This window comes from Ixodes scapularis, unplaced genomic scaffold, assembly GCF_016920785.2.
Source record: "Ixodes scapularis isolate PalLabHiFi unplaced genomic scaffold, ASM1692078v2 PGA_scaffold6__148_contigs__length_123643588, whole genome shotgun sequence".
NCBI lineage: Eukaryota > Metazoa > Arthropoda > Arachnida > Ixodida > Ixodidae > Ixodes > Ixodes scapularis.
The window spans coordinates 106,273,777-106,398,599 of NW_024609881.1; the positions used below are offsets into that span (position 1 = coordinate 106,273,777).

Consider the following 124,823-nt stretch of genomic DNA (forward strand, 5'->3'; position numbering starts at 1 on the left):
CGTCATCATCGCTGATGACGTCATCAGTGACGTCACTGATGACCTCATCGGCATCCGCATCGTCATCGTCATCATTACTGATGACGTCATCAGTGACGTCACTGATGACGTCATTAGTGATGATGACGATGACGATGCGGATGCCGGTGACGTCATCGGGGAGGTCACGTGACCTCGGCGGGGGTCACGTGACCTGGGGGGTGTCACGTGACCGGGGTGGGGGTCACGTGACCTCGGGGGTTCACGTGACCTCGGGGGGTCACGTGACTTCAGGGGGTCACGTGACTTTGGGTGTCACGTGACCTCTGGGGGTCACGTGACCTTGGGGTGACCTAGGGGGTCACGTGACCTTGGGATGACCTTGGGGGGCACGTGACCTTGAGATGACCTTGGTTACGCCGACGGCGACGCCGACGGCGACGGCGACGGCGACGGCGACGGCGACGGCGACGCCGCTCAAGCCGGGAACGGGCCCCTAAGAGCTGCGCTCTAAAAAGTGAAAGCCGTTTACCACTCCCTGTAACGCCGAATTGGAGCGCAGCTCTTGAGGAGGAGGAGGGAAGTGTACTGAGGGCCACGGTTTCTTGGGGGTCACGTGACATGGGGGAAAGGGTCCACATGACCCCCCCCCGAGGGCACGTGACCTTGTTGGGGGTCACGTGACCTCAGGTGAGGGGGTCCACGTGGAGGGGGAGTCACGTGCCCCCCCCCCGAGGTCACGTGACCTCGGGGAGGGGTCACGTGACCTCCCAGGTCACGTGACCAATATTTCCCCGCTAGATTTAGCGGGAAAATTTTTCCACTAGGTTTAGCGGGGAAATGTTTTCCGCTAGATTTAGCGGGGAAATTTTTCCGCTAGATTTAGCGGAGAAATTTTTTCCGCTAGATTTAGCGGGGAAAATTTTCCGCTAGATCTAGCGGGGAAGTTTTAGAGCGCAGCTCTTAGGGGCCTGTTTCCGGCTTGAGCGGCGTCGCCGTCGGCGTCGGCGTCGGCGTCGGCGTCGGCGTAACCGCGCGGTGCATCATGGGAAATGTCCCATAATGCACCGCGCGAGCCCCCCACCAAGGTCACGTGACCTCGTGGGGGGTCACGTGACCCCCCGAAGTCACGTGACTCCCCTGAGGTCACGTGGACCCCTCCTCGAGGTCACGTGACCCCCGCCGATGTCGCGTGACCCCCCGATGACGTCATCGTCACTGATGACGTCACCGGCATCCACATCGTCATCGTCATCATCACTGATGACGTCACCGGCATCCACATCGTCATCGTCATCATCACTGATGACGTCACCGGCATCCACATCGTCATCGTCATCACTGATGACGTCACCGGCATCCGCATCGTCATCGTCATCATCACTGATGACGTCACCGGCATCCACATCGTCATCGTCATCATCACTGATGACGTCACCGGCATCCAAATCGTCATCGTCATCATCACTGATGACGTCACCGGCATCCGCATCGTCATCGTCATCATCACTGATGACGTCACCGGCATCCACATCGTCATCGTCATCATCACTGATGACGTCACCGGCATCCACATCGTCATCGTCATCATCACTGATGACGTCACCGGCATCCACATCGTCATCGTCATCATCACTGATGACGTCACCGACATCCGCATTGTCATCGTCATCATCACTGATGACGTCATCAGTGACGTCACTGATGTCGTCACCGGCATCCGCATCGTCATCGTCATCATCACTGATGACGTCATCAGCGACGTCACTGATGACGTCACCGACATTCGCATCGTCATCGTCATCACTGGTGAAGTCATCAGTGACGTCACTAATGACGTCATCGGTACCCGCATCGTCATCGTCACTGATGACGTCATCAGTGACGTCAGTGATGACATCATCGGCATTGGGGGTCACGTGACCCCCAAGGTAACGTGACCCCCCTGGTTAGTTTAACCCCCCCCCCTGTGCCCTTCCCTCCTCCTCCTCAAGAGCTGCGCTCTAATTCGGCGTTACAGGGAGTTGTAAGCGGCTTTCATTTTTTCTGCTAGATTTAGCGGAAAAATTTTTCCGCTAGATTTAGCGGGGAAATTTTTTTGCTAGATTTAGCGGGAAACTTTTTCCGCCAAATTTAGCGGGGAAGTTTTTCGGCTAGATTTAGCGGGGAAGTTTTTCCGCTAAATTTAGCGGGGAAATTTTTCCGCTAGATTTAGCGGGGAAAATTTTCCGCTAGATCTAGCGGGGAAGTTTTTCCGCTAAATTTAGCGGGGAAATTTTTTTCCGCTAGATTTAGCGGGGAAATTTTTCCGCTAGATTTAGCGGGTTAATTTTTTCCGCTAGATTTAGCGGGGAAAATTTTCCGCTAGATTTAGCGGGGACGTTTTTCAGCTAGATTTAGCGGGGAAATTTTTCCGCTAGATTTAGCGGGGAAATTTACCCATAATGCACCGCGCGGTTACGCCGACGCCGACGGCGACGCCGCTCAAGCCGGGAACGGGCGCCTAAGAGCTGCGCTCTAAAAGGTGCCTACAAAAGTTTAATGTCTGGTGAAAGTGCTGCGTGTCATCAACATTGCCAAACGTTTTAGCAGTGTGGAGGAGCTGGTCTACGCAGATCACTGCGGAGAGCCCACTTGAAATCACGTGTTCGGCAATGATTTCTTGATGCAGCCAACAGAGAACAGGCTGTTGAAGCAAATTTGTGCCTTCAGTTCTCTCAGTAAATAGGCACAGCCATGTTTCTTTCTGAGCTTTTTCTTTATTTTCTATGTGGCAAACCCTTACATACAGTCAGAAGCAGTGACAATCCAGTTGCTTACTGACTCTTAAGTAGTTTGCATCTGCTACAGAGGCTTTTTTGACATCATAGCAATTTCCCAAGCAAAAACAGTAGTGCATCTTTAATTATTTACAGTGTATCTCGCAACATAAGCAGACATTGAGTTAACCGAGTTGCCTTTCAGCAAGTACTCTGCTCGGCGGTGGGTTTTACGACAGGTTTACTCCAGCGCAGGTCTTGCTAGAGTGGCCACTTGCACGTTTTTCGAGGCGAGCCTGTTTTATATGAATTTTCAGACGGAAGTGCAGGTACTTGTCAAGAAGCAGCCTCTCCACGTTGCCTTTGTGTGCACAGCACGCTTTGGACACAAGTGAGCTGTTTTTCCTAAGAACAGCCGCAATGGTCTTGAATGGTGAAGCAAGGCTCAATATTTCTGTCGTGTACGTGAGGCCTTTGAACTGCTCTTCATATGCGTTAAGAAACTGCATGACTGCATGGCTCGGGTAGTTCAAGTTCTCACTTCCTCGCACATACTCCTTCAGTCTGATGAGGGTGCTGTATTTACCATTGGAGTCTGCTGTGAGGGCTCCTTTGCAAGTGTCGCAGTTTATGGTTCTCATCACGGCACGGACGAGAAATCCGCCTACATAAGCCAAGATGTGACCTTCCTCCTTTGTCGTCATGACGAGGAAGTCGTCCATGATGTCCTCCTCCACAGCTGCAGGTTCTTGCAGTGGAACTCTTCCACTTGTTGAAAACAGGTCTTCAGGATCTTCCCCATCATCTACTGTGTAGCCAGATGTTTTGGACGTGTGGACGAACTGACTAACAGAGATCATGCGAAGAGCGCACTTAAACTCTAATGCACTGGGTACAGGCTTCTTCAGGCGAACGACAGAGAACACGTTCTCAAGGCAGTCCTGAGTCAGCCGACCCGTGAGCAGGTACGCATAGCCATGGCCGTTGAGCAGATCTTCTTGGAGTTGATAGACAACTGTTGTTGTCTATCTGACGGCACCGTACCCCGTGGTGAAATAGTGCAACCAACCTCTGCTGCGCAGTCCTCGCGCAACGCAGCAGTCGATGGTTGCACTATTTCTCCACGGGGCGCGGTGCCGTCAGGCCGAGATGCGCTCTGATTGCAAACGGAAACTTAAAAACCCGTCGAATTTGTGCGGTTTTTCAGAAAGCCGTAAAATGCTACGCGTGCCTTCTATCGTTCCGCAGTTTGTTGATTTATTGTTCTTCAATGGTGCTGCGCAAGTTTCTAATTAAAACAATGCCCTTAAACACAATATTAAAAAGTTACTTACGCGAAAAGAACAAAACATTCTAATTATACCGAACTTCAATAATTTTTCTAAACGGGCCCCTGGCCCAAAACCAAAACCACACAAGCCGTTTTTTGTTGCGACGCGTAGTTTTCGCAATATCGAATTTGTCCACTTTTCGTGTAACACCCTGTATATATAAATATTTGCAGAAGATTCGAGACGCCGTTTTGTACTGAAATCTCCTTTGCTCTTTGAACGCCTGCGAAACCGTTCCAGCGCCCAGCGTACCCTACGCAGCGCAGTTCAACAACCTTTCAAGCAGCATCGCAATCTTCCGCCTGTGAGCCGTGTCGGTTCATCGTTGTGGAGGTTCATGTTCGCGGGGGTTCATAAAAAAACTCGCGTTCAGGTCACGACAATGAATCGTCTGTGCTTGCAGACTGCCAACAGGCGGAAGAAAGGTCGCAATGCTGCGCGGGCAATGCACTGAGCGCTGGAATGGCCTGCAGACGAAAAAGCAGCCTTTTGCAACATCAGCAAGCGAACGGTGCTTGAAAGCCCCACGCTGACCTTTCAGCAGCGCGAGTGCGATCGGCCCCATCAAGGCCGACTGCACTCGCATCTGGCCGACCGCATTCGCTCTGCTGAAATGTACCGTGGGGCTCTCAATCATCGTTAGCTTGCTGATGTTGCAGGAGGCTGCTTTGTCGTTAAAAATACTTTCCCTGCGAACGCCTGCAAAGTCGTTCCAGTGCTCGGCGAACCGCCCGCGCTGCATCGCATTCTTTCCGGCGCCTGTTGGCAGTCTGCAAGCGTTGACGGTTCATTGTGGCGACCTGAATGCGAGTATTTTATAAACCCCCGCGAACATGAAGCACCGAAACAATGAACCGCCGCAGTCCACAGACGGGAGGTTGCGATGCTGCGTGAACGGTTGTTGAAAGGCGCAGCGTAGGGTTCGCCAAGCGCTCGAACGGCTTCGCAGGCGTTCAAAATGCAAAGGATTTTCGATTACAAAACGGCGTATCGCGTTTTCAGCAAGCGAACGGTGCTTGAGGGTCCCACTCTCACATTTCAGAAGAGCGAACGCGGTCGGCCAGATACAGGCACAGTCGGCTCTCGCGGCGCGATTACAATGTCGTTCGTCTGCCTACACTGATGACATGTGCACTGACATTCAAAACAGCTCTCTCGAGACTGTATTCTGGTCAAACAGGGATACCGGTTCCCACCGCTCTGTACTTCAGTATAAAATAGGCTTACCGGATAACGGGAAAGCCGTTTGAATAAAGCGGTGCACGTTAGCGCTCAGCGGTCACCCGGTTGTGCAAAATTGTCACCCATTTAAACAAACGGGCGACCCGCTTGCCCAAACGAGTGACCCGTTTCTCCAAACGAGCGACCCGTCTGCCCAAACGAGTCTACCATTTGCCCACATGGCTGACCCGCTTGACATATCGGTGACCGGTACGGATAAATTGTTACCGGTATAAACCCGTTTACTTTCATACAGGCGTCTAATGGGTTTTAGTAGGGTGCGCTTAGAACTTGCCCCGTCCAGATGACCGCTCATAGAAACCCAAAATAGAGCAGAAAAAAACTAACTTTCTAAAATTCGAAAACAGCGTTTCAAGTACAACGCAGAACCTTTATCACGGTTGACTGTTTATGTGCTTGACGTCGTAAACGTTCACTACCTTCACCGGTTACTTCTACGGCTCACAAGGAAGACTAACACGTACGGGCAGAATCATGGCCATTTTATTAAACTCCCACCCGGTCTATCACTGCACGACGAAAGACTCATGGTTTAATTTGACGTCGTATGTTTCTTTTCAGTGTATCCATACCGTTGGCTGTGTCTGCATCAAGGACAACATTGCCGTCTTATAAAAACTTTCCGAAAGATCCTGTGGACGATACTTTCCGCCTCCTTGACCTCTGTTTAGCCAGTACCTATTTGCTATGGGGACGACACTCTCGGTCACTCTAGTGGACCATACGATAACAGAAACCTAGCAGAAAGCTTTAAACCCATTCTCCCCGAGACCTGCTTTGTTCTTACGATATATGTGGATGATTGCTACTCCATAATACACACTAGCGAAATGTACCATCTTCAAAAATACGTGAACTACACCGAACTGGCAAATCAATTACCTATGGAGCTCGAGTCGGACGGCAGTCTACCATTCCTGCAGGATCGCGTTGTGAGAATGCCTAGTCAATTGACTTACAATGCATACAGTAAACCGACGTACACCGGCCGATACCTGGGCTGCCTTGCTAGAATCAGCGTCTCAAATAAGACTGCCTCATCTGAGACGAAAAAAGCGCTGCAAAAGCTTACGCACGAGCGGAGTGGCACGTGAAGTCGAGTTTCAAACGCTGGCGCACCCTAGGCTTGGCAGTGCTTTCTTCGTCTAGGATAAGGCAGTCTCATTCGAGGCGCTGCTTCTAGCAAGCCGGCCCCGAACTTCGCGACAAACCATCCTACGACACACAAGTTTTTCCAAGCTTCTGCACTCTTCACACCGGCCATCACGGTTAGCTCCATCGAAGACACTTTGAAAAAAGAATTCACAATAATCAAACAAGACCTCGAAAATAATGGGCACCTCTCAAGGTTTTTGAACAGGACTTACAAGAAACTTCGACGCAATCCAAGAACACAAGACGCCATTCTTCCTTCTTATTATGTTTGCGTCCCCTATATCAGGGCACACGCGAGACACTTGCTCGCGTCCTGCGAAAATATATCATAATTGTGACCCAAAAGCCAGTATATAGCATCGTCCATCTCGTATGTCTTCCAAAAAATCGTTCCCGGAGCGAAAGAAAAAACAACAAAAAAACGCAGGGATTTTAAGTGACCGCTTACAAAAAGATGAGAGAAAAAAAGCGCGATCACGAGGACTGGGCAACCAGGATCGCGAGCAGCAGAGACGCAATGTTTAGAACGACGTCAACCATACTGTAAATATTGTAAATAAAAAAAAGAACGTGATGTAGAGGAACGCAGCTCTACAAATTGGTAACCCGGTAACAAGAGACAACTGCCGTGACCGAGCCACACAGCTTCAGAACCTTAGTTTTTGGTGAGCTCATCTTTCTACATGCATCATCAGTCAAGGCGACGACACCGGTCGAATAACGTAAGAGCACACAACTAGAGAAATACTCGCAAACTCAGACTAACCAAAAAAATATACAGTCACTTGGCGCTGACTTGTCTTACAGGTGATAGCCGTTCCGGTTCCGACATCCGTGGCTCGACCGCAAACTTGAGGCCGAGTTGTTGTGCGCTGTTACGTTATTCGACATGAACTACCAACTCGCAGACTCAGCAGTCTTATCAGACGACACCGGCTCTGCTAAGACCCCATGAATATTGGGGACGACGACAACGACCATTAAGTTCCCCGAGTTCTGGTCTCCCGACTCTTAACTATGGTTTCTAACGACAAAACACATTTTCCAAAAGCATATAATTACGTCGTCCCCGACGAAGTTTGATTACGTGGTTTCAGCTCCTCCGTAACCAGTGGCGGCCAAGATACGGACATACTGCGCTCACATCCAAACCACCAACCTTACGAGAAACTACGAGAAGAGCTTTTACGACGCACAGCGGAATCCGATCCGCGCCGACTGCAACAGCCTTCGACTTCCGAGGTGCTAGGCGATTCAAAGCCTACCGAATTTCTTCGACGAATAGAAGAGGTCCTCGGAGACAAGGCAACAACAATTGGCACAGCAATTCTGAGGGAGCTGTTCCTTCAACGCCTTCCGGCCCATGTGCGGATGATCTTGAGCGCAACAACGACAGAGTCGATCGCCACTCTGGATCGCATGGCGGACCAGAATATTAATGTAGGCGGTTATAGCATTTTTGCACTGTAACAAAGCACATCAGCACCGCTACCTACGCCATCTAGAGTTGGAGCTCAACTCACCCAAATCATGGACTTCAACAAGCGCATGGAAGTCAGGGTAGGCCAGCTGAGCCAAGAGGTCCGCAATCTACACGTACGACCGTCGCCTTCTCCGACCACGAAAGAAAATGTCCGCCGCCACCAGAACTATGCACGCCACGAGTCCACCGACTCCGAGTCAGAGGTATGCTGGTACCACCGACGCTATGGGCAACACGCAAGACAATGTCGCCCGCCGTGTACTTACTCGGGAAACGGCATGGGCACGCGCTGAAGGCCGCAAGCGTCGAGAGCCCCTCCTCAGGTCGACTAGTCTACGTCACCGAACGTCGAACGAAGGTTCGTTTTCTGATAGACACTGGCACAGAGGTAAACGCTGTGCCCCCTACGATGGAGGAACGTCCGCAACGCCAAGAATCTCCGCCGCTCCAAGCAGTAAACGGGTCTTCCCTCAAGGCGTGCGGAGAAAAGTCGCTGACACTGGACGTCTGTCTCCGCAGGACGTTCCGCTGACTTTTCACCATCGACGACGTCCAACAAGCCATAATCGGAGCCCACTTCTTGCGAAGGTTGGCCCTCACAGTTGACTTGAGAAGGAACATGTTCTTCGACACCGACATGAAGCTTAGCGTCCAAGTTCTTTTAACGAAGGTGATGCCCCTCAGCCCTTCTCTTCCACGCGCGTAAGTGGACACCACATGGAAGAACATTGTTGACGACTTCCCTCAACTCTTCCGCCTACCGGCCCCTGATGAATGTGTGAACCACAAAGTCACCCATCATACTAAGACCAAGGGTCTCCCGGTTTTCGCAAGACCACGGCGTTTGACAACCTGCCGTCTTCAGATTGCAAAGGTTAAGTTTGATTACATCCTCAAACTTCTTTATGTACGGCTTTCTTCGAGTCTATGATCTTCGCCGTTCCACAGGGTACAAAAAAAGAAAAGACGGAGACTGACGACTTTGTGGGGCCTATCAAGCAGTAAATAAGGCTCCAGTGCCAGATCGGTACCCCATTCCACATATTCAAGATTTTGGCGGCATGGCAGAAGGGTACACTATTTTCAGAAAAATGAGTTTGGTTAAAGCCTACCACCAAATCGCCATAGAACCTACGGACATTGCCAAGACTGCTATCGTCACACCGTTTGGTTTGTTCGAGTTCTCGAGAATGCCGTTTGGATTTCGGAAAGCCGTGCAAACCTTCCAACGTTTTGTTCATAAAGTTCTTCGCACACCTGAAGAACACGCCGTTCGTCTTCGATACCTTTTTCTCGGGTGCAAGAATACGGGCTCGTCGGCAATGCGCCGACGAGCCCGTATTTTTCATTCATGTAGCATGAATAACGCTAAACCTTGACCACTATAGATCGTTTTACGCGGTGGCTTGAGGTCGTTCGGATGAGAGACATCACAACACAAACAGTGGCGCAAACGGTAATTGAAATGCGGCTAAGTCGATTTGGCGTTCCGCAAACCGTCACCACCGACCAAGGACGACATTTTGAATTATCACTGTTTTGAAATCTTTCCCATTTTCTCGGAGTCAAGCACATCCGCACCACAGCTTATCATCCGATATCCAAAGGTAGGGTATAACGATTCCATCGTCAACTCAAGGCAGCAATCAAGGCTCAGCCAAAGAGCATTTCGTGGACAGAAGCCCTAGCATTAGTTATGCTCGGCATACGAACAGCTTTTAAAACGAATATCAACTGTTGCACGACCGAGTTGGTGCACGGCACGTCACTCCGTCTGCCAGGAGAATTCTTCAAGAATCAAGTGACACCGAACTTGAGAGTGCCGAAAACTACGTGAAACGACTCCGTATCCTCATGCTGGACCTCCGACCTACCTACACGAGGGTACCGTCGACGCGTTACACGTCCGTTCCGGCTGATATTATGTTCTTTACGCACGTCTTTCTCAGGAATGACGGAGTCAAGAAATCCCTACGGCTCACATTCGTTAGACTGTTTCAGGTTCTAAGACGCAGTAACAAAACTATGACACTTTTGTAAAAGGCAATGAGAAAGACGTCTCGTTCGACAGATTTAAGGCTGCCCACCTTGACTCAGATTTTTTGCGTACAAGATGCAACACCGTTTCGAAGACCTCGACAAGCTCACTTCTAGGCCGACAATGTATAGAGCTTGAGTCGGGACAAAGCTTATGAAACCTCATGACAATGGCACCCTCAGGAACGAAAACGCTTGTAATCTCCGCCTTCTCAGTAAGGGGGGGGGGGGGGGGTAGTTGTAGTGACCGCTTACGAGAAGAAGAGAGGAAAAAAGCGCGATCACGAGGACTCGGTAACCTGGATCGCAAGCAGCGGAGGCGAGATGTTCAGAACGACGTAAACCATACTGTAAATATTGTAAATAAAAAAAGGACGTAATGTAGAGGAACGCACAGACTTCTCTACAAGAATCCTTGTGTTGACTGCCCCGCCTCGTATGCTGGGGAAGCAAAAAAACTTCCTGGAACGACTACGCAGACATCAGTATGATGTTAAAGGAAGGATAAACATGGCAGAGCATTTAGCCGAGCAAGCTGAGCAGAACAACCACGCAATCGCGTTTAGAAACATCATAGTCTGTGAAAAAGAAAGAAATTAAAAAGGCTATTTTGAAAGATCTGGCATACTCAAAATATCCAAGACAATGTCAACCGCTCTGTTGGAACGCTACCAAGACTCTGGATTAAAATCCGTCACGCGGGAAGCGCCCAGAAAAACACACAGACAGGCTAGACAGCCTGAAACTGAGAAAGAAACAAGACACCCGGAACGTGTGGTCGGTTTGGCTTGGTGTGTATTCGACCTGGAAGAATAACACGGAGCCAGCTATTTCAAGAACAAGAAACTACATTCAATGGGACATGGAGGAGACGATCAATACATTAACATCGTTATCGGGGGCGCTTGAGTGCGGGAAGCGACTGCCCGTGCGCCGCCTCCTGTGTTGCCGTTGGGCAGTTAGTGAAAGTAGCCAAAACACAAGTCAAGAGTAGCCTCAAGGAGTCATATTTTTTTTTGTCTTGGCCCCAAAAATGTTGTTATCGTTTTTCTCTTCTTTTAAATAATCGTCGTACGAGGTGGAAAAATGAGGCTACGTACAGCCTTAATCAACGCGAATAAATGCTCCTACATCTAGACCTCTTAAAACTGGGTTCCTTAAAACCTCTTACAACGAGAAAACACACTGGCGCCATTTATTGGGTAGCAGTGTAAACTTGGCGGTCCGGCATATTTTCTATTTCTCTCGCGCATTATCCTTTCTTTCTTGGCTCGAAACACGTTTGTGAAGGTTATAAACGCCCCTTTCTTACAGGTATTATGCACATTTGACCTCGGGAATCCCGCAAAACCTTCGCTCTTGTGAAATGCAGTTCCAGGGTCACCGCATAGATGGCGCCAGTGGGCCAGTGCGTTCTCCCGTCCTAAGAAATTTTAAGAGGTTTTAACAAGCCCCAGTCTCTCTCAGTCGTACTCGGTTGCAAGAGTGTGAACGGGCCTTAAGTTTTTTTAAGAAGCTCGATGGGCACGTCAAATGTGGAGGTCGCTTTCTCTTGCAGCCGCAGCCCGAACGTTAGTCTCAGAATCGCCACAAGCTTCATCTTGTTTCTTAGTTGATTTTGTGTTAGTGAAACTTAAAAAAAAAAAAAAAAACACGCGCTCAGAATTCGCATTTGATACTGGAAGCGACAGGAGTCAGAGAGAACTTTCTGCGAGATGTGGAAAAGGGCACACTGCAGAAACGCTCCTGTAAGCGGCCGCTCCGTGCCAGAAGTTGAGGCAGGTTGTACGGTCCGGTGTGCTATAGAAACTGACTGCACGTGTCGAATTTCTTAATCTAGCTCAAGAGAAGAACAGCCACAAGAGCGAAGTGGAAGTCTCAATACGTCTGCTCGGCTCTTGTCACTCTCTATGGTCTCTGGGTTTGTGGCATTGAGCCTTGAAAGTGCGGATAAAGAATTAGGAAGCCGTGGTTGCACCTGGACTGTCCTTTGCTTTAACAAATGAAAGCAGCGTTCGAGAATTTGTTTTTGTTTTTAATAGGAATTTTCGATGGCTTCTTGCAGAAGACGTCTCCCAGGTCTGCTGTTACTGAACTAGGGAAGATAGATCTCATGTTGACCAGGTACAAGGATAGCAAGCTTGTCGATGTGTGGTGTCGCAACACTGACGGGATCAGAAGTCTTTTCAAAGTATCTAGGTGCAAGTTTTCAAGCTCCTGAGAGAGTTCCAGCGGATCAGTGACATGGCTTTGAAACAGATACCCTTTGCACATTTGAGAACAGACGCAAGAAAAACTAGGTATGCGTAATTCTTTGGATCTCGATATATCATGCGCAAAACGCGGATGTCGTAATTGCGGTCTTCTGCTTTAGCGAAAAAAAAACTGCCAAGGTGTGGAATTGTGCCAAAAATCCTTAAATGCAGTGTGCGATTGCAAGCTACCTTGTTTGTAAAAGTGCTAAAATTTTAAGCGAGTTTTTTTCTTCACAGTTTGTTCTCATGCTGTCATGCAGATTTTTATAAGTCTCTTGTCTGAAGCTGGTGTCCGCGAAGTAGTTGAGGGTTTCTCAAACCTTGTGCCCCTCCCTTAAACTTCGTCCGGCATGTAGATGTCGATGGCGGTGTCGTCGTTGTGGGCATTAGGGGGTGGATGGCGCTGCTGGGCGGACAGGCGTAGCAGGTCCGGTCGGCGCCGCTGGATGGGCGCGATGGCTCGTTCGAGGTCGCGCTCGCCGAGCTGGTTGATACGCGCGATGCGTTCGGAGCGTCCGCCCTCTCCCCATGAAGGTGTCCGCGTTCGTGTGCCGCTCGGCAGAGGTGTGCTTCTCAAGCACGGTCCAGGTAGTGACAGTATGCATGATGTGGCCGTCCGCTGCATCGCTGGCATAGGGCGGGTCCTTGAGGCCGTCCTCCAGTGGGTGGCCGCGGTTCGTGTTCCACGGTCAGCTGGGCTGGGCCGCCCCTGATGCGCCGTCGTCCTTCGTGGCCCTGTTAACCACAACCCCGGCCCCCATGTCGTTCCGATGGCGGAGTGTGGTGACAGCGTTGTCCACGAGGCATCTAGGTGGAGAAACAAAAGAAGCAGACGACATGGGTGCTTAGTTGAGGGTTGAGCCTGACGTTATTTTGGCACCCATTCCTGAAACGTCGAAATAACGGATTTTCCCACCTGTTTGCGAGGGAGGCTGCGAAGCCTCGAGCGGCGTCACTCAGTGGGTGAGTACGCCGGAGTACGAAATCTCCCACCTAAAACGAAGGTCACGTCGTCCTTGGTTGTACTGTTCAGACTGCTGCACTCGGGCGACGTCGATATTTTCTCGGGACCCTCGATGGTTGTCGGAGAAGCGCTTTCGCAGGTCCTCTGCGAACTTCATGTAGGGGCGAAGCCCTTCTTCAGTCTTTGTAGAAAGGAGGATGTTAAAAAGTGGAAGCACAAGCCCCTTGCCGATATTCCATTTGGCATGAGCGAGACGATAAATAAGAATGTATATTGCCACAGCTTCTACGCAATGTCAAGGTGTTTGAACCCCATCGGTATAAGTCTTTATTTTATCTTTTGCGGCTTGCCTGGAACAGTTTAATATAATTTGAAACGTATCGGTGATTCTGTTGCACAATGTTCTATACTGCGCAGTCTGTGTAAACGAGCTTGCGACTGGAAAGATTGGGAATGTCGCCTTCTGTCGACGATGCAACAGGCGTGGTACTTATCTCCTTAGTTTATAGGCATATGTTTGCCCAATCAGACATTCATTTTTTTATTTTTACATTCATTCTGCCCTTTTTATTTGTGAGAATATTAAGGTTTCTTCTCGTAAAGCTAGAATTTTTCTTTTTCCTTAGAAAGCTTCGATTCGAAATTTCGGTCCTTGTCCGACCCGGGAGTTATTTTTTGTGGTTTCTCGGTATTTACCAAAACCATGAAACCCTACTCCTATCACAATGACGATTTTCTAGTGCAAAGGTCATACACTTCTCTTTGACATTTTCGGAATGATCGCTGTGATCTTTCTACGATGCGTAAATGTTGACATTAAGGTACTTTATTTTCACTCCTCTGTGATTGCCGAAACGTAGACTGTATTTGTAATCCGTACGTCCGGCACAATAGAAAATAGACGTTTGCACTTTTTACAAACTAACTCTCCACAAAATATCTGCTTTTCAAAAGGAAAGGTCAAGATTTGCGATCATTGCACCTGAAAGCCTGCAGTGTTTTTGCAGACTTGGTGACTTGCTACCATGGGAGTTGTGTGATTGGCGCACGTGTAAAGGTTTTTGTGTTTTGTCTTCGTTTTCTTCTTGTAAATTATATGTCATCGCCTGTCCACCCATGTACGCTCCTTCTCTTTGTTCTTGTTTTATAGCGCTGTTGTTACCGTAATCATGTACACGCGTTTCGAGTATACCAAAATGAACTTGCTGATATTCACTTTTTTACCCTTAAAAAAAAGTGAAGACCTTTTTGAAAAAAAAAAGAGTTAATAGTTTATTCTGACGTGTTTGTCCCTGCTGAGTCCAAATATCAGAACCGTTTGACGCGAAATAGTCACTTTAACGCGAAAAAAAAACAAAAAAAAACCAACAGAAGCGATAGCCGCGGCACGACATGGCTATATTCACGCGTGACGCGCGACTACGTCATAAAAGGTCCATCTCGATTCTCGCTTGCTCCGTCACTCGCGGAAATAGTCGGGCGCCGAGGCTTCTGCTCTTGTAAATCGGGTTCGGCTTCTGATTTTTCGAAATCCTTCAGTGGATCCGAAAGGAGAATGTATCCAGAGGACCCTCTACGCGACAAAGTACTCGTTCCAGCCGTTGGCAAAGCAGAAAAATGACCCTCCGCGGTAATACGGGAGACACGAGGAACCGCTTGCGCCGACGCGACATGGCCGGCTTCATACGTTCTGGAACATACTGGCTGCTACTTATTGTAACGTACAATGTTGACAATAAACGGTGTGCTATTGACGAGACGCATGAGGCCGGACTAGCGTGACCCTCCCCAAAACGGCAATCAGAGGACAAGAATTCGGCACACATCGGCCTTTATGATTGGCAGCCGCTGGACACGGGAGTGTGCAGACTGAATTGTTCAGCAAGGTCGATGTGGCTTGAAGGGATAGTATAATGAACTTGGAGCGACGGGAGAGCTTTCCCTGAGATGCGACAGGTGATGAGACAGGGTCGTCGTTCTACCAGCGCGATAAGGTCCACCCATGCTAAGTTGTAATTGTTTGCCAACAATTATTATGCAATTACAACTTTAGAAAAAGCGCACATATGTGCCCGGCAGCCTTCAGTTTTGATGTCGAATTCGTGAAAGCTTCCTTGGCCTCTACATTCACACACCCCTCCCAATATTTGTTGACTGCATTAGACCTCCACCAAGCATTATCATCTTCCGATCGAATTTGAACGGCACAAAAAACCATTGCATGACACATTATCTTTACACAGAACACACTGCGTAACTTGTAAAAAAAAGAGAGATAATTTACAACCGAATGTCACATGCTTTGTATCTCCAAAAAGCGCTCCTGAAGAAAATATGTAGGTACCCATGGAAGGAAAATTCAAGAAAAGTAATGTTTACTTTTAAAAAATATGGAACCTCAAATAGTATCAGCAACTGAAAAAAAAGTCCATGCTAAAGCAAGTTCCACCGTGAAAGTCTCCCAAGTGACTGGCCAGCGGAGTAGATTAGAAGACTAAATAAATCAATCTTGGGTAGCGGAGTCGCGCAGGGAGATATGATCACTTCAACGATACAAAAAGAAATCGAAACAAAAACACTAATATAATAAGGTTAGCACAAAAGAGCCAGTGGAAGCCCGCTATTTGGCTGCATGATCGTGGCTTTTCCAGTACACTGTACTAACGTAATTACTTTTTTCTACAACAGTCAACCTATAATTAATACCTAATGTCGTCTCCACTCTGCGTGTGCTTTGTAATTCGCTCAATTGCCTTCCTACGCTCAAAGATGGTCGGCAAAGCGCCAGGTTCAGGCGAGCCTTCTTCAGGCCTAAACCCATACGTGTGTACATTGTTCTCATATGCGCCGTCCGGAACACGTTCCGAACAAAAAAACAGTGTACTGGACAAACTCGCCTGTTTGCATAGAGGGAACCCATCCCTTCAAAATCTCGGTGTCTGAGTGAAAAAATGAAAGCCGTTTACAATTCCCTGTAAAGCCAGTTAGAGCGCAGCTCTTGAGGAGGAGGATGGAAGCGTACTGAGGGATAGGCGACTCCTTGAGGTCACGTGACCTCAGGGGGGTCATGTTACGTCAGGGGGGTCACGTGACCTCGGCGGAGGGGGGGTCACGTGACCACAGATGGGTAATCTGACCTAGGGGGTCACGTGGCCTCGGGGGGGGGGGGGGGGTCACGTGCCCTTGGGGGTCACGTGACCTCGCGGTTACGCCGACGTCGACGCCGACGGCAACATCGACGCCGACGCCGCTCAAGCCGGAAACGGGCCCCTAAGAGCTGCGTTTTAAAAGGTGGTAAGCGGGAAGAACAACTGCGACGAGCGCTGTTCGCGCAAGCCGACGGCTACACATGAATACGGCATCGTGCAACCGAGAGAGCCAGTTGCTTCGGCGCCACGACAATTCCGCAAACCCGTGAACAAACAAGAGGACAATCAACACTTCAAGCGATTGAATCAATAGCGCGACCGGTGAACGGATAAAAGCAAGCTCTATGCGGCGGTAGACCGACGACGGCTCGAAAAGTCACTACAGTAGCCTACGAGGGAAGCGCGGCCACCCGTTGCGGCGCCCCCCAGCCGGACCTTTTGTGACGTCGGCCTGACGGGCCTTCCTCCTCTCTCCCCTTTTTCTCCGCTTCGGAGGCGCGTGGGTTCAACGATACTCTGAAGGCGCCTTTCCGTTTAATCATTGCGCATAAAATGACAAAAAATTTTATATTCGTGATGGCTAAGGTCTTATTAACCAGGCTGGGGTGATTTTACTCATATTTTAAACCGCTTCAACTTCTCTTTAAGCTTATTCATCCGAACATGACAGACGAACACCATTCGGTGTAATTAGATAAAAAAAAAAAACAATTAAGTGCTTGGACATTTTCCCCGTCCAGATGGTCTCCTACATTTCTTGTCATAATTCAAAAACAGTGCTTGTTCGTTTCCCTTTTTTCTAAAACATTTGAAGTGATATTTAAACTTTTGCCACTCTGTGTAATCATTGACATTAAAGTTGTGCATTCCCGCACGAAAGGTCATCATTTCGCGAAATTGTAGCGCTGATGCTGTTGATTTCCGTTTACTGACCTTAGCATTTTGGAAGCATACGCATAGCAGGTGTAGTCTGACAAAAATGAAAAAAATCACTTTTTTTAAGCCCGTAAGGACATAAAACAAATATATAATATCGGCATCAGCTAGTATCTTTCCATTATTTAGCAGGACTGAACCTACTAGCGCTAGTGTGAGAAAGCTTAGGCAGGCTTTCAGTCCCAACAAAATGAGTTTGCTGAAAGTTACTTATTTATGCATAGCGTTATTGATCAGCCCATGTTACACCAACTCTTTTCCCGATGTACCGAGTAAGTACGTGAGCGATAAATGCAAAGAGGTAGCTGAAAGATTTGTCGTACCAAAGGTTCCACTGGCGTACAACAGTGCACTTTTTTGCATGTTTCAAAACCTTGAGGTGAGTGCTTTGAGTTTACATAAATATTTAAATTGTAATCTAGGCACAATTACAATGTCTATATTAAAATAAGGCACCCTATAACCTTGTTTAACCTAAATAGAAATTTCAAACATTTGTGCAACATAGTTGCATACTGACACTAAAGAAGTGACACACCTATTAGCGCAGAATTGTTGTTCGCGCTTTCAAATTCAAATTTTGTTGCCTTTTCCTAAATTGTAATTGATAAAGTTAGGCGCCACCGGCTTTCTTTTTATTGTATAGTGAGTACGAAGGAACCTTTCAAATGCAGGATATATTAAGTATTTCAAAGTACTACCTCCAGATCTTTTAATAGTATCGAGCAAACGCCGACCGGTCGGTAGATTAGCGCCTTATCGTGGCGTAAACGAGCAGGTCACCAAGACTTCGTGCGTGTGACAGATGGCACACAGCTAGCCTTGGTGACAGCAAGTCAGCAAGACTAGCCGCGTGCCCTCAGTCACACGACAGATGTAATAAAACCACACGCTTGTTATGTACCTTAGACCTAATTTGTTGTTTTCCTTACTTTCCAAATACCGTGTGTAATGTGTTCCGAAAGGTTATCATGAATATTAATAATAATAATATTATTATTATTATTATTTATTATTATTATTATTTGTTTTTTTTTATTTTCCTTGTTTTCTTTTCCTTCTTTTTTTTGTATTTTCCAGTGGAGGGTCTGGTCTCACAAGTCCCTGATGGCTTTGATCGGACCCGACACTCAACTGGCTATTCCGGCACTACTGAATGAATTTATTATTATTATTATTATTATTATTATTATTAGAGAAAGTGTGTGAGGCTGCCCGCTCAATGGCCTTTAATCTGCACAAGGCGATGGAATCATCTCAAGCGATTGCTTGATCGCCGCCATGGTCGTATTTTTGATCCTGTGGCCGGTCTCGTCTGCTTCCGTGTCCCGAGTCAACTTCCGTGTTAAGCAAAATATATCTGTGCATCTGAACCCGCCTTTTTCGTGTAAACTTTAGTACTTCCTCATCGGCGCCGTTTTGGTCGTGTGTGTTGATGTCAGTGCGTAGGCCACGGCCTCCTCCGGTGAGCCAGTGGTTTTTTTACCTGATCATTGGCTTGTCCACTCTTGTCGGAGTCGCTTGTAAGGAGTCAATTTGGCCTCTTGATATGTCGTTGCATCTTGCAAGCGACCTGTGTGTATGTAACGCTTTTAACAAGGCTCTGCCTTCAGACAGAATATATTTGGGCTGTAGTAAGCGCTAGTATTTCTATCATCTTGCTCTGCTCTGCACAGAAGTAGCGAAGGCTACTTTTAACACAATGAGTAAGGCGAGAAGGGAAATCTCCGTTTTCCCAAAATAACTCTGTAAGAAACGTAAGCCCAACGGTAGTAGAAGTGCGGGTGCGACTGCGGTAATAGATGATGAGAACGTGTGTCTTTAACAAAACGTTATCGATGCGGACTTAGATGCTCTGCTTTCTTTGAAAGGAAAGGCAGATGTGTTGTCATTACTTCCAGCAAAAATCAGTGATTTGCCGTGTTGAAATCGGTCATCAGAACGTTTAATGAAACTGTAAGAAGAGCTGAAGAGGCGGTAAATTTCTTTTCTGCAAAGTATGATTATGAAAGACAACGATAAGCCAATGAAAGTGCTGAACGATGAAGTTGAAATTCTCACGTCGACAGTAATCGAGGAGAGTTCTGAATTACGCGTACTGGAGACAGAGGTTAACGACGCTGAGATAGAGTTAATCAAGTAGCAAAGAAATTCATGGTCTACCATACCACCAGATTGAGAACATCCGGAACTTAATTGTTAACCAGGCTTCCAAGCTGGACCTCAAGAACGTTCAGCTCTCTGATGTAATTAGTGTCCGTCACCTGCCAGCACAACGGCATTCGACTTCCCCTCACCCGAGATAGTGAAGTTTACCTTCCTAGCCGTCAAAGAACTCTAAATGGCATCACGAGGTAAATCAACTCCATGAGCTCACGAATACCAAGTACCTGTCGGCCAAATGGCTATTTCCAGCTACTGAGCATGGCAAGCACGCCTGTTATGAAATTGGAGGACTCGCCAAGGAACATGCAATGCTTGTCAATCTCCGTGGGCCTGCCACATCAGATATTGAATGTGGGTCAGATATGGTGGACATCCTCAAGACAAAATGACCGAATCTTGCAATAAATCACCTGCCAAGGCCTGACGTGGTGGTGTTAAAAAAAAGTGAAAAGAAGAGGCTGGCATTTTGTCCGGTCCGTGCCTGAAATTTAATCCTTAACTTCTGGCAGCTCACATGCATCAACCCATTGCTGCACGAATTGCTGGTACCAAGAACAAGAGCGCCTACAAACAAGCGACTTCTGAAATAAAAACTCGTTTCTACCTGTGTTTGCAAAAAGTTTTAAGCGCAAGGCGGCTACAAGAAATCTCATAAAAATCGGATAAAACAATTATTAAAATGACTTTACAGAATCGGAAACCTTCAGTATTTTTCTTCTCTTTACGTTTTGCAGCTTTTATCGTGCATGCTAAGAGCTAAGGACGATAAATGCAGTACAACTCCGTGGTGTTGAAACGGTTTTGAGTTTTTATTATCCGTCTGAAAGAGGCGTCTGTGCACGGAGGAAAGAAGTCTGACCTTTTGGCCCGGCCGGCGCGCCCCGTTGTTTACACCAAAGCGTTCCGTCACTGACGTAGTACATGACGTCCTTAACGCGCGCCGGAGAGCCAGATGGAGCGCGCTAGGGTGCCTCGGCGTCGTTTTGTTTAGAGTGATGCCGATCTTTGAAGTACCAGATTTCCACAACACGCACTCACGCCAAAAATACAAAGAAATGGCGGAAAACAAAATCCCGTTCATGCCATGAGCTCGTGCGGGGAGGCGCTCTTTAATACGCCCGAGAACAAAAAAAAAAAAAAATACACAAAATAGTCGGGAGCGAAATAGTGAGATGTCATCACACTAATCAAAGCGCATACGATGGCTCTTTGAGTAGAGGGGTGCGCGCTCTTTTTGCCGCTCGCGTCATGGGTGCCTGCCGCAGGTCTGGCCGTGTCAGCCGCAGGCCCACCGTGGCGACGGCTCCAATGCCGAAAGGATGCGCGCCGGTTCAGCTTCGTCATTATTTGATACCGCCAAGCAAAAAAATTAGATAAACATGTGTTAAGCAGAGCCGCTCGGATCGCTTCCTTTACGTGGCGTGCACAGAGACCATACTAGGTGGCCATTGAGAACAGGGCCTGGGAAGCATGCGACTCGATCGCTCAGGATCGCGAGCTTTTTCTGCGAATCTGATACAAAAATGCACTAAGAATTCCGACTTTGAAACCACCGTCCGCCTTAGTGCCGTCAATTTGGTTCTTTCTGACCACCCTCGATCATTTTTACACTTTTTATTAATAATGAATTTATGATCTAAGGTTAACTACACGCCCCATTCAAGGTGCAGTGTAGTCTCAGTTTGGTCATATTTCTAGCTTTATAACTTCAAACACACACAAACAATACATGTTTTTTGCGAATTCCGTTAATTACTACCATTAACCTTAATTTCAGATTTAAAAAAAAAATGAAGACGGCCTTTTCCTAATTGAGTTTCAATTACCTCTTAATTATTAAAATGTTCCAATTTGAAAGTTTCGCATAGAAGTGTGCCGCTACTCAGGACAACAATATTTAGCGCTAATATTAACTAGATACAGGACAACACGCAGCAAGGTTTGAAACTGCTTGTATTTAGAGATGTAGAGAAAAGAACATATCATATCTAAATATTTTTGCATAATGTGGCCGTGTTTGCGAATTCGCTCTGGAAATTAGCAACATCAGTACTTAATGATAAATATTTGAAGTCGCTCCTCCTCGTACGTAATTTGTCAGAAAATATTTTTAGACCTGTATCCAAAACAGTTTCTCTGGCGTAATTGGCCTAATTGCCAATTTCGCGCAATTCGGAGTAAGCGCTTCGCACTGGGTGTTAGTGTGACTGTAATGTGTTTTTTTTCCCGCAAAGACAAACTTTTCTTTTTTTCGTAAAACCGATTTCAGTTTTTGCTTTGGAGGCATCGAGTTTACAAAATATGTTTTGTTTGGAAAAATTAAAATGGTCATTGGACATGGTCGGAAGAACTTATCTAAAAGCACCCCGTAGCACGTCCGAAGCTGCTTTAGCTTGCGTTGGGGGCCTTAATCAGTCTTCGAAGCAGATCCTCCGCCCTCTGCCATCGGTATTGGCTCGTAAATGTCCGCTTCAACTCGGTCATGCAGATGTCCCTACCCAGCACCTACACCAAAATGTCACGCGAGACAATCCATAAGGCGACAATAATTGAAGGAAACTAAACGTTTGAGAGGGCGAAGTTGTGCCCAAAATAAAATGGAAAACGGCTAGCATCGCAAGCGTCGATGGCGGCGTGACAGCAAGATCGAGCGCTGGGGCGAGACTGACTCAGTGCGGCGCGGTGCGGCTTTTTTTGGGCCTTCTCTGGGTGCTTAGAATAGTGTGCCTCGATCCTTCTTGAACTTACATTCTTAACATAAGCAAGCTAGACGACTCTCCAACCTTCTAGAATTTTCGACTTACAGAAAAAAGGTAGAAAGGACGTGCGGTGCCGGGACTCCTACCCGACCCACCAACGTGTGAGCCCAGCGCACTGCCGACTCGGCTACGTAAGCGCGCGGCACTACCATGCTTGAACATGGAGGATCTCCAAATGACTGCTAAAAGTCACCAATACTCTCATGCAATAAACAATCACCAATACTTTGACACCGAAATTTTTATAAATCCTCCTATACTTCCCTTTGAATGGATTGGAAGTCACCACTGAGCAATTTCTTCGCTGCATAAAGTTTGACATAGAAAGATATTCCATTCACGTAGGAAAGTTCCTTCTCCTGCGAGTGTCACAACGTGCAGAGTTTGTATATTTTAAAGGCCCTTTATAAAAACTTAATCTGCTACCGCTACGCTCAGACGTTATAGAAGCGTTGCGAGTACTCGGGGATTAGGTGACTGAAATGCATTTTTAAACCTTAATTTTATTTACATGGGAATGACGCAGGAGCCCCATTCGGTGTATTTATATTACTAAACAATGCAGTGCTTAAACATTTACCCCGTGCAGATGGTTGCTCATAAAGGCCTTGACATGATTCAGTCATTCGGGCAAAGTGCCCTTGTCTTTCCTTTTCTGGTACATTTGGGGTGATAATTAAATTCTTGTCATGATGTATAAATTTCTACATTTAACTATTCCATGCTCACACCGAATGCCACCCTCCTCCGAAAGTCGTAATGATGCCGTCATAATCTGCCCATGTGGCGTAATAGAAAAACTTATTTATTTTCTTGTCAGACTACTCCAGCAATATGTATGCTTTTAAAAGGCTAGGGCCAAGAAACTGAAATTTGTAGGGCATGAAAAATATGTTTATAGCGGTATTAGTGTATTTCTATATTTGAGGAGAACTGAATTTGCTACGCAAGTATCAGAAAGTTTAGTCAGGTTTTCAGTCTTAACAAAGTGAGTTTGCTGAAAGTTATTTTTCTCTGCATAGCGTTATTTATCACTCCACATTCCACCAACTCTATTTCCCGATGTTCCACCTGAGTACGTCACTCACGATTTCAGAGAAAAAAGGAAGGCCTTTTACAACTCCCAGTAACCCCGAAATAGAGCGCAGCACTTGAGGAGGGGGAAGGAAGGGTACTGAGGGGAGAGTATCACCCTCCTCCCTCCTTATGTTGCCTGCTACTCCTCCCTCTAAGCGGCGTCGGCGTCGCCGTCGCCGTCGGCGTAACCGTGAGGTCACGTGACCCTCATGACGTCGCGTGACCCTCATGACCTCACGGGGTCACGTGGCGTCACCGGGGTCACGTGACCTCACCGAGGTCACGTGACTTCAAGGGGGTTACGTGGGGCCCTGAGAGGGTCACATGACCACTCTGAGGTCATGCGACCCCGCGAGGACGTTTCGGTGCCGAAACGTCACCATGCCGAAATGTCGCCGTGGTTACGCCGACGGCAACGCCGAAGCCGCTCAAGCCGGAAACGGGCGCCTAAGAGCTGCGCTCTGAAAGCTAGAACATTTCAAATAACACAAGAAATGGGCATTCCACTGTCGTACGACAGTGCACAATTTTTTATGTATCAAAATCTTCTGTCAATTGTTTGGAAGTTATTTAAAATGTCAGATATTAATGTAAACCATGGTTTACACTTCTGTATTAAGTAAGGTAGCATATGTCTTTATGTACCTGATTATAAATATCACATAAAATTTTAAAACAGTTTCACAACATAACTAAAGAAAGGGTACAGTTCATACTCATAGAAACCCACGACAAGAAAATAAATAAAAAAACAATGAAAAAGACAGCATAACGACGTTTTACAGCTATTAGCGCCAACTTATTCTATGTTCTGTCGTATATCAAAATGTGTGTAGCGTCCAATATTTCGATCAGTGAGGTCTGGGGTCACAGCTCTTTTAGATATCAAGAGTATCAAGATATATTCAACACATCAAATTACCGATAGATTAAATTGAAATACTTTTTTAACATGTGGTGAGTGAAAAAATGCAAATAAAAGTCTTCTGTTAATAAAATATTAAATATCCTAAAGCTTTACCTAAAAAAACTAAATACTGTTGAAACAGTTAGAATTTGACTTATTTCACATACTAGTATAAATTACAGAAAGCTAGAGAGAATCGGGTAGGCTAATATAAGGTTATTAGGCTTAGAAATAGAAAGAAAAACACAATTGATCACAATTTTGATCATCATATCCTCTTTGTAATCTCATCAATGTTTGCCCTGGCTTCGCAGCTTGAAAAAAGTAGAGTTAAACACTCACGCTGCAGAAAACAGGCATCAAACGCTTATTTCCCGCCCCTACCCGTTCTTAGTTCATTAATGATCCTTCCAGTATGCGTTAGTATATCACAACCACGTTATGCACGTTAAAGGCCACATACGTGCCGTCTTTTTGTACTGGCACACGCGCAGTGATACTTTAAGCCTTGTAACGCTGTATGCATCTTGCCATTCAGCTATTGCATTCCTAAATAAAAGATAACCCTTCTGCGCAAGTCGATATGTTGACATAATTATCTGCACAGGTAGCGTAAATTATTTTCTTGTCATTCAAACTCCCTAAGATGTGTACGCTTCCATAAAACTAACATCAAGATACGCAGTTTTAGTGGCATAAGAAATTATATTTAAAAGCAGCATTCATACTTTTCTATCATTTAGCAAAACTTGGTTTGCTCAGATATAGTTTGCACTCGTTTTTAGGTTCAAAAAAATAAGTTTGCTGAGATGTATTTATATGCATAGCACTAGTTATCAGTTAATATTTTACAAACTCTTTTCCTCATTTTCCCACTAAGTAGGCAACCAGAGATTATATAGATAAAACATTTAACCTGTCAAAAGGAATGTAAATTTCTTTTGGCGTTTGACAGTGCACAATTTTGCACTATCGGAATCTTTGGGTGAGGCATTTTTGTTTTTATGAAACTTATAATTTTAATCTAGACCAGTGGTAAGATGACTCGATTAGACAGGTAGCCTATATCCTTGATTTACCTAAATCGCAAAGTCATAATTTCATAAAATAAAAAAATAGAATAAAAAAGTGGCACAGTTATGAGCGCTGAAATTTTGTGTGAGCCGTCGTATATTAGATAATTGTAGCCCTGTCCTGAATTTCAATCAGTGAGGTGGGTGGTCTCCAGCTTTCTGGCATATTGCAGAGTGGGTATACGGTAAACTTTAAGATACAGGATCTATTAAATAATTCAAAATACATATACAAAAATTATGATTGTTTTCAGCGTTTTGTAGGTAAAAAAATGTAGCAGATAAGATTTTTATATGTACAAAATTTGATTACAATAAATCTTAATGTAGAGTGAAAACTGAATATGTGCTGAAGCTATACAAATTAGACTTTCCTTCGCATCCCAATATAAATTACAGAAAATAAGGGGCAATCAGGTCGGCAAATGTAAAGTTATTCGGCTTGAAAATATTAATAGATCAAGGTTGCTATTTTTATTATTATTCTAATGAAAGTGTGTTAGTGCTTCGCGGTTCAAAAAAGCTATATCCTAAAATTCACGTTGTGGAAAACAAGCATTCAACAGGTTAATGCCCCACCCTTACCAGTTTTTTCAAGTTGATGATCGTTCCGGCGTGTGTTTGCCCACACGATTCCAATCACTTTTGCATGTATATCGGCATTTCAGCCAATTGAACCCAATCTATAGGTCGCCTGACTTTTACAATATCCACTCTGACACATCTAACTTTTTTTGCGCGCGGGCTGAACTAATTTTGAGCACTCTGTAAGAAACATGCTCATGCTGGAAAAGGGCTGATATGTACATGTAAGTCAACGCAACATTGCTTTTTTGTTTACTTGCTTGAGGTATGAACGCCTTGACCGCTTCTCTGTTTTGTGATTTATGTTCGTCTTGGAGCTTGAACTCTGAATCTCTTATTATGTTGGTATCAACCGTGTGGACACCGGCTGCTGCTTTGAACTTGAGTTTTAGAGTGCAGCTCTTAGGCGCCCGTTTCCGGGTTTTGCGGTGTCGGCGTCGGCGTCGGCTTAACCGTGCTAAATTTTCCGTGAAAATTGATGTCACGTGGTCTTAACAACAAATTCAGTTCCCCGTGGAATAGGTGTTGAGGTCACGTGACATCAAGTTTCACGCCAAATCTAGCGGAGAAACTGAATTTGCTCACAGGTGAGGTGACACCAAGCCATGTGACGTCATTTTCCCTGCTAAACTTAGCGGGGAAACTTAGTTAGTGTTAGGTTATGCGGCATCAATTTTTCAGCTAAATTTAGGGGGAAACTGTGGGAGAAAAGGAGGGTGTGGTGAAGGAGGAGGGGAGGATACGAAGGAGGAGGAGGGACATACCCTCCCCTCCTCCTCTTCAAGAGCTGCGCTCTAATTTCGCATTACAGAGATTTGTAAATGTCTTTCATTTTTGTAGGTTAATGTATTTCTTAAATGAAGTGTGCCAGCACAAGATATATGTTGTTCCTTGGCACTATAACAAACACTGATTAATTGTTTGATTGATGAATTGATTTATTAAATAGTTCATTTTTTTATTATTAATACTGAATGAAGTATATGTACTCTCCTTAGGTTTTGCAAGATATGCGATCGCTTCAATTGGCTTTGACGACACCCCACACAGGAAGGTCAATTTGCCAGATAGAAGTAAACTGGTTCAATAAAACAGCTAAGGAGGTTAAATTGACAATATATGATACGGATTTGCAAGGAAACTGCACGTAAGTAGAGCAGCCTGGATAGGCATTCGCCCAGAGGTCTTTACCGATCCCATAGCTGCTGCGATGTTTCTGACAGGCTACATCATTGTAAAAATGGTTAGCCAAGGGGGATAATGTAAGCTCAAGGCGATATGGCGTGTTCAAAGTAATCTGCGGCTACGTAAATTCGGTTTGAGTATGTGTAAAACGGAAGCATTATTTAAATATGTAAACTTGCGTATCAAAGCATATCAGCTTACGGAAGAGATCCTTAAAAAAAAGAAAAAAACGCTTTCCTTCATTGCTAACAGTTTTCTGGAAGCTAGTTGAAGAGACGTTATTGGACGATAATCCTACATCTGCTTTATCACCACATGTCACATATTATATTTATTGTGTTTTAAAATACTGGAACTGAAACGTCTCAAATTGACGCCGCTAATAACAATAATGGAAAACAACGGGACCAAGAGAAAATGCATTAGCAGGACACCCGAGCTTCCAATTTGAAATAATGACGTTGTACAATATAAAACACTTTTAACTTGACTTCAGTAATGAAAGACGTGAATTTGCCAAACGATCACCCATTTCAGGACTTTCTCACGCCATCACTCATGCCATGACTCCGTGTAGGAGTTGCCGTACGTTCTGTGGCACGGCATCAATCTTCTTGAGCATTGGCGATTTTTTTTTATTCAAGTGAAGTTTGTTTGCTAACGCTTTAATCACCTTGACAGAATATTAAAAACTTTTTCGCATTTGGTTTTGAAAAAAAACCTTGAATTTATACAGACCTTCCTTCCAATTTCTGAATGGGTGATCGGTGACAACGCCGAAACCTAAAAGTACAAAAATAAAAAAAAGTGATTACAAGATAATTAGAATCCATTTTAGCAGCATTCGTGTGCGCTCTGTTTCTAATTCCAGAGTGAAAGGATATTTTAGAAATTGGCACTGATTTAAGCTTTTGGAAACACCGGTGATGGCAGTCCCTTCTGCATGCTTTGGGTGTCACTCAGGTTGCGTAATTGGTTTGCGTCATTTCTCTCACGAATGAGAGGTTGCTCTGGAAGTTAACGTTAATTTTGCCGCATTTTTTTTTTTTTTTACAGTCCGAGGAGTAGTGCAGTAATTGTCAAGGCTCGTGAAGATTGGAGAACCAAGCAACTTTCAGAATTTAGAATTCCACGAACAATAGGTAATGCACGTGATAAAAAGCGTTCAATCACCCATTATTTTCGAAAACTTCGATAATTCACAAAAATAAAGTAGGCGATAGAGCTGAAATGAACACTCGGCCAATACATTTATCAGATTGCTTCAGTACGGTTGAATATCTCAAATGAAAACCGAAAATTCACTAGGATTTGTCCATGTCGGAACCGACTTGAGCACTAAAATTCAGCACTAAAAATGACTAATATAAAATTACTACCATGTAAATAAATCCCCAACTCGTGCTGACGCACTGTCGCCCAGTGTGACAAGCAGAACCTTTTATGCTGCCTGCTACACGATGTGTGCATCCAATTTAGTGCTAGTAAAGAAGAATTTTTTGTCATTGTTAAAATTTACACAATGTATATTCCCCTCCCCTCTCCCCCCCCCCCCTTTTCCACAGTGCTCCTTGAGGGTGCGTGAGGTATTTAAATGAATAAATTTAAATAAATAAACTCAAGCCCGTATTATAATCAAACAGTCGCAAATTGCTTAAACACTCACGCATATCGATATACTAATCTAATGCCTCACTTAACCTCTAACTTATCTCGAAGTTAAGCTTGCCCTACTTCAATCGCTAGGTCAATATGTATGTGTTCAGTATGTTGCCTATAGCATTACCATCTTTGTTTCATAAATAGGCAAATAAATATGTGGACAAATAAGTGTGCAAACGAGCTGGTGTGTTATGATCGGTTATTTGAGCATAAACGCTGTGTAAAAAAGAAAAAGAAGCACTCAAAATTGTCTAACCATTTAGCAGAAAGTAACAATTTTGTTCCTTTGTAGCACTTGACATATATATATATATATATATATTTTTTTTTTTTTGGGGGGGGGGGAGATGGAGGGTAAACAAACGTTTAGTCAGATCTATCACCATTTTGAACAATGGAAATGTAGTAAACAGGACTTTCTTTGAATTAGTACCGGAATTAAATAGATATCTCCAGGTTTTAGTCGTTTGTGTGTGTTTTATGTTGGTAGAGAGAAGAGAAACAATGAATTTTCTTCATAAATGGTATGAGGAGGTAAACGAAAACAAACATGGCCGAACCTGAGGGGGGACTATATAGCTTTCGATCCGCTATTGTTTTTCTTGTTTTTAAAGGGGGCCCTCATCGATTAGCCCATAACCGAAATGTCTCTCCACCGACGATTAATTGCGGTACCTCGTGAAATTTACTGATACGGTATCGATAAGCCTTGTGATTCCTCAGATGAAAAGGAAACGCACTTGTTCAAAATTACAAATATGCCGAAGGTATCGTGGGCGCCGCACCTTCTTGACTACCTATTCGAGCCTCCCGGTGCACATACCCGAAAAAGAGTAAAAAATGAAAGACATTTAGAAATCTCTGTAACGCGAAACTAGATCACAGGTCTTGAGGAGGACTAGGGGAGGGGTGCAGAGGGGAGGCATGCCCTCATCCTTTTCCGTACTCTCCCCTCCTCATTCTCTCTTCCTTTTCCTACTCTCCCGTCCTCCTTTCCCTCCTCCTCCTGCTCCTACTCTCGTCCTCTCCTCCTGCCGCTGAATCTGTTCATGGACGACGTGACACAAGGTCGTGACGCCATTTTCCCCGCTAATTTTAGAGGGAACTTGAATTGGTATTGAGATCGCGTGACGTAAATTTTTCCGCAAAATTTAGCGGGAAAATTACTCCGCTAAATTTGGAGGAAACGTTTTCCTCTATCTTCAGCGGGAAAACGTACGATAATACAATGCGCGCGGATACGCCGACGGCGACGCCGCTCAAGCCGGGAACGGGCGCCTAATTAAGAGCTGCGCTCTAAAACCCACAGGTCCTTAAACGCGTTCCGCTCCTTCGTGTATGACAAGGCATCAGCGACGGACACCTACATCCCACAGGCACCGAAGATACACGCCTAACTTCCCCGCAAGGCTAGCGGGGTCTCGGTTAAAGCAAACAAAATTCTGTATTTTTTTTTTTCTTCTTTCAGAGCGAAACGAGTTTCTGTAATGCACAATTTTCGAATGCTTTGACTTGCTCGCTCTGGTATTCAATGTTATTTTCCCAGAGCACTGTGTCACCTTGACTTTATATCTACAGTAATAGCCCGGTTGACAGCTATCGTTGCACGGAGATGGTCGGTCGAGGCGCCGCTGACACCGCATCTTCGCATTTGTCGCGTTGCGCCATCTGTCGGAAGCACATTAAAGCAGGCTAGTACCGTCTGCTATGACGTCGTCTTGCTACAGTGGCTTAAAGGGGGTGGTGTAGTTACCGCGTAGGCTCCACCATGCATCGGGAATGGCCGCTCCTTGGAAGACGGTCTAGATGGCGCTTCGATCCGCAGCTCCGTTGGGTGCCTCAATCGGCCGGCAGATAGAGGCACTTATAACACGCTTCATAACTAATATAAATACCCCAAATACAAGTATTTGTTTCGAGTGAACTTCCAACAGCATGATTTGTGTTTGAAGGTGAATAAAAAATGTGAAACTAGCAGACGACAGTGTAGTCGACAGCTGTGAATCAGCCGGAGGAGGCCGGAGTTAAGCTGACCAAGCGGCCAAGCCGTAGCCATAGCCGGAACGACGGTGCTGCAAGCGCCAGCGCCACCCGCGGCCGTCTTCCAACGCTGTGCCGCTTCTCCGGTTTCGTTCGTTACACTACCCCCTTTAAGCCACTGTAGTCTCGCTATCGCCGAGGGTCGGCGGCGTCGACGGCGTCCCTCGTCTCAAGATAATCGAAGGAACTTCACTTGGGACATTTTGTTTGTGCCGGTGCGCATGGGCCACTTAAGAACACGATACTGGGGCTGTTCTAGAGCGTAGCTCTCACGGGATTGCCCGCTTGAGAACCAAGATTTTTCGCGCAACCACCCAAACACAAGGTAAACATAGGAGAACCGGACCTGTTTCTCTAACCCTGTCACGGCGTCCGGGAGTGGCGCGATCACTCTGAATTTTGTTGGTTAGGTCAGATCGCTGCGACCGTGACGTGCAAAGTGGGTGAGGGAGTGTACTGTTTGTTTCTCTCTTTTATGTGCTTTTTGTCTGTGCTTTGACTATATTGAAGAGCTTGCTTGTCAAGTGTATTTTCAGGTGTGTTTGATACTTCCCGTCTGCCCTGTCTACCTTTTTAATCTAGTCTTGTTTTTTTTTGTAATTATGCTAAATAAACCTAGCTTCTCATTTAAGGGAATTTTTGTTTAATACAGCATAAGATTAGTAAATATATATTTATATTTTCAGGAAGGAAAAAACCATGGACGCTATGGACAGACACCCGAATTCTTTTCACGGATTATGACACATGTCTGATTTTTATTACTTCGTTCAATGGCGAAAAGTGTAAGTAATTCATATCATTTTTCATACCACGTTTCATGCAAGTAACACGAAGATGCGGTGAACGGGGTTTCCTCATTTCATTCAGTCACAGCGGGTACACAAACAGAGCAATCAAAGTGTTAAATATCCGTTGACACCCTGACTGATTTAGAACTTACGCTTATCAAGGTGCGTTGATTTCATTATGCGAATAATATGTCTAATTGGAGAGACGTATCTGACTGCTTATAGTCACTGAGATCTCAGAAAACGCAGGGTGTGACTTTATATGTTTATGCTTCCTCACTTTTCTTTGATGTTCTTATCAGCTAACGCCGTGTTCTCATTGGCTGCTGAGTGATAATGGGAGTGGAACTAATCACGGCCTCTGTTTTGCTTTGATTTACAAAGAAGTCTCCATTGGTTTTGAGACATGATGGTGACCTAGAGTGTCAGGACCCATGATCTTGTTTTCTGGTGGCTGTCGGCCACCGGGGAGGGGAGTAGGTCCGCTGGCGGATGCGCTCCGATAAAAAACCGAAGGTTAGAAATGCGACCAAGCGGAGTGTATTTTTTTTTAACGCCTTCAAATGCTGCCTTTGCCTTATACCTTTCTAAGATGAATTGACTTATACCCCGTTTACTGCTAAGCTGACAGTGCGGTGGGAGCTACGATTTCGCCTAACCAATCAACCGCTTCCCTTTCATGACCCGACATCGCTCTCTGTGCGTTGGTATGGGGCGGTAGTGTGATCACGTGGAGAAAGATCGGCGTATGATTAGTTCAAGGATCACGTAGCTTCCAGCTCAGTGTCAGACGATGGGTGAACCGTGTATAGTGGTTTTTGATAATGCTCAGCGTGTTTTTCAATGGAATATTAAGTTTAACTTTACTACTTGAAACGGCAATTAGTAAATATTATTTAATTCTTTATATAATTAGTATGCTTCTTTTCAATCCTCGGCGTCCACCGTGGCTGGAAGAAATTTGTTCCCGGAAAGAGATTTTTTTTATCCACCCTATTTATGAAGTTTTGAAAGCCTTAGTTGAAAGACCCGGTATACGGATGGTTCTGGAAATAAGGCAGCTGGAACAGAAACCACTGCCTATACTATTCCTCTCATCTCGTACGCCACTTTCGTTTACGAAATTGGAACGCCGTACCCACCACAGCAGAAATTATTAAGATAATTTCGGCCTTTGTAATTTTTTGGTATGTGTAACTAGATTCAAGCACAGGTAATTTAAGTGGACTCTTGAGTATTTTGATAAAACATGATTTTTGTCGCGAGAAACAGCATGAGCAGATACTCATCGCAGCCAGGGAGCCATCAGTGTTGCAAACTCAAAAATTGAAAACCCGCAGTCGGAATCCCGAAAACCGCTAAAAACCGCTAAATCCAGTACACAACACAAAACTGACTTTTTCGCAATTTTGTTTTTGCTTTAATTCTTGCCCAAATGTGTAATAACAGTATAGATGATATCAATGTCACCTGAAAGGAAGCTTTCCTTTTGTTTTGAATAGAAATCTGTCACGCCACGTCCCTTCGTTTACAAAAAGATGTCGTCTGCTTCATCGTCACCTTGGTATTGTTGATCGCAAATGCCACTGGTTCCTGGTGTGTCACCGCCGTCTTTACCAAAATAAGCCTCCATTGTGCCGATTTTTTTTTTACAACATCTGATGGGAGTTTATAATTAGAACAACATTTGTTGTCTCTTCGGAGGCCAGCCCTCACCGTCGAAATGGCATTGGTAATCTCCGTAGACATCCTGTTTCTCAGCTTAGATTTGACGATGTTCTTCTGGCTGAACACCCGTTCAACCTCTGCGTTCGACCGAGGCAGTACAAGTGTCGCCAAAGCAAAATCAGCAAGGTCAAGGAAAGGGTGTGTGTTGGAGGCATCCCTGTACTTTTTGAACTCGTCCCAGAAGGCGACAGTTGTGTCAAATTTGTTCCAGCGCACAAGAGTGAGTTTGTTCCACTGAAGCTCGATCGCTGCAATTTTTTCTTGTGGCAACTTCATGAATTCCATGAGGGGCACCAGCGACTCCTCCGCAGAGCGGAGGGCGTTCCCTAGAAACAGCAGGGAAACCTGTCTCAGTGTCCGAACGTTGTCTGGTAGCCTCAGCTGGAACTGCCTCACGAGGTGGCACAGGAAGGCGATGCACCGTTCTCTGAATACTCGTTCCGAATCTTCAAAGAAGCCCGTTTTTCTCAGGTTTTGGAGCGTCCTTTCAACTTCATAGCCGAGCTTGGCTCTTGGATCAACGTAGGCGTCGACGCTTGCACTCAGTGGGTCTGCTCGACACGTGGGCAGAACAAGCTTCTTCGTCAGGCCTTCAGTTAGCAGTGTTAGATCGCTTACCAGTTTCAGGCTATCAGCCGAGTTAGACTCAAGCGCCTTGTTAACCCTTTGCACTTCCGAAAGAATAGGTTTTATAAAAACGAGGTAGGCAAAGTTTGTCGGGTCGCGCATCATGGAATGCAGAATTTCTGCAGTGTAGCACTTTTCAGGCATTCTTGCTTCGCCGAAATGTGACTTCAGCGCCGCCCACTGGTCGAGAACCGTTCGGACTGCTGTTTAGATGGACAGCCACCTTATTGATCAGGACTGTACAATTTTGAGCGGATCATGTTTATCGTACAGGGCTCGGTAGAAATCGCGGTAGGACTGTTGCCTTGATGACGACCGGCTGAACCAGTTGTAGATTTCACTCACCGAAAATTCGAGATTTCTCGGAAGAGCTTCCGCGACGGCATTTGAAACTGCCAAATCCAGCGAATGACCGACGCACCTCACCAAAAGGAGGTTAGGAACATCCGCCTTAAGCTTCTGGTACACACCGTTGTTGACTCTGACCATCACACTTGCATTGTCCGTTACTATTCCCACCATCCCCTGCAGATCGATGCGAAACTGGGCTAAGCACATTTTCACTGCGTCTACAATGAACTGAGCTTTTGAGTCAGTGAGTTCCACTAAGCTCAAAAAGGTAGAGACCACATTGGCAGCCTTCTCGCTGTATTAGACGATAACGACGCCCAACAGCTTGGTCACCGATATGTCCGTTGATTCGTATAGCATCAGGCTGTAGCTTCCAGATCCTAGGTCGGAAAGCAACTTGTCAACAAAGTGAGGAGGGAGGACGTTCTTTATCAATGCACTGTACTTCGACCGATGAAGCTGGAGGTGCTTAGCTCCTTCGCTGTCCCGAAACTGATTACGGCACTGTTCACCCAGGTGATCCGAAGCCAACATCGCGGAGTGAGCGCATTTGAACATGGCAAGGGACCCTTCAGCAGTGCATGACCGGTCAGACTTCCGTTCAACTCGTAAAATAGTCTGCCTGCCAGAGGAGAAAGGTGCAGCGGCCGAAACATCCTTCTTCGTTGCAGCGTGCGCGACCAAATCCACGTACTTAGCAGATAGTTCCGTTTTGCAACAGCGGCGCCTGGCTCGTCTGCTACCACCAGGAACCTCCAGTAGCCAGTCTTAAAGTTTGGGGTCTTGTAGCCAGTCTTTTCTAAATTTTTGAGCGTACTTTACCGGGCCCATATCACGAAGCAGTTACAAAAACGCCAAAGGAACATGGGAGCATTCACGCTGTTCAAACGTGCACTCACGAAACTGGGAGGTGTGTTCCGATATTCCACGCCTTAATGTTTTGATGACGTCAAAGGGGTAACTGTCACAAACCAGAACATTACTGAAAGTAAGCAAAGACGACTGTGGCTGATTATGAATATGACAGGTGCATAGTTGACAGTAAATCGATATAAAATTTCTATACCTTTCAAGAAGCGCCAAGATTACATAAAACCGGCTAAAAATCCCGCCGCCCGCGAAACAGTAATTTATCCCGCAAAACAGAACCAAAAACCGCTAAGTTTAGTGGGGAAACCGCTAAATTGGCAACACTAGGAGCGAGGTCAGCCCGCAATTCAATTTCCAAACGCAATATTAGCAATAGTTGAGGTAACGCTGAGTAACAATGCTGAGTTGAGGTAACGAACTAACAATGCATTATGAAGAGTCGCACGCTTAACGAAACAATAGTGTGCAGGCGAGCTGGTGTACGTTGAACATGATGGTAAGCGCGAGAATGGGGTAGGAAAAGGAAACGCAAAAAGAAGAGAGAAAAAGAACAGGCTATGTCTCAAATTCAGCTACAAAGTTTAATTCGTACACGCCTTATATACGTCTCCAACGCCGTCACTACAACCACCAGAAGAAACAAAACCCCACGACAAATATAGACCACAAAACAAGAGGGTTAAAAAAAACGAAAGAAAAAAAAAAAAACGGTGTACACAAATTTACACAAGCACCGAAACTGGTTTTCCCCAGTCTCAGGGGTTTGTCTAAAATCATGTTAAACCTTCACCAGTTCGTTTTGTGCCCTAACTTTTTTGTTAGTGCGGACGAACACGGTTTTTATCACGAAAGGGGGTAAAGCTTCTGTTACCTTTCCTTACCTCGGCTACGAGACATTTACACTAAGGGTCGCAGTCACCATAACCACCCCCTTGCCCTCCGCGAACGCAAGGGGTTTACAAGAACGAACAAAAAAACAAAAAAAAACAACTAAAACTCTGCTTTTTCTATAGTTAGTTACAGGTTAAGAAAGGTTTTTGACGGAAACAAGGGCCGAGCAGGAGGAGGCAGACGGAATGACGGAGAGGAGAAGAGAAAACCTCTTCTCTTCAGCATTCTGTCGGCTTCCTCCTCCCCAGTCAGAAAACTTTTCTTAACGTGTCACTGACTGTTACAAACCACACAGTCCAGAAAGGCATGCATAGACACTGCTAACACTTCGAAACTGCGTACTCGGATCCGCGAACATATAACAACCTACAGCAATCATTAAACAATAAAGAAATTTTACAAGCGCATAAATTGTTTACACTCATTCCCAAACTGCACCGACGCCTGACTTGAACAGCCACCAGACGTCTTTATACGAACTGTTTCTTGAACTACACCTTTCATATCATTACATCCTCTCTGAATTGCTTTCGTGGCGGACCAGTTCGCTTGACATGCATGGCATTCCTGAAGGTGTCTGGCTAATACAGAGTTGAAGCGTTGTTCTTCACATTCCGCTTGTGTTCAGTCAATCATTTACGCACCTCGGCGTATGACCACATATCTAAACCCGCACTCTAAAGGGATCTCGTGAACCACAGATTTCTCACATGAAACCGACCTTTCTCGATGTCTATTTTGGCATCCTTTCTGTCGTTCCCGATTCAAAAGACGTAAGTTTTCATAACTTCAAATCGGACGTGAACACGGTCTCCACGCCAAACTTCGTAGATGTTTTTATGTTATGACAAATATCGTAAAAATATGGGGTAGCAGCTCGCTCGCTCCTGACACTTATGGTGAATTCCGCTCGCAGATCTCGAGCGCTCCAAAAGCGCTCCATTTGGAGCGCGCATATTCCGCTCGCAGATCTGGCTCAAGTTGGTCATCTTCCGCTCGTAGATCTCTGGCAGCGCCTGCTCCACGGAGCGCCCCAAACTCCGCCGAACTTGCTCTGCGGGGTTTCACAGATCTCTCCAGAAGTTGACAGAGCGGCCCACGTGATTTCCGTGTAAATCGCCGGTGCGCATGCGCGGCGAGGTTGGAGAGATCGGCGGGCCGGTCGGGTCGGAGTTGGATCTGTTCGGGTGCATCGGCTGTTTACTCTGGATTGTGACGGCTCCAACGCTTCTACTTCGCGTAGATCAGGGATAAAAAGCCGGAAATGTGGAGCGTGGCAAATCGTAAGCGCTGACTCTGTGATCGCGAGAGGAAGAACGAGAAAAGGAACGACAGAAAAGCCGGAGGCAGACGCAAGGTTAGGCCTATTCATTCTGCACCCAGTGATTGTTTGCCTTTTTGCACTGCATTCCGTCGGCATTTTCCCGTGAAATAAAGCAAGAAGTGGTTAGGCAACGACCGCGCAAGTGATGGTTTGTTACCTCTGTGTTTATTAAAGTCGTACTACAAATCTGAACTCCACCGCTGGCAATCGCTGTCCGTGCCCCGCCGCTTCGAGGCGGCCGAAAGGTATGTGACGGTGCCGAACGCGGACGTCTTCGTTATTTGTGACATGGGCGCCGTGGTACGTATAATTTCGCCCGGTCTGTGTCGCGTGTTACTTCTGCAGCTAAGCAGTGACAGTCGTCACTGGTCGTCGGAAAGATTAGCCGGCTGAGGCGTTGGTGGGACTGGTCAAGTTGGAGCAGCGGCCATTCTGTACGGCGGAGGGAGAAGGGCTGGGAAGGGGTGTGGGGGAGGTCGCTCTAAAAATGCAAGTTTATCTTCCCCTCGTCGATTCGGAGCTGGTCCCACGGAGCGGAATTTTGCCTCCCTCGCGGATTTTGGAAAGCGCTCCAGATCTACGAGTGGAATTCACCATTAGTTCACCCAGATTAGTTCTGAGTTCGCACGCTACCGCTTCGATAGCACATGCAGGGCTGATGTCCTCCCCGCTTAAGCTGATTAACAGATTTTCGTTTGACCTTGCTCGAGTGCCTTAATGCGTTGCCTCGTCAAAGCTCGTGACGAGAGAACTCACTGGAACTCTGGCGTAGTCTCTCCAGGTAGCCCTAAACTCTTCCCATCTGCAGATATGTATTTACAATTTTAGTTCACATCATTCCATTACCGTGCGCTTCAAAAAATGCTAACAATGTTATAAGCGACCCGTTTTTCTTAGAGACTTTGAAGAAAACTTGATATTGCAAATAGTGCAAAACCTCTAGTTTGGTCATCAACGGATTGGAATGTTTCGACTCTGCTTAATAAATGGAGTCAGTGTACTGATGATCTTCAACGTTGTAGGCGATTATAAAGGAACGCAACGCACTCGAACACGCTCAAACACAATTATTTAAAACAGCCTTTAATTTTTTTTATTTTAATGTCCAGTTCCCCTTCTATGTTTATGGGTTGCTTCCTGTTCATTTAAGAGGACAGTATGACCAGTATTTGCCCCTCTTTTTCTGTACTTCAACAAAACCTCTCCGAACGTAATCTGTAAACATTTCGAAGCCATTCTTCGAGACACCTAAAATGTTATTCCTCGGGCGTAATTATGTTCAAGTGTATTGATCCAGCCTAATCGTCAGAATGCAGTCACCGTATGAAACACCTTGTTAGAAAAAAAGCTATGATTGTCTAGACAAAAAAAATAGGTCTTAAGCTTGTCGGTGATTCAAAAAACGGAACTTTTAAGGATTTATTTACTTTTAGACTATTATCAACGAAGGTGCAAAAAAACGTCGAGTAAAAAAAAAAAAGACAAAAGCTCCATTTTCATAATGATACTCTTTGATAGTGGTTTCTTCGCATACTTGGACACTTTCTACAGCGATGGATTTGTGCCAACAAAATGCGTGGAATGCCTTAGAGCATTAATAGTCACCTCAGCAATTGTAGCATGATGTGTGGCCTCCCACAGCCAATGTGGCGACTAAAATGGGATCTAAAAAAAAAAAAAACGCATAAATTTTAAACAATATATGCAGCAGCCTCGAAGTACAGAAGCCACCGTAGTGAAAGGACGCCTAAACCCTATATTCTGCTTTTGAGCTTTATTTATTTATTTAGTTTTGTTTAGAACGAATAGTTGTTGCGATTAATTTCGCGTCAGCTGCCAAGTACGCACAGAAATGAAACTCCTATTCCGCCAGGCTCCACAACAGCCTTGAACAACAGCAATTTGAAAGGAAAGAGCTGTGCAGAACCAAGACGACAGGCAGTATATTGGTTTCGGACTTCTAATCGAAAAATCTAGAGATCTCATACTCATGCTTTCAGTAACTTTTTTTCCTCCCAGAAGCTGCATGTAAATGCTTTCGTACCCATCTTTCTATCCCTCTCATTGGCGGTCGCTATTTCTTTGGCACCAAGCCCCTGTTTGGAACCGAGCCCTCGTCGCACGTTCACGCAGCACTCGTTTTTGATCGATTTCTTATAAATTCCAGCAGGTGTAAATTGCGGAATTCTAGGCCAATATTATCTGTTCTGCTTTCTAGGCAGGAAGCAGGGTAAAAATAAACTGTCATGTGTCTGCTCACAAAAAACAAAAACAAAAACAAAAAACAGTATTTGTTAGCGTTTGTTTATTCGCTTGCTGCTCAATTTATCCATTTCGCATTACTGCATTTTAATTCGTTCTCAATTATTGAGGACCTAATCGCGTCCGAAACATGCGATTTCAGATTGCGAGCTTTTGGTTGCAAGAAAGACTTCTATTAACATGTATATTACGCCATGCCACTCGATTTATCGGATATACTGCGGGTATGGACGGCCAAAACGAGGTACGTAAACTTATTAAAATAATAGAATTAAATAATTTCAGACGCAACAAACCATTCTACTATATGAGTTGCTTACTTTAGTTGCATGCAGATTGAGAACAACAGAAGGGAGCTACAGTTGGCTCACCACCGGCGCGCTCCTCCTGCTTTCGACGGTACTTCGGCGTCTCGTGAGCCTCGATTGTGCTTGCGCAGTTCAAAGCACGGTGGAAGGCAGCCAGGTAGCGCTGGAGAGCAGTGTTGCGGAGTTGCCACTCCGGAGTTGGAATGATTCCGGAATCATTCCGCATTTTCACGACCCCGGAATGGAATGGGAATGGAATGGCGGCAACGTTGAGGGGAATGGAATGGGAATGGAATTAGGTGCCTTTTGCCCGGAATGGAATGGGAATGGAATGGGCACGGTTCTTTCTTTTTTTTAGAGTTTACGGTCAGCTAAATTGAACCAGTCAGTGAGTCAGTTGCTCAGAAATAAAATGAGCGGGAAACTGCTAGCCCGCGAGGAGCCCTAACAGACTTATACGCCAAAAAAAAAGCATTACAAAAAACAAGCGTCAAAGCAAAGAGCAAAGAGGGAAAGGGGGGTAACGTGGCACCTTTCACGGACGCGCAGGCGTCGGGCTTCGATGGCGTTACACGAAAGCGAAACAAGAAACCAAGCAAAAGAAAAGGGAGCGGCAAAGAAAGAAACCGCCATGCATAACTCCTCATCGTACTTCTTGTCATGTTTTTTTTTTTTGTTGTTGCGACGGTTTGTAGAATGCACGCGCGCGCACAGACTGAGATCTGGGAGCGGAAGCGACTCATAACTCGCAGAGCTCTGATAACTCGTTCACTCGGGCGCCGTCGAAAGATGATCAGGTATTGTTTTCTAATAGTTCGAGGCGCGTTGTTTAGCAGGCAGCCAACCCTGCTGCCTCCCACGTTTATTCGTGCGCACTCCTTTGAAGTGCGATATGTGGGCTTGCTTCGGCATTAAAACCAAAGCGAGATTCGATCAGTTCCCTCTTCTCCTCTTGCGCTTTGCTCCGAGGCTTGTTTTTTTGTACTGCATTTGTAGTGTATGTCCGCCAATTACTTGGTCTTTGTTCCGATGCTTGTTTTATGTGCTATATGCTTTAGTGGGTTGGAGTTACAAGCAAGCTAGCGGATTCCCGCTCATTTCCTGTGACTTTAGTCTCTGCATACTTCGTTTCGCCTTGCGATGGACCGCTGCGGACGCTACGAGTCACCCTAGGCAATCCAGCACCGTGAGCGGGACTGCAGGGTCACGCGACACTCAGAAAGCACTGGATTGGTTTCGATGGCTCTCGTGCTGTCTGTTGAGGTCCATCGTAAGGTGAAGTAGACCTTCGTCGCCGCTCTTGGTGGGACCGAACTGACTAGACCTGCAGAAAGACCGTCCCGCGCCATACGAGGCGCGACCGTTGCTGTGAGGGCAACTGAGAAGGAGAGCTGGGTACTAGCTGTCACTGAGGTTTTGGCTTTCGCGCGTCTCGGCTGTCCGGTCTACATTCGTGCTCCTTGTCCTGGACCCTATTTGAGGCGGTGAGAAGTCAGTTGGACGGTGTTGATGAGGATACACGGGGAATGTCAATTCGAACGGTGCGGTATTACCCCGTTAATTGCATCTTGATGTGAAGAGCTTTGTCAACGCTGACTTCCCGACCCGTCGCCACTACGCGAACAACCGACATTGAGGTAGAAGAATGAATCGGTTGGTACCGTCTGCAGCCTGAACCCGCCTCCCGATCAGCGCGAAGAGGAACATCACAATTCGGACGAGAAGACAAGATAAATACATATCAAGTCATGGCATCGTAGAAGACATTTTTCTTCATTAGTCGCGAAGAAAATAAACAAGCTGCTCGCTGAAAGTTGTGCAACGAAACTATACACGGTGCAGTTGGCGTATATCATCGAACTTTATTCGCCATCTGAAGAGGAAACACGAGAATGAGTATGCGAAGGGCGGAAAAGGGCAGGCGAACCAGCCAAAAATTGAATTGAATATGATCAGAAATATCGAGATTCGTAAAGCAAGCGTGAACTTATGCGTTTTGAAACAGGTTTCGTGACATGGTCTATACGGTCCCTCGTGCTGCGCCGCAGAGGTTGCATTTTGTCAGAGGATGCGTTCTGCCGCTGTGCATGGAGTCGCTTCCAGCAGTGTACTAGCCGTGTTGCTGTATTTGAAGAATACAGTAATATAGCTTATTCCTGCGCCAGGCACGAACTGGATATTTTTTATGGTCTTATCAAACAAACACGCTGGCCGCGTATGTCTTAAAAGTCAAATGCAAAAAAGTTAAGAAAAGAAAATGAGTGAATTTTAGTTTTGCTGTTTGTTGCGAGCCACGTGGTCGTGAGACCGATGTCTTAAACAAGCATCGACATATCAAGGGGCTTTCTCGATGTTTGCAGTACATTGTAAATAGGAACTTTCTGCCACCAGCGGTCCGCTTAGTAAAAATCAGTGCCTTTTTTTAGGAATTTCGTTTTTTTTTTCTTCTTTTTTTGCAATTGTCTCTGCATTTGATAATGTCAGCTTTATGCTGCTTATGCCGGCAGCAAAATGTAGCTGTCAAGTGCCAATTTTTACGTTTAGGAAATAAAGGAATGGAATCGAACGATTCAGCCATTCCAGGAGTGGGAATGGGCTCAGTGTCTCCATTCCTAGGAATTGAAAGGAATGGAATTATCGCAAACTCTAATTCCCCGGAATGGAATTGGAATGGAATGGGGGTGCCCATTCCGCAACACTGGCCGAGACGGTTGGCGTGCGATCCGAACCCTTCTCGCACGTTCGACCGAAACCGGAGAAGCGTTTTTCTTGGGCCTCCACTCAAGGGCGTCAGAACCGACGTTCCCGTCGGTGTGCTTTGTCTACGGTGTCTGCCTTGCGTATGCCTTCCACGAGAACGTTGCCGTCGGTGTGTTCTGTCTACGGCGTCTGCATTCCATGGAGGCGTCTGCATTCTACGAGAACGCCAGACAGAATCCGACCCTGAAGCCTGAACAGATGGACACTCTGTTGTGTCTGCATCTGCAGCATGCAAGACAATCCCCTACGAGGCGCCCTCAATTCGGAGAAGCACAACGCCCGAGCATCCGGGGCGAGAGGAGGAGGCTGACGTCGAGGCCAACTTTGGAAGGCGGCACTAACCAACCAATGGCACGGGAGCTCCAGAACACCGATTTTATTATATAAGGACCTATTCGCTGCCCATTCGGTGCTCTCCGACGATGTAGAAACTTCTGTATATACGTAATTAAACAGAGTTAATCGTGAGAGACCCTTCCGTCTCCTGCTGATGTTCCTGCCAGGAGTCAGTTTGCGATCCCTGTCTTTGCCTGGCCCTGCCTGAGGCTGCCTCGGGAACTCCTCGGTCGCAACAACAGACAGTACGTAAATCAGCCAGGCCATTGGTATTAAACTGTCTTCATAACAAACCCACTGCCGGTCATCTTGGCTTATTAAAAACATATAGTCGTGTACGTAAAGGTTCCTTTTGGCCTTGGGTGTACTTGTCCCTCCCCAGGTACGTACAATCCTGCACGCGGTGTCAACAACGCAAAGTTACATTCGTCTTCCCTTGGACAAATGCTGCCGATTATACTTGTCCCTCTATTCCTTTTGAAATGTTGGGCATTCATTTCTTTGGGCCGCTGCAATAAAATGGTTCTGGAAATCGGCGAATTTTTATGGCAATTGGCCACCTCACGCGTTTCGCCGACACTACCACCATCCCGTCATGCAGCGCCGCCGAGGTTGCCCAGTTCTTTATATCAAACATATTTCTCCGACATGGCGCCCCGCACATATTGCTCAGTGACCGGGGCAGGACCTTTCTTTCTAACACCATCAAAAAGGTTTTCGCGGCCTGCCATGTCCTGCATAAAACTATGTCTTCTTACCACCAGCAGACAAATAGCCTCACGGAGCGCTTTCACTGTACATTGGCCGAGATGGTGTCTATGTACGTTTCCAAGGACCACAAGAATTGGGATGTTATCTTGCCATTCGTGACGTTTGCCTATAATACGGCTGTCCAAAATACAACAGGATATTTCCCGTACCATCTCGTGTACGCCAGAAAGCCGAAATCATTCGTGGACAGAGTCCTACAACTTACGCCCACAACCCATTGTAATATCCTACACTCAAATATTTCTCGCGACGAACATTTTCGCCACCTTGTACGGTTAGGCACGACAGCACTACAACTCCGCAAGTTATGGCACGATTCTCTAATTGCTTGAGATACTTATGACCCAGGAGACGTCGTCCGGGTTCATCTACCGTTGCGTCAGCCAAGTTACTCTGAGAAGCTGTTGCACAAATGCATTGGCCCTACCGAGTCTTCGAGGAAATATCACGTTTGATCTCCCTCGTGGAACCTAGCGACCGTCGGCGCCGCGGTCGGGAAGTTCTGCATGAGTCGTGGCTAAAACATTTCGTGTCATGCACTCCAGATCTCACCATACAACCACGTGGCCCGGAGGCCACTCATTCTATTCCAAAAAAGGGAAAGTTGTTAAGATTTATTGTTTGCAATGTCATTGTAATCACCAAAGCATTATGCTCATAGACTATAAATTCATTATCGTGCTGACCAAGCGACAGGACGCTCGCTCTCAGACGTTCGATCTAAGCGGCTGCGGTTGAAACAAAAACCCAGCGTCCTTGGTACACCTATCTCCCTTTTGCTCTATTCTTGCTATCAATATATATATATATATTCTGACGAAGACGGACTGTTTTGTTTTTTATGTCCGTTTAGTGCCCGTTTAGTGGCCCTGATGAAGGCCGGACTCCGGCCGAAACGTCGAAGAATAAATCGGCTGTTGTTGCTGTTTTCACTAAGGAATTTTTCTGCTCAGTTATATATCCACGCCTTCGGCCTCCCGCCACCATGCCCGTTATATATATATATATATATATATATATATATGTATAGGTGAGGCAGAGTAGCCTGAGAACAATGGACCGGGAAAATGTAATAAGTCAAAGATCCGTACTTGCGGAGTTGCTATGCTAGGAGTTTATTGGATATATTTCGACAGTTTCGCCAAAAGGCTCGGCTTCGTCAGGAGATGGCTTTTGGCGAAACTGTCGAAATATATCCAATAAACTCCTAGCATAGCAACTCCGCAAGTGCGGATCTCTGAATTATATATATATATATATATATATAGATTAAGTCGTCCGTTGTTGCTGTTTTTCACTAAGGGTTTTTTTCTTCTCAGTTTTATACCCACGCCTTCGGCCTCCCGCCACCATGCCCGTTATATATATATATATATATATATATATATATATATATATATATATATATATATATATATATATATATAGGTGAGGCAGAGTAGCTTGAGAACAATGGACCGGGAAAATGTAATAAGTCAAAGATCCGTACTTGCGGAGTTGCTATGCTAGGAGTTTATTGGATATATTTCGACAGTTTCGCCAAAAGGCTCGGCTTCGTCAGGAGATGGCTTTTGGCGAAACTGTCGAAATATATCCAATAAACTCCTAGCATAGCACCTCCGCAAGTACGGATCTCTGAATTATATATATATATATATATATATATATATATTAAGTCGTCCGTTGTTGCTGTTTTTCACTAAGGGTTTTTTTCTTCTCAGTTTTATACCCACGCCTTTGGCCTCCCGCCACCATGCCCGTTATATATATATATATATATACATATATATATATATATATATATATATATATATATATATATATATATAGGCAAAAGTAAGGTGCGCAGACACAGTACCCGCAGGCTGACAAAAATAGAAATCTGGTTTAATATCGAAAAAGGTCACACAAGAAAAAAAGAGTAAAGTATGACGAAAAAAAGTTGTATTAAAAGAGTAATCAAGGTTAGACACAAGAACGCTCGATATGCGAATAATGCACTTTGAAATAGCGGAATAAAACTCAAAGTTTAACCCAAGAACTTGCAAAAATAAATTGTTAAATTGAAAATAAAATAAATAATTAAAAATAAAAAAGGGGCCCGACATCCGTCGGTGTTTCGACAGTGGCACTGTCTTCCTCAGAACGTCCTCAAGAAGACGGTGCCACTGTCCAAACGCCGATGGACGTCAGGCCCCTTTCTTTTTTTCTACTTTTAATTCTTTATTTTATATTCCAGTTAACAATTTATTTGTGTGAGTTCTAGTGTTTAACTTCGATTTCTATTCCGCTATTTTTAAGTGCATTGTCCGCCTTTCTAGCGTGCTTGCGTCTATCCTTGCTTGTTCTTGTAAATTAAAACAACTTTTTTCTCGACTTTACTTTTATTTGTGTAATTATTTCTTAATTCGCCATTATTTCTTATTCTTATTTTGATCGTTTTGAGGGTTCTGTGTCTGCGCACCTTACTTTTACCAATATTCTGACCTTACTTTTACCAATATTCTATACAAAGATATTCTGACGAAGACGGACTGTTTCGTTTTATATGTCCGTGTAGTGGCCGTTCAAAAGCACGTAATGTCCCGCGTTCCCCGCGCGAATCCGAGCACCCCACGGGCCCCAACGAAAATCGGTGATGATGATGATGCAAAAAGAGGAATTGATGACACTGTCCAGTTTGGGTCGTCACATTATATATATATATATATATATAAACTGAAAAAAAAGAAAAAAAAAAACCTTGGTGAAAACGGCAACAACGGACGATATATTCTTCGACGTTTCGGCCGGAGTCCGGCCTTCGCCAGGAAGATATATATATATATATATATATATAAACAGACTCAGGACACACTATTGCACATTAAGAAAAACAGAAAATTAGAGGTCAGTAAGTAGCTATAGCGAATCGCTGAACATGCGGCGGAACGCAAAGGCCGATACACATATACGACGAGATTCGGAGTTGCGATGGTGTTATACAGCGTCAGTATCCGAGAAAGTGCCAATATTTTGCATGATGGAAAAAAATAAGAACGCATAAAATGTATTGTAGAACGGAAATTGACATGAAAATCAAGTTTGAAGAACGGCTCAGCCAAGTCCATTTCACTCTTCGCAATCTTGTGTAGAAAAAAAAACTATTGTTGCGAATAATGTTACTAGATCGGTTCAGCTCCTCCAAATATATCACTATTCGGAGGAGGTGAGCCGAGAGGCACATCATTTTAGATAATTTATAGTAAATAAACAGAACTAATTTATGTTTCTTTAACTAGATGCATGGCCGAACCCCGTCAATTCCTCAAGTGATTCTGACTTTTTAGTGGAAGCGCATACACTTCGGATGTTAATAGTACACATAGATCCTTTACAAGAGGACACGATCTTCATGAATGAATTTCAGCTGATCACGGAGGTAAACCGCCTTTTTTGCTTGAACCTATTTCATTTGAAGTGAATTAATTCTTATGCAACATCAAATAATCTGGCTTCTAAGTTACCAACGTGAGATCTTGGGCACTTTCTTCCTCATGTTAGATGCTTCCTGGTGGTATAAGGTATTCAAGTTAATGAACACTCTAAAAATATTAGAGATACAGCAAAAATACAGTCACATGCGTGCTTGTGTTTTTGATCGTAAACACGAGTTACAGAGCTTTGTCTTTCTAAAGTTATAAACATAGGTTATAACACGTTCGGGTTTTTTTTTTCAAAAAGAAAGTGTGTTCGATACCAAAACATGAATAAAAAATCCACTCAATATCGATTCATACTTACTGTGAATGGCCAAATTTTACAATTTGAGACAAAAATTATGTCTGCAATACCAATGCGCTTCCTAAAAATGATCATTCTTGTTTCCTATTGGATACGTCATTCAATCTTTCAGGTTTTGTACAACATCCCAGAGGCCAACCTATACGCCTCAACTTCCAAAGATGCAAAGAATAAAAGGCTGTGCGGAATACAAATTTACAAGATAATGCCTGATTTCGCAACCTTGGAGGCTCGAGCGATGATCCTTAGAGAAAAGTAAGCAGGAGTACAGTTTGTTTGATTGACGAGTACAATTTGTTGTTTGACCTTTGATGAGAACAGTTTTGTTTGTTTTACCTCTAAAACCTCCTAAATAAATGCAGGTATTTTTTTCTTGAACAATGCTTAGAGTATGGTGAGAAGGCACACTTCGTAAAAGTTTCAAAGCAAGAAAGTAAATATAAAGAAAAGATTAATATGCAATCGAAAGCAGAAGGTCCACTCGGAGGAAGTCACGACAAAAAGCGCGAAAACCAGGTGGTTTGTTTTTCGACCCGCGATCAGGGGTTCAAGTTTCCTTTAAATCAAAGTAGTTTCGGCGCATTAGTGGCCACAGAAAATACGGGTTTTGGATTCGCTTTAATTTTTAGTATAAAAATGGTACCGGGACAACTTAATTCTTCTGAAATAGTTAAAGTTATGTGATGTAATCACACGTAACCGCGAAAGAACATGACGTGAGGGACCCCCTTAAAGCAGGTTTCAGATATTTTCGAGCGAAAATTCATTTTTAACCGGAAAAAAACAGTTTCGACTGATAAACCTATTTCTAGCTGCAAATATTTTTTTTATCAATTCTAAGCATACCTATACGATGGTATCCTTGTAGCTACACAGACCTAAATACCTACTTTGCCAGAGGTTCTAAGAGTGTAACCACAATTAAAAACGTCACAAATTCAACACCTCAGTGGTTAGCTATCTTAACAGTTTGATCTATGGCTTGTAATTGGATTTCATATCGGTTAATTTGTCTAATGTCGCGACGAAGGGAATTGATAAAATACCGTGAATTTATAAACATAACGTAATAAAACATTACGTAGATTTGTAAAATAAAATTTTGCGAGCCTTCTAGCCGTAGTGACACGGGATTAGTTTGTTTCGATGGTTGCATTTACCCAGGTGCACGCCAGAGGAATGCCCAACTTGGGCAAAGTAAGGTGCCTAACTATACCCTTAGTTGGGCGATCATAGGGCATGCCAAAATTTGGCTCTTCTCTGGTACGTCAGAGGAGTGCCAAAGTTGATGCCATACTTGAGCCTTAACTGCCATAGTAAATCCTAATCTCGGAATTCGGGGCATGCCAAGGTTTGGCGTTTCTCTGGTTCGCCAGAGGAGTGCCAAAGTTGGTGCCATACTTGAGCCATAACTGCCATAGTTAGTCCTAATCTGGGAATTCGGATCATGCCAAGGTTTGGCGTTTCTCTGGTCCGCCAGAGGAGCGCCAAAGTTGGTGCCTGCCAGAACAACGCCTAATTTGGGTATTTCGGACACGCCAAAGTTTGGCGTTTCTTTGGTACGCCACACGAGTGCCGAAGTGTGCCATACTTGAGCCAAAACTACCAAACCAACGCCTAATTTCGGCATTTCGGCGAAGCCGAGTTTGGCTTTTCTCTGATCTGCCACAGGAGTGCCAAAGTAGTGCCATATTTGCGCCATAACTGCCAGAGCAACGCCAAATTTGGGTATTTCGGACATGCCAAACTTTGGCGTTGCTCTTGTCCGCCAGAGGAGCGCCAAAGTTGGTGCCATACTTCAGCCATAACTGCCAGTAAATCCTAATCTGGGAATTCGGGGCATGCCAAGGTCTGGCGTTTCTCTGGTCCGCCAGTAGAGCGCCAAAGTTGGTGCCACAATTCAGCCATAACTGCCAGAGCAACGCCCAATTTGGGTATTTCGGACATGCCAAAGCTTGGCGTTGCTCTGGTCCGCCAGAGGAGTGCCAAAGTTGGTGCCATACTTTAGCCATAACTACCATAGTAAATCCCGATCTGGGATTTCGGGGCACGCCAAGGTTTGGCGTTTCTCTGGTCCGCCAGAGGAGCGCAAAGTTGGTGCCATAATTCAGCCATAACTGCCAGAGCAACGCCTAATTTGGGTATTTCGGACACGCCAGCCAAAGTTTCGCGTTTCTTGGGTACGCCACAGGAGTGCCGAAGTGTGCCATACTTGAGCCGTAACTACCAAAGCAACGCCTAATTTCGGTATTTCGGCCACGCCGAGTTTGGCTTTTCTCTGGTGCGCCACAGTTCTGCTAAAGTGAGTGCCAGACTTGAGCCATAACTGCCACAGTAAATCTTAATTTGGCGATTCGGGCATGCCGAAGTTTGGCTCTTCTCTGGCTACCCACTAAAGTGCCAAATAAGTGCCAACAGCGGAAAAGAAAGCCGAGATTCCGGCCCAAGTTTCGAATATGTCTGGTGTGTCACAGAAGTGCTCTTTCACACGTCCCAGAAGAGAATTAAATTAAATAGGCGTTGGAAACACGATGGCAAGATGTCATCACCTCCGTTCCCAAGGCGCACGGCAATACTTTGCAGTATCGTGCCAGTGCCGGCCGAAAGTCGGTTCCAATATCGCTAAAAAGTCCAGTTTTGCACCACCGATTGATATCCGGCAGGTATTGCCGTACAGCTGTTTTGTGCCAGCCTAGCGTTCGCGCAATATTGCGCGAATACTCTACGATGCGTCGGCTCCGTGTTGGCCGAACGTCGTGCAAGTATGTGTACGTTGCTTATCATTTGTTGCATATCCAATCACATATACGGACAAACAAATTTTTTTCGATCGCTCCCAGAAGTTTATTAAACCATTATCATTACACACACTGTATTCTCCACATATTTACAAAGGTCACACTTCTCTCACTCGGTAAAACGAGAAGCAAATTATAAAATAGAATTAACACTGGCCTCATGCCAAGCAAAACTTACCACACAAAAAACCGCGGAGATGGAGAGGAAAGCAGGACGACTATCAGAAGCATGCTTTCTGTGTACTTACTAATAAAAGAGCAATATCATGTAATCCTTGATGGATGCATAATCCAACTCAGGCACCCCACAAACAAATTCGAGAAAGAAGGTTGCGCACATTCAACTGACGTCTCGTCGTCGGCGAAGAGCAGTTTTTGTCGAAGCGTGTCCAACAAACAAATCGCAAGAATTCCACGAACGCCGGTGAAAAAAAAAAAGGCTGTTACCGAAGAACTGGCATGGACGTATTCCGACCGTTTACGATGAAAAAACACGGCCGCGTCTGCAACGCACGAAAGCAGCAGAACACTGAAGAGCGCAGTTCGAAAACCGGACCTACATGACCCGCCTATTTCTATAACTAGGCAAACGGCGAAAACAACAGCCCCAGAAATCCCATCAGCGTGACAGAGAAAGTCACGTGACAAATTTTCGTCCAAACGTTTTTGTCCTACGCGTCCTACGTAGAGAGGTCGCGCCGGGTCACGCGTTTCGCTCCACCCTTTTGATCTGCTTAAAGCGGCTGTCGCGCTCGCTGACCCACACGAAGACACAAAAGCAGGTGAGGAGGATTTGCAAAAGGCGAGGCCACTTCTGCCGGTGACCTTGTCACTTTGCCTAGTCTGTCAGCGTTCGGCTTCCATTCTGAGCCTCAGAAAGATAATCTCCTTTCTTGGTGCTTATGTTTTGCGGGCTGTCGCCATCCGATAGGCCTCAATTATTTCTCTCCCGACTCGCTCGCAGTGGCCTTCCATGGCTGTCGTGCCGGCGAAATTAGGAGCGCAGCCGGGACATTTTTTTCCCGTGTATGACGATCGGGTGCTTAGAATCCGAAGCAGCTCTTTCGGCGTCCATTTGATGTTCTCGGAGTCGGTTGTTGAGGCATCGCCCCGTTTGCTTGATGTACCTGCCCCGCAGGACAGGGGGATCGCGTACACTTCCTCCGCTTCCTCTCCTTCCCCCAAGATTCTTCTTTCCCGTACTTGATCGGAGCGGGCGGGCTTTGAGCTTGAAGCCGAAAATAAATGTTGTTGAAGTTGAAAGATTGTCCCGTCTGTATCGTCCCTTATGTGTCTCCACTTCCTAAATGTTTAACAAGTACCAACACGCTAAAATAGTACAAGTTCCGGGATTTCATTATCATTCCCCAAGTGTGATGCGGGAACCGCGCTACGGAGCCCCGGTCGTTTCCGCTCTTTGTTATCCCTAGGATTTGACACTGCTCAATCACAATGCAAGACACGCACAGGCCCACGCTCGCTTTTGCAATGCGCCGCCTAATAATGATATCTCTTCTGGAGACGTGCGCACATCAGTCTCGCGCAGTGCTTGCTCAATGGCAGCACTTTCTGTAAAGGTGGATTCACACCGGGGATGTATGCAGTCGCGCGATCCGACTAAATCGCATTGCGAAAAAAAAGTAATTAGGTGGTCAATCTGGCGTGCGCGATGAGCGAGTTGAACGCCTTCGTTGGCGAGTCGCTTCTCAAAAACTCTCGCTCCGAACGCCGTTGATTGGCTCGGTCTCTCCGCGACTAGAGCGCATCGCAAAAAGTCGGGTCAGCAAGCGACTGCTCAGATTCCGTCGTTTTTTGCCCGCGATGGTCGCTTTTGCGGTGAAAGTTATGGCGCGACTATATCGCATCGCCGGTGTGAACGCGCCTTAATGTCGAACCAGTCTCACGGCGCGTCCCGATATTGGCGTGTCTATCTACGCGCGAGTACAGCATCCGGCACAATTTGCGTTTGCAAAGCCTCGTCCAGCCGGGTCAGAACATTCAGGCAACCTTTAGACTGGAGAAATCAAGAGACACCCAAAGTAAGATAAAGTTGCCAGCCTAATCAAACTTGATTTCTATTTAATTAAGATGAAGACCACCCGCGTACATAAAATACCTCATCAGCCGAACTCCAAGACAGTAAGCCTAGTTCTGGCACTTGTTTGGCAACTTTGGCCCGTAACTGCCAGATGACAGCCGAACAATCGGGAAGCGAAGCCTAACTTTGGCACTTGTTTGGCGACTTTGGCCCGTAGCTGCCAGATGACAGCAGAACTATCGGGAAGCGAAGCCTAACTTTGGCACCTGCTTGGCGACTTTGGCCCGTAGCTGCCAGATGACAGCCGAACTATCGGGAAGCGAAGCCTAACTTTGGCACCTGCCTGGCAACTTTGGCCCGTAGCTGCCAGATGACAGCCGAGCTATCGGGAAGCGAAGCCTAACTTTGGCACCTGCCTGGCAACTTTGGCCCGTGGCTGCCAGATGACAGCCGAACTATCGGGAAGCGAAGCCTAACTTTGGCACCTGCTTGGCGACCTCGGCCCGTAGCTGCCAGATGACAGCCGAACTATCGGGAAGCGAAGCCTAACTTTGGCACCTGCTTGGCGACTTTGGCCCGTAGCTGCCAGATGACAGCAGAACTATCGGGAAGCGAAGCCTAACTTTGGCACCTGCTTGGCGACTTTGGCCCGTAGCTGCCAGATGACAGCCGAACTATCGGGAAGCGAAGCCTAACTTTGGCACCTGCTTGGCGACTTTGGCCCGTAGCTGCCAGATGACAGCCGAACTATCGGGAAGCGAAGCCTAACTTTGGCACCTGCCTGGCAACTTTGGACCGTAGCTGCCAGATGACAGCCGAACTATCGGGAAGCGAAGCCTAACTTTGGCACCTGGTTGGCGACTTTGGTCCGTAGCTGCCAGATGACAGCCGAACTATCGGGAAGCGAAGCCTAACTTTGGCACCTGCCTGGCAACTTTGGACCGTAGCTGCCAGATGACAGCAGAACTATCGGGAAGCGAAGCCTAACTTTGGCACCTGCTTGGCGAATTTGGCCCGTAGCTGCCAGATGACAGCCGAACTATCGGGAAGCGAAGCCTAACTTTGGCACCTGCCTGGCAACTTTGGCCCGTAGCTGCCAAATGACAGCCGAACTATCGGGAAGCGAAGCCTAACTTTGGCACCTGCTTGGCGACTTTGGCCCGTAGCTGCCAGATGACAGCAGAACTATCGGGAAGCGAAGCCTAACTTTGGCACCTGCCTGGCAACTTTGGCCCGTAGCTGCCAGATGACAGCCGAACTATCGGGAAGCGAAGCCTAACTTTGGCACCTGCCTGGCAACTTTGGCCCGTAGCTGCCAGATGACAGCCGAACTATCGGGAAGCGAAGCCTATCTTTGGCACCTGCCTGTCAACTTTGGCCCGTAGCTGCCAGATGACAGCCGAACTATCGGGAAGCGAAGCCTAACTTTGGCACCTGCTTGGCAACTTTGGCCCGTAGCTGCCAGATGACAGCCGAACTATCGGGAAGCGAAGCCTAACTTTGGCACCTGCTTGGCGACTTCGGCCCGTAGCTGCCAGATGACAGCCGAACTATCGGGAAGCGAAGCCTAACTTTGGCACCTGCTTGGCGACTTTGGCCCGTAGCTGCCAGATGACAGCCGAACTATCGGGAAGCGAAGCCTAACTTTGGCACCTGCCTGTCAACTTTGGCCCGTAGCTGCCAGATGACAGCAGAACTATCGGGAAGCGAAGCATAACTTTGGCACCTGCTTGGCGACTTTGGCCCGTAGCTGCCAGATGACAGCCGAACTATCGGGAAGCGAAGCCTAACTTTGGCACCTGCCTGTCAACTTTGGCCCGTAGCTGCCAGATGACAGCCGAACTATCGGGAAGCGAAGCCTAACTTTGGCACCTGCTTGGCGACTTCGGCCCGTAGCTGCCAGATGACAGCCGAACTATCGGGACGCGAAGCCTAACTTTGGCACCTGCCTGTCAACTTTGGCCCGTAGCTGCCAGATGACAGCCGAACTATCGGGAAGCGAAGCCTAACTTTGGCACCTGCTTGGCGACTTCGGCCCGTAGCTGCCAGATGACAGTCGAACTATCGGGAAGCGAAGCCTAACTTTGGCACCTGCTTGGCGACTTTGGCCCGTAGCTGCCAGATGACAGCAGAACTATCGGGAAGCGAAGCCTAACTTTGGCACCTGCCTGGCAACTTTGGCCCGTGGCTGCCAGATGACAGCAGAACTATCAGGAAGCGAAGCATAACTTTGGCACCTGCTTGGCGACTTTGGCCCGTAGCTGCCAGATGACAGCCGAACTATCGGGACGCGAAGCCTAACTTTGGCACCTGCTTGGCGACTTTGGCCCGTAGCTGCCAGATGACAGCAGAACTATCGGGAAGCGAAGCCTAACTTTGGCACCTGCTTGGCGACTTTGGCCCGTAGCTGCCAGATGACAGCCGAACTATCGGGAAGCGAAGCCCAACTTTGGCACCTGCTTGGCGACTTTGGCCCGTAGCTGCCAGATGACAGCCGAACTATCGGGAAGCGAAGCCTAACTTTGGCACCTGCTTGGCGACTTTGGCCCGTAGCTGCCAGATGACAGCCGAACTATCGGGAAGCGAAGCCTAACTTTGGCACCTGCTTGGCGACTTTGGCCCGTAGCTGCCAGATGACAGTAGAACTATCGGGAAGCGAAGCCTAACTTTGGCACCTGCTTGGCGACTTTGGCCCGTAGCTGCCAGATGACTGATGAACTATCGGGAAGCGAAGCCTAACTTTGGCACCTGCTTGGCGACTTTGGCCCGTAGCTGCCAGATGACAGCCGAACTATCGGGAAGCGAAGCCTAACTTTGGCACCTGCTTGGCGACTTTGGCCCGTAGCTGCCAGATGACAGCAGAACTATCGGGAAGCGAAGCCAAACTTTGGCACCTGCTTGGCGACTTTATCCCGTAGCTGCCAGATGACAGCAGAACTATCGGGAAGCGAAGCCTAACTTTGGCCCGTAGCTGCCAGATGACAGCAGAACTATCGGGAAGCGAAGCCTAACTTTGGCACCTGCTTGGCGACTTTGGCCCGTAGCTGCCAGATGACAGCAGAACTATCGGGAAGCGAAGCCTAACTTTGGCCCGTAGCTGCCAGATGACAGCAGAACTATCGGGAAGCGAAGCCTAACTTTGGCACCTGCTTGGCGACTTTAGCCCGTAGCTGCCAGATGACAGCAGAACTATCGGAAAGCGAAGCCTAACTTTGGCACCTGCCTGGCAACTTTGGTCCGTAGCTGCCAGATGACAGCAGAACTATCGGGAAGCGAAGCCTAACTTTGGCACCTGCTTGGCGACTTTGGCCCGTAGCTGCCAGATGACAGCCGAACTATCGGGAAGCGAAGCCTAACTTTGGCACCTGCCTGGCAACTTTGGTCCGTAGCTGCCAGATGACAGCAGAAATATCGGGAAGCGAAGCCTAACTTTGGCACCTGCTTGGCGACTTTGGCCCGTAGCTGCCAGATGACAGCAGAACTATCGGGAAGCGAAGCCTAACTTTGGCACCTGCCTGGCAACTTTGGCCCGTAGCTGCCAGATGTCAGCAGAACTATCGGGAAGCGAAGCCTAACTTTCGCACCTGCTGGGCGACTTTGGCCCGTAGCTGCCAGATGACAGCAGAACTATCGGGAAGCGAAGCCTAACTTTCGCACCTGCTTGGCGACTTTGGCCCGTAGCTGCCAGATGACAGCAGAACTATCGGAAAGCGAAGCATAACTTTGGCACCTGCTTGGCGACTTTGTCCCGTAGCTGCCAGATGACAGCCGAACTATCGGGAAGCGAAGCCTAACTTTGGCACCTGCCTGGCAACTTTGGCCCGTAGCTGCCAGATGACAGCAGAACTATCGGGAAGCGAAGCCTAACTTTGGCACCTGCTTGGCGACTTTGGCCCGTAGCTGCCAGATGACAGCAGAACTATCGGGAAGCGAAGCCTAACTTTGGCACCTGCTTGGCGACTTTGGCCCGTAGCTGCCCGATGACAGCCGAACTATCGGAAAGCGAAGCCTAACTTTGGCACCTGCTTGGCCACTTTGTCCCGTAGCTGCCAGATGACAACCGAACTATCGGGAAGCGAAGCCTAACTTTGGCACCTGCTTGGCGACTTTGGCCCGTAGCTGCCAGATGACAACCGAACTATCGGGAAGCGAAGCCTAACTTTGGCACCTGCCTGGCAACTTTGGACCGTAGCTGCCAGATGACAGCAGAACTATCGGGAAGCGAAGCCTAACTTTGGCACCTGCTTGGCGACTTTGGCCCGTTGCTGCCAGATGACAGCAGAACTATCGGGAAGCGAAGCCTAACTTTGGCACCTGCCTGGCAACTTTGGACCGTAGCTGCCAGATGACAGCAGAACTATCGGGAAGCGAAGCCTAACTTTGGCACCTGCTTGGCGACTTTGGCCCGTTGCTGCCAGATGACAGCAGAACTATCGGGAAGCGAAGCCTAACTTTGGCACCTGCTTGGCGACTTTGTCCCGTAGCTGCCAGATGACAACCGAACTAACGGGAGGCGAGGCCTAACTTTGGCACCTGCTTGGCGACTTTGGCCCGTAGCTACCAGATGACAACCGACCTATCGGGAAGCGAAGCCTAACTTTGGTACTTGTTTGACGACTTTGGCCCGTTGCTGCCAGATGACAGCAGAACTATCGGGAAGCGAAGCCTAACTTTGGCACCTGCTTGGCGACTTTGGCCCGTAGCTGCCAGATGACAGCCGAACTATCGGGAAGCGAAGCCTAACTTTGGCACCTGCTTGGCGACTTTGTCCCGTAGCTGCCAGATGACAGCCGAACTATCCGGAAGCGAAGCCTAATTTTGGCACCTGCTTGGCGACTTTGGCCCGTAGCTGCCAGATGACAACCGAACTATCGGGAAGCGAAGCCTAACTTTGGTACTTGTTTGACGACTTTGGCCCGTTGCTGCCAGATGACAGCCGAACTATCCGGAAGCGAAGCCTAACTTTGGCACCTGCTTGGCGACTTTGGCCCGTAGCTGCCAGATTACAGCCGAACTATCGGGAAGCGAAGCCTAACTTTGGCACCTGCCTGGCAACTTTGGACCGTAGCTGCCAGATGACAGCCGAACTATCGGGAAGCGAAGCCTAACTTGGGCACTCGTTTGGCGACTTTGGCCCGTAGCTGCCAGATGACAGCCGAACTATCGGGAAGCGAAGCGTAACTTTGGCACCTGCTTGGCGACTTTGGCCCGTAGCTGCCAGATGACAGCCGAACTATCGGGAAGCGAAGCCTAACTTTGGCACCTGCTTGGCGACTTTGGCCCGTAGCTGCCAGATGACAGCCGAACTATCGGGAAGCGAAGCCTAACTTTGGCACCTGCTTGGCGACTTTGGCCCGTAGCTGCCAGATGACAGCCGAACTATCGGGAAGCGAAGCCTAACTTTGGCACCTGCTTGGCGACTTTAGCCCGTAGCTGCCAGATGACAGCCGAACTATCGGGAAGCGAAGCCTAACTTTGTCACCTGCTTGGCGACTTTGGCCCGTTGCTGCCAGATGACAGCAGAACTATCGGGAAGCGAAGCCTAACTTTGGCACCTGCTTGGCGACTTTGTCCCGTAGCTGCCAGATGACAACCGAACTATCGGGAGGCGAAGCCTAACTTTGGCACCTGCTTGGCGACTTTGGCCCGTAGCTACCAGATGACAACCGACCTATCGGGAAGCGAAGCCTAACTTTGGTACTTGTTTGACGACTTTGGCCCGTTGCTGCCAGATGACAGCAGAACTATCGGGAAGCGAAGCCTAACTTTGGCACCTGCTTGGCGACTTTGGCCCGTAGCTGCCAGATGACAGCCGAACTATCGGGAAGCGAAGCCTAACTTTGGCACCTGCTTGGCGACTTTGTCCCGTAGCTGCCAGATGACAGCCGAACTATCCGGAAGCGAAGCCTAATTTTGGCACCTGCTTGGCGACTTTGGCCCGTAGCTGCCAGATGACAACCGAACTATCGGGAAGCGAAGCCTAACTTTGGTACTTGTTTGACGACTTTGGCCCGTTGCTGCCAGATGACAGCCGAACTATCCGGAAGCGAAGCCTAACTTTGGCACCTGCTTGGCGACTTTGGCCCGTAGCTGCCAGATTACAGCCGAACTATCGGGAAGCGAAGCCTAACTTTGGCACCTGCCTGGCAACTTTGGACCGTAGCTGCCAGATGACAGCCGAACTATCGGGAAGCGAAGCCTAACTTGGGCACTCGTTTGGCGACTTTGGCCCGTAGCTGCCAGATGACAGCCGAACTATCGGGAAGCGAAGCGTAACTTTGGCACCTGCTTGGCGACTTTGGCCCGTAGCTGCCAGATGACAGCCGAACTATCGGGAAGCGAAGCCTAACTTTGGCACCTGCTTGGCGACTTTGGCCCGTAGCTGCCAGATGACAGCCGAACTATCGGGAAGCGAAGCCTAACTTTGGCACCTGCTTGGCGACTTTGGCCCGTAGCTGCCAGATGACAGCCGAACTATCGGGAAGCGAAGCCTAACTTTGGCACCTGCTTGGCGACTTTAGCCCGTAGCTGCCAGATGACAGCCGAACTATCGGGAAGCGAAGCCTAACTTTGTCACCTGCTTGGCGACTTTGGCCCGTAGCTGCCAGATGACAGCCGAACTATCGGGAAGCGAAGCCTAACTTTGGTACTTGTTTGGCGACTTCGGCCCGTAGCTGCCAGATAACAGCCGAACTATCGGGAAGCGAAGCCTAATTTTGGCACCTGCTTGGCGACTTTAGCCCGTAGCTGCCAGATGACAGCCGAACTATCGGGAAGCGAAGCCTAACTTTGGCACCTGCTTGGCGACTTTGGCCCGTAGCTTCCAGATGACAGCCGAACTATCGGGAAGCGAAGCCTAACTTTGGCACCTGCTTGGCGACTTTGGCCCGTAGCTGCCAGATGACAGCCGAACTATCGGGAAGCGAAGCCTAACTTTGGCACCTGCTTGGCGACTTTAGCCCGTAGCTGCCAGATGACAGCCGAACTATCGGGAAGCGAAGCCTAACTTTGGCACCTGCTTGGCGACTTTGGCCCGTAGCTTCCAGATGACAGCCGAACTATCGGGAAGCGAAGCCTAACTTTGGCACCTGCTTGGCGACTTTGGCCCGTAGCTGCCAGATGACAGCCGAACTATCGGGAAGCGAAGCCTAACTTTGGCACCTGCTTGGCGACTTTAGCCCGTAGCTGCCAGATGACAGCCGAACTATCGGGAAGCGAAGCCTAACTTTGGCACCTGCTTGGCGACTTTGGCCCGTAGCTTCCAGATGACAGCCGAACTATCGGGAAGCGAAGCCTAACTTTGGCACCTGCTTGGCGACTTTAGCCCGTAGCTGCCAGATGACAGCCGAACTATCGGGAAGCGAAGCCTAACTTTGTCACCTGCTTTGCGACTTTGGCCCGTAGCTGCCAGATGACAGCCGAACTATCGGGAAGCGAAGCCTAACTTTGGCACCTGCTTGGCGACTTTGGCCCGTAGCTTCCAGATGACAGCCGAACTATCGGGAAGCGAAGCCTAACTTTGGCACCTGCTTGGCGACTTTAGCCCGTAGCTGCCAGATGACAGCCGAACTATCGGGAAGCGAAGCCTAACTTTGGCACCTGCTTGGCGACTTTGGCCCGTAGCTTCCAGATGACAGCCGAACTATCGGGAAGCGAAGCCTAACTTTGGCACCTGCTTGGCGACTTTGGCCCGTAGCTTCCAGATGACAGCCGAACTATCGGGAAGCGAAGCCTAACTTTGTCACCTGCTTGGCGACTTTTGCCCGTAGCTGCCAGATGACAGCCGAACTATCGGGAAGCGAAGCCTAACTTTGGCACCTGCTTGGCGACTTTGGCCCGTAGCTGCCAGATGACAGCCGAACTATCGGGAAGCGAAGCCTAACTTTGGCACCTGCTTGGCGACTTTGGCCCGTAGCTGCCAGATGACAGCCGAACTATCGGGAAGCGAAGCCTAACTTTGTCACCTGCTTGGCGACTTTGGCCCGTAGCTGCCAGATGACAGCCGAACTATCGGGAAGCGAAGCCTAACTTTGGCACCTGCTTGGCGACTTTGGCCCGTAGCTTCCAGATGACAGCCGAACTATCGGGAAACGAAGCCTAACTTTGTCACCTGCTTGGCGACTTTGGCCCGTAGCTGCCAGATGACAGCCGAACTATCGGGAAGCGAAGCCTAACTTTGTCACCTGCTTGGCGACTTTGGCCCGTAGCTTCCAGATGACAGCCGAACTATCGGGAAGCGAAGCCTAACTTTGGCACCTGCTTGGCGACTTTGGCCCGTAGCTGCCAGATGACAGCCGAACTATCGGGAAGCGAAGCCTAACTTTGTCACCTGCTTGGCGACTTTGGCCCGTAGCTGCCAGATGACAGCCGAACTATCGGGAAGCGAAGCCTAACTTTGTCACCTGCTTGGCGACTTTAGCCCGTAGCTGCCAGATGACAGCCGAACTATCGGGAAGCGAAGCCTAACTTTGTCACCTGCTTGGCGACTTTGGCCCGTAGCTTCCAGATGACAGCCGAACTATCGGGAAGCGAAGCCTAACTTTGGCACCTGCTTGGCGACTTTAGCCCGTAGCTGCCAGATGACAGCCGAACTATCGGGAAGCGAAGCCTAACTTTGGCACCTGCTTGGCGACTTTGGCCCGTAGCTTCCAGATGACAGCCGAACTATCGGGAAGCGAAGCCTAACTTTGGCACCTGCTTGGCGACTTTAGCCCGTAGCTGCCAGATGACAGCCGAACTATCGGGAAGCGAAGCCTAACTTTGTCACCTGCTTGGCGACTTTGGCCCGTAGCTGCCAGATGACAGCCGAACTATCGGGAAGCGAAGCCTAACTTTGTCACCTGCTTGGCGACTTTAGCCCGTAGCTGCCAGATGACAGCCGAACTATCGGGAAGCGAAGCCTAACTTTGTCACCTGCTTGGCGACTTTGGCCCGTAGCTTCCAGATGACAGCCGAACTATCGGGAAGCGAAGCCTAACTTTGGCACCTGCTTGGCGACTTTAGCCCGTAGCTGCCAGATGACAGCCGAACTATCGGGAAGCGAAGCCTAACTTTGGCACCTGCTTGGCGACTTTGGCCCGTAGCTGCCAGATGACAGCCGAACTATCGGGAAGCGAAGCCTAACTTTGTCACCTGCTTGGCGACTTTGGCCCGTAGCTTCCAGATGACAGCCGAACTATCGGGAAGCGAAGCCTAACTTTGGCACCTGCTTGGCGACTTTGGCCCGTAGCTTCCAGATGATAGCCGAACTATCGGGAAGCGAAGCCTAACTTTGTCACCTGCTTGGCGACTTTGGCCCGTAGCTGCCAGATGACAGCCGAACTATCGGGAAGCGAAGCCTAACTTTGTCACCTGCTTGGCGACTTTGGCCCGTAGCTTCCAGATGACAGCCGAACTATCGGGAAGCGAAGCCTAACTTTGGCACCTGCTTGGCGACTTTGGCCCGTAGCTGCCAGATGACAGCCGAACTATCGGGAAGCGAAGCCTAACTTTGTCACCTGCTTGGCGACTTTGGCCCGTAGCTGCCAGATGACAGCCGAACTATCGGGAAGCGAAGCCTAACTTTGTCACCTGCTTGGCGACTTTAGCCCGTAGCTGCCAGATGACAGCCGAACTATCGGGAAGCGAAGCCTAACTTTGTCACCTGCTTGGCGACTTTGGCCCGTAGCTTCCAGATGACAGCCGAACTATCGGGAAGCGAAGCCTAACTTTGGCACCTGCTTGGCGACTTTAGCCCGTAGCTGCCAGATGACAGCCGAACTATCGGGAAGCGAAGCCTAACTTTGGCACCTGCTTGGCGACTTTAGCCCGTAGCTGCCAGATGACAGCCGAACTATCGGGCAGCGAAGCCTAACTTTGGCACCTGCTTGGCGACTTTGGCCCGTAGCTTCCAGATGACAGCCGAACTATCGGGAAGCGAAGCCTAACTTTGGCACCTGCTTGGCGACTTTGGCCCGTAGCTTCCAGATGACAGCCGAACTATCGGGAAGCGAAGCCTAACTTTGGCACCTGCTTGGCGACTTTGGCCCGTAGCTGCCAGATGACAGCCGAACTATCGGGAAGCGAAGCCTAACTTTGGCACCTGCTTGGCGACTTTAGCCCGTAGCTGCCAGATGACAGCCGAACTATCGGGAAGCGAAGCCTAACTTTGGCACCTGCTTGGCGACTTTGGCCCGTAGCTTCCAGATGACAGCCGAACTATCGGGAAGCGAAGCCTAACTTTGGCACCTGCTTGGCGACTTTAGCCCGTAGCTGCCAGATGACAGCCGAACTATCGGGAAGCGAAGCCTAACTTTGTCACCTGCTTGGCGACTTTGGCCCGTAGCTGCCAGATGACAGCCGAACTATCGGGAAGCGAAGCCTAACTTTGGTACTTGTTTGGCGACTTTGGCCCGTAGCTGCCAGATAACAGCCGAACTATCGGGAAGCGAAGCCTAACTTTGGCACCTGCTTGGCGACTTTAGCCCGTAGCTGCCAGATGACAGCCGAACTATCGGGAAGCGAAGCCTAATTTTGGCACCTGCTTGGCGACTTTGGCCCGTAGCTGCCAGATGACAGCCGAACTATCGGGAAGCGAAGCCTAACTTTGGCACCTGCTTGGCGACTTTGGCCCGTAGCTGCCAGATGACAGCCGAACTATCGGGAAGCGAAGCCTAACTTTGGCACCTGCTTGGCGACTTTGGCCCGCAGCTGCCAGATGACAGCCGAACTATCGGGAAGCGAAGCCTAACTTCGGTACTTGTTTGGCGACTTTGGCCCTTAGCTGCCAGATAACAGCCGAACTATCGGGAAGCGAAGCCTAACTTTGGCACCTGCTTTGCGACTTTGGCCCGTAGCTGCCAGATGACAGCCGAACTATCGGGAAGTGAAGCCTAACTTTGGCACCTGCTTGGCGACTTTAGCCCGTAGCTGCCAGATGACAGCCGAACTATCGGGAAGCGAAGCCTAACTTTGGCACCTGCTTGGCGACTTTGGCCCGTAGCTGCCAGATGACAGCCGAACTATCGGGAAGCGAAGCCTAACTTTGGCACCTGCTTGGCGACTTGGGCCCGTAGCTGCGAGATGACAGCAGAACTATCGGGAAGCGAAGCCTAACTTGGGCACTCGTTTGGCGACTTGGGCCCAAAGATGCCAGACGTCAACCGAACTATAAGGTAGTAAGCCTAACTCTGGCACATCTTTGGCGATTTTGGCCCGAATGTGCCCGCTGACAGCAAAACTATCAAAAAATGAAGCCTAACTTTGGCATTAGTTTGGCGATTTCGGCCCAAAAATGCCAAAGATCTGCCGGACTACCGGGCAGTAAGCCTAAATCTGGCATTTGTTAGGCAATTTAGGCCCAAAGATGCCAAATGACAGCCGAACTACCAGGCGATGAAGCCTAAGTTTAGCACTTGTTCCGCGAATTAGGGCCAAAATACCCAGACTGTTGCCAAGGGAGGTCAGCTTTGGCTTTACTTTGACTTCTTCGGGCTTTTTAATGCCCTAAACTCCCAGACGCAAGCCGAGTGTTGGCCCAGAACTCGGTGCTGCCTGGGTTATTTATTCAGTTATTTCGCACACAATCATACATCTGAATTTCACCAGCTGACGGCAGGGCTAGAGGAGAAGGAAGAAAGGTGTGTATACATTACTTTTCTCACGTCAAGTTTCCTGCTGCTAAGTGTTTTTTTTAAGTAACGGAAAAGGATGAGGGTTTGGTTGTTTACCAAAAACAAATGTTTATTTGATTTAGATAAAAAGCAGCGAACTTAAAGGGACACATAACTGTAGGCAGTTGCAACATGGGAAGCTAAACATACCGATTAAAAAGGGATACACCTTAGCAGAAAGCTGCGCTAACGAGAACGATTCCTCTATATTGTTGTGCAGGTTCGTTGGTATCCAGACATTGATATCGCATGTATTATATTCATATAGAGTATTCCAACAAGAAAGGAGATGGACAAATCCTCTTAAACATCACTTTTTACAATTTAATCGGTTAAACCTTTTTTGTCAATTAATGCATTAGTTAATTTATCACAAGGTTTTAAATTCATACAGTTTTCCAACAAGAAATGAGGTGTACAAATCCGTTTAAACAGCCCTTTTGACAAATTAATCCGTTAGAACGTTTTGTCAATTAATGCATTAGTTAATTTATTACAAGGTTAATCGCTTAATTTCACAGCGTACGTAAAATAGTTTGACACCAATATCGTCCTAGCATTTCTTTATGGTACCAATACGCTATTGCTTCTCTGCTTCACCGCAGCAGCATGCACGATACAAGCAGCGTGAGAGCGCTTACACTTCGCTGCTGAAGCGCAAACCGAGCGCTGCTGAAATGCTGCTGAAGTGCTAACCGGGCGCTACGTCATGCGTTAGTCGGTGCCATATGAGCGCTGTTTGCAGCGCTCATGAGGCGCTAACTTGGCGCTCCGCTGTATGTGTGAACCGGCCTGCGCTCTAAAAGCGAGCTATTAATAAAAAAAAAGTCTCCGGTGTTAATGCGTTGCTAAGTGCAGCAACAAAACTATGATGCCGGAACGCGTTTTCGACTGGTGTATTTGGTGCCTTCTCAAAAGTACTCCTTTAAATTCCTTCTGATGAGGTCAAAAAGCATAACGTTACTGCCTGCCGCGATCCTGGCGGTGGCACAACAGCGGAAATGGTTTCAGCGAGACGCCTGCCCTTCTGCAGTTCGCTCTTCATTTTGACGGTATTAGGAAGCATCAGCAGCATTTGCGTTGGGACGCTGCCATGACAGCTACACTTGTGTTTGATCGTACTTTTTGCCGGAACGTCCACGACCAACAACGGGGACGGTAACGCCTGACAACATTGCACGTCGCCTCCTGTGGCATAACTTGTTACTACTTCTGGACCACTTTTAGATGCATGGTCGCTATACGAAGCTAAACACGTCAGTCAAAGACGTATTCAAAACACTATCACGAAACTGCGCTCACGTATGTTGAGCCACCTTTCATACAGGGTATTCAGATATGAACAAATACTTTGATGACCGAGCTGCCTGGAAGGGTCTGCGGCTTCTGGTTCTCCATTGCTTTAGCTTGGTTTTAAGGACGAGCAATGAGTAGCGCGTATTTTAATTGTCTCACCAGCGAGGGAAATGCACGTATATGTACGTCAATATATTGACTAATACTGGATCGAAACCCTTTTCTTTATCCCATGGATGAGAAGATTGGGCACTTAATGCTAAAAATAAAATAAATCTGCCGAAGAGTGTGAGGGCGCTTCTTAGTCGGCTACTTATTCGAGCCGCCTGATGAATGTTCCCCAGAACGACTTAAAGCCTACACGCCATTAGGCGTGTTTTACGACTTCGTAAACAGCATTATATCGGCGATGGGCGTCTATTTACCTCAGGTGCCGTAGGCACGGGCCGGGTTTCCGCAGTGGGACCGCCGAGTCGGTCTTTGGATCTAGCGGACGGTCTTCCAAAACAAATTATTACGTTTCCTTCGGCGCTGCCGGAATCCCTGATATGTGGAATGTGAAAATCTTTCGACCTGTCGACTTTCGCGTTCAAGCCAGCTTGGCACCTATAGCTATGCGGATATTGTCGGGCGAGACGCCGGGTTCTCTCTTGTCAGACGTTGCGCCATCAGTTGACGGCATAGCGAAGTAGGCGAGCACCGTCTGCGAAATGCTGCCGTCCTGCAATCGCCGCTGCTTGAAGATGTCGGTGGCGTCCCTTTTCATCAAAATATTGTAAGAACTTTACTTCTTAAATTTTTGTTCATGCCGCTGCGCCGCGGGTACCAAAAGGCATAATACTGGAGCATTCTTAGAGCTTAGCTGGCGCGCAATTGCTCGCTGACAAACCAAAAGTCGTGGCGCACCCATCAAGAGAAGCGGGGAACATAACAAAACCTTGAGCATTTCTCTTCATAATCATGGTCACTGGAACTTGAACGAATACCCACTAAAGAAAGCTTTATACCCAAACTTAATATGCTCGTACAATTAATAATGTGGTCCAACCGCCTCAACTTCGTTCTTTCGGCACATTTGTCCTAAGTCGAATGATTTTATCTTCCAGATATACTTTCTACTTGCACTCCTACTATTCAATGGATGCCAGTGCCATTTCTCCAACGCAAATCTCACTTCTGGATCAGCACGGTAACCAACTTTTTACATTATTTTACGCAGACATTCTTAAGTTCATTGGATTGCTTTTCTTGTACTGTAGCTTGTAGGTTATTGGCCGAATGACGCGGACAATTATGCTAAACTTAATATTGAACACGAATTGTAATATTAAGGGTGCATGCTTTTTGGATAAATTCATAGAAAAACGATAGCACAATATTCCCCACGTCGAGCCGTCTCTGCGAAATGGGTAATAAAACCTCAAAACACATTTACAATCAATATTATCGAACTAATTTGAACTGACAAATAAACACATTTTTAATTAATGTCACGAGGATAAAGCTGTGGTGCTTTTATTGAAATGCCACGGAAACACAATATGATGGGTTTTTTTTTTTTTGCTTGTCGCATTTTGTAGCTATTAGCGTGTTCTTGCACTTAACCCTATATCTAAATTTAAGCGTTGGTACATCGTATTAATACAAAATCTTGCGTAGTGTTTTAATACCATACTGAGCTTTCTACTTTTCACGCAATCTCTATAGTAGTCTTCATGGAAATCTCGCTCTGTACGATGTGTTGGTGACATGATTTACATTGATACAAAACCCCGAAATACTGTTTACGCGCGCCAAGTATTTAAATAAAACACTGCTCGCTCGATACAACTCCCATTAAACTATATTTCCCGTGGGTACATTCAAATAGACTAAAAGTAATGCGAATGCAAACATAGGAAAGCGGAAACCTGGGATAAGACGGCAGTGCCACGAGTACATTAAATTAAATTTCCGACGCGCGAGATAGCTGACACGTTAAATTCGAAACCGTTTACGAGTCAGCTGGCATAATCGTAGCGGAATATCTCATTTGAAAATTCTTGGTAGCGCGGTGGCACGTAAGTGCAGCCAAATTACCCGCATTCTATTCTCCCCAAACCATGATCCCTTGCGAGGTGTTCCAGCGGAAACAACTATCTTGTATGCTTTCTGCCATAATAAGCGAATGTTGCAGGAACGCGTCTCCAACCGGTAGGTTTATCGCGTTCAAGAAAGTGGTCCCTCGATTTTCGCCTGATGACGTCGCAGAACTATCATGCTGTTGCCAGCCGTGATCCCGGCCAACGTTACTGGAGCAAGCTTGCTACAGTAACGTTGATCTCGGCGGCATCACAACAGTCGTTGTGGCGAATGTGGCAGACGCTTGTTTCCAGACGCAGCCGACGCTATAGAGCCGATGGGACCAGTCAGACAGCGTCCCCAGGTCACCATCATGCTATTCGTCATGTTTTTATACGTGCTCTATCATCGCTAAACCCATCATGAGCAAAAAAAAAAAAAAAGACGTTTGCAATTATCTGTAATGCCGCATTAGAGAGAGAGAGGGGGGATCGGTGGCCGAGTGGGCTAGTGCACACCAGCTCGGAGCACGTGGAGCGAAAGCTCGCGCTGCAGAACCCGAGGTTCCTGGGTTTAATCCCCACCCCTGCCCGTTTCGATCTGGATGAGCATCGTACCGGCGTGCAATCGTGTATCACTACTGCGTGGTGCACGTTAAAGACCCCAGGCTAGCGGTTGTACCGCACTGACTAAATTGCTCATCTACAGCTGAGAGACTCGTCGCCCCATTGAAACAGACCAAGTTCTAGGCTGTATAAACACACACACACCCCAAAAAATTAAAGCGCAGCACTTGAGGAGGAGGAGGAGAAGGCACGAAGAGGAGGGTATGCCCCTCCTCTCCTCCCTTCCTTTTCTCCTGCTCCCCTCTCATTCTGCCGGAAATTTCGGCTAAATTTCCCGCTAAATATAGCGGGTCAATTTTTCCGCTAAATTTAGCGGGGAAATTATCCCGCTAAATTTAGCAGGGAAACTGCGAACATTTTCCCGATAAATTTAGCGCGGACTCTTTCCCATAACGCAATGCGCGGTTACGCCCGCTCGTATTATTCCCAGAATTCGACGCGCGAAGTAACGCCGACGGCGACGCCGCTCAACCCGCAAACGGGTGCCTAAGAGCAGCGCTCTAAAAAGGCCCAGCGATTTGCGCTTATTTTGACACTGCTTGATTTGTCCCATTAGCTTGTGACTTCAAATGCGTCTAGATTGAAGCTGAAACTAAACGTGGCTGGGATGCCCACTGAAGCTATCGCGGCAAAACTAAGAGGCCGCGACGACACCGACACTTTCCTTCTCTCGTCCATTCGCCAGCAAGAAACCATCAGTTTAACGGCGTCCGACAGTACGACACTCGGACTTTAAGGACGTCATTTGTTGCCGCTTCGCGAACACTTTTGAGATATGAGCGGAATAGAACGCTAAACGCACCTGTCGGAGACGTGTTTCAGGCACTCTAATAAAATAAAGATGCAACGTATCATCACTTCCTAGGTAACAAAGCAGTAGTGCTGATGTCGCTAAAAGAAGGCCAACACGAGCACGAGCACACATAGACACGTCTGCTGCGTCCTAACTTGAATGGGCTTCATGTTCTCACTCATTGAACACATGGACGTTTAAAGAGGACTGAACTCGGCGTGACGTCATGCACAGCGACGCTGGAAAAAGTACACGATACCAGACTTCCTCGCGCAACGATGTTCTTTCATTCAACGTTACTAGATCGGCTCAATTGATAAGCTCCGCATTAGCCGCGCTTCTTTAAAGGAGCTGTGCAACGATATTCAATTGGAATGTTTTTCTCTATACACGAGCTTACTGGCACACCTGGGACTCAAGGATACTCACACGCAACGCCACTGGCCAAGAAACTTCTTTGTTGCGGTGTAATTTCAAGGACAAAAGCGATCATTTACATTCAATCTCTCCTTCGCAAAATTCGATGACGTAACTCGGGGATCGCAGTACACCCAAGTGACGATATTTGAATGCGGCTCATAGATTGGACCCGAGCATTGCGTGGGCACTCGACTTGGGCTCGTGACAATTGCTATCTCGAGGAGCATTCGGGTTGTAACCCGTGTCCAATCGCTGCAACGACGACAATAGCCGAGCCATAACAATGTCTGGAACTCAGCGCGTGTCCTGCGCTTTGCCAACCCCAGCGCGTGGCTGTGATCAACATTGGCGGCATATAATCGGCTCCAGATCACGTGGCCGCTTGTTCTGGCAGCGAGTTGAGGGGGTGAATGCTGCTCGTTTTTCTTAAATTTTTTTCTGGGACTTCTATTGCGTGAGGTGAAAAACGAACGCGTGTTTCATAGGTCATCAACGTTAGGGATCTGTTTTACGCGGTATTTGTGCAAAGTACAAAAATTGTTGCATTGCTCCTTTAAGGTGGCCCGCTCCGTCCGTGCGAGCGTGGTGTCGCTTATGTAGCAGCTCGCCTAAAGCCTCTCTATTCTGGGAAAGATGGCGCCACTCATTGTTGTAGAAATGCTCGAGACACGCACCGCGCGCCACTTACGACACTAAAGGGAGGAACATAGCGCCTTAAATCTAGCTTAGTGCTGCGCTGTGCCGCCATGATCGTCACAAGGGCTGCACGTTGCACGTGCCTGCTACATCCACCTACCTTGCGCCCCTTTGAAAACATGAGGGCGCTCTGAGCCCGCCCGGTCCACAGAGTCGGCCAAGCTCTGGGCAAGCTCGAGCCGCATGTGGCCCTTGCGCACTTTTTTTTAAAAAGAAATGGACTCTGCAGGTAGATTGTGCTGCAGCCACATGATTGTAAATATGCAGGCTTACAATTTCTTCGATTTGTAGACGGTATAAATCAAAGGATAGGAGCATAGACGCTTAGCTTTGGGTCGAGCATCCGAACGCAATCATCTGTTCGTGTAATACTAAAATATAACGGGATTTATCTTATGTAGCGGAGTGGACACGGACCCGTATGGCAGGATGAAGGCCCGTTCACACATGCAGCGGAGCGCTACAAGCATAGCGCTAACCTCGCGCTAAGCGCGTGCTGACAGCAGCGTTCACCAGCTTTGTATCGCACCGTCAGAACTGTTGCTCATGGCATACGATAAGTAGCTGATGGCACGTGAAGAGCGCTACATCAGCGCTTCGCTGCATGTGAAAACCGGCCTTAAATGCACTTTACTTTGGGCCCGAGAACTGCACTGCGAAGACTGTTCTTCATACGCGCCAGGATCCGAATCCCTCGATTCACCTGAGCCCAGCACGGTCCTATGTCTCGAGTCTTTCTCGTCTTCTACTCTACTAGATTCCTCCCTCCTCAGGCGAATGTGAAGACATCAGGTGCTTTGCGTAGTCTGGCCGGGTGCCGACGAACCGCAGTGGACTCGGACGCATGAGCTGATTGTTGCAGAGTTGTGCCCGATGCATCTTCTTCTGCTCGCTGTGGTTAAACTGTGCAAAAGTTGTCCACCGGCATCGGGGCGTACAATGTGGTCCAGTCTTCTTCGCAGATTCGTTTCTTTATCTGATCTGCGTGCACCCGGTGTCGCTTGTGATCTTCCGTCAGTACTTCAAACATAACTCGTCCTTCTTGGCTGACGATCACACCTTTGATCCAGTGGTTCTTTTTCAACGTATCCTGCATCCAGACTATCTGATTTATTTGGAAAGTCCGGTCGCGACTTCTCTTGTCGTAGTTGCTCTTTTGGCGTACCCGCTCACGAGAACCTTCAGATGACTGGCCTGACTTAATCAAATCCATCGTCGTTCTGTCGTGCCGCTTGTTTAGCATCTCTCATTGGGGTTGTCCCGTCGTAGAGTGTGGTGTAACCCTATACTTGAGGAGGAACTGACTCAGTCCTTCCTTTTCCACTCCCTTCTTGGATTTTCGCAAGGCAGACTTAAGTGTCCTCACAAAGTTTTCGGCTAAGCCGTTTGACTGACTGTGGTACGCATCAAAGTGACTTCAGGCCACTTGCTGTAGGCGTCGATCACCACCAAGTACATGGTGTTCTGGTATTCTGCAAAATCTGTATGGATTCGATACCAGGGTCGTTTTGGCACTTCCCATTGGTCTAGGGGAACGGTTTCGTTCCTGTCAGAGACTGAAGCACAAGCTTCGCAGGCCCGACTTTTCGCTTCAATGCCTTTGTCCATGTTTGACCACCACACGTAGGAACGGGCAAACATCTTCATTTTTGATTGACCAAGGTGTCCCTCATGTATTAAATCCAAAAGACTACGTCGAAACCTAAGATCACTGTGCGCATGCCCCAAACTAGGCAGCCATTTGCTACAGTGAGTTCCGACTGTCTCGATGTGTACGGTTGCATTTCTGCGTCGCGTTCAACCGATGGCCATCCTTCCATGACGTACCGGTAGACCTTCGACAGTGTCTTGTCTTTAGCAGTCTCCGCCGCGATGTCGGATGCCCTGACTGGAAGTTTGGTCATATTTTTGTCAACAACTGCAATGATGTCTGAAGAAATGAAGCTCACAACATCGGCGACTCCATGTTGAACTTCCGCGTCAAACTCTGCAACAGGTCTTTGAGGTAGTCGTGACAAGCCATCAGCGTTTTCAAACTGAGTTGTTGGAGTATACTTAATGTCATGCGAGTACACCCTTGTAAGATCAAGGCCCACCTTTGAAGTCTGTTGGCAGCCGTCACAGGGATTCCTTTTACTGGACCAAAAATCACCGTCAATGGTTTGTGATCTGTATACAAGACAAATCTTCTTCCCCACAGATACTGATGAAACTTCTTTACGCCAAAAATTATGGCTAGAACTTCTCGCTCAACCTGGGCATATCGTTTCTCCGGGGAAGTTAGCGTTTTCGATGCATGCGCGATTGGGCGTTCCTTCCCTTTTATCTTGTGGAAGATGACCGCTCCGACGCCAGCTGATGAAGCATCAGCCGCCAAATAGATTGTCTCGCTTGGATCGAAGTGAACAAGAGTCTCCATGGACGTTAAACGCGTCTTGATGTCTTCGAAAGCTTCTACGCAACGCAAACTCCATTGCCAAGGGAAATTCTTCTTGAGTAGATTACTCAGCGGTGCGCACAGGTCGGCTAACCCTGGCAAATACTTTGCGTAGTACTGAACCATACGCAAAAATGCCCTTAGGTCATGTAGGTTAGACGGCGCCGGCATGTTCAGTATGGCTCCAACTTTCCCTTGAAATTGACGTATTCCTTCCGCTGACGGAATCTGACCCAAATATTCCACTTCTGGAGACATCAACGCACATTTCTCTTTTTTCTAATCGTGAACCCATAGTCTTTGAGTCATAGGAACACGAGCTCCAAGTTCTTGATGTGCAGCTGATCAGTTTCTCCGGTGACGATTATATCATCCAGGTAGCATGCCACGCTTCCCAGGCCAGCGGTTACTTGTTCCATGGTTCGCTGGAAGATGACAGGCGCTGATGATATGCCAAAAGGCATCCGGTTAAGCTGGAACAATCCCTGGTGAGTGTTTATGACGAGATACTTTTGTATCCTCCTCCAGCTCCATCTCAAGATATGCCTCCGACAGATCCAGTTTCGAGAACTTCCGCCCTCCGTTGAGTTTCGAGAAAAGTTCGTCGGGTCGTGGGAGCGGGTACTGCGCGACGTTCAACTGATGATTGACAGTCACGCTGAAATCTCCGCATACCCTCACGGACCCACTGGTCTTCGGGACAACGACGATCGGAGTGGCCCATTGCGCTGTTTCCACTGGAGTCAATACGCCGTTGGCTACTTGTCTCTTCAAGTCAGACTCTGCCGCTTCGCGCAATGCAAGCGGTAGTTGTCTTGGCCGCATGAACTTCGGGATGACATTCTCTTTGAAGTGAAGCTGAGCCTTGATATTTGTGCACCGACCAAGTTCGTTTCTGAATAGTACTGCTTACGTAGTCAGCAGCGTCTTGAGGCTTTCTTCTGTTTTCACAAGAGCGACGAACACGTTGTTGAGATCCAATTTCAGAGCTCTCACTCAGATCCTCCCAGTCAACTTTCCGAGGGGATGACCTGGACCTGGTAGTGTAGGGATGGGCGCGTCCTGGTCCGGATGGTGACGACCGATGACGGTGCTCGCCCGATGACAGCCCCCGGGAAGTTGATAATAAAAAAAATACTAAAAGTTGTTCGATCCCGCTGAACACATTGCGACGTTGGTTGACTTTACGGTGGCCAGTGTGGCCACGTTTATTATGAAACAAAACAACTCAACAGTGAGTGAAAATCCCAAAATTAAACCCCGTACTTTTGTTCCCAGTCTCCCAAAATCGAATCGAAGCCAATCCTCAGAATCCCCTTCGGGGATCCTTTTGTAGCCTCGTAGGGGCCTCCTTTCCCCTCAGGGTCCAACCAATCCCTTCAAATTTCACCACTCCCACGTTGTACACTGTTCTCCAATGGTCGACAAGCTGTCAGCCTAGCACTTCCAACGGCCAAATCCAAATTCTTTCTAGAATCAACTCCTGCATTTTAAGCAGACGGGCTGGCGCCAACAGCTAAATTATTACCTCCGGTAAAAAGCGACAATTTGATACTAAGCGGCAAAACCCTCTATGTACAGGCACATTCGGCTAAAAGCTACACGCTTCTCCAGGCGCGGGCTGTCCCGCTCCCGGTCCGAGCAGGCTTCCGAAACCCGAGACGCTTCTTAACGACCGCGGGGGGAACCGCTCCCGCGACGCGGCCGCTCTGGCCCCGCCGACACAAACATAGAAAGCTAAAGAAAACAATGCCGACGCAACTCTGGAAAGATAAACTTTTCTAACAAAAATCACCTTAACTAATAAGCAGGATTTTTTCAAACTTAACACTCCCCAACAAGTTGACTTGGCTTGTGTTAGTAAAAATAGCCTCTAGACTGTACTTCTTGCCTTCAAATTCAACCTGAAGCTCACATTGGCCCTTGACCTTAATGACCTCCTTGCTGAAACTTTGCAGTTTGTACGGAGTTTCGTTCAGCTTCGGTTTTCCGAGGCGATGCCAAGTCTGAATGTCCAGTAAGGTGACTTGTAAACCCGTGTCTATTTGGAGTTCCACGCGCTTGCCTTCAATCTGACATTCCAGAAACTTGCCATCTCGATCGAAAACGGACTGAACCCTGGTGATTACTTGCACCGTCCCTTTCCTGGTTGATCGGGATTTGCCAGACTGTCCTTTCCTGCACATCTTGGCAATGTGTCCTTTGGTTCCACAAGATCTGCAATCTTCAGACTTGAACCGGCACTTGCCTTCGACATGGTTTGTATTGCCGCAACGGAAACATTGTCTAGGAGACCTGTGTAGATCTCTCACCTCGCTGACTGCGATGGGTGATTCTGCGACACTTCTCAATTGACGGGACTCTTCTTCCGCTCGAAGAAAACTTTCCGACAATCTTAGTGCAATATCGGTCGACAACTCTTTCTCTTGGACGAGACGTGCCCTCAAGCGTTGATCTCGAAGTCCGATTATGAAAGCAGTGAGCAACGAACATTCCCGAGCATTGACTTCGTTCTCATACTCGCAGTTGCAAATGACTCATCGTAGGCGTGCTAGGAATTCGGTTGGTGTCTCACGTTTCTCCTGGCGTGTTGAAACCAGCTTCGCTCGTTCAAACTCCTTGAAACGCTTCGGCGAAAAATTAGTGTCTAGCGTTTTTATCAATTCCGCATACGGAACTTCACTGACCTGCCTCGGCTGAACCAGAGAGTGCAGCAGCTTGAACGTCTCGGACCCCGGAGATGCACTCAGAAAGTTCCTTTTTGTGGCATCATCTGTTGTTCCGGCGATGTCCAGAGATGCTTGGAACCTTATTTGGTATAAGTTCCAATCCTCTTTTTCCGGGTCGAATGGTCCTGGTCCCATGAACCGGAAGACGTTCGATGTTGCTCGCTGCGATGTCTCGCCCGAGGCATTCATCATCTTGAGCCGGTCTCCAGGAATTCTCCAGGAATCCTCGTCGCCAATTTGTAGCGGAGTGGACACGGACCCGTAGGGCAGGATAAATGCACTTTACTTTGGGCCCGAGAACTGCACTGCGAAGACCGTTCTTCATACGCGCCAGGATCCGAATCCCTCGATTCACGTGAGCCCAGCACGGTCCTATGTCTGGAGTTTTTCTCGTCTTCTACGCTACTACATCTTATAGTTGATGTCTCTCATATTCGTCTATGACCAGTATACACAACCAGGAGCTCGCATGCACTGTCAGCGCGGGAGTTCTCGATCAACGCTCCCACATTTTTGTCACAGAAAAATGAACCAAATACATTTTCTACTTCTTATTTGTTGCCAAAGCAAATCTTTGGAAGAGTTCAAAGTGTAGACAAATACAGTGCGGCGTATATTTCTTTTTACATGAGAAAATCACGAGCAGAATTCAAAATACCAAGGCTCAAAATACCCGTATAGTTGGTGATCACAAGAGCTGGGTTGTCTAGTTTGCTGCTGCCACCTTCTCCGTCATTTCTAACTTTCGATTGGTGTCTCTCGTGTAGAAATGCATTTGCGTTACAACAATACAGTTGGGCAGGAACGTTTTCGCAGTGGTCTTTGCACCCCCGGCCTTGCTATGTCGCATTCTCAGGGGCTGAACGTGTTGTAGCTAAAACGTCTTTATTTTGGTTTGAAATAGCTCGCACAAGCGTCATGACATCAATAAAACAACATTATCATGCATTTATTTTAAGCACAATTTTGCCTTTAAGTAAAGTGTAGGTAAAATAAAGAGCGAATTTAAATTGACGCGCTCATAAAGACAAGTCAACAAGCATGTTGCTGGGCACTGGAGCATATCTGCATGCACAAACGAACTCGTTTGACATAGACAACCAAAGTCTATGTGTTCGCAGCAACAGTGTACGATTTGTGTGACGTCACACAAATCGTACACTGTTGCCACGAACCTGTATCTTGTACTGTAGAAATAACGGCTCTAATATCTACGCTCTAATATATACCGCACGTCAACACCTATATCTTTAAAGTATACACACACTAATCAGCGCCGATCAGGTGATCAAAAGTGATGTCTTGAAAATCTTACCCCTTAGACACACATCTCCGAAATGTGCCATCTCGGGGACGTTTGACATACACGGGACGGAGGTTGTCACACACGTAAATAACACACGCGAGGAATAACTCAGCCGTTTTCACCACCTCAGATGTTCTAGTAGTAGGCCTCAGCGTAGCCGAATACAAAAACAAAAACAGCACGCCTCCTTCAAATGACGAAGACTTCTTCAAATTGGATGTCTTTATTAATGGGTCTATGGGATGTACGCAGCAGTTTATGCTTTAACTTCTGACACGAACACAGGAAACCAGAAGTCGGCAAACAAGCAATACGCAGAGGTCCATGTGCCGAAAATCATGCCAAACGCAGCCATTTCTTCGAGCTTCTTAGCCTTGGTGCATTATGTCGAAGACTGGCAAAACAACGAAGGCCCGGCGAGCGTGACTTTACCTCAAAAATCTTGGGAAATGTCTCAAACACGACATTATTACACTGGCAACAGTCGCTGGTAATACACTTTGAGAACCCACGCAAAGCCGATGTGTTTCATGGTGTATCCAAAGGCACCAAGGCGTCATACCAAGCGAGTCGGGCGGGCTGCAACCACAGTACCGCTACTCGGCAGTGAATGGCGGCGCGTACCTTTTTTTGGAGCTTGTCAACTTAGCCGATCCAGTAACGTTGCTAGCATCCAAGCTTCCATCGCCTGCTTGCCGCTCGCCAGGCAGCGTTAAGCAGGAAACACATGAGCGGCAAAAACGGGCGCCGGGCTCAGATTCTCATAGTAGCAGCCCAGGACGCTGTGACGTGGTCCTATGCTAAGCCGCAACGTCACAGCGTGCGCGGAAGTTACCATAGAAACTGCCGCGCGGCACACGTTTTTGTCGCTCATGTGTTTCCTGCTTTAGGTTTAGTCTACGTCTGCTCCGTGCCTGCGGTCTGCTTCGTCTGCTCGCTGTCGCAGCTGGCTTTCCATTTGATCGGCGCACCAAAGCAAGCTTCGATGCAAACCCGCATTGTCATCTCGGCGGAGTGAAACAAACACCTTCTGGAAGCAGGGCTTGCACGGCTTTCTCAACCCACGGTGCCATTGATCGCGTTCGTGTGTACGACGACTGACACGGTCGCTTTTCAAAGCCGCGCAATGACGGCTCGCTCTAGACGACGCGCCCGGCAGAGTGGCGATAACGTACGCTACACGCCGACCTTCAATTTTTCCAGGCAAGTGTTGGGCCGTGAATCACGCATGTTTAACACCGATTCATTAAACGCCGCCATAACAATATATGGGGCAAACAACCCCGTTGCCACGACAATGCCATGGCGACGCGGATGTTTGCCCCATATTTTTATGGCGGCGTCCGTAAACTGAGTATCCTAATCACGGTAAGAATTTTCGAGACTGTTACAAAATTTGGTGAACTAAGTAAAAGATAAATGACATTGGAAAAGGGTAGACTGAATACTCAAGAGATTGAAGGGACATTTCTAGGCCAGGCCTACTTCCCGTACACTTCGCTCCATGTATGGAGAATACGGACGCCCCCCTCCTGCCCTCGTTGCAAATCTACACCTCACGTTGGCCTGCTTTTGTTTACGTGTAAATTTCAGCACCACGACTTTGTTATTTAGGAGATGTAGAAAGTGTGCCTGAAAAGTGCCGGATTTCAGCTTGCAACGGTCAATATTGGCCGTCTTTAAAGGATTACATATTGCTTGCTCAGTACGCTTCGTCACACTACATGGCGGGTAAGGAAAATCAAACCCCACAACCCGCTCTACTAACTCTAAAAGGAACAATGTAACTTGGTCCGCTAAAGAAAGATGTGAAAGCCCACGTTCCCAGAAATACTAACAAAAGAAAGATGTGAAAGTCCACGCTCCTAGAAGTACTAACATTGCCTTAAATAACTGCTCGCCCCGCGCTTTGCTTTATCCGGAATTCCCATTGACCCAGTCTAGAATTATTTCAGCAATCAAACAAGTATTTTGCTGAGAGGAGACTAAAAAGTTTTCTCGAACCGCTAATGAATTATGCATTTGCTGTGTTCCGTATAGACATCATAAAATATTCCTATCTGTGTCCTGTTCTTTAGCGGGTCCATACCCTAACCACAGGAGAGTACGACGGGTGCTCGTGTCCGATTTCAAGAACTGCTTCGTTCTAAAAACAGTCAACAACGGAAACAACGAAAAGCAGGCTTCCTGTAAGTGTTTTCATTGCGTAAATATTGATATGCGTTTCCAAATGCACTGTATGAACATTTGCTAATTACGCGTGGTGTGTCCATGTTGTGCGTAACATCACAAATCGAGAGAAGCGAACCTTGCGGAAAGTTATTTTTCCCTATCTAGATGTTCCTACGCCTAATCCTGAACTCACTATTTTGTTTTGTTCAATGTCAACAAATTATGTGTCTTTCTATACGACAAGTACCTAATTGGTGCATGCGTGCTAATATAAGTTTTAGTGTATTAACTAAGAAAAGCGTCACGTTCCAATTTGAACAATATCTTATTAGCGCCGATTGTGTAATCTTCAGTAGAATTGAAGTGTATAAAGTAAATAAACGGGGTTTACTTTCAAACCTGTCAATTAACTATCCTTCGTTCCACTAAGTACATAGAACGCCGACACTATCAGCTGATTGGACCAATCAGACAATCAAAACCTCAAATTAATGGTGTACCACATGTTTCTGATGTGTTTTATCGTTGCTGAACCAATCAAACAGAAAAGGCCCAATGACTTGCGCGTGTGATGCTGCTTGATTTGGCCTATCATCTTGTAGCGTCGGCTGTGTCTGGATTTAAGCTGAAACAAGGTATACAAGTTGAGGGGGGCCATAACGGTTGGAAAATCTTATCTTTATTACTTGTAAGATTTTGCAAGATGTTATTCCAGGTGCAATGAAGCAAACCACCTTCTCATGCAGAACAGTTGCCTAGTTTATGGAGGTGTGCCAAAGTACAATATTAAGCTAAATAAATAAAGAATCATCTCTCGTTATTCTTATCTATTACCCATTTGCACCTTTGTTCGATCGTGTCATCCTGAAACAGATTTATGTTATGAAGTAAGACAACAAAATAGTTCTCAACTATCATGTCAATACTTACATAAAAGGGAGCTATAACGGTTGTAAAACTTCATCCTTATTGCGAACCTCTTGGAGATGTAATTTTGCGCATTCTCCTCGCAACCTCAAATCTTTGGCTATTAACATCTGATTTTCTTTTTTTTTGCGTTTACAGTTTGTGAGTTGTTTGTTAAGAATAATACAAACATCAGCACTGGCCTGGATGAATGCTCCTTCATATTCCTCGCATACTGTGGGTACCCGAAGGCTGTTTACAATGAGAGCAGCTGTTACACCAGGAAATAGTCACTGAACTGTGAAGAACCTCAAACTGAAGATTCCCTTCCTTGAATGGCTCTTTGCACTGAGTTATATTTAAGCTATATTGTTTTCACTGATTCATTCTTCAATTGAAAACAAGATGTTATAAAATTGTTTTTGCTGTAATGATGGTTCTCGGTATTTGTGGAGCATGTTGTTTATTTAAAAAAAAGTAATAAAATATTTACCAATGGTTACTATCTCTGAATGATTTATGCCAGATGCAGAGTGCACTTTAATCAACAAATAAGCCTAAAAATGTGGGTGGTGAAAGCTCCCACGTGCCAGCGCATATAGTACGTCTGCTTAAACCCCGATGCATCTGAAGCATGTATAACCACCTGTACGCATATATATTAATGATAAAAAATAAGTCATATATTAGAGTATAAAAGACTGCTGCTTTGATTTACAAACTGTTGGACTTAATGTGACCACATTAGAAAAATTGTGCTGAGGTGGAATATTGACATTGCATTCGTGGAGGGGTGGTCTCATTTTAAACCAAATTTGTGTGTCGGGGTGGGTATCTCGATTAAAGATAATGAAAGATCCGCATTTAGTTAATATACCTAGTTTTTTTATTATTTGTTTCCAGAAATACTTTTAAGCTGAGTAAGCTGAAATGCTACTGGGGGGGGGGGGGGGGGGGGGGGGCGTGGCGCCTGAGGGGCGGAGCTTGCGCTAGCTTCATCGCCTGCCAGTGACTACTACATATGCATTCCATTTGGCGTGTGGTTCTACCTTCTGTGTGCCTCGATAAATCACGCTGGCAGTCGAATAACTTTGATGGATCTGCATTTTTGCGAATGTGTATGTGGCAAAAGCGTGGTCGCCGCGCGGCGAGTACCATTGTCGTTGTCCTTTGAACGATGCCGTCGTCCGTGAAATGGTGCTTCCACACCTTCATTGTTTTGTTTTGTATAAATAATACCTCCTTGCCAGTATCCGTGAAAAAAATTAGACGACTATTCTTATTGCAGCGTTATGGTTCGAGTTGTCCGTGACTGCACTGTCATTTCATCGCATTCTGGAAAACCGACGATTCAAAAAGTTGGGAAATTTCTCACCTTGGGAGTGCTTTAACAGAGCGAAATACTTTCGCGGTGTTGTCACTCACCCTTACGTTACCCCGTCATAAGCTTAATTTTAGGTTCCCGGAGTGTGGACGTTTATACGCGGCTACGCCATAATTTCGTGTTACCGTGCGGAAATGAGCCAAGAGGCTGCTTCGGATTTGCTTTTTTTAAGAGCAGCTTTTGGTTTTGCGGGCGAATGATGTACCACTCCTCCGTCATGTGCGCTTGACGCAACGGTTGACGAAGGAACTGTGGCTCGAGGAATAGCAAAGGTAAGACATAAAGTGTGCGAACTGGGTGCCGGTTGTCTCCGTTTAACGTCGCAGTGCTGACAATGAGAAGACTGAGTGACTGTATGCTTTCAAAACGTAAGTTTCTTTACCTGCAGAGGGAAGCCGGCTTCGGAAATAAATACAGTTCGCGGAAAGCTCGTGTTACGTTTTTATTTGCTGCTCCTCTCGCTCCGCACAATAGACTTAGTGTTCTCGTTAAGCCTTATTGAGCTCGATTTTCTCGATTCGTGGCCGCCATATTGAGATGCAGGCGACGGAGAAACTTTTGCTCCCCTGCTTTAGGGACTTAAGTTTCTCCCCTTCTGAAGGAACACATGTGTCAAGAACGTTCCCCCCTTTAGGGAGGACTATACTGACCTTTTTTTCTAAGAGTGCACTTGCTTGGCGTTGAAGTAACCTTGTCAAATATAATCTTCCCTCCTTCCTGCGGTTTGCGTATGCTGCCCCCTGCAGATTACATTCAATTTAAATTTCACCTAAAGTTTGCCCTTCATATTGGTGTACTCATCCACGTTTGCGAAATATATAATACTGAAGGAAGTAAATGCTGTGAAGGATTACCGCGACGATTCCCTCTCAAGGGACTTATCAGTTTAAATTTAAAGTTGTTCAAGTGTTCTCGACCCAACCAACTGCTGATGAGGATACATAGAATACGTGAATAACTGTTTTCCATGAATTCCCGAGTAAAATAAAACAAAAAAGAAAACTAAACTTAATTTGTGCTTTTGATTCTCTTGGACTAATCCGCCGCCGTTGCTGCGCGCAGTTTCAACTATTCTTAGATCCGCGGGTATTACGTGGCTTGAGCCGAGGATAGGCCGCGAATGACATATACGTGTTGCTTTCCCTCTGTGTTCTCGCTAGTTTGACGGAAGCCTCAGTCGGCGGAATGTTCAAAAATGACCCCGTGAATATCCAGTCAATTGTCGAACTAAGCTGCCAGGCTTTTCTATTGGACCACCGCTACTCAACGACGTGAGGCTCGGCTCACCCGTCGCCTTTGAGAGGAACGAGAACGTCGCTGGTAACGAACTTGGTCACTTTGGTGCATAAAATCCGTGACCAAATCACTTGACTGAGGGGGGATTGGTGGCCGAGTGGGCTAACGCGTTCCTGCTTGGTGTGTGGAGCAAAAGCTTGCGCTGCAGAAACTCATGGGTTTGATCCCCGCCGCCCCCTGCCTGTTTCGACCTGGATGAGTTTCGTACCGGCACATGTCCGTGTAACCGCTACGGCGTGGTGCACAACAAAGACCCCAATTAAAGGGTGTGCAAACTGGCGACGTGGTCCGTGAAGGGCTCACCGAACCGTAAAAAAAACTGGACATCCTTTCCGTTTTTCTGTTTGAACACTACCGCGAGCAGTTGCCAGCCGTGGTGACTCCGATAGCGATGTGACTGGTGCATCCTTTGTCAACACGCTCGGTGCGTTTCGCTGCATCCGGCAGTCGGGCTGGTCATCCCGCCACGACGCCCGACTAAACGCAAGCCTTGCCGAACAAAGCCTTGACTTTCTCTTCACACCGCTCGTGAATGTGATTGGCAGCATCGAGTCGTTTCGTCCTGGGACATGTCACGGGGCGGGACGCCACAGCTTCCAAATACGTGTCGTGGCGAGGAGTGAGGTCACCACGGCCAAGGCGCCAGTTCGCATAACCCTTGAGCGGTTGTATGACACTAGATAGATTCCTCATCTACAGCTAAGAGAGAGGTCAGCCGTTGAGGCGTACCGAATTCAAGGTTGTCTAAAGAAACAAGCAACACAATTGTTCCGCGTGGCTACTCAAAGACTGTGAATATATGTGCATCGTTTTGTCCAATCCAAAACCGCGAAATGATGAAAGCGTAGAATATTTTTCTTGTTTTGCTTTGATTCATTATAAACCAACGGATGAAACGGTTAAAAATATTGAACGAAATTAAAGCATTAGTCAACTAATCGGCAGGGTAATCAAACAATCGTCATGGATCCAGGTAACAATGACGTTCTGCCATGAGACGAATATAATTTTGTTATATATACAAATAACACCTACACATGCCAGTATGTGAGAACATATTAGGCGACTATTCTCGTTTGAGCGTTGTGGTTAAAGTGCACTGTAATAAGTTTTCTGACACTTGTTTCGCATTGTGACAAACCGCCAATTCTAAAAGATAGGATGTATCTCACTTTGGAGTACTTCAACGGAACGAATATTCTCCTGGTATAGCAACTCACTACCGCGTTACCACGTCACGAACTCACAAGGTTCACGGAGCCATTAACTCATCAAAGCTCACGAAGTTATTCACCACTACAGCATACATTTATTAGACGTTAGGAAGCTACTCACCATCACGTAATGAGTTCAATCACAATCGCGCGGAAAATTTGAACGTGATCGAGCGAGTTCAAGAGTTAATTTACACGAGCTTTGGTAACTATACTTCGTTTCAGCTTAGATCCGAGCGCGACCGATGTTATGAGCCGAAGGGTCAATCAAACAGCGAAAGAGGCACAACGTCATGGTGTGCTTTCTGCAGTTGATAGGACCAGCCGGTATTCGCCGTCTCTCTGTGCGTGCCCCTCTGCCGGCTAGTTCTATAAAGAGCAGAAAGCACGCTATGACGCTGCGCTTTTTTTGCGCTGTATGATTGGTCCTTCGGCTCATAACATAAGCCGCGCTCGGACCTAAGCTGAGACTAAGTATAGGATTGCAAATTGACACTAGAACAATATTAGTGTGGCTCAATGGGCGAGTTCATAATTTGGCTGGTATGCGACCATCCTGTTCCGATCTGTAGTGAAAATTGTCACAAGACGACACTCTATGGCATGCGCGTATTCGCTTCACAAGCCACTGCCTTCCCTTTTATTAATATAAAAAATTGAACAGAAATTGCCAAGTGTGAACTTCTACTCTTGCTGTCAATGATATAAGTTCAAGAACACAAATAATGATCTGTTACTAGAATTTTTTTTTTTTTTTTTTTACTGTTCGAATATAGCATACTTGACTTTCCATTAGAGCAGATCTAAAAAAAAAAAAGCTAGAAAGTACAGCCGAAAACTGCACGAGCGAAGGCAACAATTGACCTTCGTTCCAGGCTTATAAAAACAACACCATTTGTGAAAAAGGGGAAAAAAAAGCGTCGATATTTAGACTAGAAAATTTAGTTCTGCATCATTTTCAAGAAGAAAGAAAAAAGAAAAACAGGAAAAAAGTCTTAAAACAAGGACCGTTTTTGCCGTTTCTGAGCAGTAAATATGTTCGTTTTTCAAAAATAGGTTTAGACGATCTTCGCGTGTTCTATTTTTTGTTACATATTTATTGATTGGTCTTTTGTATTTTAACTTTTAAGAAGTAAACAAAAATATTTGCTCTACTGCACGTGGATCACAAATATATTCTAACAAAATTGTATGTAATAAAACTGTATAATAAAATTGTATAATAAGAGTGTACTATGCGAGTTTTGCTTGACAAACACACACGAGTGGTTCGTGGCCTGGAAACATCTTTTCAATGCTCGGAGCTGCGTGCGATTTTGAAATGGTTTTCGCACAGAAGTTGTCCACAATATGTGGGGGGGGGGGTGGTGAATAGACCGATCTCACCAGCCAGTTTGACCACGCCACCGCTGCCGCAATGCATCGAAGGAACTTTAGTCTTTCTGCGCGTGCGGGAACCTCGCGTGAGGTCTGCGCGTCCAGATCACGAGAAGGCACGAGCTGTCTCGGGCACTGTCGCCTGCCTTCTGAAAACTAAAGTTATGGCGGCTTCACGCATGCGCCGAACGCTTGGTGAGATCGGTCTATTCAAGCCATCAAAGAAGTTAAACTTTGAAGTGACGACACTTCACCCATCTCGTTGCGTATGTTTGTTGCTGCCAGTTACCTGAAGCATCAAAGGGGCCATGAAATGAATTTTGGGCTTGGATACATGAATGTATGCTGAAAGTTTACGAAGAAAATATTTAGTGGGCCGAAAGAAAGAGGGTAGAAAGTCAAAAGCCTACTACTCGGTACCGAAAATCGGAAACATGGCGGACTACTTCGTACATCCTATCCTTGGAAAGCTCTCCGCCTTTTTACTGTGATACATCCGCGGTACCAAAAGTACGTCAGCCGGCCCCGGCTCACGCATTGGACTCGATCACTGCGTTAACACACAATGTCAGGGGCTTATGCTGAGCTAGTTGAGCTAGAAAATAGAGAATGAAAAAGAGGAGCATTAAACAGTTGCAAGTCCAGCAATGTAAATGTTTTTTTTTGTGTGTGTGTGGTGTAATCTTTGTTCAGCCCGCCCATGGTAAGTTACTACACTACTTCGTTCACTTCTAAGCTGACAGTACCATGGTAGGTGTACACGCTTGCCGGACCAATCAGCCGCCTCCCTCTCACCACCTGAACCCATTATGTGCGCGAGGAAGCGTGATCACGTGCAAAAAGATAGAAGTGTGGCTGGCCCAACAAGCATGTAGCGTCCGCAGCACTCGCAGATTAGGGGTCAAGAGTGGATAGTTGCGGGCAATACTGCGAAAGTTACGGACGGGAAGCGGGAAAGCAACTTTGTCGGAATTTTGAGCGACGGGCTAGTTTTCGTAGAAGGAGAATAGCGACGTCCGTGTACTCAAACGAGGCTCCCAAAAATAGGAAAGTTTCTCCTTTCCCACCTCTTGAACTGCTAGGGGTTACACTCTCACCCCTGTACCTTTCGTAACGATATGTAATTTGTGAGTTGAAGAGGAAGTTTAAGAAATAATAAGTTAAGAAATCATTTCATGGTCCCTTAAACTAAAATTTAAGGCCACTGTTCTTTTTTATCCTCTGCAAATGTTCAAACATTACAGCTGAGCGAATGCCGGTTCGAATCGAATAGCGCACTGTCATCCCTAATTTTGACACTATTAAGAAAACTGGTTCTCGTGGTTTTCCTTTCCAATACGAAGGTTAGGGATGACGCACCGCTATTCGATTGACACCTGTATTCGCACACTCCTATAAAAGAGTCTCCACCAAGCAAAACGATATCGCTTGAGCATCCCGACGTCGCATTGCAGCTCGGGAGGTCACATTCGCGATTAGCAACAATCGTCATTTGCGCCCGCTCAGCGCTAAACATCAAAATGACGGCTCCCGCCAAAAAACAAATTGTGAAAGATGGGGTTCCCGTACACTAAGCCTAGCTTATTTGGTTGCTCTAGGCCGAGCAAACTGCGATTCAACAATATTCATAATAAATGCCACGTTGTGCTGTAGTCGCTTGCGCTGCCTATTCTAACCCGGATGTGAACTACGAAAGTGCTCCGAAATCCCGTGAAAAAGCATTAACACGACAAAGAGGTTGGGGACAAATTTCAGATAATGTTTAATATTAACAAACACATTGTCACTTCCATGACTGCACGTGAATTACACAACTGTTTCAGCGCTCTCCTCCTGGCCCTATCACCGACCGGAAACGGTTACGTCATCGTCATATATTATGCGTGACAGTCACGTCGCTCCCTTCATCTCCCGCATCGAGGAAAATAAAAAAAGTTAAACTCTTGAATGTTTTCGACATCGTTTATTCATCAAAATAGAATTTGACCTAGGTGCTGCACGCCCTCTAAATACATTGGCGTGCGATTGCAACACTTTAGGAACAGCAAAACGTGCTGGTCGGGAGTCGCGATCGACATAGACAGCCGGGCTTCAAGCTGGAAGCACCGAAACTTGTCTATTTTTACGAGAGCGATAGTATGTATCAAGCTTTTGATCGCCCAACTCTGGTTTGTCTTTCAGGTTCTTCTTTGTACTCAGATACAAACATTTCATTATTTATTTGATTATGATTAAGGCCATCCGGTCTATTGAGCAATACTTCAATCACAATTGATGCATCACCTTCCTTATTTCATTATGTCATAGTAGATATCACCAGCCAAAGTGCCTGCGTTTCTCAGGGAAGTTGTTCACACAGTGAACTTCCTCTCTGCCCGGTTTTCGCTTCAATGTTTGTCTGAGGTCAGCAAAAAAAAAAAAAAAAAGGCTCTCTTGTTACTTTACTGAAAGACTGTTTTACACTCCGTTTTACCGCGCTTTATTTTCTGGGCGTCAGGGATACAATGTCCTGTCACGAGTAAAGCAAATGATTGTGCCGCCTTCGGTGAAGCCTTTCCCGATGTATCTTACTATCTATCCCGTAACGCCATCTGTGAGCAACCCTTCATAGTTATTTCACAATCGCGGTCATCTTGAGTTTATCCCGTAGCGACGTCTGTGAGCAACTTTTCATAGCTATTTCACAATCGCGGTCATCTTGTGTTAGTGCGCAGCGACGAACTACTTGCATGACCCCGTTTTTTTTTTTTCAGTTTTGTTCAAGGTTGCCGCGCGCGCGCTTCTCGAAATATCGTTGGGTCTGTATGGCTAGAGTTCTCAAATGCCATCAATGTGTGTGCGAAAACATGCAGTGAGATTCAATATGTCCCGCCATGTAGCATTAGGACTGTTTTGTAAAGCTAGAAAAATCTAACGTATATGAGGCGTGGCAGCAAAGATGACAATGCAGGCGACACCGCTTTTCGTGCAAACAGGCAAACGCCTGCACAAAGCGCTTCGGCGTCCAGGAGCTATAAGAAATATTTAAGAAAATGCAGCATTCAAAACATTTTGTCACGATATTAGTAAACTGATTGAAGAATTAAATCGCAGGCAAACGGCAAAGGCAACTAAACCCCAATATTAAGAAAACGTTGTAGACTCATAAAAAGAGGTAATTACACGTATAAAGACACCTAGTAATCTGATTTTGTTAGGGTTGCGCGTAGCTGAATTTATTATTTGTTTGCGCACCCTGGAACCGTTGAAAGAAAGATGACCTCAATCAGCGCTCGAAGCCAATTTTATAGAGGCAACAGCGATTAGCTTCAGGATCTGCTCTGTGCTCGAATGTGGAAATAAAATAACATTTCGGTACTCTAAGGAATAATTTATATGACGCAACCAAGATGTTTTTTCTTTCTTTTATAGAGGATATATCTAGCAATCAAGGCATAATATTTTTTTTATATTTGTCTTCACGCACATCATGTTATTTGGACAATACAAATTAAAATTTTATTTTATTTGACTTGCAAGTATGATTTTTTGCGAGACAGAAATACGTTCCGTGGAGCTTCGAGGCGCAGGGCAACGACAACATCTCTGTTCCCCCGCATCCAGCCCAAACTCATTAAACACAGAGGGCAAAAATGAGTGAAATCAATGCCCCCCCCCCCTTCCCCCCCCCCCCCAGAAATCAATGCCCCCTTCCCCCCCCCCCCCCCCCCCCCAGCAGTCTTCGTCGTTTTTTTTTCCTAATCCCAGAAACATGAGATAATCTTCTCACGTTATATATAATCCGGCCGTCTGAGGTAACATGGAAAGGGTGTTCATTTTTGGACGCGTCAACTCTCCACGAAATACCTACTTCGAATAGGGAAAGGCCAAGACACGTAGTCATAACAGCACTTGGCAGGCCATATTCAACTGCACAATTTGTACATTGTTTTACGATAAATGAATCTGCTAGCACTAATATGAGAATTTTAGAAGAGTTTTCACTGCACAAAATTGTGTTTGCTAAAATCTAGTATCTAACACATGGCATTATTCGGCAACTCCAGCAGGCATGCCATGTTCCAGAGACATTGATTCGCACAGAATATCATAGAATTTGATATCATACTCACGACGTGGAAAGGGATGGTAGTCAAATCAATGTCATTTTTTAAAAAAAGAGAGCCGTTCTTATACTTCTGAAGTGCACGACTGTACGTCCCATTTATTTACATATGTACGAGAGATGTTTGTATGTGATCTAATATTTCATGGCATAATGTCTAGAAGGTTTTGTTTATATAAAACAAAATAATGAAGATGTGACGGCAGAGCATCTATGAAACTTAGATCAACTACGAGTTCAAGTATCACAATTATAGGACGAGGTAATTACGGCTTACCTCTTCGATTTCACTGGATTCTGACGATCGATCATAATCGGTCACTTCGATTACGAACCATGTGGATTGAGAATAAATAATGCGTGCCTTAATTTTTCTAATAAACCCGGAGAACACATAAAATGTCGTGTCTGCATTATAGTGGCGTTATGATTTGCTATGGTTCGTTACGGGAAGCTTTGGTTGGCTTTGTATTTGTCGCACGAACCATTCACACTCTGTGCTCACGGGGTTTATTAAAAACAATTGCGGTGGCTTAGCTCGGCTTTGCCAGGACATACGTAGAGCGAGTTTATGCGCACAAAATGAGAGGCGCTATCAAGCAGCTCCGGTGCAGCGTCAGACTTGGCTACTGCGCAACCGAGGCGCACAGCTGGGCACGCGGCGGCGCAAGTGCGCCTGCCGCGACTATGATGTCACTCCTCTGGAATGTGCAGACCGGCCAGGCGCGCGCGGCGACGGCACCGGCGCGCCAGCTGTGCGCAGTGTGATGTCACTGCTCCTCGCGCTTGTGCAGCACGGCTCTTTGGGAGCCACGCGAAACTGCTCAACCTCGGCCAGTGTAGCTCACGCTACAAAATTCACAAGGACTCTCATGTTATCCCTAAGATGACTTCAAAGCGAAGTCCAAGTGCCGATGCATTAAAAACAGACACCCCTATTAATGTGTGTCATCCATCCTAATGTGCTGAGTCATCCTTCTCGATGTGTTGAGTCATAAGCTTAATTCGCTTAGTCATCCACTTAGTTCGCTTTAATTCCTCTTAATTCAATTTAATTACTGGTAATTAGCTTTGACGTCCTTTTTATTAGCTTTGATTACTCTTACCTTTAATTCACTTTAATTCCTCTTAAATCACTTTGATTCCTCTTAATGCACATTGATTCCTCTCAATTCGCTTTATAGACTTTCTTAATCCCCATTGATTACACTTATTTCTCTTTAATTCTTCTTAATTTACTTTAATTCCTTTTCATTCGCTTTGTCATCCCTCTTAATCTCATTGGCTCCAATGCGCTTGCGTGGTGACATAAACGTTTTGCTACCTTTCCTGTCCCCGACGTGTTTTCGTTCAAGGAGTCTGAAGGTCGAATGAACGATGAGACATATCAAGCTTTCGCCTTAATAATCAAAACCATATTTTATTTTTCCAGAAGTGGAGTGTGCGAGGGGTATGTATTAATGATAACTTTCATTGGATTCTGCATATAGTTTGCTAGGGAATACATCTTATCCCGCGAAAATCTAATGTATTTTTCGCAGACAGCTTTTGCGTGGTTGAAACGGCTCACCTCTCAGAGCCTCCGGTTTTCTCTTTTTTTAATGGGGAGTGGTGGCTGCCGCCATATAGCCTTGTGTAAGCCCGTGGAAACAAGGAGGACAGTAGTTTCTACTGTCTTGGGGAATTCGATATCTCGGTGTGTCGGAGACAGTTCTCTCTCATCGTGGAGCGCAAACGAGCGACAGCATCGGCAGAACAATGCGCTTACGTTTTCTTGGACTAGGGGTTGCCAAACCTCTCAGGGATAACTCGGCATCGAGGATGCGCTGTCTAATGAAAATGAGTGAAGTAGAATGTCTTCTAGTGAAGCATTTGGTTTAGGCCTCTTTCGGGGGGCGTTTGGTGCATTAAGTCTGTAACCAAGCAGAACATAATTTGTGCCAAGCATTAGCCAATGGCTGGTACTGGTATTTTGGCCAATGGCCAAAAAGCGGCAATTCATCGGTCAATGCGTGGCCGATGGCTGATGGTCAGTGCCCATCGGTCAATGGCCAGAAAAGGGCAGTCATGAGCCAATGACTAGCCGCTGTCTGGCCACTGGTCAAAAGACCATTTCCAGCCATTGGCCAATGGGCAGAAAAGGCCAGTCATGAGCCAATGACTAGCCACTGTCTGGCCACTGGTCAAAAGACCATTTCCAGCCATTGGCCAATGATTGGTTAATCCGTACTGCTTGGGTAGTGCTCTGGGATTGCGAGTAGCCCCTTGTGGTATCTGCAACAATTGCGAGGAGACGAGGATTGTTGCGGACGAGGATTGTTGAGGACGAGGAGGCGAGGAGACGAGGACGAGGATCTATTCACTGTTGTGGTAAGTAGGGATGCTATAAGCCAGCTGCGCTATCCGTTGGTGCGTTACGATCTGTTCCATGAGCTTGTGAGATCACTTAGAGTGCAAAGCTTGAGTGAAATCAATGGAAAGGGCAAGTTCTTCTGCTTCTTGCGCAGAAGTTGCGGTGACGTCAGAACGCGGAGCTCTGATTGGCTCGAGTGGAAAGATAGTGGGTCGCCGAGACCCACTATCTGACCGTTGTCTGCTTCTTTGCAACGTCGTCTGCTACTCAACAGCTGCCTTACCTTTACGAGCGAGCTTAACTTTGCATTTCAGAGAGGGCAAACGAAATTACTCGAGCGGCGCGAAGTGTTTTTGTCTAAAAACTAGCAGACACGAATCAAAGAGCGAAGCCAGAGGACTCACGGGTGAGGTGGCCGACGTGCCGAGGTTTGTTTGCCAACAACCGAGAACGAGGGTGGTTAGCGCCTGAAAGTTCTCTCCTTTCGTGTGCAGTGTCGAGCGTATTGCGGAAGTTTTTGTCGTAGACTCGTTCATACCAAGAAGTAATTACTGTTTTTATTTTTGGCGAAATTTTATGGAAACTTACTTCTCTATGCCCTGTTATTTAAACAGACGAACACTTTCTCGGGGGCAATCCGATGGACTTCAATTAGCCCTCTGTATTTGCTCAAGTCACTTTTTTATCCCTGTCTTAACAGACAGGGATAAAACACGCTGCTTTCTTTAGTGTAGTGCGCGTGCGTCCCCGTACATCTAAGGGCATCACAGACCTGTTATTGCTCTGTTTCGTGCGGCTAGGAGCCGCCTGTTCCTCTAAGAATTGTGCAAGGTGCAGAGAACAACGCACCTATTTAATAGGCTGGAGTCTCGTTCGTTATGGGAATTAACCAGACAAATCGCTTCACCTACTAAGAACGAACATGCACCACCATCCACCGAATCAAGAAAGAGCTCTCAATCTGTCAATCCTCCCAGAAATTTAAAATGCGACACACAGTCGTGAATTCGCCCACCACATCGAAGACGCAGCACGTTTTTATTTCCTCTGGTAACACTGCCCCTTCCACAGCGCCTGATCGGAGCCGACCTCTAAATCAGACAGGATAGAACCGCAACGGTATTTTGTCTTTTTTTAGCCAGCAACCACGCGAAGGACTCACGGCAGACATGTACAAATTACACAAAAAAGGTAGTTAAGTTAAGTTACTGAGTATCGACGCCAAAAGTAATTGGAGTAGAGTAGAAATTACGCATTTGTAATAGTAATTGAGTAAACTACTAACTACTGTAAAAAGTAGCGAGTTACTTTGAAGTTACTTTCGAAGTTACTTTTTATATTTTTGTTATAGCAAAATGAAAAGCAGTTTTGATCAATGAAAAACCCTGCGAGCCTAAAATAAATGCAGTCTATTTATGGCTTGCGTTTTCGCCAAAATTCTTTATTCGCTCGCAGAAGCAATTGACTTTCAAAGTTCTCGATAGGAGAGTTTTCCCCTTTTCCTTCTAAGGACGTCCCCAGCCAAGCTAAATACACGTTCCACCGACGGGCTGGATGGAACGGCAGCGTTGAATTTGAGAAACAGGCTGTGCAGGGTGGGGTAAGCGAGTGTCGGCATCTTAGGTGTCCATGACTAAACATGTGAGGCTTGCCTCGGGTAGACGGTCTTTTATAGCAAACTTTCCTTCTTTTTTCTTTTTTCTTCGTCAAGTTGAGATTGTTATAACTGGCCCCTCTTTATTCCGACGTCGTTCTGAGATTACGCTGAGCGAGTGCACCAGACTGTCAAGGGTTCAAGCCTCGCGCCACGACGATGAGATCATCCGGACGACTGCGCGTTCCGTTGTAGTGCTAGCGCTACGCTACTGAAAAAAAATTGTTTTGGTTTAAAGGCCGACCTACAAAACCATTTTCCGCGGGAGAAGGGGTTTCCTCCTTGCCACCCAGAAAGGAGGAAACCCCTTCTCCTTTCCAGGGAGACTAGCTTCCGGACCCGCCCTTTTCAGGGGAGGAGGAGGAAGGAGTGCGAGAGGGGAGGGAGCGAAGGTCGCTGGGGAGCACTTTCCTACCCTGCGGAAAATGGTTTCGTAAATCGGCCTTTAACAGAGGATGAACCGAAGTATACTTCGCCGCTGACGCCGGGCCCAACAAAATGATCTCCCAAGGGTAACTCGCAATCCTCGCCGGCGATTCTGATGCGCCTGACACGCCTGACAAGTAAATCGTTTTTAACAAAGAGGAGGTCTCCCAGGCATGGATGGTCGGAAGGACGCGAAGGATTACGTGAACAAGCATCGTCGCTCGTATACAGTTGCAGCTGGAAGCGGGAACGTGCTCCCATGAACGGATTATCTGTGACAGGGTTTGTGCGCGGGGGAGTCCGGCTTTGCAAAGGCGTATGCGCTGACGACAAGGCGACCATGGGAACAGGCGCCCAGCTGCGAGGTCATTCCAGTGGCGCCTCCCGTGGAACCTACCGCTTGAGTCAGAACTCACTAAAAACAGACAACACGAAAACAACAACAACTCCCGGAGTGTCCCCGTCTTTCACGGTTGCAGCTGGAAACGCGGCGCCTGCGTGCATTACCGGATTAGGTCAATACCCGACCAAGGCTTGTTAAGCATCTCTTCCTGCGTTCGTGCGTGCCGGTGTTATGTTTTGGCTGCTCGTCGCCACCTTGGCCCAAGGACGCCTTCCCGAACAAGGGGGCGCCTTGTTCGAGAATGCCACTTCATCTGCCGGCGTCTTATTCATTTTTGCGCTCAAACTTTCGTGATGGGCAAAATTAGCACTATATAATTTCGAAAGTAGTTAGTAATTTGAGTAGAAGTTACCTGAAAAAAAGTAGTTAAATTACACCACTAATAACCCAAATCAAGTTGTAATTGAAAGTTACCAAGTTACTCGAAAAAGTAGTTAAACTACAGTAGTTTGAGTAGAGTAGTTGAACTACGTCCAAGTCTGACTCACGGCTACAGCCACCGCTGCTACAGCACGTCCGCCATTGCCGACGCCGAGACGTTTACATCCGCGATTCCCCCCCCCCCCCCCCCCCCCCCTTCCTGAGGAGGCGGAGCTTAGTATAGCCTCCTTTCCCACCTTTACACCTCCTTTCCCATGCACAGACAACTGAAATGCGCCCACTTACAAGGCGCATTGAAAGCCAGCTGTGCACTGTTGTTGTGGGGTGCTACTCTTGACTGAAATCAGTAAAGAGCCAGCCGCACGCCGTTGTTGTGGGGTGCTACGCTGGAGTGAAATCAATTGGGAGCCAACTTTGCGCTGTTGTGGTGGGGTGCTACGCTCGAGTGAAATCAATAGGGAGCCAGCTGCGAGCCGACAGCTCCCTTTTCACGCAGACTCCTGTGAATCATACTTGGCACTCCTGTGTGTGCTCTCTTTCACGCCCTCTCGCGACGCCGAGAAATGCTGTTGAGCTGTGATGCACGGTCCGGGTTTGGACTCTCACTGAGCCGCTTTGTAAATCTTGCATCTTTCATTTAATTTCCCCTGATTTTAATTACCTATGATTCATTATAACACCGAAAGACCTTTCCTTGGATGGGTATGCAATGACTAATAGAGGTAGTGTATGCGTTATGCTGCCTTGGCCTGTGCTGAACGCTTTTTCGTAGCACTCGAGCGGAAAACTTGTGGCGTAAACTTCAGCTCATTTTGAATTAAATTATATTTGCTTAGATGGTTTATAGAAATGATGCAACAATAAGCCAAGGCAAGGTTGCCTTTGAATATTGATGCATGTTTTTATAAGCTATCTAGACCAAGAAAAATCAATCCTAAATGTTTAAGCTATGCTTCAGTGCCTTGGTGATGTTTTTGTTTGATCTATGTTTTACATACAACACAATAGGGATTAGTTGGCGCCATGCAGTCCCTACGAATGCAATATAAGATTTTTGAAGCGCTACTTTTTTTTTGCTTTTTAATAACGTTTAATTAAGCCCAAACTTCTGCACATTAATAGAGTTAATGATTAATTCTCAAATTTTAGATGAATTAATTTTTATTTTTTATTTGCAATACTTATATATTATCGCATATTTCATATTGCTCGGGTTCCAATACACGCTCCCTATGCGCCAAGAGATTGAGGTGTCCGGCAGCCACGCTTCTAAGGTTTACGTGTAAACTAAAATGCACCGTGCATCTGACATACTCCGACGTCAATTTTAACATTTTCAACTAAACCTATTTTCTGAAGAGCAAAAGAAACTAATCCTAGAGCAGCAAGTAAATATCCACAAATAGCGTTCGAATAATATTTAATCGTAGAAGTACGACAATACCAAAACCGAAACTAACCTGCGGCCTTACTGGTCCGCCATCTTGTTGTGGCGTAACACGTTGCAAGAACATCAGTACATGGGCAGCTTGAGCCTGTTCGACACAGCGTCAGCAGCAGTTAAAGGGCATCGTAATTTTCCGTGTGAATCAATGGTCTTCGTCAAGTTTGTGTCAATCGAACAATAATCACTAAATATTTTAAGATTTGCAGCATGAGTTTTAAGACGATTGGTCGTTCGCATTCGATCCGCCGGCATTGCATCCGAGGAGGGGGGCGGTCGGCTGGATTCATGACACGCCAATATGAGAACACAGATGTCGCTTCAAAGCAGACTGGCATAAAGGGTTTTATTTGATAGCAAGGTGTAAACTGTTCTCTGGCACGACGCGAACGCTAGGAGACGGTGTTCGCGTCGGACTGCTTGGGCCCACTTCCCCCGCAGAGACAATTTCGGTCGGAAACCAATGATATGCCACTCTGCTGCATTTCTTCGTGGCGTTATTGCACCCTACGGTCAATCACCAATTCTCCCCACCCTCCATCGCATGCCGCAAACAGCCTAAACTAGACAGAATTCGCTAAACCAGAGGCGCTCAGTATCACTACAATGCACAACGACGTAGAGTAGGGAGTGTCGTCTGCCCTTGGATACGTCATTTGACGTCACGAGCGCCCTTGTTCGTTGTTGCCAGTAGAGCGGCAAAAATGATTCGGAGCTGTATGCGTAAATTTTGAAAATAAATTTCTCGAAAGAAAATGAATATTTTGATTAAATATTTTGTAAAAATACTCATGGATGGATATTTAGCACATGGTGCAATATTTAGTGCATGGTGCAATGTTTTTCCGGAGCTCTCTTTTATGAAAATAATATATAATACATAAAAATACAATAATTATTTTATTCACATATAAACCTCTCTCTTCTCAAAACGCTACAATTCAACATCACAATACTGAAAACCACATGAAAATATTTTAGCGCTATAGATTGGCTTCAGAAATCCAGAAATCAATGTTGCAATTATTTATTATAGCCCTATGCCAAGGGCGGTCGACAGAAGGGTGTCTTCAGGTTGAAGTTCTCCAGTTTTTATGAGCGACTCAATAATTCCTGTCAAAGTAACAGCTCGTTTCATTGTAAAAGGCCTTCGGATATCCACAGTATGCGAGAAATACAAACCAGCATTCCTCCAGGTCAGTGTTGGGGTTTGTATTGTTCTTAACAAAGAACTCACATGCTGAAAATACGAAAAAAATAGCTACCCATTACTAGTCGAAGCAAGTGCAGGTACAAGGACATATTTAAAGACATTACATGTTGCAGTGGATAAAAAATATAGAATTATGTTTTCAAATTGCTCTGCCTTCACATTTTATATATTAACCTCGTAGTTATGATGGTACGCCTTTTTCTTAATTACATTATAATTATAGACGATACTGATGTTGCCACCATTAGACGTTAAGGCTAGAAGATGGCTCTCTCTAAAAGTGACGCGTCCTCATTTAAAGTTCTCAAACATATTTTAGCGCAGATTCACATCCTATGCAGTTACTTTGTAGGCTCACATTCTATGCAGTTACTTTGTAGGTGACAATAGTTGGGATCGTTGAATGGGACTCACTGGATAATGAGTATATAATTAAGGCTTTCACATATCTGCGTTTGATTGCGATCGATGTGCTCGCAGGTAACCGCTTAGGGAGAAATAACACACTAGCTCTATCTTTCAATCAAAAGTTACTGGGCATGGGAACAGCTACATCAATAACACCCCTCCGTTCTTGCTCATGCAAACTTGTTTTGCTTTCTTTGGCTGGCCAGACTATACATATCAAACCCCGGCGGCAACCGTGTTTGCCACGTCGCCCGCAGTAACACCCAAGAAGTTGAACGAAGGATCCGTCAACACTGTTTGCAGCTGAGGTCTCCATTGTATCGTCAAAACGTCTTTATCGGCATGAACAACGGCTCCGACCTTTAGCAAAAGCGCTTGAAAGAGCGTTCGTCTTCGTAAAGGGCGCAAGAACAGCTGTACCATGGGGATGAATAAGACGCCTCCGTTCTTGCACATGCAGGTTGGTTAAGTTCCTTCCTTACTTTCAAAGAAGTCAGACGACGTTTTACTTATTTTGTTTTTACGTCCACAAACGTTAGTGATTCTAGCCTGTCAGTGTTTCAATGTTTTGAAGCTGTTGTTGCTAGTTGGGGACGTGTAAATGAATCCCGGTCCTATGTCGGATGTCCAGTTCAATGAAATGATTGAGCTATTACGGGAACTAAACACTCGTTCAATCAAAATTGAGGAAGGACAGGCGGGAATAATTAGGACAGCGAAAGAATTAAAGGAAAAGCAAACAACAATCGAGACTAGACTAATTAAGATGTTTTGATGAAACACTAGCGGCAGTCGAGTCCGGAACAGTGACAATTAACGAACTTCGACGGGACCTAAGCTCCACGCTTCAGAACATCAAGCACATTTACGATGAGGCTGTTGTTTTTCACTCTCACTTTGAGGAAATGGCCGACAGGTCAAGTCGTGACAATTTAATATTTCATGGCATTGCCGATTTTCCCGGTGAAACTTGGTCGCGGGCTGAAAGCAAAATCGTCAATGTTCTTTCTGATCCGAGAATTCCTTGTGAACGCATTGCCTGCGCCTATAGAATGGGCTCTTTTTATAAAGATAAATGTCAACCTGTTATTGTCAAATTTAAGTCATTCAAAAAAAAAAAAAAAAAAAAGATAGTTTTCTTCAGTCGAGAGCTGCTATCAGAAGGAGCGATTTCTCGGTGAATTAATACTTTTTTTGCGGTAACATGCCAAGATAGATCAAAACTAATCGATTTCGGAAAAAACAAATGCCGTGATTACACTGAAGTAAAACAAATTGCACATTAACAAGAGGATACAAGGATACGATTTCCCTAAGGACACAATTTACGAGGTCATCGCCACTGGTGCCGCACGGGCAGGTAATTGCCAAGCCGCAAACAGCGGAGCTTCGTCATCGACTGCAAGGACGTCTAGATTGGATTATTCGGGTATTGGTTCAAGCCGCTGCCTAGGTACGTAATATTGCTTTGCTATTTTCGAATGCTCGAAGTGTCATGGGCTGTCGTAATGATCATAGTTGAGTTGTCTACTCCAGTGACTGCGAAATTATTGTGTCAACTGAAACATAGCTGTCTGGTAAAGTGCTGAATAGTGAAATATTTACGTGTGGTAAGCAATTTAATGTATTTCGGAAGAATTGAGCTGAAAGAATAGGTGATGGAGGTGGTGTTGCTTTAGCCGATAGTATTTCCTCAAATATCCTTAACGTTTAACTGATCTAGAAATGCTTTGGGTTAGCATAACTATAAACTCCATGCAATTAATTTAGGGTATGTGCTACAGGCCACCCAATGCTTCGCCTTCCTCTTCTGAGCGTTTACATGATTCGGTTAATTTAATTGTTAGCCGTTTTCCTACGCCACAAATTGTCTATGGTGATTTTAACTTTCCTCGCATTACGTGGTCTACAATGCCCCCTACAGTACACCCCTTTTTGTCGGAAGGCAATGACCTCACTAACCTATGTACTGAATTTGTTTTTCTCAGCTAGTTAATCAACCTACACAAATTACTTCTACCCCAGCAAAAGCTTTAGGCCTTGTGTCAACGATATGTCCAGATTTAGTATCATCTATTTAGTATCTGCCTGGTTTGAGAGACCATTGTTTGCTTCATATTGATTTAAATGTAGTTCTGCAAGCTTCCCCCTATACTCTTAAAACTTGTCGTGTTTATAAAAATCTAGACTTTAATGCTATTACTGAGGAATTTAGCATTTTTGTAATTAAAGTGTTTAATGGGTTTTCCGGACGTTCTGTCAACGGAAACTGGAAGATATTCTAACTAAAAGTAAATAAGCTCCTCGAGTCACCCATCCCACTCAAAAGGATTTACTCGAACTCGAATGCACCAAGGTTTACTCGAACGACCAAATATATATATATATATATATATATATATATATATATATTTGTTCCTCGCCGCGAAGTGTAATCCCACAGCTCAGCGATGGGACTCATACCAGGCCGTAGCCGATTTGTACATGACAGCTGTGTGTACTTGCCAAGTCACTTACTTCTATTCCACATTGCCATATATGCTAATTAATAACCCCCACCAGTTTTGGAACACTACGAAAGAGAAAGATAATGCAGTTGTAGAGCACAGAGGTGGTGGTGGTAGCCCTATTTCTTGTGAAGAATGTGCCAATGAACCGAATGCTATTTATATTAACTGTTTGTTTACCCCTCTATTGGAAATGATCAAATATACATGTCCTATGAATACTTCCTAATGCACCCCTTGAATATTAGTCCGGAAGGTATGTCAACGTAATCGATTCACTTTTTGAAAGGGGCTAAAGTGTACACCTCAATATTTCTCGCGAATATATTTATTTCATCATTGGAACAGGGTATCTTGATAGATGACTGGAGAAAAGCCAAGGTGGTTACAGTTCACAAATGAATAACTGTAATCCTCGTAACTTTTCCCCGATTTCGCTGACCATTGTTTCATGCGATATTCTGGAACATGTCATTTACTCAAATATCGTTTATTTTCTAAGATCAAATAAGCTTTTCAGTCCCTTTTGATACGATTTTCGAAAGACATTATGATGCGAAAAGCAACGTGTATCATTCACGCATGACCTTCATTCCATCGTTGACGCTCGCTTCGAAGTAGATGGCGTGTTTTTAGATTTCTTAAAATCCTTTTAAAAAGTGCCCCATACAATAATCTGGTCGAACTTAGTAAACTAAACATTGACCCGGCGGTACTCACATGGATATATGCATTTTCAACTAACCGTAAAAATATCTTCAACGTTAATACCGGTAGCTCTGCTATGGTACCAGTAATGTCAGGCGTTCCTCAAGGTCCTGAGTTCTGTCCGTTATTATTATTCCTATACAGTATTGATTTACGATCGCAAGTATTCTAAAATGTCTTTATTTGCCGACGACTGTGTTATTAACCGATAAAATACTAGTGACTCTGACTCTGACCTACTACAAAACGACATCCATTCTGTTTCTATCTGCTGTGACTCATGGTCCCTGGTACTCAACTGTAGTAAATGTAAAGTTATGAGTGTGTCCCGTTTTGCTTTATTTCAGCCCAATTATACGCTAAATCACCATCTTCTCGAACTAGTTGCGGCCTATAAGTTTCTATAAGTTCATATTGCATCTAACCTATCATGGCCGACTCACATTGACTACATCATTAGCAACGGTAATCGCACGGTAGATTTTTTAAAATAAATTTTCCTTTGGCTCCCGTCTTTCAAGCTAGTTATATATAGAAACCCCGCCCGATCAAAACTTGTATATGCGCCTTGTGTTTTGGACCCTGGTCAGTGTATACTAAATGATTTGATTGAAGCTGTCTGAAATCGATATGTTAGATTTATATTTGTAATTACAATCGAACGTCCAGCGTAGGCACTCTGAAATGTAACCTCTTTCTCCCTGAATTATCAAACTGTAGATGATTAGACCGTCTAAGTTCGTTGCATAACATTTATTTCAGTAACGACATGCTGGACAATAAGTGGATCATACCTCACCTTTATGCTTCACCTGGATTCGACCATCAACACAAAGTTGGCTCTCCAAAGCTCACACCAACGTCTTTCGCAATTCTTTCACACCATCTACATGCTTTGACTGGAACCACCTTGCTGCGCCCGTAGTTTTTGTTATAGATCATGACAATTACAAAAAAAAAAAAAACCTTTTGAATGCATTTTTTTAATCTACACTGATCGTATTTTGTTTATGTGTCTGTTTTTCCAATAATTAATGCAACCACTTACAAATCTGCAATGTTCACACCCTGAGAGTAAAATATTTAAATAAATAAATAAATAAATAAGCCCTCGAACCTACCGGCGTATAGACCTTTCCAGTTTTTTACGCGTCATTCTTTCACCTTTGAACTAATTTTGTGAATGTATGCTCGGCTATTTTTCTAACGAAAAAAATAGATGAATGTTTTCAATAACCTATAGGAAAATGCGGCATCATAAATTAACTTACGCATTTCCTATGTGTGCCACATATAATTTATATACGGTCTTATATGTTCATTGCACAACTGTTTTGTTTGGCAATAGAGTTTTTTGTACATGTTTATCTTGCGAATACATAGAAACCTTCAGTATAGTGCGATACAGATTGGACGCAGTTGGAGGGATACCTAATGATGGCGCCGGATTGTCAGTGTGTTTTTTCGCCGTAAGCGGCGATGCAGAGCGGAAGTTCGTCTGCTTCTTGCACAGGGGTTGCGATGATGTCAAAACGCCGAGCTCTTATTGGCTGATTGAAAGCAAGTAGTGGGTAGACTTAGAGGCATATAGCATTGAGGTGTACCCACTATTCTTCCAATCAAAGCCAATCAGAAGTCGGCGGCGTTTTCACCTCACCGCAACTTCTGCTCACGGAGCAGACGACATGCTCTCCGCATACAAGCGGGTGCAGCGAATTTAACGCAAATCTGTGAATCGTCTTTAAAGGGACACTGACACCCCCCAAAAATTTTTCTTTATTTTTTGCCAGGCGCTTCATTATGGTGTCGGAGGACTACCCAATTAATATTTTGCAACAGAGTAGCGTATTTTTTTAATAAAGGCAAAAGACGCAACTGCTCGAAACCGAAACCGAAACCCGACGGAGGTCGGAGAAGTGGAGAGAAGAGAGTGACTGGCGGAAGTCACGTGGCTACACCCGACCGTGCGTTTTTTTTTTCTCCTCCCTGTAGCAGACGACACGACATGCGGCGTGCGATGCGGCGTGCGAGAACTGCTCGCCGTGCGATTCTTTTGCAGTGATGTTTGTTCCGCTCGTTGTTCTGTACTCGAAGATGAGTTGTTTTGTACATTGAGGGGTTGGAGATGAGTAGTGAGTGCCCGTGGTGAATTTCCATGATCGGCTCCGAAAAGAATACACCCAAGATGTTGCGTGAAGAGCTGGCTCACATGTCCTGCATCCGAAAAAAAAGGGGCATTGTGCGACAGAGTTTCCGAAAGATCAACGGGATCGGGACCAATGGCTGGCTGCAATACCTGTAGAACATATACGGGCATCTCGGAAAGCGGACGATGCCTGATTTATATGCTCCTTGCATTTTGTGGAAAGTGTTTACATTGAGTTCGCAGCTGTCAAAACGGAAATCCCATACCATTTAATTCAGCAAAGTATCGTCCACAACATTTGTTTGTTATTTTTTTGTTTGTTTCTTCAGTGATGATTGTAAAAAAAAATATGTAAACATCGAAAAATGTTTGGAAAAAAAAAGTTTCACGGGGGATCGAACCCGGTCCTACCGCGTGTGAACCGGACGTCTTTCCCACTGAGCTACTGGGGCATCATCTTTCTGATGGATCTCTTTCCTTAGTAATAATTCAGCCGGTAAACTGTAAGTTGGAAAGTTTGCTGTCGATTTTTCTTTAGCAAAAGCACTCCCGGGTCGAAGTCGGGAAGCACCACTGTTTGGGTACATTCGCAACTAGTAAAGAAATCGTACGCGTGCATATTCAACTCGAAGTAGACACGTCGTGCTTGACGTTTGCGCGAGCGATGTCTTCAGCCGCGAGAAGGGAGCGACGGCTCGGCGACGTCTTCGTGCAAATCGGCTTGGTGGCCGGGCGTGTCGTACGGGATGAATACCAATTCTTTTGATTACTCCCAAATTTCTCTTTTAACGGTAGACATAATTCGCCGGTACCGCGAACGATAGTTCTGAAATAGGGGTCCCACGCCCGTCGTCCGCTGCCATCGCCGTCCCCGCGAGTCCCACGATACGCGAAACGGCGAACGCAGAAGGCTTCCGGTTGTCTGTGGAACTTTTTTTTTTTTTTTCAATCAACGTATTTACAGCTTTTTAGAAGCCACAAAAAATGGGTTTCATATTTTTTTTTCTATATTCAATATTGAGTGTGTGCCTTCAGTGGCCCACGACTTTGATTAAATTTGGTGGTAGCATCGATACCTTAGAAAACGGCCCGTGACCGCGAAAAAGAGAGTGAGCGAGACTCGAACCGGCCAGTTCTTGATCGGTGGTTTTCGGGCGGAAAGAAACCGAATTTCGAGCCGCAAATTCTGTTCTGGGTAGTTGAGCTCTCATATGTCACGTACAACTAAAAACCTCGGCGAGCATAAATACCCTGTCAGTGTCCCTTTAAAGAAATAAAGCTTCGTGAGTGGGGAACATAACCCTTCGCATAACCTTGCAGTCTTGGTTTGTGATGCCACAATATCAGACACTCAAGTAATGTTTTATCAACTCCTGCATACTTTACCCTCCTAATCGTACCAAAATCATGCAGTGAGAATACGCACAAGGAGACCTGCTTTCGTTGCCGTCCATGCTGTAAACTTTCTTCAATACGTAGCAGTACTTAAAATTGGAGAGTAACATTCGGTATGTCTTGTCTGTGCCAAGTATAAACAGAGCATAGTTTGGAATATCGGAGCACGTTTACTGCAAACACAAAATCCAAGTAGCAGTTCGAGTGAACCCTTTATCGTCTCCTCGGAAATTATTGTACCCGTAGCCTTAGCTGCGACCTGACCTAACTGAAAACAAATTAAAAACCGTTTTTGGCATTGTCTTACTAAAAGTTGTACTGCCATAGTGACCATTTATAATGGTTGTGATAGGTAAGGACACTCTCATGAAATTATTTCGCATTCTTGTATAGAGCTAGAAAATACAAAATAGTCCTTTATTGATATCATTTTTTCGCTGCAGATGCCGGTCATTTACAGGTTTGTACATTTCTTCTGCTGCTCGACACACTGCGCCTGTAAGCGAATGTTTTTGCACCACCTGTGTGACAGCCTCTCCATGCCCTGCTGGAACCACTTTTTGGGAGTGCCTCGCACCCCCGCCTGGAGATATGCGTCCAGCTTATTAATGACCACAAAATCGCTTTCTCACAGAGGTTGTTTCATGTCACCCAACAGGTGATAACTAATGGGGGCCCGGTCAGACAGTACCCGGGTGCGATCAAACGTCTGACTGGTCGTACGACGTGCCAAAGAAGCGGTCGAATCCGATGAGATGCCGGCCATCACGATCACACGTGGATGCACACGACGCAGTGATTGACCGGCGTCTGGTCGAATTTGGCCGTCTTGCTGACACGTCGTGCCACAGGGGGCCTCACCAGGCCTTCTGTGGTTATCGCGTCTTGGGTGGCATAAAACCAACCCGCGAGGATGCCATTTCACGGTCACTGATAAGCTGGAAGCAGCTCTCCGGGCGTGGAAGTGAGGCACCCCCGAAAAGTCAACATGCCTTAGAGAGGTTGGTACAACGGTTTTTTTTTTTTTTTTTAATATAAAGGGAGGCTGTGTAGAATGTGTACACATGAACACACCTCCACTAAGTAACCGCTCTCTGCAGGAAAACAAAATGCAGGAATTATAAATGAAAATAGCATGCCTGTCGCATATATAGTCAGCGTTGTAACACTCACGATTAAAAGCTTTCTCTTTAGTTTCTGCCAGTACAACAAATTGGAATGTGCCAGAGATAGTAGGCAGAGGCCTAAAGCAGTAATTGAGGACGTACTAATAAATTTCTGGTTCGGAAATACGATTTTCTCGAGGCTTTAATTGCTATCGGCGATTCGCGATCCGAAGAACTCCTTCCGTGAAGTGCAGTGAATGAATTTTGCGAGGCTATGCGGTACGGTAGACGCGGAGGGTTTGTTAACAAAAAGCTCGTATTGTTTGTGAGGCTTTACCGTAGTCTAATAATATTAGAGTTTCATTGAACCGTTTTTGGACATCCAATATGATACGACTGGCCCTCCGGTCGTATCATATGCGCAGTAGCATATGCGCAGTTCGTACTGGAGGGCCCATCGTGCCGCATCGGATATGCAAAAAAGGTTCCCTGTAACTCTCTATTGCCTATGCTTTTGTTTCGATGGTGTAAGTTAGGATTTGAACCTATTATTCTTTAAGAATATTTCTGAGGTGTAAAATTAAAATCCGTCTTCTGTAAGGGCAAAACGTTTTCCCGTAATCTTACTAGTTGAGCGCAATGCTGTCAAAGCCACGGGCGGGAGAAATCGAAAAGCCACAGTTTTTTTTTATTTTGAGTAGCTGTATAATTTACAAAAAGGTAAAAACCAACGCAGAAAAAAAAAAAAAGAGAAAATCTCTGGATAAGACATGAGTTTTTCTCTCACCTCATCTCCAACTGCTTGGGTTACACTCTCGACCCTTTACCTTTGGTAGCGCTGCGCGCAACTGGTTAGAAAGAGAATGTAATAATAAGCTACAACACAATACATAAACAGTGCAATACTCATAAGTCCATCTGCACAACAAATTATACAAAGAAGCTTACCCTGCCGATTCAGAAGGGAAATTGTTGTTGGAGAAATTGCATTCTTGTCCCACTGACAGTGGGTTAATCCGTACAGTGTTTGACTAAATTTTAAAAAAAAGAGGCATAATGTGTGTGAAGAGAAAACAAAATTGATACGGCGAGAATGCCCCCTTTTAAGATTTCTTGTTATTTTCGAAGATACGTTTTAGAGTACAAGCTGCATAATTATACGTAAGCTCAGTTTGTTCCTGGTCAGATCAATGTGCTAACGCTGCAGACATCTGAGGCAAGTCGTAAGTTATAACGTAGAGATTTAAAAAAAAAAATTAGAGGAGGACGTTTGAGCTCCGCCTTTAAGAGTGGAACGCGATAGCTAAACATATAAACTCCCGCTGGTTCCCAAGCCTGCAAGCGTGTTTACGTTGCCTAGTCAGTAGCGTGTCTGGCTCGCAATCGAAGGGTCGTGGGTTAAAATGCCGCCTAAAATTTTTAAAGATTTTGTTTTTTAAGGCAAATTAATTAATTTATAAAGGGAAATCGTTTGAGCCCATCGGACGATAGTTATCCAAGGAACATCCGGTGGACCCACCGGATGTTCCCTGGAGCCAGACTTCCGGCAACCTTCCATTTGTATTAAATGTCATGTTTTAATCACTTTCATTCCACACGTGACGTCAAAGTTCACGGGAGCGTTGTAGTTTGCTTGAAATTCCCGCGCGAGGCCATGTGACTGTGAGGTTATGACCCTATTGACCAATCAGGACTTTCCCGTGCCACCGACGCCGACACCGGCTTTTTTTGCGATGCGAGCTCTTCATGGGCATTGCGTTAAAATTGTTAAATATAGTTAGAGTAATCATCGTTGTAATTTCCTGGTCTCACGAGAAAGAAACCGACCCTGAGAGGCCTCAAGCACGCGCTGCATGCACGCGATGGTATCTTTGCAGGCTAGCAATCACTCGATCGTGCTTATGTTGCACGCACGGACAGACTGCAAGCCTGTCAGAAGTATACATTTGAAAGCATGCTGCACGTGCATGAGACCTGTCGGTATCGGTTCTTTTGTTTATCACTCTAGTGGACTAGGATATATAAGTAGCCAATGTTTTCATTTTAACTGTATCGTATCTTGCTACGGGTACCACAAAGATATTGTAGTTCGAGACTTGTTTGGAAACTTTTTAAACAGTGTTTTTCAGTCAGTCGGTTACACTACAGATTAATCGTTTAATGTATTTATTGCCTCCTAAAGTTTTAAGGATTTAATTGGCCAAATGTGAACGTTTTAACGGTCTGTCACAGACATCACCCGTTGCTGCTGACAAAGTCTTTATAAAGAACCTAATCTAGAATAAACTCTGCCTCACGGCCAACATGCAGTCAAACAGTAAGATACTAGGGAAGAGGACTTCCCGCTGCTCTGTGTAACGCCTTTTACGTTAGAACTACCTACCCATAGGGAGGACGAAAGATCAGCGAACCACCCGAGCTGCATTTCTTAAAATTGTCTGTTTTATATGAGAATAAAAAATCGTTATATGCAAATGTACTGTTTCCAACATCGTAAGAAAACTAGAACTTCAAACGTATGCCAAACAATTGAATAATATAAATGTCTTTGCTGGTAATTGCTAATCCTGAATTGCACAGGCAAGAGAAATTCCGGGAATTGTGTTCCCGAAGTGCATATAATGTTTTATATCATTGTAGTTATAATTTCGCGGTAATGGAAAATTTCGTCCATTTAACCAATTATCGATAATTAACCGAGAAAAGTTACCGAATAATCGGATAAGCATTCTTAGTCGGTGCACAACTCAACTTTGAGACGCTCATTTATGTTTCCACTTAGGGCTCCTGAAAAAGTAGATGTGCAAGCTCATGAACTTTCAGTAACGCGCTAGTCCAGTGTATCCAAGTTTCAAACACTCAGAGCAATAATTTCGCGGGTGAAATTTGTTTCCTTTTGGTTTAGAACGCCAAAACGTATTCATTCTCCATTTTCCTTAATCCCGTGCTATATTTTAGAGAATCCAGAGCTGCCTTGAGTCATATGACTCATATCTTGATATTTCAAGATAAAGAAAATCCAGTAAACAAATTGTTAAGCACCACAGATATGACGAAATACTTCTATTTATACAAAACCTTAACGGTTTTGTATAACTTCATTGTCACTCCCCTTGAGTTGGTCCTCTGGTTTCGATTTTGAATTTGGTTCGTGGGCTTTTAGAATATTTAGTATGTTGTTTCAAAAGTTTGATGAAGTGCGTATTGACAGTTTCATTTCAACTTAAAGGGATGGTGAACCGAAATTTGGATTTTAAAAAAAACAAAAAAAACAAAACAACAATGCTGGAGATGTAGGCGGGACGCTACAACCCCTACAACACTACTAGTAAGGCGATATCTCGAATGGACTGCCGTATTTTTTGAAAAAGAAGTCAAGGTTGAACCAGGCTGACGAGGCGCGTGTCGTCAAGATACCTAGTTTCCTCCTCTCTTCCCTTCGCTTCCTCAGGGCCGCGAGGCGGAGAGGACGCGAGGCCGTTTCCTCTTGTTCTCGGAGAAAGATGACGTCAACGTCTCTGCCAAATGCGCCTCTTTTTTTTAAAAAAATACGGTCATCCGTTCGAGATATCGCTGTATGAGTGATGTTTTGGTGTTCATCCCGTTGCACGCCTTTGCCGCGTGTTTTGGGGAATCCAGATTTCGGTTCAGCATCCCTTTAAGACCGGGAGCAGCCGGCACTACGAGCTGGTGGAAACAATCAGGCTGTATCTGGAACGCACATTATGGTGTTCGTCATGCTTTTGTAGGTGTTCTATCTTCGCTGAACCAAGCATAAACATAGAAGGCCTAGTGATCTGCTCTCCTTGCTCTGCTTGAGTGGTAAATCCATTAACTCATTGCGTCAAATGCGTCTGGTCTTAAGCTTTACCAAGTATAGCACTTCGTTAAAAGAAAAATGACGAAAGTAATCCCTGGAGAAGGGGAACAAGAGGGACAAAGGACAAACATAAATCTCCAAACACAGCTAGGTGACTGGTGAGCGACCGAAAAAATCCGCCTGGTCCGGGTATCGAACCCGGGACCTCTCCATTACAGGTGAAGCGCTCTACCAACTGAGCTAACCAGGGGTTAGACGTCAGTCGAGCAAACGGGTTTTATCAGCCGCCAGAAGTCTAACACCAACAAAGGTGAAGCTTGCGATTTTAGGTTGTAATTATAATGCAATTAAATGCAAAGGTGCAAGCGAGCTGGACAAGAATGACGAAAGTAATCCCTGGAGAAGGGGAACAAGAGGGACAAAGGACAAACATAATTTATGTTTGTCCTTTGTCCCTCTGGAGAAGGGGAACAAGAGGGACAAAGGACAAACATAATTTATGTTTGTCCTTTGTCCCTCTTGTTCCCCTTCTCCAGGGATTACTTTCGTCATTCTTGTCCAGCTCGCTTGCACCTTTGCATTTAATTGCATTATAATTAGAAGAAAAATGCCCACTTTAATTTAGAAGGTGTCAGTCGGTCAAACAAACTGTTCTCATACTTACTTTTTGTGGGAACTTATCTCTCTTAGATTCAAGCTTGCTATGTCAGGCATTATCTTGTAAGTTTGTATTCCACATAGTATTGGTTCTTTCTTTTCGGACGTAGGGGAGTAAACGTTTATATATATATATGTGTCTCAGAACGACACAAGTGAGAAAAAGAAGTATCTCTCTCTCTGCAGGTGAGCATACATTTATGTTAAACTCTTTCTCTTTTTCTTTTAATCTGTTATCCTTGTATAACATGAAAAGGACAGCGGACAGCGCAGGGGAAAAACAACTTTAAATGAGTGCTTTCGCAATGCCCTGCACCATTTCCATGATGACATATTACATGCAGTGAATATATAATCCAACTCGTTCGAGACTTTTATAACTAGCATCCTTGCGTTCTAGGTCGTCAATGCAGTCTGTGCTCATTCCAGGCGCGTGCGGATGCAATATCGGAGTTCCACTGGCGCTTCACGCATATTTTGTATAGTGAAGAAAACTGCAACGATATAGAAGTATTCACCTAAACTGCGACGTCAGGTATTTCTTTACGAGCTGTTCAACTTTATATACTATATAGAGCTGTCGAGATTAGTACAAAGAAGTAATTATAGTCACCTTTATAACTAATGTGAGCCAAAATGATCTTGATCGGGACATAAATATTGGTGGTTTGTTAACGCATGATGAGAAATAATCGTTTGTGCTAATCAACACCAAGTAGACCTTCGTAGTAGCCCAGTTCCACTCAGGTCAGCACACTGTAGGGCAACTCGAGTAGTCCGCGCCCGGATTTAAAAGATCGAATTCCATTCTGTCACGAATTTCAGCAATTTATGTTTTATGTTGTTATCTTTATTCAGCCTAAACAGCGGAGTTACGCTGATGCCGTGAGAAGGCACCTCAAAGTCTCTGACGGTGGCCGGACTCGCGTCCTGTTGCTTTGTTCCCTCACGAGAGGATTTAAGTTGACATCCGCGGGGGTTGGGAGGGGGGACCTTGAGTCAGGAAACCTTCGAAGCTGTCATTTTTGTTTAGGCTTTTTTTTCTCATGGAAGCGAGGACGCGCGTAGGATTATGATGCCTCGGCGCGGGTTTGTGGGTATTATCTTTTTCCCCAGCTGTTTCATTTCGTTTCCGCTAATGGAAGGAACCATCGAGTTCAAGACCGGGCACCTGATCACCAAGGCCGTCTTGGCGAGGTCAGACGGCATGGTTGTTTCGGAGGTCAGCCGTTGGTCTATATATGCAGGGATTTTGGGAAGCTGCGATAGTTGGGGGCGGCCGGTCTCGCCGGCGCTCCGCTCATTGTTCTGCTCTTGCTGCCTCGTGAGTTTTTAAAAGTTTGTTGCTTTTCGTTTCTAGCACTGCAACGGGATATCCTCGCTAGCCGTCACAGATGGCGGCAACATTAACCCCACACTGAAATCAAAGGAAGCACTCGTGGGATTTTCGCTAGCTACCAACACAGGTACCGATGGAGTAACCAAAGGGTTGTCCCAACAGCGGCGGCGATCTCAAAGGAGACGTCAAACCTAGTAGCGCGGTCCCCTCATCTCCGCGTTTAGGGCTACATTACCGCGCGTCGGTTCGATTAATTACCTCCGTCGGTGTCAATCATCGTCTGCCTTGTCACACCCTCTCGAATATAGCGGAAGAGAAGACACACGTACCAGAGTAAGGACAGAGTCCAAGGGCATTTAATATAATACTCTTCTAAATGAACTAGAATGTCCCCATCCAAAATGCCCCCCTCGCCGACAAGGTAAGAAAAGGTCCTTACCTGCCAGACGCCGGGTTACGGAGAGCCAAGACCGGGGGAAGCATCGGAGAAGTCGCCGACACACGTCCTATCTCTTTCGCGGTCACCCGGACGAGTCCCTTTTCGGAAAGCGTGAAAATCGGTCCCCCCGGGAGAGAGTGAGAGGAGGGCCCCCCAAGCCAGGCGGCTCTCCACCTCACGAACAGGTCGGAGCTCCCGGCGAAGGAGGCCGAGTGTTCCCACCCGCGGCCGTTATCGCAGCCATCAGGGAAGGGAGCCCGAAGGAATCCCCACACACTATGCACATCATTGTCGTCACGCCGTGCTCCTACATTTAACGCACACTCGGGCAAAACAAACAAAGTTACACGCACCGCGCTCTTCGTACTTCTAGTAAACATTTCGCTTCCGTTGCGCGAACATGGCACAGGCATTGCTGTAACTTCTTCGAACTGTGCGGGCGAAAAGGAGCCATTTTTTTAGACTGGTCATGATCAAGCAGATGGCCCGATCATATGGTACGCCTCGCACTCCTCAAGCCTGTTATAATGTAGGGCGTGTTGTTTAGCATAATTCGTTCCTCAGTGAGTTTTTATGAAACGCTATTACGTCTGCTGACAAACGTATGCGTTCCTGACGTGAACAAGAGCACCCTTTCATTCGAAGAGAGATATGTGTTTTCTAGTGAAAATGTGCTTTCGCTCACACTCTGGCGGTATAGACAGAGTATTTGTTAAGCGGGTCGGTCGAACTTAGTGTGTAGCTACTCTGACTGTGCAGTGCATACAGGTTCCGTGAAAGAAGCCGACGGCAGTATTATCGGGCTGATTGATGAACTCGGGTGTTCCGAGTGCTCGTGGGTCGATAAAGGTCCTTCATTACCCGGAGATTGTGTGCTAGCGGTTTCAAGTCCGACGGGGGTTACATGCAGAACTGCAAAGTAAAGCGAGGAAACGCTCTGAGAATTTATGCACATACAATTGTGAAACCTGAGCAGCATATATTCGTACACACACAGCGAAAAAGTACACCCCTGGACGTGTAAACCGTTGTCCCAGGGCGGACTCCCCAAATGGTGTTCGTTTTACACGCGAGGCTCGGTGTATTTCGTTTGCACCCGAGGTCTCGTGTAAAATGAACATCTTTGAACGTGTACTTCGTTCTGCGATCACACGTCTAGGGGTGTTTTTTTACAATGGCGGCCGTTTGACGCAAGACGGGTTCTACGAGCGAGGCCCAGCGCTTTACACGGCTTTTCGCCGCAGCGAAAGCGTAGTTTGCACGTGTTCGTTCGTAATCGTCCATACGTGCTGAACTACCGCAAGCATTCACCCCCAAGCGCCGACGCCGTATCCATTACGGCGATTACGCGACAGTGGGAGCGACCATCGACTGCATCCAGCAGCGTGCTTCCCCATCGAGCAGGTCTCGTTCGCGTGGCGGTTCAGCCGATCGCCGAGGCCTCAAGCCGGTTGCATTGTCACCGACGCCGGGTAATTTCCACAGCAGTTATCTTTTCGCGACCACAGACATGAACTTTATTGAAAAAGCCCGTTTGCCGCGAGCGACGACGAATAGCTCCGACACCGACCCTACCCGACCGGCGTTACCGACGTCCCGCTCACCTCTTTACCGCGAGCAAAGTTGTACGCGACGTTTCGACGTATCCACTCATATCTCGTGTGTACGCAAATTTTGCGGCTTTCCGGGTACGAATCGGCTACCGAAACGGCCAGCGAACGAAGACGAACTGAACGCCGGCGCTATGCGCCATTTAAACACGCGGTTACTTTTCTACTAGACTGTAGCTATGTGGTGTGGTTCCTTACACATAAATGGACTACGTACAAACAAAGCTAAAATAAAATTGGGCGGCTGCTTGCGCCACCTAGTGAGTATGCGGAAAACTACAAAAATGAAGGACATTTCGGAATTTGAGGAAGTGACACGCTCGAACACGGACGGCAGCACACCAACACATACATCACAGCACATACCACAAGATCAACATACAAGCATCTACATACACAATCAACGAACAGAGACACTGACAACCCGACACTCCTACTCGATTACAAGTGAAACCCACTCGGTATATATAGCAGACTTTTTGTTTCAAACGAAGGTCCGGTGACCCCCCCTGTATTTTACATGAACGTAACGATATTACACAATTATTACTTACATAGTACGGCGACATAAATATAATTTGGGAAGGTACACATTTCTCCTAGTCTAGATTATAGCTAAAAGACACCCTATATTTAAAAAAAAATGTTTCGAGCTAGCCAAAATGTAGCAAAATCTGGTTTCGTTTTCGGAAGTTCTAGCGCTCAAGGCTGGAATGCGCTAGCGAAGTGTGTGCTTGCTTCTGTCAAACTATAATCCGTTGTATGACGCTCTCAAAGCTACTGGCTGCAGCCCCCGTCTTGGTTTAGGGTTTGATTTACACGCGCTCCCGTGGAAATGAAATTATGCGCGCTCGAGTCGATATTATTGACAGCGTGAAGTATAAACCGAATGTAAACGATTTTGCGAGCGACGAGAACAGCGACGGCGACCCGCTTCGCTGACGCTCGGTCACTCGCGCGACGACGCAAGCCGCATGAAAGCGGAACGATGTTTTCTAGAAATCCAAAAACCGAGTGACGCGACGAGCGATAGTAAGAAATCTTCGTAATACGTCGCTGACTCGTCGCTGTCGCCGTCGCTCGCTAAATCGCTTTATGCAGTTCAGCCTTTATACTCACGCTAGTGCCGACCTGCATTACCCGCTGAGCCCAAGCAAGCGATAAGGATATTCAAATATGTCACAACAGTGGCGTGCATTCGCTAAGAAAACATATATCTCAAATTCCTGTACTTTGACGTCGGGATCCGTTACTTGTTCTGCTGTCACCTTGGCGAAACGGTCACTAAAGAAAAACTAGTCAGTTTGTTTAATCAGAAATTATAAAAACCTTATCTAGCCACTGTTATGCACAAAAGCACTCTGGAATTTCATATAAATAGTTTAGAATAAACTGAACACAATCGGTAACTTAATTTTCCAAGCATAATAATAAAAAAAAATCTTAGAAAACAATGTATTTTTAAGGTGGTTCAAATAAAAAAAATTGAAAAAGGAGCCTTATTTCAGCTGCACTATCACGTAAATACTTTGGGAAAAAAATATCTATTGAGAAGTAGGTTTTGCAATCTCTAATTTGCTTCTTTCAACTTTCCAGTTACTTTATGCATACTTGCAGATTGTATCCTGACAAATCTAGACAAAATTGTATAAAAAGTAACAGTCTATATAAAATTTATAGCTTAATTAAATTCACATTTGTTTGATAATGTTCAATCTTAAATATGAGTTTTAAATTTCACATCTATTATTACAAATGATTAAATTACATGCTGCTTGATGCATGCTGTGCCACCCCCCCCCCCCCTTTTTAAATATATATATCCTGTATATTTGCTGTTTAGTTGTTGTAAACCTCTTAATGTCGTGTTATTTGTTTGTTGTTGTAGGTGTGTGAATGCATATGTTGTACCCCACTCCTACTTGGACCTTCAATGGCCAGTAGTATCCTCTAAATAAAATTAAAAAAACAAGTGGGCAGTAAAAATCTGGAAGACAAAAGTAAACACAGAGCCGTACAAAAACGCATTCAGTATATGAAACAGATACAGATATGGGCCTCTGGCGGTCCATCGGTTCAGCCTCCACACCGCCTAAAGACGGCAGTGTTGCAATATTACGAACCAGCGCACAGGTAGACAGTTACCAAAAATCCAAACACAAAAAACTCACATCAGCGCTGTGCAAGTGCATATTTTTGTGTATTTGGATTTTGAGTAACTGGTCTACCTGTGCGCCGGTTCGTAATTATGCCGTACCAACTCGCCCAATCTGCCGTATTAATAGTGTTGCAAAATACTTAGATCAACTATAATGCTAATGACTGCAGTGTATAAAAGCAAGCTACTCGTCGGAACGAGCTTGACGGTACGAGAATAAAGAGAATGTTTTCACAGTTAAACTCAGAGTCTGTTGCACCGTCTCTTCCGTCCTCAAGATCGAAAGTGCTACAGATTGGTGACCTGGACATGATGATTGACTCCGAGCACCTGCTATCCAGGGGAATGTTCTTCGTGGCCAAGGGCACGGCAATGGCTCTGCCTTTTCGGACGAAAATGCAGTAGGCACATATTCAACTTTCTCAGCCTCCACATCTGCAGCGCCTCCGCAACCACCTCTGCTCTGTCGCATCTAGCACCGGCATCTCCCAGCAATGGGCTGCGACCACCTTGCTTGCCCCACCGGCTTGGCAAGTGAATATTCATCGACATCTTCACACTGTTCACAAGGCATGTTGCTAGCCGACCAGGGTCTCCTCATCGTTGCCATGTCAGGCATTCGCTCTCAGTTCGGTTCCTCATCTTAGGGGATGTTGCATCGGCCCCGCAGTCGGCCGGCATCCCCCTTTCAGTCTGAGGCTGTACACTCCAAACTGATCGAGCCGGACTGAAAGCACGACAGGGTCGATTTCCCCCGTCTGCTGCCTCATTTCCTGACCTCGGCGTCAACTACCATGCACGGCTTCCAAACGCTCTCTTTCCTGCTCTCTAGTATGTCATCCTGCTTGCGGTACATGTCAACAGCAACGACACCTCTCTGGAGCCGCAATCACTTCAACAAAATCGTGCCATTCCTCACAGTGCAGAGCTGAGGGCGATAGCTCTGCGGCAGTCTATCGGTTCAGCCTTGGCATCGCCAAAGATGACAGTGCTACTCATACTCGTCACCACGAGCTCAACGACATGAGAATAAACAGAATGTTTTTATTGCTCGGAGTCGGTCGCAGCATCTTTTCCGTCCACAACATCGTATACTCTATAGGTAGTAAGCAAGAGACACACTTCAGATGAAAAGAACAAATGCTCAGATCACACATGCCGCGGGTGTCCAAAATTATCCATCATGTTGAATATTGTTTTGGTTTTTTAATTCTAACAGAAGACAAACATCATTATCGCGCAATCAAAATGAATACTTACGAAACACGTAAGGCAGTGTAAGTGCTCATCGCTGAGCTGCGGCTGTGGCATATATGTATTTATTTAAAAGTGCACCGATGATAAAACCTTCAGGTTTGGCAACAATACCGAGATTACAACGGTTGTTGTCCATTATAAAATACAAAAGAAATAAAAAATACCGGAAACAATGCAAGGTACAAATCTGCACAACAGGCTTCCGAATTCAACTACTTCGTCGTATTGGAGTTTGTTACAGTAATAACAGCTTTGGATGGGCTGTGAGGACAGCATTCACACTGAACTGGGTGCCTTGGTGACTATCACCAGTGTTGAGGAGTTGCCACTCCAGAGTTGGAACGATTCCGCACTTCCACAACCCTGGAATCGAATGCAAATAAAATGGTGGCAGCACTGGAATGGAATGGGAATGAAATTAGTAGTTACATTTTGCCCAGAATAGAGTAGGAATGGAATAGGCTTTGTTCTAATGCGAGCTGCTTAGATGCCGTCAAAGGGGCTTTCGAAACGGCATTATTGCACTTAGGTAACTGACGGTTTGGTTATCTGACTGCTTATGTTCTTTCGAGGATGAAAGTGGCAACCCCAGTGAAGCAACCCAAACTGTAGAGTTGTAGGCTGACAAGGGCAATTTACTCGATCTTAATCCAGGGTAAGGGTTTTGCACCTCAGCGTTCCAAAAACTACCCGTGCCCAGCACTTTTCAATCTGTGTTGTCACGAGACACGACCCACCGGAGTAACTCGGATCTATTTGGGTAAGATTTGGAACACAGCCAAAGTGTCGTTCCTGGTGCTGCGAGATGCAACCATAAGGCTGTTGGGACCATGTGTGATTACAGCACCAGTTGCAGGCCACCAGGCAGGGACAATGTCACACCGCCCGCACTTCGTTAATACACGTGACTCCTCACTTATTATGTATCTCGTAAAAGTGGAGGACATATACGGTTCTTTTGTGGAAAAGATGGGCGACTTAGTTTTCCTCTCTGTTACGAGGCTTTTACACCTGGTGGTGCGATCAATATCTGCAGTGCCCCCATACCAATTGCCACTAGTGCTATGTGCGACCAAAGCTCAACTTAGTAAAATCAATGATTGCGGGTAGGGTTTTGAATTTTGCAGTTGTCTACGCATTTCACAACGCCAGCTTTACGCCGACGTTATTTTCCGGTAACTTAGTACTAGCTGTCAAGTGCCATTTTCACAATTGGGAGGGATTGAGAGGAATGGAATGCAGCAGTTCAGCCATTCCAGGAGTGGGAATGGGCCCAGTTTTTCCTTTCCAGGAGTTCAAAGGAATGGAATTAGTATTAGAAAATTCCAATTCTCTGCAATGGAGTTGGGTGGAATGGGGAATCTTTTGTTTGTTTGCACGCCTAGAATGTTTGAGATGACTCGAGAATCTTGTTTGTTCGAGCTCGGAACCTTCTAGATACCTACGGGGTTACAAAAAGAGCTTTGCATGGCTGCACGAGTCAGTCGTCCTTTTGTCGCTGTCAAAGTATGTGCGGTCTTTGTTACTTTATGTTTCTCGGCACAAGTTCGCTGCATTTAACATTGATCTGAAGTTTTATTAATCAAGTTTGTTTTTGTTCATGACATATTGGTGGATGTGCAGGGTAACGCAGTCTATGCCCATAAAGCGTACCATCTGTGAACACGATAACTCTGAAGACGACGATCGTGAAGGCGACGTCCTTGAAATCATCCGAGGACGACTCCAACTCTGACACCAACGACGACCTCAACTATGGCCTCGGAAGCGACCCGGACAATGAACTTGACAAAGCCCCTGGCTACCACACTTAGACGAAAACATCATGACGACTTCTACGCTGATGATGAAACGGACGACAACTCCAAAGACCAAACCCAGCTACAATGTCAACAACCAACCTGACAACGGCCTCGATGACAAACAGTCTTCAACCGTGGTGACGAGACTGATGACGACACTGATGATGACCCAGGCGAAGACTCAAACAATTTCATGGAAGACGATCCCGACTACGGCTTTGACAGTTATCCAAGGGCAATCCGGACGATGACTTTAAAGGGCAACTCCGGCCAAAACTCGAAATTAAAGAAATTACTGGTATCGCTGTAGCAGGGTCGGGCAGTATCGCGATACAAATGTATCGCGACAGTATTTCAGAAATACATTTCGTTATCTGTATTTCTGTATCGCGATACATTTTTTTCACCAGTATCTGTATTCCTGTATCGAAATACATTTTGAATGTTCCTTTGTATCGCGATACAATCACGATGAAGTGTATTTCGTTACATTTCTTGAGAAATACTTCCCCCCCCCCCCCGAAAAAAAAACAAAAAACAAATTCGAACGCATTTTGTTTTTTATTTTTTACTTCTAAGGGCACCAGAGTCAAGGAGATGCTGGGGTATTGTTACTATGCTGACCAATTAGTTCCTTTTGATTCTGCAAACTATTTTTCTATTGGTCCTCTTCTGTCTTCTGAGAAGTGTTGCGTAGTGGGAAACTCGAACCAGGTGGCGTGCCAGGAGTGGAGTCAGAGCATCTTCTGCCGCAGGTCTTTAGGTAGGGATTTCTTGAGTCATTGTTTCCTGGCATCCAATGCCCGCTGCTAACCGTCTCTCTCGCCTTAGCGTACAGAGTACACGCTATCGGCAAAGCTGAGTCACATTCCGTTACAGCACGAGCCAGGCGGTGGCTGACTTGAAATAGTAGGAAGACTCATGCTGTGAAGTTCAACACATATCCGAATGCATCTGCGGCTGCGCCCGTAATATTGCACGGCTCAAGGGTACGTCATCAGCCGACGCGGACGTGACCCGCTGCTCTGGTGATCCGAAACCCAGAAGGAGGCCAGAAGTGGCATCGCTGTGCCATCCCAGACTACCTACTCCCGCGACTAGTCTCGAGACCGCCGTTTCTTGGACAGCTCGCACCTGTGCCGGCAATATCATCTCGCAATCCACGAGGTCTCTGTTTGGATAATGCTAGGCAAAACTTGAGGACTGCAATCCGTGCGTCGGTGGCGGAGGGTCGGTAGCAAGGACCTTCAGAACAGGGATGCTACCGTATCGTTTTTTCAACTGTAAAACAGAAGATAAGACATGTATTCCAAGATTCTTCAGGTGGTCCACTATTCTCAAAAATTCCAAATGACACTGCATGCACGATCTTCAGCTAGGTAGCCTACAACGAAAGTGCGCATTGTCCTTTCATACAGCAGCGGGGTAAAGTTTCATGTTCAAGGCCACACCTACAGATAAAGAATTCTAGTTTATTCCGCCGTGACATAATGTGATCAATGTTGACAGGATTCCCTCGTCAGACAGACAGGATGTCATAGAAGGGACCGCGGTCAGCAATTGTTGAAACGTTTTTTTGGGCCCATTGACGACTCCTTATCGTCCGAAACCACTTCCTTCACGGCAAAGTGCCAAGCCTACGGGAACGTAATTTCGGGATCGAAAACATCCACTTCAAACTTCAAGCTTCATTTCAGTTGGCGTCTCAAAAAATTTGAAAAATGTATTTCAGTATCAGTATTTCTGTATTTGTATTTCTGCCCTCTCTAAAATGTATTCCTGTATTTGTATTTCCAAATACTTTTTGCCTTTTTTTAAAATGTATTTCCGATACGTATCGCGATACATGTTTACAGATGTATCTTAGTATCAGTATTTTAGCTACTATTTCAATGTATCCCAGTATTTGTATTTCCAAATACATTTTTGAGTATTTCTGCCCAACCCTGCGCTGTAGTGACACAAAATACGACCCCAGCCAAAATATTACGTCCGTGGGATGCCGCATTCTCAACTAATGCCGATAATAAAAATGTGACCCGCCGCGAGCCGCTGCACCTTAGCGGTCGGCTAGCGGGTTGCCGATCACTAAAGCAACATTGGGCCGTGACGTCAGTATCATTCTTTTTTTCCTCCAAGCGTTACGCGGAGTGCGCTTCTTTGAGCCGCTACCACCGCTACTTGGACTTGTGATTGTCATGTTTAGCCATTGCTTTTATCTGTAGCCCGTGTAGCTTCGGTATAGCCTTTTGTTTATTTGCTTGTGAGGACTCAAAGACTGGTTTTAGCGAGCAACTCGTAGCGCCCAAGACTGCCCAGCTGTTCCTCGAAGGATGCCGAGTAGAACTTGCAGTGCTGTGGGCTGCTCAAACAACCCGCTGCACAACCCGGAGGTGCTTTTTCACAAGTTTCCAACGTACCAGAAATTGAAGAAGGTGTGGGTAAACGCTGTTCGACGAGTGGACTTTGGCTTTTACGCGTCCAAGGAAAAAAGAATGCAAAAACAGACATGTACAGCCCTAACGCAGCAGCCCGTGCCGGAAAGCCTCAAAGCTTCGTGTCTGTTACTGACCCGCAGCGCGAAAGCGAGAGGGCACCCAGTACTGTACTTCACTGGCAGCGCGTCGTAGAGCAACGCCGCTCCATCCACGGAGCCCCGATGACAATTTAGGCCTAGCGACAGAGTACGGAAGACTGCACACACGGCGACAGCCGCCGAGTACGGTACTGAACGAGTTCACTCGTTTTCCAGTCGCTACCTTTTGGGTATACTAGCGACAAGTACAGCATGGCACACGCACGGCGGCAGCGGCCGCAGAGTACGGCACTGTACGAGTTTACGGGTTTTCCAGTCACTAGCTTTTGGGTATACGCACTAACTCTTCCCACATGTGCTGGATAACTACCACATATAGAGAATTAAAATAAAATCAGCTTACCTCCTACCTTTAGACGGCTAGCGCAACAGAAGTAGCTGCTGATCAACCTGCATACTCGTTGAACAAGAACGATCCTGACGTCACGTTCACATAGCGGCTGATTTCTAGTGCTGACAGGGCCTCGAGCGGCTAGTTTCGGTTTTGTTGGCCGTGCCCCAAACAAAACTTTGAGGCGTCCATATCTTTAAAACTACGCACAATAACGAGGAAAAAATTACACCTTGCAATTCAGGGACGCTGACTGCACTAAAAACAGTTATAATCCCAAAATTGAAAGTATGGTCCGGAGTTGCCCTTTAACGACAACCACGATTACAAACTTGACGGCGACCTTGATGATGAACCCGATGACAATACCTACGGCAAGTGTGGTATCTGTCACGAAGACGAACAGGACGACGACGCCTGGTATGTCACTCAACGAACGGAGGAAGTTTGCCAGCTTGGTAGCATTTTGATGCAAGCCAAAACTTCCTGACGATGACTGCTACAATCTTTGTCACCACGACGCCCAGTTTCAGCCTGGCTACCCACTGTGAATCTAAACACCAATTCATCGTCGCAGCAAGGAACTGTTAAAGTGGTGCTTCGACCTCAAGGTTATTCGCTACATGAGACCCAAGTTGTAAGTCGTTGGCCAATGGCACATCAACATTGTCACGCTGCCCTCTGCGACCCGTAGGTGATTCACGTCTTCCGACTCAACTGAACTAGGTATGCTCGGTAGGACTGTGAAAATCTGCTATTTACGAGACTGTATTTTGACCTAGTCTTGTTTAAGCTGTTAATTTAATTTTGTGTTGCATAAAGACGATGAGTCTTTCACAAGAGGGGAGTAATGCCACGTGCAAATAGCCGAGTCAGCAGCGTGATCGACTCGCATGCCGCTGACCCCGCCAGCGCATGTCCTTCTTTCTATTGTTTGCGTGACTGGAATGATGAGACGACTCTAAATTTTTTTTGTTCGAGCTCAGAAACTTCTAGATACCCACGCGCTTACAAAAGTACCTTCGCTTGGCTGCGTGAGGCAGTTGTCCTTTCGACACCATCAAAAGTCTTTGTTAATTTATGTTTCTCAGCACAAGTTCGGCGCATTACACACTGATTTTAAGTTTAATAAAGAAGTATGTTTTTATTTGTGACAATATTTAGGTGAATTTTGATAATTCAATCTTCTGATATTTCAAACTAAAGTGTGTGGCTTCCAGGGCCCGTTTGCTCAAGCGCTAACCGCGGCTAAAGTTAACCGCAGTACCTAGGAGAGGGATTTTGAAATCACGTGACTGGCTCGGCAGGAATGCAGGGAAACATGGCGGTGCCCCGGTGAGTGAGCGCCGCTCGCTTTGAAACTAATATGTCGTTGTAGCTGCAATATTGGGCGCGTTAGTCAGCAATGAATGGTGCCAGAGGCTTTCGCTTTGCCTTACCTCATTTAAATCGCAAAGCATGAGCATATGACCTCGCCGCATTTTTTAGATAGTCTTTCGATTCTGGCCATTCCTAAGCCTAAATGAATGCGATAAATGTTAGCATGCTAATGTCTTGGGAAAGTGGATTGCCTTGACTCAATCGGCCGGGTATTAATAGCACACAAAAGCAGACAGCGTCCCAATAGACCATATTAGACCTTTCTCTAAATTTCCCAAGCACCGAGGTGCATGCTACAAGTGTAGTTACACGCGTTGCACGTGCTGGCGTCTGAAGTAGTAACTGTTCTAAAGCAAAAAGTCTAAAACAAATTTTGTCTTGCACGTGCGTTGGTCAAATATTTATTATGATTATTTACTTCGAATCTTTTATAAGAGGAAGGCCAGTGCGCGCAGACCGCAGAATTATACTTCCAGCGTTCTTCTCGATGCTTGGGTAATTTAGAAAAAGGTCTATAGGGATGCTGTTTGCTTTTGTGTGCAATCAATACCCGACCGATAGAGTCAACACAATCCGCTTTCCAAAGATGTTGCTAAGCCGACAATTACCACATTCATTTAGGCTTAGGAATGGCCAGAGTCGAAAGACTATCTAAAAAATGCGGCAAGAGCCTTGCTCATGCTTTGTGATGAAGTGAGGTAAGGCAAAGCGAAAGCCTCCTGCACCATTCATTGCTGACCAACGCGCCCGGTATTGCAGCTACAACGACATATTAGTTCCAAAGCGTGCGGCGCTCACTCACCGGGGCACCGCCACGCTTCCCCGCATCCCTACCGAGCCAGTCACGTGATTTGAAAATCCCTCTCCTAGGTACTGCGGCTAACTTCAGCCGCGGTTAGCGCTTCGAGCAAACGGGCCCTGGAGTTTGAAATAATGAGAGTCGACTGTAAAACACCATTTTTGCTACCCCAAGTAGCAATTTATTTTAGTGTAATTTCTGGAATCTTTTATTCAGACCGAACACTTCTTTTTCAATAAGCTTGTCGGCAATTTAGACTATTTTTTATAGCCTAAACGTAGCAAGCGTTCAAAACAAATACAACCTAGTGCATCAGATACACAGAAAACACAATATTAGCAAATGCTACTTTTATTGAACACATCTGGAGTTTCTGTTGGATACATACAGCGCTGTGAAGAAGTACACCATTCTTATATGAAAATAAGCTTCCCACCAGTGAAATTTCTCAAGTTGGACAGCCTTGTTGTAAGTCAGGCACGTTAAAGAGAACCCTGCCCAAGTTTTCATAGACACTCTTACGAAGTTGTTTCATCCGTACAATAGCGACTTCAAGGTAGATGTGTAGAAACTTCCCAAAGTGCAAACATTATGTGAAGAAACTGCATTTCAAAGTTGACGTCCTCGCAACCCCCCCTATCGGTAGCTGCTCTACCGGCAACAATGAAAAGAACTATAGAAAGACCGCTGAGGCCACATAACGTAAGACATGGTGTCCAAGATTCGCCATGGACAGCATTGTTGGTAGTTGGACTTGTTTGTGCTCACTCTTTTACCCAGTCTGTCGATTGACAGCTATTTAGAGTGCATGATAGGAACTATTTGTGCTGTAGACATAAAAACATGTACATGTTGCCCCCCCCCCCCCCCCCCCTTTGAATCTGGCAGGCGAGACCACTCGAAAATGTTTGAGAGTAGCTGTGTAGAACTGACATGTTCTAACATTCTGATGACACAATTATTCATATTAAAAGGTATGCTTAACCGAAATTCGAAGCTTGCAAAACAACACTGGGGCGGTAGGCGGGACGCTGCAAAACCCCCAAAACATCACACATAGAGCATTATTTCTAACGGATGGCCGTATTTTTGGAAACATGTGGGATTCAACAAGGCCGACGAGACATGTGATGTCGCGATTCTCATTCCCTCTCCTCTAGGCTTCATCCCCTTAAGCAGGTGAACCGAAGCGGGAATGAGAGAAGCGAGGCCGCTTCCCCTCATTCTAAAGTGTACCAGGAGAAGTATGATGTCACATTTCTTGTTTGATTGTGCCCTTTCCTTTCCAAGAATACGGCCATCCGTTTGAGATATTAATGTATGAGTGATGTTTCGGAGTTTGTAGAGCTCCCATTCAAAGCTTCCGCGGCCTTATTTTATGAAATCCAAATTTTGGTCCAGCATCCTTTTAAACAAGCTTTTTCAAATATTAGCATAATGAACATACAATTGGACAACTTGCTAACTCACAACAGCATCCTCCCGATGATGCCGTACAAAGTACCTTGAAGGTCACGCACCAACCGAGGGGATTGCTGCAAGTCCATCCAGCCTCAACTTTTAGTCACCTTTGAGACTGAAGAACTGCTGTATGAGGCCCGTCCAGCCACTGCGCACACAAAGAGAAACACGGGAAATAA

General features: G+C 46.2%; 1 protein-coding gene across 1 annotated transcript; it reads left to right on the forward strand.

Annotated features, from left to right (window-relative positions):
• Positions 1 to 17,480: 17,480 nt before the first annotated feature.
• LOC120837608 lies at positions 17,481 to 79,765 on the forward strand. The gene is made up of 11 exons (XM_040207102.3): positions 17,481 to 17,669; positions 26,856 to 27,004; positions 28,099 to 28,193; positions 29,236 to 29,238; positions 31,431 to 31,529; positions 39,731 to 39,832; positions 47,045 to 47,184; positions 47,659 to 47,801; positions 66,436 to 66,518; positions 78,476 to 78,586; positions 79,635 to 79,765. The coding sequence occupies exons 1-11, from the start codon at positions 17,481 to 17,483 to the stop codon at positions 79,763 to 79,765; spliced, it is 1,245 nt and encodes a 414-aa protein (XP_040063036.1).
• The last annotated feature ends 45,058 nt before the right edge of the window (positions 79,766 to 124,823 follow it).

Coding starts and splice junctions, on each gene's coding strand:
- LOC120837608 (XM_040207102.3), top strand. CDS start 17,481: ATGAGTTTGCTGAAAGTTACTTATTTATGCATAGCGTTATTGATCAGC. Junction 31,530..39,730: donor TTCGTTCAATGGCGAAAAGT/GTAAGTAATTCA, acceptor ATGCGATTTCAG/ATTGCGAGCTTTTGGTTGCA. Junction 66,519..78,475: donor CTCACTTCTGGATCAGCACG/GTAACCAACTTT, acceptor CCTGTTCTTTAG/CGGGTCCATACCCTAACCAC.